The sequence below is a fragment of the Furipterus horrens genome, unplaced genomic scaffold (assembly GCF_987537825.1).
Source record: "Furipterus horrens unplaced genomic scaffold, mFurHor1.1.pri manual_scaffold_8, whole genome shotgun sequence".
In the NCBI taxonomy this organism is placed as follows: domain Eukaryota; kingdom Metazoa; phylum Chordata; class Mammalia; order Chiroptera; family Furipteridae; genus Furipterus; species Furipterus horrens.
This window is the reverse complement of record NW_028327178.1, coordinates 8,807,492-8,951,670: the sequence shown is the minus strand read 5'-3', so window position 1 is coordinate 8,951,670 and position 144,179 is coordinate 8,807,492. Positions and strand designations below refer to the sequence as shown.

General features: G+C 46.1%; 1 protein-coding gene and 1 non-coding gene across 2 annotated transcripts; both read right to left on the bottom strand.

Annotated features, from left to right (window-relative positions):
• Window positions 1-62,530: 62,530 nt before the first annotated feature.
• LOC150002494 (small nucleolar RNA SNORA28) lies at window positions 62,531-62,656 on the bottom strand. Its single transcript, XR_016512881.1, has one exon. It is a non-coding gene; the product is annotated as a small nucleolar RNA SNORA28 (small nucleolar RNA).
• Window positions 62,657-71,355: 8,699 nt separating this feature from the next.
• On the bottom strand, window positions 71,356-131,609 carry RNF152 (ring finger protein 152). The gene is made up of 2 exons (XM_090285073.1): window positions 131,429-131,609; window positions 71,356-75,256 (listed from the first exon to the last, which is right to left on the bottom strand). The coding sequence occupies exon 2, from the start codon at window positions 75,104-75,106 to the stop codon at window positions 74,495-74,497; it is 612 nt and encodes a 203-aa protein (XP_090141199.1). The 5' UTR covers window positions 75,107-75,256; window positions 131,429-131,609; the 3' UTR covers window positions 71,356-74,494.
• Between the last annotated feature and the right edge of the window lie 12,570 nt (window positions 131,610-144,179).

The window sequence follows — 144,179 nt, the reverse complement described above, 5'->3', positions numbered from 1 at the left end:
GACGGGCTTTTGGGAGGCATTGGAGTTAAATGAGGTCATGTGGGTGGGGCCCTCATGAGGCAATTAGTAGTTACATAAGATGAAACACCGGAGGGCTTGCTCCCTGGCTGGGCCATGTGAGGACACAGGGAGGAGGCAGCTTCTGCTATTCAGGATGAGAGCTCTTGCCAGAAACTGAACCCGACCAGCACCTTGACCTTGGACTCTCTAGCCTCCAGAAGTGTGATAAAACAGACTCATGTGGTTGAAGCCACCCATTTCATGGTGTTTTGTTATGGCAGCCTGAGCTGACTAAGACAATGACATTATCGACAAGTGGTCATGATATAGGGACACTTCTGGGGATAGCCAAGAAGACAACATGGGAAGGCAGGACCGATGGATCATTATATTTTCCCTCGTACGCACATTCTGGCTATGGAATAACCTTGGTAGAGAGCTTATTCTTTACATGCTTAAACTCCACTCTGAGAGCAATTCTCAGTGGAAAAGTCCACGAGAGTCGAAATCAAAGAGAGGACAATACGCCTTCAGGAAGAGGAGCGCAAGTCTAAGTTTAGTTTATGACCTGGATCACCACTCTCTTTCCACACAAGCTCCCAGCCAACATGGTGCCATCTCTCGCGTGAGTCCCTCATGCCCCCTGCCTGCCCTTGCAAGGGGCTCTCACCATCCCCGCTCCTGTTTAGCTCTGCCCCTACAACACGGTCCACAGCAGCGTCTCTCTATCACCCTGTGACTTACAAGGGTCTAATCTGGACCCTCATTTCCCATTTACTAGCCATATAACCTTGGGCGATGCATAATGACACCGATTTACAAAACAGGTTGTCATAGCTTCCTCTTAAGCTTATAGTGAGGATTTAAGGAACTAATATGTAGAAGACAGCTGGGCAGTCTGCTTGGCGAAATGCTCATTTGGTACCCCCCTCGTCCCCCCGCTGAAGGACGAGGACAGGGAGTGCTTGTGTGTTACTGGGAGGTGGGCCTTCCTAGAGGAAGAGCAAAAGCGTGGGAAGATAGAATAGAAGAGTCACGTGGCACCTCCTGAGTGAGTGATATTTCAGCATAGGCATCACGGCCGTTCCTGGTGGACCGCTGGGGCATCTCCAGCTGCCTGAGGCCTGTCTGCTGCTACTCTTGATTAAACAGCCAAGAGAGGATATTCACAACAAGCATCGTCTAGTTTTTGCCTAAGAGCAACATTTAAAAAAAAAAAAATTATTGCTACTTCCCTTCCAATTGCTAGTGTTTTTAATGAAACGCAACTGTGATATTGTCCCTGGGTGATGGGCCTCTACGACAGAATAATATCCCCGGATCCTATCTCTTATATTAAAAACAAGTGGGGCACAGGCTCATCTCATGAATGTTAATGTGATCAAGATCATTGCCCGCTGGAAAAACGCGTTCTAATGGAGTTGCGAGAGAGCGTGCCTCGCCACATCAAACAAAAGGAATCAATAGCCTTCAAAGGATGAGAGTTCCCAGAGGTTGGGCGGGACAAGAGAACTTTCACTATTTAATCAAATAGTGTTTCTGAAAAAAAATTTCTTTCAAAAATGTCTCCTTCCCTATGTAAAAGAGTTAGTCGAGCATTTTCTTTTTCTTGTCAATGAAGTGTTGAAGTGATTTGATCAAACTGTTGAGTGAACACTCACTTCTCATTACACACACGCCGCAAGCTTGCTTAATGATCAGCTAGGTAGTCTCCTCCAAGACTTGGCATCTTCTTGAGTGGGAATCAGGCCAGGGTAGTAATTTAATCTTTATAGACTTAGTCCTCCCTCTACTCCAGCCCCTCTCCCCTCCCACCAAGACTCTGACATGCTTGGGGGCCCCAAGTCCTTTGTCCCATACCCCTCCCAAAGAAAAATTAGATTCCTGCCTCTTTTCTCTGTCTTCTCACCTTGGCATAGAGACGAGATCCCTGCAATCTACCTTGCTTAGGCAAAAGGAGAACAGCCAAGGTCAAAGTGAGTTAGCAAACGCTTCCCATGTACATCAGACAATATGGTGATACAGACAACGGAGAAGGCACTTTCCCAAGACACAAAGAGAGGTATTTACACTGGGTTCATTGATGAGCACATCTCACTTTCCAACAGAAACCAAGCAGGAGCATTGCAGCATGCGGAATCTTAATGTTACATGCAAGTGGGTTGCTGTGTTAGCCTTGGCCTTGTGACCCTGCAAGAGAAGCAAGTCCAAAAACGAGAGGACTGTGCACTTGCTCTATCATGTACAGCTAGATGGTGCCAGGTTTTCTAGAAGAATGAAACCAAGTCACGGCCTCCACTGTACAAGGCCAGGCTCTCATGGGCAAAACAATATTTATGTTCATTCCTCTTGACCACTAGACAGTAAGGCACAGATTACTAAAAGTTTCATTGCTCAAGTGACTGAACCCAGGATTAGAGGTGGGAATTCCTTCACAGCCACTGAGATTGGTGAGACCAGATAGGAAATTTCTCTTTATTACATGTGTTTTAGCTCATTATTAGCATCTAATTACCCAATTCTCTGATACCCCACAAGAACATTTCCAATTGGCACGCTGCTCACAGACAAAGGAAATAGTTCGAAAACCCAGCCAGAGATACACAAACAAGAACGACAAAAGACGCATGGGGTCCCAGATATCACTACGGCAGCTTCTGTGGACTGGAATCCCAAAACCATTCCCAACCCCATTGCCCTTGACTTCCTCTGCTACAGAGACTGTAAAGAGAAAATATTTTATATCCTCGGCTCGCCTGTGGCTGAAGGCGGCTATGCAACACAGTTCTAGCCAACAGATCAAAGAAAAACTGGGCAGAGCTTTCAGGCAAGGTTTTAAAGGGGCAGATTCAACTACACAGCTCCTTATCCCATTGTCCTTCCGCCCCTCTTCCCTCCTTTCCTTTGATACCTAGGGGTGCAGCAGCCCTTTGGAGACCACGAAAGTGAAAGCCACTTGCTAAGGAGGGAGAAGAGGAAGATAAACAGAACTGGGTCCTTGTTGACATTTGGAATTGCTTTACTTGTCTGGGATCATCTACCCCCAGACCTTCTGTTGCATGTGACAAATAACTGTGGCAAATACACCCCTTACTTCAGTCCAGTTAGGCGTTCTGTTCCGTGCAGCGAGGTGCAATCCTAATGCATACACTGAACTCCGAGCCTTCAGTGTATGCTAGCTCAGCTTGGTTCTTCTGCCATTTATCCCAGTGGCAGGTGTTTGTGATACTGCTGCCGCTGTGAAATTAGACAAAAGTCTGTCCTTTGCCCACCTTCCTGAAAATAGTGAATCGCAGTGATTATTCCAACTTAGTTTACTCTTAAATTCTAAAATCTCCATTTTTCCATTTCTTGATGTGGTGAGATACAGTCAGTGATTTTCCTGGGTTTATTCTAAACCTCCTTTGCTTCCTTTTCCTCCCCATCAGTTCTGTAAACAAAGTTCTTGCAGGTTCCACCTGGAGACTGCCTTAGGGGCCAACTCTGTCCCCGCTTTCAATCACCAAGCTCGGATGCCTTTAAAGACCATCTTGTACACAAAGCCCTTTCTCCAGGCAACCGTTTTCATCCCAAACTCCTATAATGCTCCCCACAAGCTGGTGGAAGACCACAGCTCCTGTGAAAGGCACATGAATATTTGATGGGCCCATCTTAAGTCTTCCTAAAGACGAAATCACTCTGTACAGTATCAAATTGTCCCCACGGACCCTTCTGTCTGAATCGCTGGCTCTGGCCACATTCTTTACTTACCCTTTGTGGCATCCCTCCTTCCCTTGAGGAATCCAACATCGATCAATAGGAAGCAATTTGTCAAATGTGTAACATGCAGCATAGTTGTCATTATCTCAAAACTCAGTGTCCCTGTGCCATGCGTATGGAAATGACTGAGAAGCACCATGTCCTCAGGCTGTAATGCTACCTCAGAGGGAAGGCAGACATTGCCCCGTGCTGCCCCCGCCTCTCTAGAAATAACATCCACAAAGAGAAAGAGTAATAATAGCAAACAGTTAGAGGGCACTGTTATACACCAGGGTGTTCTGAGCACTTTAAATATAATAACTAGTGTAAGGTAGGTACTATTATTATCCTTGTTATACAGATGAGGAAACTGAGATACAGAAAAGTACAGATACTAAATGATGGAGCTGAAATTTGAAAGCAGGTAGACAACGTCCAAGTCTATATTTTACTCCCTGTCGTGGACAGATTCTAAGATGGGCCCCCGTGATCCTTGCCCCCTGGTGCTCATGTCCTTGGGTACCCCCTTCCCTGTGAATGTGGACTGGACCAATGACTCAGTTTAACTACTAGAATGTGGCAAAGATGACGGAACGTGGCTTCCGGAATTGCATCCCATAAGGAACTGAGAATAGCCTCTGGCCATCCACCAGCAAGGAGCTGAGGCCATCAGTCCAACAGCTCTCCAGGAACTGAATTCTACTGACACCACAGGAGTTTGGAAGTGGATCCTTCCCCAGTCAAGTTTTCAGATGAGATCGAAGCCCTAGCCTGCCTACTGTGTGAGAGTTCCAGAAACAGAGGACCCGGGTAATCAGGCCTGAGCTCCTGACCACAGAAACCACGAGATAATCAGCATGCATTGTAAGTTACGTTGGTGGTCATGTGTTACACAGCAATCGATAACTTATATACTGCCTCTTGCTGAAGGTGACTCTTACTTGGGAATATAAATCTGCTGCATCAGACATTGTTGCTAAATGAGAAAAGATTACCGTTGTTTCAGGAAGGGAAGAAATGTCGCAAAGGGAGTCTAGGTGGAGATACGGAATCAAAGCAATGATGTGATGTCTGTGAGGAGAAGAGTGATGGCCGCTCCATCACAGCGCATCCTCCCTGACCCTGTTAATACCTGATCTTGTGTAGACAGAGAAAACCACTGGAAGAGAACAGACAAGGAAAGAAACATACCTCATGTATATTTAACACAATTGGCAACGCCTCAAGTAGTTTCTAAAAGAATTCAATGGTGTTTGCTGTCTTGTAATATTACGTACCATGAGTGGGCATTTGGGATCTAAGAGATCAGAAAACACTGACAGCCCTGGAGGAGCGAGAAGCACAGAAGTGTGGAACCCAGGCCCAGAGGGGCATCGGCTAGGGCAGAGCCTCAGAAAGTAGGACATCGGGGCGGAAGGGCGGGCTACGAGCCAGCCTCAGTGGGCCAGGCAGGTGTCAAAGGCTGGGTGAAGTCATGAATGCAGAAGCCAGGGAGAAAGTCATGACTGGGGACAGGAAGACGGAGTACGCAAGAGAGGAATGAACTGATCGGACACAACCGAAGGACCAGCCCCGCGCACCCGCAGAAGGGAAGGTCTCAGACTACAAGGGTCAGTGATGCCCGCTTCGGGCCATACCAGGAAAGTCTGGCAGGAAAGAGGAACGAGAGTCCCCAACTGGAGAGAAAAAGGGGACTAGTCCTATTTTGCCCACTGGCTGTGCTGTATCGCTGGTTCACATGATGATCTTTCTGGACAGTTCTTCCCCAGAAAACACAGGAAAGGAGTGGAAGGAGCAAGCATAGATTCATAGCGCCGGAGTGGATCTGAAGGGTCACCTCCCCATATTCCTCACTAGATGGACAGAATGAAATGTGAAACTGAGAGAGGTTGGTCAGTCACCCGTCCAAGCTCGCAGACCTCGTTAGTGGCCCTGTCAGAGGCAGGCATCAGAAGCAGGGTCTCTGCCAGGGGATCCTTCCTCCGGGCCCCCTTGCCCGTTAACCAGTGGGGATTTGAGAGCCTGGGCGCTCAGCACTCTGCAGACAAGCGATGCTGTGTAGCTAAGTGCTAAGTTGCACGGACAGGATGTGGCGCTGGAGGACTTCAGAAGCTCAATGAAAGCGTGCTGGGTCATTAAAGAAGCCTCGTGGGGAAGGCTCAGGCAATCCGGGCCATGAAGAAGGATGAGCCACCAAGTACTTTTCTAAGCAAGTTTGCATTTAATCAGAATCTCCAACCCCCTCCTCGCCAAGACAAGGACATTCAATCCTTTGACTTCTTCCCCCCACTTCTCCTCTTCCATTTATTTGTCTAATGCCTTATGCACAAGAGTTTTCAAATACAGGAAAAATTAGCTTATTTTTTGGACAATCCATCCAACATGTTTGAACAGTGAGGCCACCTGGGCTTCTTCTTGAAGCGTCCTATGGCCTTTGGTGGTTCCCTTCTGCAAGGGTCTCAGAGACTTAAAACCAAAGCCCATGTGTGTCTGCCATGAGCAACTTTCCCCACGCTCCTGAATGATGCTCTGCCTGGTGAGAGACTCCTAGCATTTGCTCTTGGCACCGAAGAGGTTGTCAGAGGTGTGGTGGCCATTCTCTTATGGGTAGTGGGTCTTCTCTCACCTCCTGCTTGTAAGATTTTTCTTTATTCTCTATGGTTGGAAGTTTTATTGTATCTTCCCTTCATTCATATCTCTGCTTAGATGCCACCTCCTCAGAAAGATTTTCCTCAACCCTTATCTAAAACAGCTCCTCTGAAAGTCCTTTATGCTGATTTATTTTCTCTTCATAGCACTCATCTACACATGAATTTAATTCTATATATAACGTGTGTATGTATTACATTACACACACATGTCACACATGCCCGTTACATAGGTGCTCCCCCACCTAATCCCCTAGAACAGTGTCTGGCAATAAGTAGCTCAATCAATAGCCACTGATAAATCAATAACAGGACTTAGATGTGGGGTTTGCACTTGTTAAATTTTTCCTGCTCAACACTTGGTAATGAAGCTCTTTCAACCCTGACATCCTCAGTCCTCTGTCCTTTGATTGAGGGCTGGATAAAGAAGACGCGGTACATATATACCATGGACTACTGCTCAGCCAGAAGAAAAGGTGAAATACTGCCATTTGCGACAACACAGATGGACCTTGAGAATATCATGCTAAGTGAAATAGTCAGAAAAAGCTAAGAACCACGCAATCTCACTCATACAGGGGATATAAAACTGAAACTCATAGACACAGACCACAGTCTGGTGGTCACCAGAGAGAAGGGGGTGGAGATGGGGTAGAGGATAAAGGGGCCAGGTATGTGGTGATGGACGATGACTTGACTATGGGTTGTGGGTACGCAATACAATATCCAGATCACGTACCGTGGTAATGTACACTTGAAACCTATATGACCCTATTAACTGATGTCACCCCAATAAATGTAATCAAGATAAACAAATAAATAAAGCAGTGAAGCCATCCCTCCATCTCTGCATCACCTTTGGCCTCCCTAATCCCTCATCAAGGGCTGCGATTACCTCCTAATGGCTTTCTCTGTGTACACTCTTGCTTTTTCTAGTCTACATTGCCACGAGGATTTTACGAGGGGGGACCCAGAAAAGCAGAATTTATTTATAAAACATTGTGTGTTCTTATAGGTTTAAACTTCAGACACCTTCAAAGTCCTCTCCATTTGATGCTATACTCCCATTGAGACAGTTTTCCCACTGCTCGGAACAGTTTTTGAACTTGTCGTTTCTGATGCGTTTTAGTGCTTCTGCTGTTTTTTGTTTCACCTCTTCCACATCGGCAAAATGTTTCCCTCTGAGGATTTCTTTTCATCCAGGGAAACAGAAAAGTCATTCTGGCCAAGATGAATAGAAAGGGTGGGGAATAGGGGTCATGCCATTTTGGTCAAAAACTGCTGAACGCTCAGCACAGTGTGGGCAGGTGTGCTTATAAATCACCCATCATAAAAGGGGTAGACACCCTGAAAGAGTCTTCAAAAATATTCACTGTAGCTGAACACAGCCTCTCACAACAATGCCAGCTGGTACACAGATGGGTTGCTAGAACATTCACCTAATGGGGGAAGCCTGTACTACAAGGGGCCCGCCCTCCAGAAAATAATTCTGGTTTTTTGGGGGGCATCCCCCCTTATATTTCTAAAAATGCTTTGTTTATAATCTTTTATAAACCAATTGGATAATTTATAAATGCTGGCCTTAAATCACTGAGAGGCTCACCTCTATTGCCAATGTATAGTTCACAGTTCTTAGCATGACTATAAAGACCTTCATGCCTGGCCCTTACTACTTGTCTGATGACGTATTTCAACATCCCCAAGTACACCTGCATTCCATCCAAATGAGACCTACTTTTCATGTCTTTGCCCCTTTCAACACGCCGCATCGCTGAGTGCTTTAACCAGTCCCTCCTGGCCAATGACTGGCATCTTTCAAGACTCAGCTTGAGCATCACTTCCTCCAAGAAGACTTGCCTTTGACTCACTCCCAAAATAAGGTAACAGCCTTCCCCCCTTTTTATCTCTAGCTTTATTGAGATATAATTGACATGTGACATTTTATAAGTGGTAAGGTGTACCATGTGCTGTGCTCAGAGTTAGCTCTGTCTCTTCATTCTCACCAGGGTGATGGCATTCAGAAGGGGCATGGATGGGGCTCGTATACAAGAGACCACTTGCTATTGGGGGCAGCCAAGTTTTTCAAAGGTGTTCAGAAAAATAAGTCTGCATCCCATTGAAGTTCTCTTTAACAAGTGAGTTCTGCAGGGGAACAAGGGGGTTCAAGTGCACTGCTCACTTTGAGAGTAGAGACAGAGTCTGAGAGAGTCATAAAAAGCAGCGGACCTGGCTGCTGTGGCTCGGGGGATTGAGCATCGGCCTGCGAACCAAGTGTCGCTGGTTCGATTCCCAGTCAGGGCACATGACTCGGTTGCACGTCAGGTATCCCCAGGTGGGTGACAACTTGTGTTTCAATGGAAAACTAGATTTTCTCTACAGCACACACTTCCTGATGCCCTGACTCCGAGTCAAAGGAAGCTATTTAACAGCTGTATAATGTGCAGGTAACTGAGCTCAGTGCTAGAAAATTCTTGTCTATAGACACGCAGATGAATTCTTTCCAGTGGAAAGACACCACTCTCCATGGCGGAAAAACCAATTCTGCCTTCATTTGCATATGTATTTCAGCATTCCTTCACTCTTTTTATTTTATTATTTATCTTATTCCTGCCTGGTTATAACATCTGCATGGTTTTCTCATTATGAGTAAAATAAAATCTTTAGCATGCATTTATATTTATATCCTTTTGAGGATATATCCTTTTTATATCCTTTGGAATTTGTTTTATGGTGAAGATTTCACCAGGGAGGCCCTACCTCCTTGATCCAGCTCCGAACTGACCGCTGAAGTGTGAAAGTTCCCAGGTGCAAGCTTCAGGTTCTTGAGTATTATTATCTTAGGAGCAGGTAATGTTCTCCCTTTGCAAGCTGGAGGGTCTCCATGTCACACATTCAGGTTGACTAATGGTTCCCCTTTCACATTCTATCCAAGAGCTGAGGTGTTAAATGATGTGCAGGAAGGCATGACATTTTTATCAGCTTTATTAAAGTATAATTTATGTACAGTAAAATTCATCTTTTTAAGGGTACTATTTGATGAGTTTTGACAAATGTGTATAGCTGCCTACCATCAGCATAATCAAGGTAGACAACATTTCTGTCCCCTCAAAAGTTTCTCTGTGCCCCTCTGCAGGCAGACCGCTCTCCCCAGCTGCAGGCCCCAGCAGCCACTGATCTGCCTTCTTCAGCCGTTAGGTTTGCCTTTTCTAGAACTTGATGTAAATAGGATCCTACAACATTTAGTCTTTTGTGTCTGGCTTCTTTCACCTGTGAGATTCATCTGTGCTGTTGCAGATATTAGTACTTCCTTCACTTGCTGGGTAAGATTCCACTTATGCACTATTTCGATTCCATAATGCATTTATCCATTCACCAGTTGATGGACACTTGGATTGCTTTCAGTGTGCAATTATTATGAATAATAATAATTAGTGGGATTATTGGCTCATACAATGTCTGTTTAAAAGGAATTTCCAAACTCTTCCGAAGTGGCTGTATCGTTTTACATTCCTACCAACAGTACGTGAGAGTTCTGGTAGCTCCCGACCCTCACCAACATCTGGCATGGGCAATCATTTTATAATAATGTTAGCTTCTCTAGTGACTGAATAGTGGTATCTCATTGCAGTTTTAATTCACATTTCCTTAAAAATTAACAGTGTGGAGCATCTTTTCATCTATTGATTTGCCATCTGTATATCATCTAGGATGGAGTTTCTACTGAGATTTTCTGCCCATATTTCAATCAGGCGGTTTTTCTTCTTCTTATTGAGTTTTCAAAGTGCTTTATATATGCTGAATACAAGTCCTTTCTGAGATCTGTGCTTTTGTGGCTATTTTCTCCCAGTCTGTGGCATGAGAGAGTCATTACCTTTTTGACGAATGAGAATTTTCTAATTCCGAATCCCTGGGACTGCAAACCAGCGCACCATGTCTGCTGCTGTTTGCTGAGGAGGGGCCGGCCACGGGGGAGGGAAACAAACAGTCGGAAGCTCAGATCTGACCCCACAAGGAGCTGCTCTCTGTTTTCATCTCTATCTCTTGATTGCCTCGCATTTTATTTACTCTAGTTATTTTCTTTCCTACGTTACTGCTTCCTGTAGCTATTGCAATTTTAGGCAGAAACGTATATATGGAAAACCTGTCTCTTGCTTTCCTGATACAAGTTAACATCTTTGCTTTTGTATTTCATAGTGAGCCCCAAAGAGAGTCTCAAAAGCCACGAGGATGCTCACCTGGAAATTGTTCCTAATCATTCCCAACTCAGCCTCTGCATATCACACCATGACCTCTGACTCCTCTGAGGGACCAGCCTCTGACTTCTTTGGTCTTCCGGGGAGGTGAGGAGGAAGAATTTCCCTTCTGAAAGGAGCACTATAATACCCATTGTTTAATGAAACACTAGCCCCCATAGTAAAGAGCTTCCACTGGAAATACAAGGCAAGGCACAGTGTTACATGGAGCTGAGCATCCCAGAGAGACCACAGGTTGGCACCTTGATTGCCACTTTTCATCACCTATATCTCTCCTCACGTATCCAGAGGGGAGGAAACATGGATGGTTTTCTAGCCCACTATGGACGAGAAGGCCGGATGGAGATGAGGAAAAGCTTCCTTCTCCTATGAAGGCCCTCAGTTCCCAGGCTGAGGCCCCATAAATTGGACAGACAACAGACACGGGCTAGAGAAAAGCATACAGTCATCTAATACAGATTCCGTGCAACGAGAAGCCTTCACAAGGAACTAGAGACCTGAAGGAATGGTTAAACCTGCGTGCTTTTACCTTCTGTTTGCTGAAGGGGGCATGTCATGGAAAACAGGACAGAGCACAAGGGTATGAGCTAAGGGGAGTGAACAGGGATGGAAGGGTCAGTGAGCGAGGCCTGCTCTTCCCTACTCCTTCCCATGTCCTTCGGTCTTCAGTGGTAGCGGTGCTCTCTTCCTCCAGGGATGGTGAGAACATTGCTCACACGGGGGCCTTATGACCTTCAGGGGAAACAAGGTCAGAGAGCCCTTGCTGCACCTGCCATGACTCAAATTCCTTCAGTGCAAAATAGTCAATATGCTAAGGTGCCCCATTGCTGGGGAGTGTGTTCTGACCCTGTTACCTACCCAATATCTGTTCTCCCATTCTTTCTTCCTCAAGAGGAAGGTAGTAAGGCACCCAGCTGATGAAATTATACATCCTGATCTCCCTCACAAAGAAGAGCAGCCACGTGACACAGTTCTCAAAAATAACACTTAAGCCAGAGTCGCTGAAGGGGCTTTTGAGTCCCAGCTTCTCCCCGCCCATAGCTGCTTTCCCACAGCAGCCATCCTGTCCCACCCAACGAGTGGGGAGATGGGGAGGGGAGCCAGAGTCACATACCCCTGACCGCTGAACCCACACCAGCCATGTCTGGCTCTGGGCCTCACAGCACGTGAGAAAAACAAACCGCAATTTGCCCAAGATGTTCTTTTTCTTCTCATGGGACACAATCCCTGACTAACCACCTGGGTTCTAGTTTCCACCTCTCACATTCCTGGGTTTCTTCACCCCTAAGAAAGTAGACTGATGGCCATACTCATGGTCAAATGTTCCGTGCTATGTGACCATGTAGATGCCCTCTGATGATAGTGCGTTAAGTGAAAGAAGCCAGACACGTAAGGACATGTAGTGCATGATTCCACAGACATGAGGTATCTAAAACAGTCAAGCGAGTAAAATCAAAGAGTGGAATGGTGGTTACCAGGGGCCAGGGCTGGGGAGAGATAAATGGGGAGCTATTATTCAGGCATAAAGTTTCTCCTAAGGAAGATGAAGAAGCTTCAGAGACCCACTGTTGATGGTACCCACAATCAACGATAATGGAGTGTACGCTTACAACTTGTTAGGAGAACAGATCTTCTATTAAGTGTTCTTACCACAATAAAAGTTATTCTTCCTTAAAAACAAGGAGGTAATAAGGCATAACGCACCTCAGAACCATTCCAGCAGGAAGAGTCCACAATGCTGAAGCATCCTTTTGTACTCAGTATTCCAGACAAAGTTTTTTCATGTCAGTTGTCTCTGGTGACAGAAAACTTGGGCTTGACTGGGTTCTGCGGATGTCCCATGTCCTTCTGACAGCTCCTCTGGGACTGGCTCCCTTCCTCCGTCCTGCCTCTTACTCAATGGATTAAATCAGCACCTGAAGGACTATCCCTTTTTGTTCTGAAGACAAGTCTCAAATTTTCAAGAGGGTCCCAATTTTCAATATATTTTCCCCAGAGCTCAGACGCCAGTATCCAAATTGATCTTCTGTTTCTTTAAACGGATTTCTACCTGCCAGGGCATGTGCTAGGTTGGGATATGGCCTCCTGTTCATGGCCATTCCACTCAGTTCTGAAGCCTGGCCCCCTTTGTTGTTTTTAGGCACCGTTAGGAGGTATCACTTCAGATTCCTCTCGGCCTCACTTTGCTCCAGCCATTACCATGGAGACCAGGTCCGTGACTCTTTGCCAACTTCCCACAGACGCAGACTAAGAATGCCTTATTCGGGGCCTTCTCCCTTAACTCCTGCTTCCAGCCCTGGATATTCCCTGACACGGGCTGCTCTATACTCACACGGGCCACCCAGAGGGGGCCAGGGACAAGCAGGGGCTCCTTTGACCAATTCGACAAGACTGTTGGAACAATAAGGCTGTCAGACAAATATGGCTGTCTTTGGCCCCTTGGGCAACCAGTTCCAAGACCAAGTCATGCCATTTCTCAGAAGGCCCCCGCAGGACTGAGCACTAGGTGTTCGTAGTAGTGACCAACGATGCATCTGTGCTTTGGCTTTGCCTGCTCTGACGTCTGGCTCTGGCTCTCACCCCTTCTCCCTGGGATCCTGAACACTCCCAAGTAAATTACTGGGCACACAAGACTCTCTTAGGCTCTTCTTTGAGGGAAATCAAGCTAAGACGGAGGATGTTAAATAAATAAGCAAACAAATAATGTGTGTGTGTTTATATGTAAGATAGTTTGTTTTTTTTACCCTCAGTCCCAGTCATCCACCTGGTATTGAATACAGTGACATCCCAGCTTATGTAGTTCTTCTCTTCAGACAGTTCTGCACACTCAGATTTTGCAAAAGTCAAAATCACTGCTAAGTTTTCATCCTGGATTGTACAGGTGCAAAACCTACAACACAAACATTGATGTGTGTAGTATTTAAAATAGTTTTTACTGTGGAAGTTCCCAAAATGGTTCACATGCAATGGAATGAGCACTTTGGTCTCTCCCTGGGAGTTAGCATTTAAGTTTTTACTCTAAATCAACTGTCTCAGGCTTCCAGACGGTCTTCCTCACGTATTCTCTCCTGGTGGCCTTAGGGACAGAACTGGAAGGATATCAAGGTAAAGACCCAGATGCCTGGAAATCCCATGAATTGCTGCTGTGAGAACTCCCACAGGAACCCCCCAAACCTGAGAGCTCAACGCCTTTCTCTGGGGAGCTGGAGCCCCTGCTTCCTGGCTTTAATCGATACTCCGGCACGTGTGTTTCCCTGGGTAAGGCAATCTTTCCCACACCTCTCATATGCTATCAGCACCATCGGGAACAATTTGTATCGCCCCGATTTACATTAGTCCCAGCCGTGGGACCTAGGGAGCAGCTAGATGTCCCTGATCACGAGGGACATCGGAAGTCTTAATTTGGGCCTCCCCTCACCTCCCCCTCTGATACCAGAAAGGACTGGAACTGTTTTTTTCCCAGGAGTTTTGTGATATTTATGAGTGGCCTTATGAAAAAGCAGCCATGAGCCTGTTTATTTTTTTTAACTCTGATATTAAAACATTCCAGCAGAAAAATACAAGATCAAAGACCCCAAAGGTCAAGTGCCTGCTTCCTGGCTGGAGTTTCAGAACTGCTTAGAAGCTCAAAGCCTCCCAGCCTCAAGCCATTAACACCCCTGGGCCACGCGGAGGACACCTGGCCCGGGGGGACCCTTTCCCGGGCTGGAAGGCAGTTCTCACTCTCGATAGAGTGAGAATCACACATGAGCTGAATACAGGCAGACTGCTCAGAGGTTATAAAGGATTCCCAATAGAGCTCCTTAAAGCTTTTCTGACTGATCTTCAGCTTCAAGGTTATGGCCGAGCAAATTGCGCCAGAAGCCAATGTGTTCAAACGGGCTGACAGCTCACTAGAATCAAACCAGTCCAGACCTTTGACAAATCTCTCCCATAGGCTGAGAGATGTCACAGGCCTGACTCAGAGTCTGAATCCTAAATGGTCTCCGGGTAGCCCCAGGTAGATCAGAGGTGCAGGGTGGAAGGTGAGGAGCAGAAGAAACTGATGTCCCCTCTGCTGACTGTCATACTGCCATTCCTGATAACATCTACACCTTTCAAGACAGAATTTAAGGGAAAAATCAGCATTCAATGAAAAGGGTGAGATTCTGTGTACATGCCTGAAAAGGTCATTACCAAAAGAAGACCCAAGGCCCAGACCCTCTAGCTCCTCTCTGGGTCTATGGGCCTCTGATGCGTTATATAGATTTTTGCCTCCTCATCCCTGAACATTCATTCCATGGGATCTGGGCTCACAGGTTGGCTGACTCTGCTGAGAACGCAGGCCTGGGAGCGGGTCCTCAGGTGGCACACAGAAAGAACCCCCTTCTCCCTTTCACACCAGGATTCGGTAGATAGATGTCAGCACTTCCTGTAAACCTCTGCCCCGGGGGACTGCAGACATAACAGAACCATCAGGAACATGAAGGGACTTTGGACGCCTGTACCAGCTGAAATCGGGGAAATGACCAGGTCGGGTGTTTGCTAAGCTGTTTGACGAGGCTGCATAAGCAATAAAAGAGGTTCGCAGAGTTTTAGTGTCACTGAGCTTTTCAGGGCGAATTAAAGAAAGCAGTGAAGTGCGAGGAGAGTGGATTTAAAAATTAACCTGTGTGTGAGTGTACTATGTTCCGAACAGGAATGAAAAAGCAAACAAGGATTAATTGATCCCCTCCTCCCCCAGAAGGAGGACTCGGGCATTTCAGGAGCAAAATTGATTGGCTCCTGAATACACTCTGATGGGTAATTAAACAAGGAGGCCGATCAATACTCAGTAGCTGGGATTTAGATCCCCATTGACAAGCTAACAGAGGAATCCACAAGGGAACAGAATTGCTGTTTGGCTCAGGAACAATCGGAACTTAAGGTTTCTGAGTTTAAAAAACAAACAAACAGTGCCTTGCTCTCCTCTCCCCTCCTCTCTCCCTGTAGAAACTCCTTTGATTCAGTATCTACCCATGCAAAAATAAGGGCCCCACTCAGAGCTTTTCTCTCGGTGGCAGGCGACAGACGTAAAGGGCCGAACTTCTGAACACATGGTTCCTCTTTATGTAACTGCAATGAAGCTGCCAGAGTTCACGTCGTTAAATAAAAATATCACAACCAAGTTACTTATTAGCTACCTTGAACTTGCCTCCCCAAGAGCCAGAGGGCTGGTGAGAGAGTCAATTTACAAGTGAGCTGGAATGACCGCCTTGCTCTCTGCCACGGCTTATCCTCCAGATGGGCCACAAGCGTCCTGTGTGTGACTGCATGGCCAGATCTGACCAGGGAGCCTCGTGGCTCATCAGGTTAGCAGGCCCCCCAGCTGCCGACCAAGATGCTCAGCTCCTGTTCAGAGAAACCTGATGGAATTCTCCTACAAATAAGTGGTGGGCCCCGGCCCCTTTTTCTCAACACCCACCAGTTGCAGGTGGAACACGGCAAGCAAGGGACACAGAAGCAGAAAGGATTTCTCTTCCAAGCCCATGGAGGGAAAGCCCTGTTACGGGGGAGGGTTCAGGGCAAGGACCTCGCCAAGGCTGTTTCATCTGTTACTGTGGAGGCTTGGTCCTGGGATTCTCCAGAAAGAGGAGGAATAGAAGGAAATTCAGAAGGTGACAGCTCACAATTGCCCCAGGGAGCAAGGCCACGTCTCAGGCACTCATTCAGGATTTCCTAGATCCCTGGGCTTGCTAGGAAGAACCAGTTCCTTCCACTCCTTGCTTGTAAACCAGTGGATTTCTCTAGATGTGTAAGCAGCTTGCCCTTCTGGCTGGGAAAAGCGAGGGAAAGAAGACCTTATAGCAAAGGGCCCCTGGAGACACAAATGGCTAATGCATAGGAAAACACACAAGAAAAGAGAATTGGTTTTATCCATGGAGAGAGAGAGAGATTTAAAGAGTATAAGCAAGTGATGGGTAACTTGGAGGATCCATGTTATAAAATTCTAAAGTCATTCATGGAGACAGAAAGTAGAACAGTAGTTGCTGCCAGGGCCATGTGTGTGTGTGGGGGGGGGTTAGTGTTTAATGGGCACTGAGGGTCAGTGTGGGAGGATGAGAAAGTTCTAGAGATGAGCAGGTAGTGGTTGCACATCTATGTGAATGCCTATCACGCCACTCACTGAACTGTGCTCATAAAAATGGTTAAAATGGTAAGTTTGATGTTACGCATATTTAACCATAATAAAGAAAAGTCCTAGAGTCAGTGATGACAATGGACTTTCTATATAATTCATAGGAACATACAGCCTCCTACTAAGTGTCTACATGTTTTAAAGAAACCTTGCTGAGGAACACATAAAGACTTCAAGGGATTGGAGATGTGCCTGCATCTGTTCAAGCCCAAGGCATTCACGTGAAACATTTCCCCGAGAACACATCAGCCCAGGTCCCTGTGTCCTCAGCCTGCTGCGCGTGCATCTGCCTCTGTGCCCTGCACCCTCCCCAAATCCAGGCAGAGTTGCTGGAAAAAGCCAGTTTGTCTTCTTGGCTCCCAACCCCGGCCCCTTCTGCTCTTCTTAACCAATCAGCATTCCCTTTTGCTCTCCTGATTTCAGGAAAGGATCTAACACGCTCGTTCCCACTGAGCCATGAGGGTCCAAGAAGATTTATACAGCCCACCTAAGAATATTTACATTTCACCTGGAAGCTAAGCATGAGCAAGAAGAATTAAAATAGAGCAATGGAAGTAGAATTGGCAACCTCTCTGACTGATTTCCCCAAGGTGTGTTGTTTATGCCTCAAAATCAGATTCCACCTGCACCTCTCCGATAATCTTAGAGATTTCTTTTCCAAAGTCTCTGTCCCTGGTCAGTTTCTTCCTCATGAACTCCCTTCAGAAGCCCAGTGCATATTCTCACCCATCTGCCCTCTCAGCCACAGCCTCACGCCAAGCTAAGGTGCTCCCTGGGCACAGAAATGTCTCCAAGTCACCTTCTAAGTCTGTCAAGGCCAATTCAGAAGCAGGGGCGGAGGCTGAATGGAAAAGTTGGGGAGCACTTGTGGAGAACAGAGCTGGCCCGGGCCTGAAGGCAATTTGTTACTAATGCAATGAGTGGCTGCAACCAATGGAGCCCACACGGACGCTGGCAAAGAGCACAAGGCAAGTTCTATCTTCACTCAAGCCTGTAGCCTGTCCTAGAACAAAGGAGCAAAGGTTCCTTAAACATAAACACAGCTGACTCTGGAGGGAAAGACAGTCTCTCTTTCATATCTGCAAAGCCAGAACCAGCAGGGGCCAGGACCAAGAATCTCTGTTTTTCAAAGGCTCCCCAGGAAAGTCAGTGGTTTAAATTAAAGTGTTGACAAATAAAAAACCAAAGCAGGGTGCTTGGTGTTCGTTTTGTGCTGTGAACATCAACAAGAAAGAATGAGATATTTAACTTATTTATTTAGTTATTTTTTGAAACAGCAGGAAGATGCTGAGACAGAAGACTGCGTTCAACAAGGCAGCTCTGAAGGACCACAAAGGACCTGTTGTTTCACACTCAGAGAGTCACCAACAGTCAGCAGTGACAAGTCCAACGATAATATGTTCTATGGCTTTGGTTCCCTTTATTTTCCCCTGGATGCATGGAACACCCTCTCACCCAAGCTAAGTTATAGGGCAGACGGCCCCTTTTGTTTCTGACTGGGGGCAGAGTGGAGGGGGCGGGATAAGACAGAAGGCCGCAAACAGAAGGGAGTATCCAAGGATGCCGGCCAGCTGGAAAGTGAGGTTGGAGGACTCCTTGGAATCCTATACGGAACTGCCTCAGTTTAGGGCAGAGGCTGACTCTGGGGGACAGGCCGTCCCAGTCCCTGTCTCAGTCCGTTCAGGCTTCGATAGCAGAACACCACGTACTGGGCCGCTTAGGAACGACAGGAATGCATTGCTCACAGTGCTAGAGATCAGGGCGCCAGCATGGTCGAGTGAGGGGCCTCTTCCAGGACACCGGCTTCCCACCTGGTGGAAGGAACACGATTGCTCTCCAGAGTCTTCTGTAAAGACACTCATCCCATCCACGGGGGCTCGGTCCTCATGAGCTAATCACCACCCAAAGCCCCACCTCCTAATACGATCCCCTGTAGGGGTTAGGTTGTCAACACACGAATGTTGGGGGCTCACAAACATTCAGGCCACAGCAGCACCCGTCACATGGGTGAAAGCCCCACCTCGAGGAACCACCCATCCCCCACTGAGGGCAGCTACCCCCCGTCTTACACAGCCTGCTTCCCCCCACTGCCCCACTTTCCCTTTATCTCAACCCTGTTCGCTTTCTCTCCCAACTCCCTAGCCATCCAGCCTCAAAACCTGTGAGCCGATGAGGTAGGATGAAAAAAGAATTGACTTGGGGCGCTGAACCCCTGAGTCTGGATCCCAGCGCCATGACTTCCCGTTCATGTGGCTTTGGGCAAGTGACTGATAGTTGAACGCTCTGTGCTTCAGTTTCTAATGCACCCCTCAGGTGCCTGGGAGAATCAAATGAGCTATGTGAGATGCGCTTTGTATATCTCTATGTACATATGGCCTTGATTTTACATGTCCTCTCGCTGGCCCCGTGTTTCAGCAGTCACCAAGCCCTGCTGATTCTGTTCTCCCCTGGGTCCTCCCATACCTTATGCTTTCTCATTTTTGGTGCTGCCACTGCCCTCCTGAACTACTCGTTCAAGTCAGCCCGAACCAAGGGCCCCTCGCTGTTATCCTACTAGGTTCTCGGCCTTCTGGCAGCCTTCTGAGGGTGGCGGAAGGGACAGCCGTAAGTCTTCTCTCCCGCCGCCTCGTGACCAGGTGGCCTGCTGCTATAAAAGCACGTCTCAGACCGAGTTCTGACACACGGAGATGCTTTTCAGCCAGCAGGAACACACATCAGACCACCTGGTTGGTACGCTCAGCGAAGTTCCAACTCTCCATCCTTTTATTTGAAACAGATGTCACAAGAAGCCAGCAGCGAGACTCAGTTAATTGGTCAGATGACAGGGTTCTCTTAAGCAGATGGACATAGGACCCAGTGGACCTCTAAGACTGGAGGCCATTCCCAAGGATGTGACTGCTTCTACCTGCTCAGGCCAAGGCGAGGACGCCTGCACAGCTGGTCTAACCAGTCCAACAAACGAAACTGATTCCGTCGGTGAAAAAATAAGACCGAACGCCCAGTGCACTAATTAGCACTCCTTCTGATGTTCACTGGAAATAATTTCACGGAGGTGTTAGTGGCAGCCTCTGGCATATAATACACATTGTAAATAGTATATAGTCCTCAGTAACCCCCAAATAACCCAAGAGGATTAGGAAACTTCAAATGTTAAATAACTATTCCTAGAGTAACAATTAAACAAACTCAAATACACATCATCTTCACTTGTTTAAACAGAGTTCTCCTTTAAAAAATTACAGATATAATACAGCAGGGCCATGCATAGAACGTCACTTCTCCTTGTCAAATCATCCTTTCTTCCCCTTGGGACAGGTCCCACAAGCATCAGTGCCTCCCTCCTCTTCCTCAGGCTTGAAGTGGGGCCAGACAAAATGTCAAAACTCCTTATCTGCTAAATGATGCAGTAGTAACTTTCCATTCACGTAACCAGCAAACGCAAAGTCATGCAAGCCCGAAGGCGAGGGGCTAGCGCTAACAGTGCCCTGGCTTCAGAGGGCACCAGGGGGGCAGAGAGGCGGATCCTGGAACTGAGGACAGTAATACAAGGAAGCAAATCCAAGGATGGAGAAGTGCACAGATTACAGACGAGGCACTAACCACAGGGAAAGTGTCTGAGGACCAGACTGAGCCTTAGAGAAAGAGTAGAGGGTTAGGCTGTGCATCCTAAGCCAAGAAGACAAAAAATAATAATAATAATAGAAATCCAATCATAATAGCTAAACTCTAGGATGCTCCTGTTCTATTAAACTCCAGGTACTTTTCTAGGTATAGCACCTTCATTATTTCATTTACTGCTTATAACACTCAAGATAGACTCTCTTCTCCCCATTGTATGCAAACTGAGGCTCAGAACCTTTAAATCCTTGCTTGCTCTAGGAAAGGAAGTGGCAGAGCTGGGACTTGAACCCAGGTCTTTCTGATTCCTAAGGCTTTACCCACTATACTCTATTCAGAAGCTATATACAAACAACAGAGTGTGCCTCAAACTTAAGTTCAAGACAGAATGGTGCAGTCCAGCTGCAGGGGTAAGTGAGTCAGAACATGGGCTCCTGGTTCTTTTCCTCATCCAGAGTGTGACTGCCTGAGTCAGTTACATTTCCCCCTTTCTGCCACAGAGTTAAACACACAGAGGGACTCAATAGACTTGAATGACTGAATTTAGAGAGAAAGAATTTCCAGAATAGATTGCCGCACCAACCACTGGGGAATGAGTCACTCCTTCTTTACAAAATGAGCTTTAAAAAAAAAAAAAATCGAGCTTCCAACATGCCCCAAATCAACAGAGATTTGAGTGTCTTCCGCACTGAAATGAGCAGAGGGAATCCAGCCGGGAACAAAACAGACAAGGTCCCGTCTGTCAGAGAGCTTAAAACAACTGTCTCCTAATTTGACCTAGTTGATTCCTGGAAAATGCCAGGGAAATACCAACCAACAGCCGCTGCGGCTCTGACAGAGGGCAGGCCCAGAGGCGGGCCCCACCCTGCACGGTCTCAACATCTTAGTCCCCTTGCTCAGGCCCACATGACCACCGCAAGTCCCTCACCCCTGTCATCAGTGCTAGTTCCCCAGCCCAAGGGACCTTTATCAGGGCCACCAAGGCCCTGTCCAGAGGACATCCTAGACAAAGTGGCCCAGCCAGGCAGCACCTGCTGATTCGACACTGGCCCCCAGGGTACTGTATGCTTTGGCCTAAGAGCTCAGTCTTGGGCACAGCAGTGGGATTTTTCCCCTAAGAAGAATGCACCTCTATTCAATCTCCCCTCTGCAGGAATGCCTGGGATGCCAGGAAGGAACAGGAAAAAAAAAAAAAAAAGATTCAAAACAGAGCATTCTGATGAGGAGTCTAGTTATTAGATCTCACTGCTTTTCTTGTTCTGAACCACAAACTTGCTGAGTGTGGAGACTAGAAACAGCCCCCTGGTTGTGTGTAAATAAATCTGGCCCTGGCCAGTGTGGGTCAGTTGGTTGGAGTGTCATTCCATAAACCCAAAGGTCACAGGTTTGATTCTGGTCAGGGCACATACCGAGGCTGTGGGTTTGGTCCCCGGTCAAGGCACACACAAGAGGCAACCGATCAGTGTTTTTCTCTTAAAATCCCAATCCATGTTTCTCTCTCACATCGATGTTTCTCTCAATCTCTCTCTTCCCGCCTTTCTCCCTCTTTCTCCCCCTCTCTCTAAAATCAATAAGCATGTCCTTGGACAGGAAGGCATCTCGAGGTTGGGGCTTCTCTTGCTTCCCAGCATCGTGGCAGGGCCAGGTGAGGAGAAGACCATGAACCAGGAGTTCAGACAGAAGAGAGGGCGAGGGCCACTGCAGTGGGGCCTTGTGTGGCATGTGGTCACGTTGCACTGACCCAGAGCTCAGGTTCCTGTAGGAAGGGGCCTAATCCCTAGGCCGACCCTGTAGGATCAGCTCGATTTGAGAGCCACCCCAGTAGAAAGACCGCCCTTGTCTGTCAGCCATGATATGTTGGGGGAGGGGACACGGATATAAGTGGTAAATATTGGCATTTTCTTCCTCAAATGCTGTACTCGTTGTTTCTAAAGAAGAACTTCATCTCGAATCTTATGGTGTGTCTGGTGACCTCTGTTCCTTCACCCCAGTTTACTGTCACATCAGGGAGTGGCGAGTCCCGCCCAGCCCAGCCCACTGCCTGTTTTTGTACAGCCCATGACCTAAGAATGGTTTGTATACATTCTTAAGTGATTGAGAAGAAAGGGAGAAGAAGAATATTTATGATGCATTAAAATTACATGAAATTCAAAACTCACTGTCTATCAATAAAGTTTTATTGGGACATAGTCGTGCCCATTCTTTGATGTATTAACTACGGCTGCTTTTCTGCTACCACCGTAAAGTTGAGTAGTTGGGACAAGGACCCTGTGACCCACCAAATCTATAGTATTTAGTATCATCTGGTGTCCCCTTATAGAAAAGTTTGCTGATCTCTCTGGTCTATACTCTCCTTTTGATGCTATGGTTTCCCTAGTAAGAAAAATCTAATTCTCCGGGGCTTTGTACAGTCCTATGGCTCTATATTTTTCTGTTTTATGCCCACCCTTTAGAGCAGCTTCTTGGTTGTCCTCTAGCCACACTGGGACATAGTTATTGACCCTGGAATGTCTCTAGCAGGCGTCAGGGTACACTTATCCACCTTTTCCTCACTCAGAAGTTGCCCTGCACTCAAGTTTGGGAGGCAGAACTTCCAATCTCCTTGTTCCTGTGCAAACTGAAATTGAATAAAACCACTCCCTTGGAAACAATTTCCTCCAAAGCACCTCTATCTCTTCCTGTATAAAAAAATTTTAACCTATAAATGAAAATACACACACATACACAAATAACAAATGCCTCCAAATAGACATGTGTAGCACCTACCAGACAGTTCAGACCTCTTCATCTCCAGCAGAGCTGAATAGAATTTCACAACAGAATAATAAAACGTCTAGGAAGCTTAGAAGAGCTGCAGGAAATATTCAGAGGTCACGCTCTTCTGGCTCCTACTCAAGAAAGCCCGTCCACCAATATGTCTCCTCACTCAAGAATATGCTGGGTACCATCTAGAAGGCAGGGAGCTTCCTCAGTCTTTCTCCAGAGCCACTTCACGGTCACTGCAAAGGCCCAGACTTTTGCAAAACCCTGACAATAACCAGTCTTTTTTTTTTTTTTTTTTCCCCTCTATGGAAGACAAATTTCTTTGCCTGAGCAAGAATTTTCTAGCTTCTATCTTACATTCAGAGAATCCCACAGCTTTGGCACTAGAGAAAGCAAGAACCATCTGGCCCTCTTGTGCGCCTGGGTGTGAATTCCTGGGGCCATTGTCACTCTCTTTTGGGAGGCCTGAGGCAAAGGCATTCCCCAGCAAAGGAGAACAATAGTGGGCAGGTGATACTTCCAAGCTGCAATGGGAGGAAACAAGTGAGAATTCAAAAGCCTCCCTTTGAATGATGGACCACAGCCGTACAACCCCAGAGCCAGGATGTGTGGAAGGCTGGGATGTGGACAGTCTGGTCATTGGTTTACAGTGCGGAACTGCAGTGTTTATGTAAAGACTACTCTGTCATGTGCTCCCTTAACGGATGGGTTTTGGCTCCTGTGGAGGTTCTATGAGCTATATTTAAAGGGGCAACTGTGCTCCCAGCAGATGAAGAGAATAAATTTCTATGCGAAAGGACAGCTCTGGCATAAATGCGTTGGAGAAGCTAGACCCTTGGGGGCAGGTGTCTACAAATAATTGGTTTAGTGCTTTGGTAATTAGCCACTACAGACAAACTGCCACAGGATTGGCATTGCACAGCGCACAGGCGGTGCAGTTTTTAGGTGATATTTCTATTTTCCTTGAGTCCTGTGAACCTTCCATATTTCTTCCAGCCAGGGTCCCAGCAGGGAAGACATGAGGTAGCTCCTTCCAAGAGTAGCCCTTGGAGCTCTCAGAGAGCAACAGGGACTTGACTTCCTTTTTTTTTTTTTTTTTTTTTTTATGAGGTTTGTCTGTCTGCACACTTTTCCAATGCAGCCAGGGTGGGTCCTGTACTGGACCTGAGGAGAAAAGAGCAAGCCAACCCCATCTGCTACCACCCTGAGTACCAAAGGATTCTCCTGACTCAAACAAACCCTAGACAGGGAGTCAGGCGCTGTTGTTAGGAGGTGCCGCCCCCGCCCACTGGTGCAGCAACTTCCTCAATCAAAGTGAAATTGGCAAGGAGAAAATTCACTGTCTGAGGACACACTTCTGAACCGTGGGCCACTGATTCAATGCTTCTTAGCTTTGATGATCTAGTGGCTAACTTTACTTGTGAAACCTGATTGTGTGCATTTCCTTCCTCCTTGCTCAGTGACTGTACCGTAAGACAATTGTCCTTACGGCGGCGGCGGCACCACGGGAGGCCTGCCACAGCTGCAGTAATAGTTCAGGCTGGGAAACAGGGCAGGAGAGCCAAGAATGGGAGCGTATCTCTATGGAGCACCCAGAATGTGCTAGGCTGGCACTTCACGAGCATGATGTCATGGGCCCTCAGCACACAGCCCTAAACCCAGGCACAAGTTCAAGGACTGAGGATACAGAATTCCAGTCTCCCTTTTGAACAAATAAAAAAGATCCAACTTTCTCAAACTTACTCTAAGAGCAGCAGTCAGTCCTTCCCTTCTCAGGAAGGTTATCAGAAAGCAAGAGGTGCTTGGGAGGAAGAACAGATACTTTGCAGACATTCACAGAAAGAATTTCCTTGAGTGGTGTTTTGCATGTGTGAAAACTGGGGGCTGTGGAGCAAACCAGTTGTTATTCTGACAATGATGACTTGTGCTACTTGCCCAGGGTGGCTTTTAAAGCAGGAAGTGATGGCCAGTTCTCGTGGAGCATAAACTGAAATAAACCCAAATCCCCTTAACTGCTCCCCATGTGCTCCACACGTCTCTAAACTCTTCCCATTATTAACTCATTTAACCTTCACAAAAACTCGATAAGTACATACTATTAGTGGTCTTATTTTATAGATGAGGAAACTCAGGCCCAGAGAGGATTAGCGAGCTACCAAAGGTCAGAGGGCAGCAAGCAGCCTTGCCAGGATTCAAACCGAGTCTGGCCCTAGTGTCCGTCACCCTTCTGTATAACTCAACATTGACACCACAAAGAAATACAAAGTTCTCAACAGGCCTAACTGATTTATCTCTCATCCCACTGTCTTGTCTCACCTGTCTCCCCACAAACACCTTTGTTTACATAAGGCGCACAAAGTTTGACATCTTGTCTGCAGATAACGGTCAGCAGGCCGCAGGTGCGGCAGAGTAGTCTTCTGGCTGAGACAGGAGGGCCAGTTTTTACCGAGCTGTGCTGCTGCCGGCCTGCTGCGACTGCCCCGTTCTCATGCTTCAGTTTCTTCTGTGGACAATGAAGAAGTGGGACTTGATGGGAGTAACAGGCTCCCAATAAGCAAACATGGGCGCTCCAGGGATGTTCGATATACCCTCTGCTGACCTGCTGCTAACGCACTCCCTCAGATACCAGACACAATGTCACCACATCGGTGGCTCCTAGGCCCGTGAGGATGAGGTCTAGGCTCATGTCTCACGATCCAGCACATTCTCCACGCATCGAAATACAGATCACTCAGCATCGTCCCCCACCCCAACTCAGGTTTTCCCGATTTCTAGGGATCCGGCCGCCCACCCCTCCCCCACGGCAGGGGTTCTGAGGAAGCTCAGTTTCCTACATGGGAAGCAGGACAATGACCGTCTAGCTGACCTTCACCTTGAGGAGGAATGCCTGAGCTGCTCTGTGCACGTTGCCCGGGGCAACAACACTGTGTTGTGTTGCGGACCGGTGCAGGCAGGATTTGGAGTCGGAGATGCCTTTTACTCTTCTTTTCTGGGCGCAAGGTCAACAAAAATGGAAGTCCCACCAGGGCCTGACAAGCAAGGGGAGCATTAGGGAGAGGAGGTGGCATGTTCCAACCACTCTTCCAGCCCATCTGTCCACGAGAGGAGGCAACTTGGTTACCTCCGCCGCCAGGTCTTTTGCTGAGCGCTTACACGCATGCCGCCATTTTAGCCCCGTAACTCTTACAGGCATTGTTATCACTGTTTTTGTTTGTTTGTGTGTTTGTTTCTGTTTTAGCCTAGGAGAGACGGGGTGAATCACTTCCCCAGGGACATACAGCTGAAGAGGAAGCAAAGATCTGAGCCCAGCTCCAGCCTGTGATTTTCCAACGTGCCTTGTTCTCTGTGTGGTGTGACGGGAAGGACAGCGGGACAGTCATCTTGGACGGGACACAAGGTTCAGTGAATGACTGTTTTATGTTAGGACAGCGTGTGCTTCTTGGGGAGGAAGAGGAGAAAAAGGAAGAAAAAGAGGATGGACTCCGGAACCAGGAGGAGGGCTCTTCCTGGCAGACTCAAGGGGGAAAGGATGGGAGAGAAGCAAGGAAACAGAGATCTTTCTCCACTTAGGATGATTTGCAAAGAGCCTTGCACTAGAACCTTCTCACTGCCTTTGACTGGTCTCTCCTCTGACAGGTGTCAGCCAGGAGGTTTCTCTGGCTTTCTTGCTGAGTCATGGCCAAGTTTGCCTAGAAAAGCTCAGCCACCTGCCTTTGCTATCCCAGGTGAAATGTCTAAGAAAAGAGGGAGCCCAATGACATGGAAACAGAAAGAGGGGATAACCTGGGCCGATTTCAGCATGAAAAAGTGGGGAAAACGTTGCATTCTGCTTTTGATTTCTCTGCTTTCGGAGATTCTTGGTCATTGTTACAGAACCTCAGCACCCAGAAATAAGACCTATTATTACTAAGTCTCCTACATGCGATGCTAAAAGAGCCTCGTGGATGTTATTATTGTCACTTCAGAGGTGAAGAAACTGAGTCAGGGAGGGCGAGCACCAGACTCGTCTGGGCTCAGTGGAGACACAGGCAGAGAGTTGAAAAACAGCCTCAGAGAGGGGCTGAAGTTCAGTCCTCCAGCAAACGGGCTGGCTAACATGCATTATTTTGTCTAGGGTAATAAAAATCAGGATTTTAAACTGTATTCCCTTACTCACCCTGGAAGACTCAAGAACTCTTTCCTCTTGGTTTTTATGACTCTGGTTTTGCCCACAGAAGTAAGTGGCACTATAAATCCCAAATAGCCTCCTACCTGCAGATCCTCCCCGCTGAGACTTGAAGTGATTACTAGACATGGGTTCAGGCTCTGCAGAATGATAGAAAACTTCGAGAGTTTGCTTTCTGCTCAGATTTACCAATGAGGGAGGATAATTTAAGTGGCATTTTATTATCTCAAAAGAGGTAGTAGTAAATATGTCCCGTTACCGAGAATAGACACTTAACTAATTTCTATTACTGGAGATCTTTCTATTGCAATTAGAGTAAAATTCCCAGGTTCAAACAATCTGCCTTTCCAGATTAGAGAATCCTGTAACTAAATTGTCACTTTTTAAGACCGCCTGCAGTTGGAAATCACCATTGCTTTGAACAGTGGGTGGAGATAGAGAAGAAAGGAATTCAGCTCCTTATCTGCCCCAATTCCAATGTGGCCCCACTCATGCTAGACCACAGAGGGATGTCTCCCCCTTACAAATGGGAAAAATTTGGTTGACATACTGCAAGTTGTCTTTTTTGTGTGTGTGGGGGGCAGGCAATAACTGGTTTATAACATCATGTAAGTTTCAGGTATATAATTTAATAACTTAATATCTACATACACTATAGTATGCTCACCACCCAAAATCTAATTTCCATCTGCCATCATGTATTTGACCCCCTTTACCCATTTTACCCTCCTCTTCCCTCTGGTGACCACCAATCCATACTTATTAATTTGTTTTATTTGTTTGTTTATTTTACATTTCATACAATTGTTGTTCTTTCCCACCTGACTTATTTCACTTAGTTTAAAAACCTCAAGGTCCACTCATGTTGTCTCAAATGGCAATATTCCATCTTTTTTATGGCAGAGTAGTATTCCATTCTATATACACTGCACATTCTTTATCCATTCATTGGCCTATACTCACTTAAGTTATGTCCATATCTTGACTATTGTAAATAATGCTGCAATGAACAGAGAGGTGCATATGTCTTTTTGAATTAGTGTTTTCATATTCTTTGGATAAATACCCAGAAGTAGAATAGCTGGATCATGTGCTAGCTCTATTCTTAGTATTTTGAGGAACCTCTATACTCTATTCAATAGTGGCTGCACCAATTTATAATCTCACCAACAGCGTATAAGGGTTCCCTTTTCCCCACATCATCTCCTGCATTCCAGCTGTCTTGTAAAGAGGACACCTGCTTCGGGTTCCAAGTTATTGAGAAGTACACATGAAGCCAAAATGTCATTATAGCTGTCAGAATTACAATGATGGGCAGCTGGGAAGTCTCATTATGCATTTCCACAGGAATACAGCAAGGCTTTGATTGGTACTTAGGTGTTTACATTAGCAGATGCAACATTTGTCTTTGCTCTTAAAGAGTATTTGATCACTCTGAGGCCCAGGATTGAAACTGGATAATGTGCTAAGGATGAGGCCAGTGCCACACAGAATTAAGGTGTGTGTGTTGTTTGTTTTTTTTTCCCTCCTTAATTTCATCTTGTCTGAATCAACTCTGGTTTTCCTTCTCTTGGACAAAGAAGGAACTGAACAGAAGTTACCAGCCTGCAATTCATTCCAGGATTTAATAGATTTGCTCTTCACCTCTGAAAAACATTTCTAAATTCTTACATGTAATTGGGATGAATGGTGAAGCAGGCAGTTTTAAGATAAATAAACCAAAGTGCCATCTTTATTTGCAACCAAGAAAGGTCACAGGTATACATTTGGTTAAATAAAACTTCATAGTTACAAGAAAATTAGCACGTGGTCAGTAAGGATATTTTCACAGAATCTTGATTTGATGTTTAAATAATTGGTGACTTATGATGAAAAATGAGATTTTTCCCCAAAAAACTACTCCTGTGACAGACTATATGGTGCCATTGTCTCGTACGGCCATGAGTTTCACTCATTGGAATCGGCTTTGGACATTGTGATTGTGTTGGTCATTAAGCTACTGCTTCTCTGCTCCAAGCCCGCTGTTCTAAATTCTGCTTCATGATTCTGGGGCTGGGATGCTGCAGATCCATTGACCCTTTTCTCTACTCTGAAAATAGCCTTGAACTAATACAGAGAGTTTTATTTTACCTATGCTGATTTCAAATTTTAAAAATATTTTTGAAATCCATTATTTGGAGTGCTCCGTTCCCATCAAAATTCTTCCAAATGTGCATTCTATGGAAATGAAATGTTTAATAAAGCCTTTAGGGCCAAGGCACCCTTTGGGTTAGGCTCCCATCAGTGATAAGGAGTACAGAGTAGATGTGAAGGCAACAGTTCTAGCTGAGAAAGGCCTGCTCATTCTACTAATTTCATGGTAGATAGATCACTACAGAAAATCATTACAAATCTGCAAGGCTACATGCAACTCTATTCCCTGCAATACCCACATGCTGTCTCAATAGTGTCCCCCCCAAAAAATTCATGTTGAAATCCTTACCCAAAGATGATGGTGTCAGGTGCCTAGGCTATGAAGCAAGAATGGTACCCTCATGAATAAAATTAGTGCCCTTGTAAAAGAGGCTCCAGAGAGAATTCTGAACTCTTCCACCCTGTGAGGACACAGGCAGAAGGTACCGGCTATGAACCAGGTAGAAGACTCTCATCAGAAAGAAATCACCGGGCCTCAATCACACTGCCACCTTGATCCTGGATTTTCAGCTTTCAGAACTATGAGAAATAAATTTCTATTGTTTATAAGCCACCTAGTCTGGGATACTGTGTTATAGCAGCCTGAATGAACTCAGACACTACTCCAGCTAATCTTTCTAAGTTAGGAAGAAGTAACTACCAGGAAATGTGGAAGACGACAGGGCCCCGAGGAGTGTCTTGAAAGGTTTTGCACCATGAGGCATGGCCACTCAAGTTTCCATCAAATGTGACCCAAACCATGAAGTGAGGACTTCGGCCAAGATGGAGGCGTAGACAGACACACTGCATCTCCCTCCACAATTAAGAAGGAACACAACTACCTCAAAACTAGAGACAACTAGAAGTTCCAGAAAATCAAGCTGCATGTAAATTCAACAAACAAAGATATAAAGAAGAAATACTTACTCATCCAGACCAGTAGGAGGGGCGGAGCAGGGGTGGAGAGGACATGATGTGGTGTCAGCAGCAGCAACGGCAGCGGCGGCGGCAGGCCAGTAGAAAGCGCAGTCATACGTTTTAAAAAGTAGAGAGGGACACCTGGAGAGCATTCCCAGCACCAGACCAGACCACACAGCTCACAGTTCCAGCGCTAGGGAAAACAAAGCTTCATTGATTCTGACTGTGCAAACCAGTGGGGGTTGTGGCGGAGGAAAAAACTGCTGGTCTTTCAGTAGAGTCCGCTTGTTTAAACAGCACCCCTGGTCCTAGAATGCCCGCAGACCCATCCACTCTGGGAACGATGGCCAGGGCAACAGCTAGAGAGGCACCAGCCCCATACGGAAAGTGAAGAAGTGCCTGGAAAAGGCGCTAGTGCTAAGCAAGCAGCATTGTTCCCTCCCAGACCCCTCCCCCACCTACAGCACCACAACGTGGTGAAATGGGTTGCCCAATACTGATGAATACCTAAGGCTCCGCCCCTTACAACACAACAGGTGTGACAGCTCTACCTAAGACACACAGGCAAACAAACATAGGAGCCTGTCAATATGAGGAGACAGAGAAGTATGGCCCAAAAGAGGAAACAGATCAAGGTTCCAGTGGGAGAACTAAGCGACAAGGAGATAGCCAACCTAACAGATGTAGAGTTCAAAAAACTGGTGATAAAGATGCTCACAGGCTTGACAGATATGCCTGAGTATGGCAAACGCATAAGGGCAGAAGTGAAGGCTATGCTAAACGAAACAAAGGAAAATCCACACAAAACCAATGGTGAAGGGAAGGAACCCAAGGTTTAGATCAATGATTTGGAACATAAGGAAGAAAAAACAGTCAACCAGTACAAAATGAGGAAACAAGAATTGAAAAAAATGAGGAGAGGCTTAGGAACCTCTGGGACAACTTTAAACATACCAACACCTGAATCATAGGAGTGCCAGAAGGAGAAGAGGAAGAGCAAGAAATTGAAAGCTTATGTGAAAAAATAATGGAGGAAAACTTCCCTAATTTGGTGAAGGACATAGACATATAAGTCAAGAAAGCACAAAGAGTCCCAAACAAGCTTGACCCAAGGAGGACCACACCAAGACACATCATAATTAAAATGCCAAAGGTTCAAGATAAAGAGAGAATCTTAAAAGCAGCAAAAGAAAAGCAGAGAGTTACCTACAAATGGGTGCCTATAAGACTCTCATCTGATTTCTCAAAAGAAACTTTGCAGGGAAGAAGGGACTGGCAAGCAGTATTCAATGTGATGAAAAGCAACCTACAACCAAGACTACTTTATCCAGCAGAGCTATCATTTAGAATGGAAAGGCAGATAAGGTGCTTTCCAGACAAGGTAAAGCTAAAGGAGTTCATCATCACCAAGCCATTATTATATGAAATGTCAGAGGGACTTACTTAAGGAAAAGAAGATCAAAATTATAAACACTAAAATGACAACAAACTAACAACTATCAACAACTGAATCTAAAAAATAAGAACAAAATCCAACTAAGCAAACCAGAATAGGAACATAATCATAGGTATGGGGATCATTTGGAGGGTTATCAGCTGGGAGCGGGGAGGGGGAGAAATGGGGAAATGGTGCAGAGACTAAGAAGCATAATTGGTTGGTACAAAATAGACAGGGGGAAGTTAAGAATAATATAGGAAAGGGTGAAGCCAAAGAATTTATATGCATGACCCACAGACATGAACTAAGGGGGGTGGGATTGCTGGAGGGAAGGGGGATGCTAGGTGGAGGAGAGCAAAGGGGGAAAAAATTGGGGCTACTGTAACAACATAATCAATAAAATATACTAAAATGAAAAAAGTGACCCAAACCAAAGCCCTCTGCCCCATTCCATCTCTGACTCCCCAAACTAAAGTTGTCCATTCACGTTAGCAATTTTTAATATATTTACATTTTTGATGGACAGTCCCTGAGACTTTTTCTTGAAATTCCAATATCCATAAGTACTTTTGATAACTGCAGGCCGCTGTAGCCTTTTCTTGTAAAATACATAAAGGAAAACATAAAGAAACAGAGCCACATTGAGATGCAGGTGCTTGGTATGCTACTCTGAACACGAGAGATTGGCCCTACACCCCAGTCTCCAAGGTAAGAAGAGATTTATATCATGTCTCAGCAATTTCAGTCCCTAAACCACGACTCTTCCAGGCCATTTGTTAATGGTACCCAAGAACAGTCTAGCAAACAGTCAAAGCCAAAAAAGTTTAATCTTCAAATACCAAGGGTCTAGTCTGTATATTGACCTCAGTTGCTCTATTTTGATTAAAATCTACTAACTAAAGTTCATATAAAGTGAGAAAAATGTACTGGAAATAAAATAAAGTCTGGGGGGTAGATTTTACATACGACTCCTTGGGCACAACGCTTGTCCTCCCTGAACCTCAGTTTCTTCATCAGATAATGATGGAGATAATACTGACTTCCCCGCATTGTTTGAGGATCAATGCAACGTTTCATGCCAAGACACTCTACCACAAGGACAACTTCTGACCCCAGGAACCACTTTAGAGCTCCTGATAACCCCTGTGGCTAACAGAGTATCCGGCATGTAATGGGCGTTCAAGAAATGGTTGTTGCCCTGGCTGCTGTGGCTCAGTGGATTGAGCGTCGGCCTGCGAGCCAAGTGTCGCTGGTTCGATTCCCAGTCAGGACACATTACTCGGTTGCACCTCAGGTCCCCAGTTGGGGGTACAAGTGAGAGGCAACCACACAGTGATGTTTCTCTCCCCCTCTTTCTCCTTTCCCCTCTCTCTAAAAGATAAATAAATAAACAAAACAACAACAACAAAAAAAAAAGAAAGAAAGACCGAAGGAATGAATGCGTTCCTTGATTTATTGACCCGTCCTCGCAGCACATCAGTGCTATGAAAGAGTTCATATAACTCTTAAAGAAATCCATATCAGGGGAGAAGCAACCCAGAACTTAAAAGGATCTGGACCATTTACAGTTTTAAATTGTGTAGTAATTCATTTCAATGTGATTCTTCTCCCGAGTTTCCAGGAATTATATCATTAATCATGAATCCTTCTGATAAGAACGAGTGCAAGAAGAAAGTATGCCACCTACACAGCAGCTACATGACAGCAGAAGAAACTGAGGCCCAATTTACCCCGATCAGCCACCCTGGGCCCCGGACTTTCGGTACTCAGAGGTCGCTGCTTCCAGAACTCAGGGATAAAGAATGGCAAAAACCTGCCTGCTGGTTATAAGTAACCAAAGTACATTTCTTCTGGCAGGCCATTTGTTCTAATTTCTTCTTTCCTCTTCTGGAAAAGAGAAAAGAAATTAATGTTCTCCACTGACCCCTGGTCTGAACTGCCTGGCCATCGTATTGGCTCAGTAAATCCAGTTGCAGGTTCTGCCTTTTCTGTTAAACGACCTCAATATTTAGATGATATAAAGCATGAAGATCATGTGACCAAAGCCACTCAATTCTCTTATTAATATCCATGGCCTCAGCTCTGTGTTTCTAATGAAAACCAGACCCCCGGCCTAGAACTCCCCGGGGGAAGTGAAAAGCTGGGCTCGGTGCTGACTCATCCACCACCATCCCCGGGTCCATTTCCCTGCCACTCCCAAAGCCACGACAAGCCAGATGAACTTACCAAACGCTATCCTGAAATGTCCGGGAATCCAAAGGTGTTTTTTATGTTGCTCACTGTGCTGGGCATTACACTTAAACATTAGGCAAAGCTATAAACAAAACGCAAGCCTATTTACATGTGGCATGATTCCTTCTGACCTTCTAACTACAACACCGAGGACGACACTCTGGAAATCTCCACGGGAGCATCTCTTCTGAGGACACAAAGGACCATCTAACAAAGGGAAGAAGAAGACTCTGGGAGCGGCAGAGGGAGGCAGCAGTCGGGGTACATTATCAAAGGTGACCAGCCCCTTTGGAAAAGGAGCTCAGAGGCCTGCTTGGGGCAGGGCCACAAATAATAAAAAAATTACGTTTCTGTTCAACTAATATTTATCACTTAGTCTACCAGGGTCTTAGTCCCTTCAGGCAGCTGTAACAAACATACCACCAACTGGGTGGCTGAAAGCCAAGATCAGGGAACCAGTAAGCAGCCTCTTGCTGCTATGGGGCTGACAGCTGTCCGAATCGGTAACACACTTGAGATGAGTGGGAAGGAGAGGGGCCCGGAAGTGTTAAAAAATAAGGATTGTTGCTGTAGAGTATATATCACCTAAATACCTATTCCGCACCATAGCTACCGCTCAATGAGTATTAATTTTTTCCTTCCTCAATTAAAGCAAATAATTATTGTCAACGATGACTTTTTAGGGTCACAGAGTGGTGGTTCCATGGTGCAAAAGCGTCTTGGGCACACAAAAGCCCCGTTTCTTCTGCCGCTATCCAGACCAAAATCTGGCCTGTTTCATCTAGGACAGACAAGTAAAAGGAATATGTAGAAGCCGCCTCCCTAATCTAACCACTTACTTACATAATCTCCTGGGCTGCTGAGAAGCTCTGGGGAGGTGCAGCAAGGATCGGATGAGATCCTTCTGTGGGATCCTTCTGTGGGAAGCACTAAGCAACTGCAGGACACGGAGGGGAAAAAAATGGGCGCCGGAGACCAGAGACACAAGTTCCTAATCCAGCCCTGCCTCTGCTGGTAGGCGAGTTCCTCAACCTTGTCTCAGTTTCAGTCTCTGTAGAATGGGGCCATTAATGTACACATTTCAAGGTGGCGGAGAAAGTTAAACGGCCCACTAATCCCCTACCCCACAAACATTTGTTTCCTCCTCTGGAATTTTCCTTATAATGGTACCACACAGGTTTATGCCACATCACCAGTGTCATTAGTTGTATCCATGCGCAATAATATAGGCTGGCAATATGCCTTTTGCGTAGGGACAATGCATACCACCACACAGTAAGTAATCTGTCCAAGAAATTTTAAAAAAACACAGTGCTGGTCATACAGCTGTGCTCAATGACTATTTGTGGCAACTGGTCAGTTTGTCTCAAAACGCTCAGATCGTCCATTTTATTAGTTCTCCATGGCATCCCCCAGATAAACTGTAGAAAGTCTCGGTATTTGTAAGGCACACATTGTTCACTGGTTCCCACTTCAAGTTCTTCAACTCCTGGATTTTCAAAGGGATCTTAGAGAGGTGAGAATTTGGGAAGAAGGATGTCATTTGTTGGTTCCTTTGCCTATTCTTTCCCCCTCGTTGGGTGGGGCGGTGAGCAGAAGCATCAGGTGGTGTCTGTCCTAGGGTCCCGACGTGCCATTTTCTGTCTGTGAAACTGTACACACGCATCTTCATCTTCTCAAGCTCAGATTGTTATTCTGCTCTCGTCCAAACTTACTGAACTGAAACAAAAGAGCTGAGTCTATTATTCTGGGGATAATTGCAGTAGTTTCTGCTTCTGGTTGTATGCAGTCTGGCAAAACCACCTTTAAGTGTAGGTTAAAGAGACAGTGAATACAGGTCTTTGAAGTGTTCCCTCCAACCGAACTCACGACAGAACAGTGCCTTATTCTCACAGGCGCACCCAGGCTTCTAACATCCCCTGCCCTGGGTCTGAAGAGATGACACGTGGGCACAGTGCCAGAGGGAGACTCGTTGTCCCTCTGCTGTCCTCTCACTCAATGTCAATAGTCAGTGCCTTTGGCTTATGAGTTTCCATAACCAAGCAACAGAGATCTTCCTTCGAGTCTCTATATGCACGGGGCACTTTCTGGTCTCCCAGATGTTGATCTTCTATCTCTCTACCTGGAAAACTACTTCCTGCTCATCATACTCCCTCTCCACTCTGCCCAGCAACTCCTCCTGCTTATCCTACAGGCAGTCTTTGTTCCAGAAAGCCCTGCCTGCCTTCCTCTGTGTTCCCACAGCACCTGTTTTTTTCCATCATAGCCAATTAATATTCAATGAAACAAGTGCTATTATGACTGCGCATGCCCCATTACACTAAGCTTCACGGGGCCAGGCACATACCAGTCTTATTAGTCATCATTTCTCCAGTGGCAGCCCTGACCCCACTTACCATTTATAGCAGCCACACCCATCAATTTCCATTTTGAAAGTATCTCCCAACCAAACTGCATATATAAATAATTTTTTTTTTTTTGCTGTTTGTATTAACCAATGACATAAATAAATGCATGCCAGCCTCTCATCAGCACAAATCACCTCCCTTTGGTCATAAGCAATAGACACTATGACAATGTATTGGCAGGGTACCTGGTAGATCAGATACTGGAGACCCAAGTCTAGAAACTTGAATCTAGAAGGAGGCAGGTCAGAGAGTTTAAATCACTATTTACAGTCTTAACAGGGTGCTGCCTTTGTAAACTGCGGGCACCAAGTATTTTCAGTCTTTTTCTCATTCTTCTCAAAATTTAAATTCCAGGATACTGTGGGCCGCGATACCAGCCCTTGACTAGGGGAAGACAGGACATCTTGAGTAACAATTTCACCAAACTATATTAAATGAAGGAGAAATAATTTCCCACAAGGTCATTGAAGTACTGTTACTAAAATAGATACTGGACAAGAGATAGTCAAAAGCATCCTTACTTTAATAAAATATGCGGTGTTACCACACTCAGTCAATTAAGTTGTAATCAGAATCAAGTAAAGTTAGTATTTTTGTTAGCCTGAGTAAACTTATCATGGATAGTTTTCTTGAAACAAAAACATATTTTAATGCACTCTAAAGTAAGCCATAAGAGAGAGTAACTCAATGGGATGTAAGCAGAAAACACCTCTATTCCTTCCCTTCACTGTCTGGGCTCTTTCCACGCCGCACCCTCTTGGATGAACTGCTGGCTGGCTACCACCCTGTGTCAGGCCCCCTTTGGTAGGAAAAATTTCTCCAGTCACTTTAAGAACCAAGGACGGCCTCCATTCAGTAGCTTTCCTCTCATGTGTCATAATAAAACTAGGAATTTCATTGAAAGTTCCTGCCTGCACAAATTAACTTTGCTCCTGCAGGGGCCGGGCTAGCAGGGTCGACTTCTCACCAGTTCCCTTGCCTTTTCTTTCTTCTCCCCAAGCTGGGCAGATTTCTGAATCCTTCATCGTTGAAGCTTGAAAGTGAGACCGTGGGGGTCGGGGGAGGGTGGCAAGCAACTAGGGAGAAAGGGAAGCCCCGGAAAAGCTTACTTGGCTGACACTGAAGATCGGCCCAAGTGCTCTGTGAATACCAAACGCGCCTGCAGCTCCCTTGACTGAAAAGGCAAAGGCTCCCCTCCAGCTGTCTTCCTATGACATTCCTGTGAGCTTCTGCGTTCACAAAAGCACCTCTAGCTTCCTCCTGGCAGGATGCCATCTTGGGGGAGCCTCCCTCCAAGTGGTCTATATTTAGTGTAAAGGGCCCCTCGGCCTTGCCATCAGTGGAAGCCCGGCCTTCTCCCAATAGTGCACCTCAGTGAAGGGAAATGCCATAGCGTGTCAGCCACCTTAACGAAGGAATTCTCCTGATGTCAATCCTCTTATACACTTAGGGGAACAAGACAGGCTCATAGGGACTTCATTTGCGAGTCCCACAGAGGTGGTCCGGCGCCCCACTTTGAAACTTGCCAGCTGTTATTTTGTTCTGAGTCTTTGAAAGAGTCTCACTTTTAAGTGTTGATGTACAAACATCTATTATACATTTTTAATATTGGTCATGTACCTGGCACTGCTAATCACTGGGAATCCAAAGATGAATTAAGTAAGCTTCCTGCTGCCTAGGGGGTCTGAAGATGCACTTTAAGGTAGGAAGAAGTATATGTAAAAAAATAATTACGGTAACCCAACCTTCTTAGTAAGTATGGTCTCAGAAAAGCAATTGATCCTTCCCAAACCTTTTAACATCCTTTAAAAATGAGGGGCTGGTTCCCCAAAAGATCAAACATAGACTCACCCCATGATCCAACAATTCCACTGCTCTGTATATAGAGAAGACTTGACAGCTTGGGCTCAAACAGATGATCTGCGAACCCCGATGTTCACAGCAGCATTATTCACAAGAGCCAAAGAGTAGGAAAAACCCAAGTGTCCCATCAACAGATAAATGGATAAACGAAATGTGGTGCATATGTACAACGGAATATTATTCATCATAGAAAGAAATAAAACTCTGACACAGGCTACAACCTAAATGAACCTTGAAGACATTGTGCTCAGTGAAATAGCCAGACACAGAAGGATAAATACAATATAATTCCACCTTTATCAAGTACCTAGAATAGTCAAATGTATAGTCAGAAAATAGAATGGTGGTCACCAGAGACTGAAGGGAAGGGCTTGGGGGAGGTATTCCTTAATGGGTATAGAGTTGCTATTTGGAATGATTTTAAAAGTTCTGGAAAGAGATACTGGTGATGTTTGCAGAACGCTGTAAATGTGCTTAACATCCCAGAATTATACACTTAAAAATAACCGAAATGGTAAATTTTATGTTATGATATGTGTGCAATAGAATAAATGAAGATCTGGGGCATGAAAAATCCTAACTGTTTCAGTTGGAGTCTAAATTCTCTAAGTATGGAAATCGCTGCTGCAATGAAATTATCTTGGTTGATTAACTATCAAGACAAATTTACAAATTCCAATAGAAAAGGAAAAGGAAACTCTCCAAATTCACGTCAACCTGAAAAGGGCAAGGCCAGAAATGAAGTCAGAGAGGACTGAGGCAACATAATTCTTATTCCCAGAAACCAGAGCTGTCAGGGAGCTCTTTAATTTATTCATTTATTGGCTGTGAAAACGGGGCTAAATGTCTGAGGTGCGGCCTCTCAGCCAGAACGCTCAATTACGCGGTGAGAAGGAGTAAAGCGAAGCCATGTTTTCTGCCAGGGAAATGCCGGCCAGGGAGCCGAGTTTTAAGTGGGTTTTTGAAAGTAAACAGAGACGTCAAGGCTGAAACACTGAGCAGGCCACTAGGCTGCCGCCTTGGGTCTGGGGGACCGAGTGGCTGTCTCTGTTTTAAGGAAATTTCAGGAGGCAGGGGATGTGAGATCCCAGGAACTCGGCTCACCGTGAAACCGGAGGTTTTACCGCTGGGAGAAATGTGGGTGACGGGCTGCTGGGGAGACTTCGTTGACAGCAAATATTTCACAAGTCTCATTTCCAAACCCAAGTGTGTGGAGGCCACGATTTTGTGAAATGTTGCTCCTCCAACTCAGCGCAAAGTCAGTTAAGAGGAGGTGGTTATTGGAAGTAAAACGGGCCACAAAGGGAAAGAGAAGCGGAAAACGCAGACTTTCTGTTGTCTGTGCTTGTTTGTTCTTTGGTTTATTTTGATCAATGTTGGTACCATCTTATTTTGCCACCAGCAATTCCAGTTGCCCCCCGTTTTTGTCAACATTGGTGCTGTCATTAAAATGGAATTAAGGCCCGCCTGGAGAAACGCGCATCGGCAAAGGCTCTTAGCAAGCGCGCCCCATCAGCAGCCTCTGCTTCTGGCTGAAGGCTCATGTCCCAAATCACCTCCGCTCGGTTGTTTTTATCCCAGCTCACTGCTGAAAGATTAAATTCTGAGGAATGTTAATTGCCCCTGTCTGAAAGTGGGGGACACCTGCCTTAACTCACAGCCTTATCTGTGGAGAGCAGCCTCTTGGGACAGCAGGGAGGACTCTGTCCCTTCGAAGCATCAGCTGGGTTTTGCTGGGGGCTGGTTCCGCCAACCTCACACGTGACTCATCCGTGGTACTCACCTTGGAAGTGTCACGTGCCCCTTTTTGTATTTCCACTTCCTCAGTCACCATGCTCCAGTCTATTCGTTCTGGCCTCTTGTTGGGGTTGCACGTACCTTTTGGGGCTGAAAATGGTCTCCATCTTCCTTAACCCTGTTTTCTCTCTCCCTTGGGAATGTGCCCTCTGCTGTGGCTGCTGGGACAGTGTCTATGCCTGGCCTCGTGCTGGTTAAAAAGAGGTTCCATCCACAGGAGAGCCCTGTCTCAGTGTTCCCCACCGGGTTCAGCAGTTAGCACAACTTTGGATCACAAGCGGGGAATGAGAGCGTTGGGTTGGAATCCCTGTTTCATCTCTTACTGGTTACCTCGATCAAGTGACTTAATGCCTCTAAAACTCAATGTTCACTTTCAGTAAAATAGGGTAATACGATATATCCCAAAGGATCACTGAAAGGATTTAATAAAATGATGTGTTAGATGCCAACAGATTAATACATGGATGGAAGGCTGAGCTGTTGGAGGTCAAGGCCTTTCAGTATATTGCTGGCCTGGCCAGTTATTTGATTTTATCTTTGTTGTTTGTGCCTGTTTGTTTTTTGTTTTATTTTGATAAATGTTGGTACCATCTTATATTCCCACCAGCAATTCCAGTTGCCCCCTATTTTTGTCAACATTGGTACTGTCATTAAAAAAAAAAAAAATTTAGCCATTCTAATAGATGTGCAATGGTATTGCATTTTGGTTTTAATTTGCCTTTTGTTGAGGCAGCCTATAAGACGGCCTTCAACCTTCTGCACCTCCTTACATTCACACCCTCATCTAATGGACTGAACATAATGTTTTGCTTCTTATAGACAGACAACTGCAAAACTGACAGGACATAGTATTTGGAACTAGGTCACCAAAAGACTGTAGCTTCCACCTTGGGTGGCCTCTCTCTCCCCCTCTCTGCAAAGCAAGTGGCCATAGAATGCTCAGGCATTATCTTTTTATGTATTTCCTCTGTCCGTCCTTTTTTTTTTTCACCTCCATTTCCGGAACTTAGATGAAATGTACCTTAGAACTTCTTACACTAGCTTCCGTGTATCTTAACTTCTTTTAATTGTTTTCAGTCTCTGTTTCTCTCTGCTGCATTCTAGATTACTTCTTGGAGTCTGTCTTCCAGTTCATATTTTCCTCTTCTGTTGTGTTTGCTATGAAACTCACAGTATTTTTAATTATGAGGACTTTCATTCCTAAAGTTCTATTGGTTCTTTTTCATTTTTAATTTCCTACACTTTGTGCATGTTTTCAATCCATTCTTTTATTTCTTTAAATATTCAGCATATTTATTTTCTGAATCTGATCATTCTGACATCTGACGTAGTTTTATAGCTACTTCTACTATTATTTCTGCTAGCTTGCATTTACTGTGCTTTATTTCCTTGTGATTTTGTGATTTTTGAGCATCAACTCATATTCCTTAGAACTTTATCTTTGGGAAGCCTTTGAGGCCTGTGTCAAAGAGGGCTTCCTCCAGAGAGAATTTCCATTTCTTTTGCCAGATGCCTGTTGACCCAATTCATCCTGAGGTTCCTTTAGTGATCTCTTGCCTTAAGGTTTCAGAATCACCAGGTATTATAAATTTTGGCCACAAATATTTATGAACATAAGCTTATATTTTGAATTCTCAAGAAAGATTTGTTTTGCTGGACTCACTCCAAGAGTCAAGAAAAGCAGTTCTCTGCTAGTCCCCACAGCACCTGTCAACCAGGTGTGGATTTATTTCTAATTCATCACTACCCTCGGGACATAGCACTTTGAGTCTCATCTCTGTACGTGGGACTTCTAATTAGACACTCTATGGGTGGGTCTTGGTTTTTGTCAAGAGTTACTGTCTCCACAAGGCTTTGAAAACTAAGGTCAAATTCACCGGGTTTCAGTAAAGACACTCAAGGCGAAAGGTTGATTTAGTGCCCTTCCTACTTTTATAGGTCAAAGCTTCTTCTTAGCTTTGGCTTGTAGTACCCCTCCTTCTTGTTCGTTCACGGATGCAACTGAAAATAATTCTTAAATAGTTTCAGAGGCAGAAGCAGTGGCAGTAGGGTATCAAGTCCAACTTCTGCCAGAAATAGAAAGGGTCCTCTAATTTTTGCAAGTTCCTAAGGAAGTGAAATTAATTTGAGGATGTCCAACCATATATCTAGTGAAATAATTCACATGGCTTTGCCTTAGTCACTCAGGCTGCTATAAACAGAATACTAGAGACTTGGTGGCTTAACCAACAGAAATGTACTTCTCATAGTTTGGGAGGCTGGGAGGTCCACAATCAAGCACTGGCAGATCTCATGTCTTGTGAAGGGGCTCTTCCTGGTTTGCAAATGGCCTTTTCTCTCTCCCCACATGGTAGAGAGCAAAAAACAATCATTTCTCTCAAATTTCTTTTCATATGAGCATTATTCCATTCATGTAGATTCCACCCGCATGACCTCATTACCTCCCAAAGGCCCCGCCTCCCAATACCACCACAATGGGGATTAGAGCTTCACATATGAATTTGGGGGAAACAAACATTCAGTCCATAGCAGGTTTATTGTTTTCCACTTATATCTCCATCAGCTGAACGTGCAGCTCTAAGTCAAGAAGATTCAAAAGGTAAAAGAGAAGTTGATTATGCTTTCTTGTCACCTTAAGCAAACTCTCTACTTCTCAACTTCATCCCATAACCATGCCCACACAGAGTGAGGATTAAAATATTTTCAGCCCTGGCTGGTGTGGCTCAGTGGATTGAGTGCCAACCTGCAAACCAAGAGGTCGCTGGTTCAATTCCCAGTCAGAGCATAGGCCCAGGTTGCGGGCCAGGTCCGCATTTGGGCATGCAAGAGGCAACCACACATTGATGTTTTTCTCCTTAACTTCCTCCCTCCTTTCCCATCTCTCTAAAAATAATTAAATAACACCTTTAAAAATGTATTTTCAGACATCCCTAACCTGGATGGAATGACCTTGAATCCCTCTGTTTTGCTAAAGATGATTCTATCTAGGAGAATATAGCCTATATTAATTGAAACATCTTTAGATAGCTTTTCAAGAAACTTGGCTAGCCAAATCCTCAAGAAACCCTCTTAGGTTACTGTATTATGAAGGTGTAGAGCTGGAGGTCATGACTCCAGCTTCTCATTCAATAGCTAAGAGACCAAACCTGCCCCTTGTCCATTATGTAGGTCATAAGAAGCAGCTGGGTTTGATTCAGTGGCCTGAATCCCACTCCAGTCTTCTTTCTACCAAGCCCACTGCTAATAGCATTGTTCACACAGCTGGGGGCTCACCCTCTGACATGGTCTTAGGGGCTTTGTAGTGCAAACATCCTCCCAGAAACACTTCTTTTCAATGTGCAATAAAAGACACAGAAATATTCTTCATTTATGATTGAAAATGAATTTCTGCTGACACTTATAATTTTATATGTGCTATTTCTGCACTTCATAGCCCATTGGAAGCCTGTTGTATAATATGCACAGTGCATTTATGACCAATTTATAGGCACTACTATTTGAATTAATTGAAAAGGTTAATAGTTTGTATATTTGATTTTATGGCACACAGTTCACATATCCATTATTTATTTTATATTGCATTCTTGATCAGAAATGTAACCCTCCAATTATAATATGGTTCCCATGGGAAAATACAGCTTGCTTTATGACAGTCACTTTATGACAATTTCTAAAAATGAATTATAGTCTATTTATAATCTGTAGCAACAAGTTTACGGGTAATGGGATCAGAACATGTGGCCTATGTGCTATAATTTGAGGGGCAGTGTCAACAGCTGCAGATTTTTGACAATTTTCCCTGGGAAAGCTAAGAGTTTTTGATAATTTAGTGGAGGAGAGAGGACTGGAAATAAAGTACTTAAAGAAAGATAGTACATTGTTAACTGTGATATATCTCATCCCACTAATAAAGAATGCTGACCTTGTTATTTTATAGCAGACTATCTGCCTCTTAGGGAATAGCAACACTGGTAATTTTATTCCATGATGGGGCTGAAAAAGTTTGCATAATTATATAATTTACAAAGAAACTTCAGAAAAAGGAATAATAAAGATTCAGATGTAGATCAGTTTTAAAGCAGAGAAGGTACATTCAAGATATAGGATGTTGGAAAATGTAAAACATGCCTTATCATGGAAAAGGAGACAATATGAAAATAAAGAGAATTATCATTTGTTCAAAGGAATTAAGTCAAACATTGGCTTAATGTTACATACTTCCAGAAGTTTGTACTTGATTTTGCATCTTTTGTTGTATCCATAATCCCAGCAAAGACTTCTGTCACCATTTAACGTTAACAAATCATTGAACAAACACAGTGACCCATTATGGTAATCCATGTTTTCATAATCAGCCTTAAAGTTCTTAACATGCAGCATCTCCAAGACGAGGTGGTTATGGATGAGCTCTATGTTCCTTGAGCAGCAATTTGGCCTCCAACAGCGATAAACTTAACCTGGTAATATTAGCAACTAGTCACCATCACAATGCAAATAATTGAAATCCATTCTGACCATCTAATGGTCACTTAATCTGATTATTATTGCCCACCACATTCTTAAAATAGGTCTTAAGAGACTTTCTCGTGTAAGCCTAACTGTGAGCTAACTTGACATTATCAGTAAGGTGGCCAAGAAGGTTACTCTGCTTCTTTGAGACCATGAGCTGCTTAGTGCTGAAGGTATCAGGAAGGACCTGGATAACCTCTAGGATCGCTTTCAAAAGCATGCTTCTCGTTCTCTGCAGGGAGGTGGAAGCCAGAGTGACTAAAGAGCATTGGGCAGAAGGAGCAATCAGAGTTATGAATTTCCACTTCAAGTGGAAACAAATCCAACCTGAAACTGCTGCCAACACCAACAAAACATTCACTCACGTGGTATAAGGAACAAAGCACTGGTCCAAAACTCAGGAGTTCTAAGTTCAAGTCTCACCTCTGTCACTAACTAATTGTATGCTCTTAAGCAAGTTTCTTCACCTTTCTCGGCTGACTTGGGACTCAGCAATCCTTTCCAGCCTCAACTTTTTGCCTCTTCCTTGCCCGTTCAGCGAAAACCAACCTATCTCACAATTCCCAAGGAGACATCTGTCCACCTCAAGGCTCCCCATCTCAGCTTCCCCGCGTACAGCAGAGAATGCTGGGAAGGCATTAGGAGATAAAGAGCCTGCTCTCACAGACTTTAGCATCTCACCCCTAGATCAGGTGGTTCCTACCCACAGGCTAAGGATACATGGTCCAAGGCTCCCTTCCCCCCAAATTCAATGCATACTTTCAGCCCTTGCCTGGATGAACCACCAGGCAGCAGTTTCTCCTGCTGACGTCCTCCTCCTCCTCCTCCTTTAAATTGTTTCTGTCTCTTCTTCGCACCAGACTCACAGTTTGTCCGCTACCGCTGGTCACACCCCTCCCACTCCCCTTCAGGCTTCCTCACAGCCACGCTTCCTGAGCATGTCAGTGCCAGGGAGCCCGCAGGTGCATCCTGGCTTCTCTTTCATCCCCACTCTCTCTGCACACTCCCCGAGTGGCTGCATTCAGGTGCTGGCCTCTGCCACCGTCACATGATCGCACTGCCGAGGTCCACTTCTGCAGCAGCGCTCTTGCTCCAGAACTTTATGTCACTGGTCTTGGGGACCCCTCCTGGGGGGTGTCCCACAAACATTTCAAACGCAACATGTTCAGACTCCCAAGGCCGCAGGGTGGCCATAAACACCTTTGCCGCAGACACTCTGGCTGTCCCACTAACGGGCCGTAAGGCGATCTTGCCATAAGAGGTAACATACCTGGTCGCTAGTTAGCTCACATTGCGAAGACTTCATGTAGTTTGTCAGGGCAGGGTCATTTCTCCATTGACAAGGTTCTTGCTGTACCCCTCCCCCCTTTATAGGATGTAAACCTTAGTCCTCATGATGGTCTGGACAATAAGGAGTAGGCCGGTGTCCCTAAAGTGGTGGATGACAACCACACGTGAAGCCACAGGGCACCCGATCCCAGGAAGCGACCCCACAGAAGTTCGCCAGTCCCTCTGTGAGTGTAGCCGTCCCTCCCACCCACCAAATCCAAAAGGTTCCCAGGCTATGGCAGCTATGAAAGAGGTGGCTACACACGTCTTCAAGAGCATTGTCAGTGTTCTTAGTTGGAAATGGATACCTCTCTTAACGAAGGAAGAAATGTTAGCAAAAAATAAAATAAAATATGTGATACCAAGCGAGGAGACGCATCAACAGAGAAAAAAGTATTCATGGACAAAAGACTGCTGAGACGATATATTGTCATTTTTGCGGTGTATTTCATTGTGTCCTTTATAATGTCCCTCTTTTATTTTCTGTTCTTTTATCTTCTGCTGTCAATTAATTATGCAGTGAAAAAGCATGAGGCAAATTTGCTTCAGGGGATGGGGGAAAAAGGGTTTCTGTGAAATTACCTATAACCTTTCACATTTGAACTCCTTTTGGCCCCGCCCACGCACACACATACCAGCGCCTCCCCCAACATGCCCTTCGTTAAAATGTCAGAATTACCATTAAATATCCAAACCAGGAAGTTCGCATTGTCTTTTAGTTCTCCGTCTCTCTCATGCCCATTTCCCATCAGTTATAATCACACCGATTTACGTGTCCAGGGAAACTGGAAAATCTTCAGGTAGACTAGTGGCCCTGAGAAGAAACTTCATGATGTTCTGCTTATCCAAGAGGCCATCGATAAGCTTAACAGTGTGTCAAAGGAATCATTTTAATGGTTGTATGACCTGTGTATTAGGAAAAGGATATGAGTATTCAGATGACTAACTTCCGTTGGTTGTAAAGGTTTGGGGATGATGTAGCAACCTGGTACTGAGTATGCTCTGTAACGTCTGCTTTTAAAGCATTTGAATTGTACTTTTTGTAAAAATGTAATTTCGGTGAATGTGATCAATTCTTCCCCGAAGCCCTGGGAACAGCACGTGTTGTTAGATGATGAGGCCCTGATAAGTAGCAAGCAGGCAGTCAGCTGGGGTTGACCAGGAAGGGCTGGTTGAGGGGGCCCCCGTCTCCTGCTCCAGAGCCTGTGGGAGGCTCACCCAGAGTCTCAAAGCCCCTTCACAGCTAGAACAGCCCACTCCCTTCCGGGGGGAAGTGGCATCATCTTACCCTCCAACGCCTTCCTTCCCAGACAACTTGGAGCAGTGACACCATATGGCGCGTGATGGCAATAAAATTCATGGAAGTAGAACAATATGGTTGGCTACTGCATGGTTTTTGCTGTGACGGAAACCTCTTAAAGGGTGTTGTATACTGAATTGTGTCCCCAAAAATGTATGTTTCAATTCTACCCCCAGTACCTATGAATGTGACCTTACTCAGAAAAGTGTCTTTGCAGATACAGTCAAGCTAAGATGAGGTCATACTGGAGAAGAGCAGGTCCTAAGATAAAGACCAGTGTCCTTATAGGAAGACATTTGGAGACAGACACAGGGAAGAATGCCGGGGGAAGCCTGAGGCAGGGAATGGAATGACGTGTCTACAGGTCAAAGAATACCAAGGATTGCCAGAAGCTGTCTGGAACTAGGAGAGAAACATGGCACAGATTCTTCCTGAAAGCCTCTGAGGAAGCCTTCATTTCAGACTTCTGGGCTCTGGAACTGTGAGGAAATACATTTCTCTTTTTTACAGCCACCCCGTTTGTGGCACTGTGTTGCGGCAGCCTTAGACAATGAAAGCCACGGGGTTCCCCTGGACGGGACTGAAACAGGAGCCGAAAGGGAAGCCTCCAGAACCTTCACCACAGATTTAATTGGCAGCCTAACCAATACTTTGCCTTTAAAAAAAAAAAATCCTTACCTTATTGATTTGAGAGAGAGAGGGAAGGAGAGAGAGAAGAGAAGAGAGGAGCACTGATGTGAGAGAGAAACATCAACACAAGAGGCAAACATCAGTGGGTTGCCTCCCGCGCACGCCCTGCCCAGGGATGGAATCCGAAACCTCGGCTGGTTCCTGGCCCGGGAATCAAACCCCCGACCTTTCGGTGTATGGGACGATGCTCCAACCAACAGAGCCACCAGGCCAGGGCCAGTACGTTGTACCTGAAGGGTTCTCAGATTCACCCCTTTCTCCGCATCTCCCAGCGAGGCCTTCATGCTGTCTTGGCTGGATTTCATAATGGTCTCCTAACTGGTCTACCCACGCCAGTCTTACACCAAGGGACAGGGGCAACCCCGACCATGACATTAGTCACATTTAGTGAGAACTGTGTTCCTGACACTGTCTGCAGCAGTTCACACAGTGTATAAAAGTACAGGCAGAAGCCTAATGAGGACCCTAACCTCCTTTGATGTAATTTTCACAGCAATCCTGCTACTTCAGGGCATCTGTGGCATCCCCTAGGGGGCTTGAGTAGTTAGCCTAAGGCCACACAGCTAGAATTTGAGCTCAAGCCTGGCTAACTCATTTACTCTTTACTGTGCTACTGTGTTACAGAGGTGAGGAGGGCGACCACGGTCCAGGGCGGGGAGGAGCAAGCAGAGCCCTTAAAAGAAACGGAGCACACATCTTGAATATTTTTTTGAAACAGAGAAGGGACATCATCCCTATTTCTCAATGGAGGTGCTGAAATCTGAGATTTGCCTCAGGCCCCAGTGTGAGTCAGAACTTGGACCAGAAACACCCCTTTTGACAAGTTCTCCCGTCTACCAACCGCGGCTTGTTCCCTCTTTGGGCCTCCTCCAGTCTGGGCAGTGCGCAGAGCCTGAAGGATCCTGGGGTCCCCGCCAGCTGCTGATGAGGCCTGTCTCCTGGGGTGAACCAAGGCGAAGGCTTGCCTGCTCACACTTGACAGCACGTTATCGGTAACTTTCCCAAGAGGGCCGTGAGAGTTAATGTCTATAAAGCGCTCGGAAAGTCTCTGACCAAAGGCATCAAATGGCATTAATAGAACCCACTCTGCAGGCCTCACATCCCTCTTGGGCTGGAGGGATATCCGCCTCCCCCTTGTGCAGTAGGTGGACTCTTGGCTTCAGGTGAACTGAGCTCATGAATGAGGATTCTGCCTGCAGCTGATTGTGAAAGATGCTCGGTTATTACTGTAATTAGAAACCTGAGCCAACCCCAGACTGTCTCACTGTAAACATATGGGGGGGGGGGGAGGCTGTCTCCTTGAACCCATTGTGCTCACAGTTGCTAAATTCAAGCCCATTATCTTGCACAGACAGGCAGCCGAGGCTCTAATAAAATGAGATCGCTGTTTTCAACAGGGCTTTCTTAGACAGTTGGCGTATGAGCATAATAGTGATGAATGCATTGCGTAATAGTGCTTTCTCGTTTCCTGACATGAGCTCAATTCTGGGCCTGTAACACCTCTATCCATCATTTCCACTCCACATCTAATAGACATTTTAAAGCTAACCCAAGCTTCTTTACCCATTTGCCATCGGGGCGCTACTTCCTCTAGCTGGCAGAGCTGGAGCCCCTGAAAGGCAGTCCTGCACAACATTGGTAGCACATTAGAAGCCCCTGGGGAGCTTTTAAAGATCCAGATGCCCAGGCTTCAGCCTCAGGAATTTCCGATTCACTTGGTCTGGGGGTCAGGCATCAATCAGTCTGTCAGTATTTGTGCATCTGTGTTTGTGTGTATGTTGGCACCTTCTCTCTGTCTGTCTGCCTGCCTTGCTTGCTTGCTTTTAATTAATAGACTTTTTTTAAAGAGAGGTTTTCGGTTTATAGAAAAACTGAGTAGAGTCCCCATATGCCCATACCTGTGTATCATACAGGATATATATGTATGCCCTAAATGATTCAAATGTGCAGGCAGGGCTGGGAATTCAGTTTTAGTGTAATCATTACAGCTGGAATGCAACAGCCTTTTAAAAAATAATTTCTGATCAAACCACAGCCCAAACTCTTCCAAGGTTTCTCCATATTTTTCGCTAACACAACAGCCCTAGGTTGAGAATGTGATTGGCATTCATTCAAATGAGACAGACTGCTCACCACCATGGCTGGTGCCTTCAGATGGCCTAACGAATGGCCTGATCGGTTATTACAGGGGTTGGAGGGGTCTCTTCCTTGTTAGATTAAAAGGAGGACAAATCTAGGAAATTCAAACAGGACAAACCAGAACTCGGAAATTGTAGGTGATTTGCAGGTCTTAAGGGCAATTAACATACTAATTCTAAAAAGGAGTTAACAGAATTTTTTTTAACATCAGTAGGCATGCTGGAAAGATAAGGAGAATGAAGGCAGCAACCCATTTGATAGAGAATAGAGACAACAAAGAAATGTTTCACAGTACCTGAAAGGAAATATACACTTAACCATGTCTTTTGGGTCTCTATCATTCATTCGTTCATGTAAGAAATATTTATTGAGCACTTACTACATTTCAGGTTCTAGGTCCTATGGGTAAACAACGTACCAAACAGGCAACAGAGCTGCTCTTATAGAGTTTATATTCTGGTGGCCTGTGTAAACAATAACACAAAGGGAGCCACTTAAAATGGAGCCGGAGTTGCCACGTTGGAAGACCTACCCTATACGTCCTACACCTCACGCTGTGGAATGTCAAACACAGGACAGAATAACCTTCTGACTGGGCCTACACAGCAGCATTGTTTCCCAAAGAGCTATTTGCAAAGGTAGCAAAAGAGCAGTTATTATGACTACTGGCCTGATAATTACAAACATTGTTTAGAGGTACTGTCGCTATGTAGTGTTATCTGCAACAGACATGCCTTCCTTTTATTCAGGGAACTGTTCCCCCTTCCTTTCCCATAAATACCCATGCCTGTGTCTCCTATTTGGAACATTATTTGGACTTCTGCCTGAATTAATGATTCCTGGATAGCTATTCTTATTGATCTCAATAAGTGTTTGTTTGCCTCTCACTTTGAAATACCTTTTTATTTTGGGTTAGCACATATTAGGATACATACTTACCACTTATCCAAATACTGTTGAAATTGTCTAAATAACAACAGTTAGATATTTTTGGATATGTGACATGTTATATAAATTCTGCACATTATTAATATTGACATCAGTTTGGCCTTTTCATTACACTGACATCAAGATACAAAAAAAAGCCGCTCAAGTTCACTACGAAATATCCTTAGTTTGGCTTTAGAGAAAGTTAATATGCTCTGATATTGGTGTAATGTAACAACTGGATTGTTGAAGTATAAATCATAAATCATATAAAGTATAGAAAAGTAACAAATTCAAGTTCATTTATAAAGTTAATAGCTTATGGGTATGTTGCATCTATGTAAGTCGGTAGCCGTATTGAAAATCTTGTTAATGGTTTATGGAAGGGCTCTATCAGTTAGTTTATGTTGCATAACAAACTTCCCTGAAATGAAGTGGCTTAAAACAGCCATCACTTTATTGAGCTCACCGTTCTGTCATCAGCCGGCAGTCCTCCTGTGTGGCTCAGCTGGTCTCTGTCGGGCACACTCCCGTGCCACGGTCAGCTGGGGAGAAGGCTTCCCTCGCATGATGAGTGGTCAGTCTAGAGCCCTCCAGCTGGGACGGCTCATCTCTTCTCCACGGGGCCTCTCATCGTCTAAGGCGCTAGCCCAGACTTCTTCACATGCTGGTCTCAGGGGTTCAAAACTCAGAGAAAGAGCCAGTCCCAGTGCTCAGTCTGAGCTGTGCGCCATTCAAAGCAACTCTGCGGCTACACCCGCACCAGGGTGGGAGTGCACCCCGGAGAGGCAGCGAAGGAAGCCACTGTGGCCATTTGTGTGCACAGTGTACCCCAATGTGCCATTGCAAGGAGACAGGTTGTTAGAAGAGGCTCTCTCAGAGGCTCTCTGTCTGATGGTCCCCACTGAGTGCAGCCCAGGGGGACAGCGCCTCGCTGCAAGACCACCCTTACTCCAGTTCTGGGGTCTGGAGGTGCACACCTCCCCCATCCACAGGGGCCATGCCTTCCTATCTTATAGCGGCCTCATCAGTTTCACGTGTACCCTTAATCTGCACGAGGACCAAACCCCCGCATCTTTAAGAGAAGAAAAAGATGTCTGAGATACAGCTGTGAATACGTCTCTCCCAGAATTCCAATCCAAACTACCATCCTCTCCCTTAATCCAAAACTATGACCCAATTATTGTGAAAACCACCGGCAGGAGATTGGAGGCTTGGAGTTCACGGGCCAGGACAGAAAAGAGGCTCGGGAAAGAGAGAAGAATATACCACCTGCCGAGCAGACTCACAACGGAGCTGCCCCTCAGAGATGAGAGGGAGTGTAATTAGTAGGAAAAAAGTCAGAGGGTTCCTTCTGTCACCCACATCGTCTTACTTAGAATTTGATCAAGTTTATTAAACATTTGGTTTCATCTGGGCTTTGTGTATCGAGTTGGAATACAATTGTGAGTAATTCACTATCCTTGTGCGGGAGGAAGTATAGTCTAGTGGTTAGGAGAGCAGGTTTCCCTCAGATCCTGCTTCATTTATTACTTATCACCTGTGTGGCCCTGAACAAGTTGGCCTGTGTAAGCCTGTTTTTCCAGAGAAACAGAACCAATAGCTATAAATGTGGATATGGATATAGATACAGATATTATATATGCATATATATCTATACACAAGGGCAGGCAAAAGTAGGTTTACAATTGTAATACAAATAAACAATAGAATAATGAGTACAGTAAATAACAATACAAGAATAAACCCTGTTTTGCACACTGACAACTGTAAACCTACTGTGCCTACTCCTGGCGTGCGTGTGTGTGCATGTGTGTGTGTGTGTATGAGAGAGACTGATTTTAAGAAATTAGTCCATGCACTTGTGACAGCTGGCAAGTCTGAAAGCTGCAGGACAGGCTGGCAAGGGGGAATTCTGATAAAAATGGATGTCGCGGTCTTGAGCCAGCGATCCACAAGGCTGCAGGCCAGAAAGGCAGGCAGGATTTTTATGTTGCGTTCTTAAGGAGAATATCTTCTTCTTGGAGGAGGGGGGGTGTGGGGAGGGCTCAGTCTTTGCTCTTAAGGCTTCAGCTGCTTGGAGGAGGCCCACCCAGATCATGGAGAGTACGCTGCCTTGCTCAAAGCGTACCAAGGTAAACGTTAATCACATCTAAAAATACCTTCACGGCAACATCACGTGTTTGACCAGACACCTGGGCATCATAGCCTAGCCAAGCTGACACACAAAATTAACTGCCACACCATCCGTTAAAGGGAAGAAAAATAGTACATATGTCATAAGATTGGGATTCAAAGAAACATGCGGAGCAGTGAGAATGGCTCCCAGCAGTAACCTTGGTGGACATTCTTACCCACACCCCTCAGATACAGGAAAGGCTGATCATCTGTGCCTACCAGGGCTCTCCAGTTTGAGGAGCAGAGGGTCTGGTGGATTTACGGCAGGCAGGTTGTTTTACTCCATATAAAGCCAGAGCAGGGCATTTGGGGTTAGTTTTAAATTGATGTTTGCTTTCAAAAGAAAAGGAATTTAAAAAGAGCTCTGATCCTTTAAGACTGAACTATTGCTTTAGAGACCCATCACCTAGCAACAGGAAGATAATACCTTCCCTCCTCCAACAGGTAAACCTCTGGCTTATCTAATTGAAATTTCAGGCTTTCTGCCACACTCCTGAAAAACTATTACTTTAAAGGGATCAAACCATACAAACCAGATTTGAATGTGCTACTTTTCAAATGGCAGGCTAATGAGATTTTCATTGGGAGCGGGGATTGGAAGCTTTACAGCTCACAATTTAAGTAGCTTTGTTCCATTTGCATTTCACTGAATATCACAAAAGAAAAAAGCATTTGCAGTAAAATTCCCTTTTTGATGCCTGCCTGGGGATCAAAGATAAGTGTCAGAAGCAGAAACAAAGTGTAGATTGTAAGAAAATAAAGAATTGCCTAGCCTTCTCACCGGGTTGAGTTATCATTTATTCTTCCTTCCCCATGCCCTGACCCTCCCCTCCCATATTCATTACAAGTGCTAATCATTCTCACCTTCTGCCTCCTCCCTCAACTCACCCTGCCCTTTCCAGGGTTCCTCATTGACCCCCCCCCACCACCAGATACCCCTAATCTAATCTCTTCACACAGTTGGCCAGTTTATTCATTTTAAGATATAGACTTTCCTCCTACTTTTCTGTTCTAAAGTTTCAATAGCTACCATTGCTTTTTTCAACAAAGTTCAAACTCCTTTGTCGAGCAATTAAGACCTTCTGGGGTCCGACCTCAGATTTTCTTAGTCAGCTTATTTTTATTCTTTCTAGCCACCAATTTTTGCCAAACCCAATTTTTTTGCCCTTTCTTTCCATGCCCTGTGTCCGTTTAACCTCACACCTCTTTATATTAGAACCTCCCCTTGAATTCTAGTAATTCATCTAGGCCCAGGTCAAATGCCACTTCCTCCAAGAAGCCTTTCTTGATTTCCCTCCACCTAAGGAGAAAGTCGGCTCTCACCTTTCAGTTACACCTCTGTTGCAATATTTATCACATTTAGAGAGGTCAGCAGGACACCAGGGTCAAGAGCGCAACTTTGGAGACAGACAACAGGGTTTGAGCCCCAGCCCTGCTGCTTCCTAGAAAATCGCTTATCTTCTCTGAGTCCCAGCTTATGTTTATTTGTCTTTTTGAAAAATGAGGCAGCCAGTGGTTGGATAAGTTAAATCATGGTAAGTGCTTACTTAGCGCAGAGCCTGGCATGTAGCTGATAGTAAACATTAACTCCTGCTTTTTTGTTTTGTTTTGTTTTGTTCTGTTCTTTGTTTTAAATCACATTCCACCTTTATTATAGTCCAAATAGCTTCCACCTCCTTCCTCCACTGTAAGGTCCTCGGGGGGTAGAATCTGTAGTAACCCTACCCAGTCCCGCTTCCCACAACCCCTGCCGTGTATTAATAGTCGAAGAAAATGTTATAATTCACAATCACATTCATCAGGGAGTTTCCTGGGCACCCTATCTAAACCCTAGTCACGCTGAAGGTCTTCACAGGGCCTCGTTTTCCACATGACACTGATCATCATCTAAAGTTACAGTACCTATCTATTGCTTGGGTAATATGGAACATTTTGTCACGTCTATATTACCTTATAAAAGGTAATACGTAATAAGAACTGGAAGTGGAGTAGGTGCAGTAAGTGTCCTATAGGAATGCAGAGCCGCCCAGGGAGGGGACCGGGGACAGGGCCGGGTGAGACTCGTGTGGGATGGAAGCGTTCCTGCCACGCGCCCAGTCTAGAGGGGCAGCCACCAGACGCTGCCCTGTAGGAGGGCGGGACCTGTGTCCCTGGACCTTCTGGTTTGCAACAAAAGTTCCAGCTCCAGATATTTGTAAGAAAGAGCCAGATCTTTAAATAGTGGCAACTAACATAAACATGCGGTGGGTCAGATAACACCATTTCTGGCTGAACTGGACTTGTCTTTGCAGCTCTGACCCAGGTCGGGAAGGTGGGCAGCTTGAGAAAAGCTGTCTTTTCCTGTCACAGGAGCCTTTGCATTTCAAATGACGCTCGTTTGGCTGTATGCAGAAGACACTGAACCCTGGCTAAATTGATATTAGATATAGCGCATTGACTTTGCATAAGTCCTTGATTTTGAAGAGGAAGTTTCAGCGATTCCCCGCACATAATTTTGCTGTGTCAACAAGAATTGTCCCGAGCCACCACCACGCTCCTGAGAGTCGCCCATGTGGGGACCGGCCATGATTAATTAAACTATTTGCTGAGAGCAAACGGCAGAGCCCTGGATCACGCTTCATGCCTCTCCGGCTGCCTCAGGAGGAAGCTCTTGTCCACGATTAGAAAACTGCTACCGCAATCCTCCCCATTTACTCTGTAGGTATATTTTTTATTTTTTACTGTGGGAAAATAAACATAATATTTACCATTTTAGCCATTTTACGGCATTAAGTACATTCACAACGTTGTGCGCCGCGTCCCCAGTATCCATTTCTGAATCTTTTTCATCATCCCCAGCAGAAAACAAATATCTGTTAACCGGCAGCTCCTGGCCCCCGGTAACCCCTATTCTACTTCCCATCCCTTTGCATTAGCCTCTCCTAGGTGCCTCATGTAAGTGGAATCACACCACATGTGTCTTTCTGCATCTGCCTCTGTCACAAAGCATAATGCTCTCAAGGTCCCTCTGTATTGTAGTGAATATCTAGTTTTTATTTTGTTCCTGTCCCCATGTCTCCTCCACTTCTTTCCCGCCTTAGTGGTTAATATATACAGAAAGGGTAATGCTTTTGGCATAAAACCCATCTATGTATACATCATTCAGAACGTTAATTCTCTTAAAGAGGAAGGATCCTGACTGATTCAAATCTTTGGATTTTCAGCGGCCTGGACTTGAACCCTGGCACCACCATGAAGTTCTTGTATAGCTCTAGGGATGTTATTGAACCTTTCTGGGCCTTAGAATCCTTATCTGACAAACCAGGATAATAACAATAATAATACATATGTATGTTAATACCCAATGTTATATATAATATGTACACACATGAACACAGTAGCACCCATTTATTCAGAAAGTTTAGTGATTTCATTTTCTTGAAACATAACCACTAAGAGCTCATATATTATATATATTTAAATACTGTAAATAACTTATGAAAATAAGGCCTTGTTAGTCAGTACGTACTCCTTGCTACCCAGGGACTGATGAGAGGCCCGGGACTGTTGATGGTCAGAGGGTCCGCTGCCGCAGCCCACACACGACTGCAGGGAGGTCCCACCCCAGGCTTCATACGGAAGTTCGGGAGCAGAGGACACACCGCACAACAGGATCGCGGTGACAACATTCAGTAGGAAAGATGACACATATTTAGAAGAGGAAAGAACAGAGACAGGAAGTGAAAAAAAGGAGGAATCCAACCCACTGAATGGGGCCGTCAGTACAGAGGCAGAAACCCCGACAGGCCTTTGCTTGGCCCCCGAGAGCATCAGCTTCTCAATAGTCCAACCCTGGGTGAGGAGCCTGGTGAGAGCATTCCCTACGGACCCCTGACGCCGAGGGACGCAGGTAAGACGCTCTCCAGAGAGATCGTGGCTCAGCAGGGGAGAGGGCCATGTATTTTCATGAGGCCTACAGGAGTGCGAAGCACAGGAAGAGAAGTAGGTAAGATACCAGGTACCACAGAGGAGGGGCTGAGGAACCCTCCTTGTAGGGTCGGAAAAGCTCCCTGGTGCATAGACATCTACATGAGAAAACTGGATAGAGTTTCCCAGTCTGATCAGACTGGCAGGGGCAGAGAGACCATATATGAACAGCCTCATTCGGGGAACATTTGAAATCCTTTAACCCTGATGGAGCTTACAACAAGCTTCAGAGACAGGTGGAGGCAGGAACGAGGGACCCGTGTGTGACGCTAAGGGACTTGGCCGTGGTCTTACTGATGAGATGAAGACAAGGAAGACGGTTTAATCAGGAGAGGGGCAGGCTCCGAGGTCTGCAGTGTCTGAAAGAACACACTTGCGTTAGTCAACAGGATGAAAGGTGGGTATTAGGGACAGAGCAGAGGCCAGGGACATTGGCAAAGAGTCGACTAGAATCTCTCGCTGAGCATCTAAACCAGGGCAGTGGTCAAAAGAATATAGAAAACAAACAAACAAACAAATGCAGTTTTCCTTTACTTATCCCTTACAGTCTTCACAGTCCTTCATTAAATAGGTGTTTAATGAGCATTCACTGTTAACTGAAGCATTTCACTAATAAATATTGTAAAGCTTTTGGAAGGATTTTCACAACCTTCATTATCTTGCTGGATCCACAGAGTAATTATGTGAGCTAGGAAGAATACGTTCCATCATCCCCATTTTACAGATGAAGAAATTGAGGTTCAGAGAGGTGAGCTCATCTTCCCTACGTTACACAGATAATAAGCTGCAAAGCCTGAGCTTAGACCGAAGACTTGCTGGCCCAGCTGTGTCCTGCACCGCACCCCATGACATCATAGCTCAAAACAACGTTTCTACCTATGCATCCCCAGGAAGTGAAATGTGCTTGGCAATGGCCTCGCTGACAGGGAAATGGAAAATTTCAAGAAAGTCAAACAGTTCAGCAAACCGTAGAATTCTCAGTCATTGACCAATGGCCCAGCAAATGGGAGGGAATGCAGGACGGCTTCTGGTTTGTTGTCTAAGCAAGCAGCGAACCCACTCATCCACACCCCCAGCTGGGGCACAGTCAATAATGAGGATTTATGGGGCGCCAGACAGAATGCCTCCTTCCAGCTGCGGGGTGCAATCTGTAAAACCTCTGCTTTAGGTGAACAGGCGAAGCAGCATGAGGCTCTGTCCTGATCACTAAGGAAAACGAAAAAGCCTTTGGTGACCCATTTAGACTTAATAGCTTTCAGGCTCCTCTGCCATCTGTAGGAGCCAGGAGCTGAGCTGTGTTCTGTCCGTTCACTCCTGCTCATTTTGTCTGGCGTCTCCATCTGCCTGTGTCCCAAACACAAGGGCCTTCAAAAAAGGCAGAGTCCCACCTTCGGCCTCTTGCTCAGTTGTCCTGTATTTGTGGCTCCCCTCCAACGTTTTCCTTGCTCCTTCAGAGTTAAATCTGGCTGATTTGGCCACTGCAGTTATACTGGGTCTGCGTTTTACTCCCGTACAAAGAGATTAGAGCTGCTGCAATAATAGCTCCCATGTAGAGAGCACTTTGGGCTGAGGGGCCCATTCAAAGCCACATTGTGGAGCGGCTACTTTTCTAAAATCAGCCACTTCAGCCCATCGAACTTTGTGAGAATGACAAATGGCCTCCGGGTTCAACCCTCGCAACGACCTGGTAGGAACACAGCCTTGAAGGTTAGGGTGGCAATTTGTTTCCTGAGCTCCGTGGGAGAGGCAGCCAAGATGTCAAGTTTAGACCCAAATGAGAGCCAGCTGCATTAGCAGGAAAAGATTGGCTGCAGAAAAGTCAAGGAGAACCGGAAAGCACCTTAGAAATCACCAAGCAGAGGGATTTTCAAGTGTGTTTCTTCTAGTAAAACTCCTTTTAGCAGAAAAAAATACACGCCCACCAATTGACGTGGTCTCCCCCACGGCTCCCCTCTTCCTCAAACCCTGGTGGCCCCTGGGCTTCCAGGGAACACTCTGGGAAAACCTCTCTTGCGGCCCAACTTCCTCACTTTTCAGATAAGAACAGGGAGGGTCAGAGAGGTGAAGTGACCTGCACAAAGGCCGACAACAAGGGACAGGGACAGTGTGGTGTCCTTACAGGTCTCCTCAGCTGAGGTGGGGCTTTGAAAAACAGAACTGCGATGACCTTCTGGTTCCCCTTTGATTGTATCAATGTTAGCATTTTCCTCCTGAGCGTGAGCCTTCAGAATATCATGGATTCGGTTGCTCTCTGGTTTGCTTCCCTCCCATTAGTGGGGATTAGCATCTTTTCTTTTTTTTTTCCTCCCTTGAATACAGGTTGAAATGACCTTTCAAGGACATGCCGGAGCCTTCTCCTCTGTGAATCACAAAATAAATTGACCTCCAGGGACAGAGCCCAGGCCTTTGTGGGTGATGGGTGCACCCCTCACTTCTGGGACCCCCTGCCCTGAACGGGGCTCCTCCCTACCCCCTCCGCCTTTGCCAGGGACTGCTCTTGTTCTCTATGTCAAATAAAAAGGCAAGGAGCGTGAACCTAAAATATCAGGATTCAAGAAAACTGGAAGACCAGCCTGCTTCAAAAACCATTTCTGGAAGGCAGAAGTCCTTTTGATGAATGTTTTTAGACTGACTGCTCACTATCCATCCATCACCAGTTCTTGTTTGCCTAGCAGGTAATTATACGTGCCTAGAATCCCTGGGTAATGGGCATGCTGTAAAAATAAATGGTATAAATAAATTAATGCTGAAACTTCTCAAATCAATCCAGTTGAATTAGACGTAGCTAAAGTTGCTCAGTCTTGAAGAGTGGAATGGAGACTATAATGAAATAAGAAATGGGCCCTTTGCTTCAGAAAAAAAAACAAAAAGAGGGATGAAGAGTCACTCAAAAGGCATGACAAAATTCTAGAAATAAAGGGAATCGTATTTGTACAGTTAGTCATTGTTATGCTTGAGGCATTGTCTTCCAAATGCCTTTTACTGTGGCCTCAATTCACCTTATGTTTCTAGAACCCTCCATTGAGATTTGAATTCAGGTCTTTTCCAAAGTGGAGTCACAGAAGATAAGGTTGCATCCGAAACAATGACCCCTCAGAAGGAGGAAGTAGCCCAAATGTTCACATCCTTCCTGTCTTTCCCAGTATGAGGTTCATAGACTTCAAATAACAAGGTTCTACTTCATTTAGACACATGAGTTAGAAACACACACACATGCACACACACGTATACAGGTAGCTGCCCTTGGTTGAGACCCCATCACATACCAGCCACTGTCCAAAGTCCTTTATTTGCATTAACTGCTTTAATCCTCACGACAACCCTAAAAATCATGTACTATTATTAGCATCCCCATTGTAATACGAAGAAACTGCTAATTTTAGGTTCTTATAAAGGTCACCTGAGAAAAGTGTTTTCTTAAGGGGCGAAGAAAGAAAAATTACCTAACATTTAAAATGGATTGCACAATTAAGGCAAAGCATATTTAAAGCAAACACTTCACATCTGCCCCTGTCTAGGTTTATATATTTAAGCTGGCCCAAATCACATGATTCTTTTCTAGATCTTTCAACTGGGAAGATGAAGCACCACCTTGCAGTTTGGGTCATTTTCTACTTGTCCATTACCAGTAAGACTGTCCTAGCAACTGTTGGGAAAGCCCGTGGTGTGTATCTGGATGTTGTCTTCCATCCAGTCACAGTCAAGAGGAACACACATTCACACACATTTACCAATAATCACACACACACGCCCTTCCTCCCTCCCAGAGCTGGGACTGGGGTGAGGGGAATGAGGACTTAGACGCCTCGCTTGCCTCACGCCAGTCCCAGCCCTGTCCCCTCCCTCCTACGCACACATCACAGACCACAGTCAAGGACAACCTCTGCAGGTGGTCAAAGCCAGAGGGTCGGGGTCGCCAAGCTGGGAGCCAGGAGCAGGAGCATTTTGAGGAAGGGGAAATGACTTCCTCGCAGGAAGACAGCTGAACAGGAAGGAAGAGCTCATTACGCTGGATTTGACAGGCAGGAAGGAGGAAGCCAGCGACCCCCCCAGAGCAATAGCAAGACTCGAAGGGCAGAAAGTGATGAGATCCGCAGAGAAGACAACCCCGGCGGCCACCGCCTCCGAAGCCTGATGCTACTGACTGACCTCAGCAGGCAAGATGCTCAGATACTCCTTCATTCAGCAGATCTTTAGAGTGTCAGTCACTCCACTCGGGACTCCTTCATTCAACAAACCTTTACAGAGCGTCAGTCACTCCACTCGGGGCACGGGCTGCAACGGGAAGTGCAAAGCATAGATGGGTCCCCACCTCCACCTCACAGGGGCAGGTCCCAGGCAGGATCAATAGGATCTTATCTGTCAGTGGTGTCTAGTTTAAAATCTCTTGTAGCAAGTCTTCCCATTTAACCCTGTGTTCACTACTCATTCTGCTTATCTTCAAAATTTTACACGTGCCATCTACCCATTTCTTGAGAGCAAAATCCCATTTGCCAGAATTATATAAACCAAAGTCATTCTGAAATTAATAGTGGTCTCCATAAAAATAAAAACCACCAAATATCTTCCTTGGAAAAGGCTAAGAGAGCTGGGCCGAAACTTCAGGGGTACATTTTATTTTGGGATGGGGTACATTTTATTTTGGGATGAATGGCACCCGTTCCGATGGTTACAGGCAGTTCACATGGGATAAAATTGAGACCATTTCTTGGTTGCCCCCCATGAAGCTAGAAAGGAGATGTGCTTTGTCCTAAATGGTGACAATAGGGAAATGTCATTTGATAGGGCACTAAACCATGCAGCGGGGACTTGTGTTTAAAATACATCAAAACTGATGGAAATTCATAGAAGCGCAGATTGTTCTTATGTTGCCTATAGAGTCTGTTTGCAAGTAAATATTACAACTATTGATTTCATTCCCTGAAGTTTATATTTCTACTGAAGTGGTGTTCTAGGAAATGGAAAAATAACTTATTTTTTAAGTGTTTTGCACACGTTCATCAATGCCCTTCTTTGATTGCCTAACCCTCCAGCACTGGTTCCGAAAGTACTGAGCTCTAGGGGAACAACAGGTCTTCCTCACCCCCACTTCTTTGTAAATGTCTGAGTGAGATTAACTCATTAATAGTTCCCTGCCTGTTTTGCTAACTGCAGTATTTTGAGACTAACACGAATGCTTTTTATTCAGTATTTTACTAACATTGCAAGGAGGTTCCTACTGCACATGTGCGTAGTGGAATCGTAGAACTCCCATAATCAGGGGGAGAAATACAGATTCGTTACCAGTGCCGCCTTGAATGATCATGGCTTTTTTGCTGTTACACTGTTGAAGTCTATGTGACAGCTTGTCTCCTAGAGGAGAGCGCCCCAGACTAGGTTAGACTTTGTTGCTATAGCAAGCTCAAATTGGGTCAGACAGTTTTGATCATCTGCCACGGAGTGCTGCTTGCGATGACGTTTTTTAATTGCTATTCTTCTTGCTTCTTAATAGAGCATTATTGTTAGTTTTTCTCGTCATTATCAGTTTAGTTTGTTGTGGGTTGTTTTTAACCCCACAGTATGTGCAAATGAATATTTATGATTTTTTAGGCTGTAATTTTCCAAGACGACTCTAGCATGTATGCACTGTGCTCAAGTATGAATCATCCACATCCTTATTACTAGAGCAGTTGTATACATATATTCCCCCATCATTTGCTAACATGAGAACATTTTTCTACCAATGTATGCAGTGCATGGAATTGTAGCATGCAAATTACTTACAATCTACCAATAAGGTAAGTCTGACACTGGTATTAAATTGTTTTACATTTGCATCACATTGTTTTAAAATAAAGAAGCAAACATATGAGCTAATGGTTTAACCTTATTACATAAATTATAAGCATTTAATTTTGGGGGGGGGGCGCCAGAGTTTTATTATTTGTGGTAAGTCAAAATTGTGAATCATTACTCAAGGTCAATATTCCCCAGCTTGTGTTCTACCGGATGTTAACGGGTGTTCTGCAAATAACGGCTTCTTTTTTCAGATAAATTGGGAGAAAGTGACATACTGTACTATGTTCCCCTTTAAGAGATTTGCAAGGACCTTTAGCATATTGTGGTAGTTTTACGTGTCAACTGAGATAGACCACAACACCCAGATACTTGGTCAAACTCCAGTCTAGACACTGCTGTGAAGGTATTAGTTAGGTGAGATTAACATTTGAATCAGTAGACTTGGAGTGAAGTACATTGTTTCCCATGATGTGCATGGGCCTAGTCAATCAGCTGAAGGTCCTAAGAGAAAAGACTGACCTGCCCAGGGGGAGAGGGAATTCTGCCTGCAGACTGCCTTTGACTCAAGCTGCAACACCACTCTTCCCTGCGTCTGCAGCCTGGTGGTCTACCTGGAAGCTTGAGTTTACCAGCCTCTCTAATGACGCGAGCCAATTCCTTAAAAGAAATCTCTCTGTAGATGATAGATATACAAATAGAGACATAAAACACAGATACATAGATATATAGGTACATAAATATAGCTATAGATATAAACTATGTGTGATATATGTAAATATGATAAAATGTGTAGATATACACTAACTCATGTATACATATATGGGGGAGAGAATACACACACACACACATCCCGTTGATTCTGTTTCTGTAAAACTAATACACATGTTAAGGCTCTGAAAAGTTCTGCAATTTAAAACACTTCCCAGTTTATTTAACCACAAAACATTTGTCATATAACCCCTCCTCATATCTCAAAATATGGTTTGGAAAAATTCTTTTCTCAAGACTTTCTCTTCGACAGAGGCTGATCTATGCCCTGTGTCAGCAATATCAGGCTCTCAGTCCACCTGATTCAGAAACGAATAACATAAGTATTGGAACAAAAGGTTCCATGTGTCCTTTCCTCTGCGCGTGGCGTAGGCAGAGGAAAAGAACCCCGCGTTATGCAAGCACAGCGAGCTGAAATGTCCACTGTGGAGCGGGTCTCACACGTAGTGATGTCTGATAAAAATATGTTCCAGTGAAATAGCCCCCATACTGTGCTTTTGTAAAATGCTCCTTTGTAGATATTCTCGGGGACTGGAGAGTCATACTGAAATGCCACCCACTGCTGGGTAACACAGCACAAGGCAGTGCATGAATGGCAGGGAGCCGAACAAGAAAGGCCAGCTATCTCCTAAAAGACCTCCTTTGTCTCTTATCGTTCCTTCTCCAATCTGTTTCTTCAGTTGGTCCTCACTGGTTCCAATGTATCCTTCAGATCTAATCGTGGAAGCCACTTCCTCCAGAAAGCCTTCCCTGACTACCTCCCCACCCTGAACCCACCATGTCAGCCCATCTCTTCCCTGTTAAATGCATTCAAACACCATGTACCTCTCTCGGCATTGGACACAAACATCATTTAGTTGGTAATGCCTGTCTCTCCTACAAGACTGGGAGGACCATGAGAACAGGGGACGTTTCCAGCTTGTCTGTCTCTGCAGCCCCAGGTCCTGGCAGTCAGTGGGAACTTAAGAGTGAAGGGTAAAGTGAGTGAAGGGGAACTTCCTTCTCCCCAATTTTCCTCATGATTCTGTGTAAATTATTATTTCTTTGTAGCCAAACCTGAGTACTCTTCTCTACTTTGATCTCGCCCTAAAGATCTTCACTCTTTCAGCCTTAAAAAATATCTATGCCAAGTATCCATGAAATGTTCATATATGTGTGTGTGTGTATATACATACAAGGCCCGTCCAATAAAAATCCAACCACTGTTAATATAACGAGAATGGTTTGTGTGACATCAATGTAACCCGGCAGCCAAGGAGAGTGGACTGGAATGAGCATGTGTGAACAAGGATGACTTCGCTGTACTAGTCAGTGGGGGAGGTAAACACCACTGACTGAGCACGTGTACTGTGTGGCCGTCGCATTCAAAATGACTGAGCAAATAGAGCAATGAACCTGCATCAAATTTTGCGTTGAGCTTGAATATTCTTCCGCAGAAACTATTCGGATGATTCAGAAGGCCGCAGCTATGGGCAACTGGTGATCGGCAGCTTCATCAGGACAACATGCCCACTCATGTAGCATGTCTTGTGCAGTTTTTCATGAAACATCAAATCAACAGGTGACCCAGCCCCCCGATAGCCCAGATTTGGTGCCCTGCAACTTCTGGCTTTTCCTGACACTAAAATCACCTTTGTAAGGGAAAATTTCAGATCATCGATGAGGTTCAGGAAAATACAACAAGCAGCTGATGGTGATTGGGAGGACTGTGTGAGGTCCCAAGAGACCTACTTTGAAGGGGACTGAGGTGTCATTGTCCTATGCACAATGTTTCTTGTATCTTATATCTTCTTCAATAAATTCTAATTTTCATATTACATGGCTGGGTATTTTCTGGACAGGCACACACATGTACATCTATATACTCATGCACTGGCAAATAATAATAAAAACAATCATTTATCAAGCACAATTATGTAAAGAGAGATGGGGAATGCAAGGGGAGAGACAGATTGCAATTACAGCTGTATCATTTTTGGGGGTCAAGTAAAATCATGCAAAAGGTTTCAAACCTATTAAAAGAAAAGCAGAGACTCTGTAATTCTGGGATCACCCCCCCCCCCAACTCTGCAGGCGTCACTTACCCAGCCCTGGTGCTACATTTCGCTGTGTACGCTGAAAATGGGTTTCTCTTCCAAGAATTATCACTGGAAACGAAAGCCTTACGAAAAATAATGCATTGGCAAAGACTTTCATTTCCGGAAACGTGGCTGAGTACTTGGTGGTGGGGGCGGTGCATGTAAAAAGTGAAGGTGAAGGTCAAGGCGCAGGGGACACCGGGCCTGGCCCCACTCCTTCTCTGTGCACCTCCAACATCCCCCCTGGGCTCCTAGCTACTCACACGCACCCCCCCCCCTTTGCAGGGAGGGGCCCCAATGGCAAAGGTCTTGGCGCTGACGGTTCACCCTCTCCTCCCTGCCTTACCACCCCCCACCCCCCAGGCAGAAAACCATCTGGAGAAGTTCCCCAAGTGGATAATCCCTGGACAAGACGCACATGCAGGGTTGTCTCATGACCCCCTCTCCTTGGCCCTGGTGCCCACTCAGGCGTCAGAGAGGTCGCCTCCAATCCGGTCCTGGCATGGAAGACCTAAGACGTGGAGACGCTAAGGCGTCTCTCGCCGACAGAAAAGCTCAACCAAGCGCCAGCAGCCGGCTAACAGTGAATCTCCCTCTCCCCGCCCCTCCCACCCCGCCACACGACTTGGGACCATGGAAATCTATACCAGAATTTCTAAGATATGCTAAATAAACTTTCACACTTTCAAAATCTGGGCTCCCTGTTACAAAGCTTTATTTTGGGTACAAGAAGTGGGTATTGCATCTCAGTAACCTCTATTTTTTATTTCCCAGAGCCAGAGCATGCTTACCCTAGCATCCATGCCAGTTAGATAGTCAATAACCCATTACTTAGGGTTAGGCCACCTGCTAAACTCAATGGAAATTCCTTGACATGATCCAGTTATTGAAAGGCAGGACGATTTTATCCAAAACAGCTCTCCCAAACACCTTCCGTCCCATTGATAAGAATATTTATTGAAGGATACCTCTCCGGACTGAGCCAAGGCAGATCACAGGGCCTCTCACCACACATACATAAAACTGTTCCCTGCTCTGCATTCGATGGTCCACGTGGGGCCGGACACACACGGTGTCATTTCTAAACAGTGGGAGATAAAGGCAGGGCCACCAGAAGCCACAAGAACCCAACTTGTGAAGACGTGCTTGGGTTTACTCATTACAAATACATCCTTCAGCTTCTAAGAAGCCACTTGACGGTCACCTCCACTTAAATAAAATCCTTGGCTTGGGAGCTCTTTGTTGCTTTATCACCTTAGGCTATTAAAATCCTAAGAGTAGCTAATGATGAAAATTCCAGCCATTAAAAAAAAACCCCAAAAACAAAACTCTGTGGAGTGGGGGAAAAAAAAAAGCAACGCATGAGTCTATTTGAAATCGTTTTATGAATTTTAATCATAGCAAATGTGTTTTAACAGTAGTCATAAAATCAACATTACCACATATACAAAGGACAAGACACCGGTCTGGCATACAAAAATACCATATATTAAAATTGGGTTCATTGGAAAAACTCAGGACTTGCTAAGACACCATCTACAACAGAGAGCAAGCAAGAATGCTTTTAAGACATTCAGAGTTATAAACAGCAGCTTGATATCCCCCTTATGAAGTTAGTATTTGGCAACATTTAGACAGTATTTTCTACACAGCCCAGCAGCTCATTTATCTGTAGGGCAAGTCAACCCTTTAAAAGAAAAGCTCCTAAAATAAATAATCCACATAATTGTAAATGAAACCTGTCACGGACTTGAGTGAATGGCCTCTGAGCAGCATTAATCTAAGCCATCTGACTGGAGTATTCGTTATGAAGAGGGGCCAGGCAACCCACCAGCGCAGCCGTGAGGGCAGGAACCCCACGCAGCGGCTGGCTGGCTTAGGCTGGAGTTCAAAAGCACCCCGAGCTGAAACCAGCCTCCCCACCTGCAACTGCCAAGCGAGGCAAACAGGAACGAGCGGTGGAAGAAAAAACAGAATAAATGACAACAACCAGGACAGAAACCTGAATATTCTCAAATGCATCTTCCCAATAGTATTGACCTGTCCCAGTCAGGGTATGTTCCCAGGTACAGGCGTTGTGTCCCACGGCTAAGAGGAGGTGAGCAGTGTGTCTCTGACTCACCAACCAACTGTAGAGCAGGCTCTGAAACTGGCCAGTGTGCCGACCACTCACGGGGCCTCCTTGGACCCTCTCACCTGCTGGGCACATTCCCTACATGTCTCCAATGTAAACACAGTGAATTGAACCTGGTAGGCCACACTGAAATGACAAATTGTGCTTGGCCATTGTTCCCAATTGTGCTTCGGCTGGTTTCCGCCACGACTGACCTCTAGGTCCTGCCCAATTTGCTTTGGAGCTATAATCCCATTACAGGTTTCCTTGCCCTTGTGCCAGTCCTTTCTCCCTCTCTGGGCAGACCTGTTCGTCTTTTGCAATAAACCCAAGGCCATGTCTCCGCCTCTCCCACACAGGATCTACTCAATAATTGCGTTGTACCTCAGCCAGGAAAACCCATACAGGAATTGTCTGAAGCAAATGTAGATAAGATACCAGCTCATCCATCCTCCCGCTGTTGAAAGAGATGACATCAATATCAACTCAGTCCCCTTTAGGGGACACTTGCCTCATCTATTTCCTTCCTCTTACAGCCCAGTTCCCTACCATATCCAACCTTCTATTCCCGGGTTCTCAAAAAGCCAAGGTCACATTAAAAACTGAGCAGACCTTGTTAGGGTTGCCCAGCAGCTCACACCCCAGGGAGACCACAGAGCCTTTGCACACGGGCTACCAGCCCTACATCCAGAGTGATGACTTTAGGGCAGTGTTCTAGAAGAACAGGTATAGCTATAGAAAACACCCCGCAGGAAAACAAGGAAAATCCATGCTGTTGCAGACTTCGAGAGAGCCCTCAGTCCTTTGCCATAAATACTACTGATTGTCCCTAAAAGGATTCATAATATGAACAGTATCAAAAAGCTTAGACTAGAATAATAAAGTCTAGCTAACAAAATGAGTGTTTTCAAGCACCACTACACCATAAATAAGATGCACATAGTGGGATACTCCAGGCAGTAAATCCTGAAGAAAAAAAAAAAGACTGGCTCAGCTGTGCAAGGGAACTTGTACAGAAAAACCAGAGCCATGTTCTAAGAGTTCGGGGAAAATGGCGCTCCACCCATGACCACTGGAGCAGGGCCACACAGGAAGCCATTTGGAAGATGGAAAGGAAATGCCCCACTTGCTTATGTTCTTCAACCATCAATAACTTTCCAAGAAAATGTATGCAGAGCCCCCCTCTTCATAGATTTGAAAAGTCTCAAGAGTTAAATTATATACACATTCACAAAGGCAGACAGGTTGACATACGTATGCAGCCAACAGGATTTGTTAAGGTATTAGCATCTAAATGCAACATTATATCACCCACAAATTGGAAAACACGACTAACAACATCTTTCCTTGATTTACCTCACTACTGCTAAATCATGTATCTACACATATATCTATACCTATATGGGAATCAATTGTCAGAAAAATCAATGGCTTGAATATCCACTTATTTTTAAGAAGTGTTTCGTGTTTAACAAAATGCAGTGACTGATCATCATCGCTTTTCAAAGAGACTTCGTTTTTTAAAAGAGCTGCTGCATTACCTTGACTACCTCATTCTCCTTTGGAGTCTGTTTTGGTAAGGATTCCTTGGTGGGTAACATTTTACCGAGAATAATGGAAATGGGAAGGAACAGCTCCTTTCTTCCAGGGCAGGGATGAATAAGAGCGACTGGCTGATCACTTGTCTTGTGTGCAAACAAAATGCTGACGGGTTAGCAGCATCGTTTTTCTCAGAGAAGGTAGAAAATCAAATATTTTGCAAATCACTCCTCTCCTGCCAATAACTTTGGATCTCTAACTTCTTTGTAGTCTAAAGAAAAACTATCATCTTGGCAAAAAGTTTTTTTTAGTAATTTTTAAAAACAAGCTAAAAAAGAACAGTCAATGCCCATTGATGAGCTCTGGGGTTGGGGAAGAGGGTGGGGATCACCTTAGTTCTGCTAAATGGAAGCAAATGCACTTGGTTTATGTTATATTCGAAAACAATGAGAAGCAGACTAACCAATTGTGATGCAGCATGGGTTTTCAACTCAAGCTTTAGGAACTCTTTAAAATCAAAATCTAGACTGGAACAAATACTGTACTATCGGGAAGTCTGCTCTTTCTAAATATATATAGAGAAATATATATATATATATATCCTACACTGAATTCTCTGCTTCCACTTACCCACTTCTAAAGCAATTTTAGTAACTTCCATGGGCAATGTGTTTTAATGTTTAAAAAAAGAAAGAAAAGTCCGTGCCAGGCTGCAAATCTTCGATTCTTTCAGTGATAATCAAAATAAAAAACCAAACAAGACTAAACACAACGTCAGCTCTGACTCTAAAAATAGTACCTATGTTATAGTCGGGCAAGTGAAAAATGACGTCCAGCGTGAAGTCTGACACGCTAGCAGACTTCAAGGGCAAACAGAAGCATGCTCCGTGAGCAGCGTGAAACACGCTTGCTCTTCCGCCCCACACCCCACTGATGCAGCAATGAGGTCTGGCTAAGAGGTGGGAAGTGAAGAGGGATTTTATCAGGCTTTTTTTTTTTTTTTCTGTAACATTTACTTTTTGGCCACAGGACCCTACGCACATTTTCACAGTCACAGGTCATGCATAAGTTGCAAGTCAAATGTTTTACAACTATTGTCTAACTACTATTTTTGGAAAACAGATTCACATGCAGCTTAACCATCCCAGAAAAGGGGCTTCAACAGCACTCTGTAAGTTTCACTGATCGTTCCTTGACCCGAAGTATTTAAGGAATAACCCCAAAGGACAATCAATGACTTTTTTACTGTCATACTTGAGATCATACACTTTTTAAGCTCAGACACATTTTTTTGTTTGTTTGTTTTTGTTTTAGCCAACTGCATGTTACTCCTAAACCACAAACTGTCTTCTTAGCCTGACTCTGTTACTTCCAACAACTGGATGCTAGACACCATTGTAAACCATTCAGAACTGTGCTGGCCAATGTGTTAGCCACTAGCCATGAGTCACTGCATTTAAATAACTTAAAATTAAGTAGTACAACACAAAATCCAGTTACTCCGGCAGACGAACCCCATTGCAACAGCCTGATATTGGACCACATCGTTTATATAACATTTCCATCATCACAAAGTCTGACGGGACAGTGCCAACCTGGATGGTCTCAAGGGCTGCCTCCCCATCAGTTTAACCTTCCAGGGACCCCCTCTTCAGTCATGTGCAGGAGTAAACTTAATTATAGATTTAAAGGAAACACTTGGTAGCTTGCTGATCACACAGCATGACCAGAACCGATAACTGATTTGCCTTTCATCACAACTTATGCCCCAGGTCACAGTACAGAAATTTTCCAAAGACAATGCTTTTTGATGGCCCTCTTGGCTCAACTTAACCTATTAAGCATTCTCTTGCTTATGTCAAGATCATTAATAAAGATGAAAATTCATGCTTCTTAATAGTTTACTATTTACACAACACTCATTGTCCTTTACAGAGAAAGGGAGATGGGGGAAACCAATGGTCTGCAGTTTAAAAAAATTCAAATCACATGGTATAGACTCACCCCTAAATCAACCCTCCTTTGATTTCCCAGAGAGGTAGATGCTAAGAAATGAACATATAAATCTACAAAAGAAAGAAAAGACTTTAAAGCAAGAGTTGAGTTCATAAAGGGTATTCATCCACCCTGAAAAAAGATCCTCTGGAGCCCACCGGAGACATTGACAGGCGTGGGAAGGAGCAGAGGAAACCACGGCGCGAAGTCCTCGTCTCCCGTTGCTGCGGAAGTTGACGTTGCCGCGTGACGCTGCAGCGCTGTGGGCCTCCGCGGGTTCCTCCTCAAAACGAAGCCACCAGAGGCTGCTTTCAGCTCTCACTTTCTGTGCTTCCCATTGTGAGTTTTTCATTGGCGTGCAACTGTAAATTCTGGCCGATGGTGTCATGGACTTTGGTCACATGGGGTAGATGAATTGTTAGTGTCATGGGGTAATGCCAGACAGGCCAGAGCAATGGGGTGCCAAATCCATTAAAACATCAAGTCTATAAAAATTCTCTCAGGCAGGCTGAGACATCACACACATACGCACACAAATGCACACCCTAACAGATAGGTGCACGAGGAACTGTAGGCAGAATTCATTCAAACAGTATTATGTCAGTAACACACAGAAAATTCTGATTTGGTTGTTATTCTTACGCTAGGTTGTAACGTCAAGAATCTATCACAGAGCTGATTAATTTTGCAACACTTAATGGCAGCTCTAGCATCGGATTGTTTTTAAGTAAAAGTTCCATGAATGATTTTACGCAATAGTTTTACACCAGAAAACACAGGGTGCTGGACTCTCATCCACATTAGTGTCTGTATGTAACCTACTTAACACATAGAAGTCTATCAGATACTACACTACACAGCTGGTCGCTTCTTACTGTACATAAACGTATGCAGATATCATTTACAAAAGGATGGGGACATGGCATGGCGTAAAATTGCGAGGGTAAAGTCCATTTGAAATGTAGTGTTCTTAATGCAACATTTCTGTGAGGTTTTTTATCTTCCCCCCAAGAGGAATAGAAATTAGGTCAGACATGCATTACGGCAGCCTGGTTGAGTTTGCGAAGTTGACTCTAACCCAACAGTATATTACGTTATGTAATAGAGGACTGCATTCAGCTGACATGATACCTAAATTATTAATACCAAATAAATCCTAGATTTGTTGTATAATGCCCAATAGCTTACACAATAAAATGGCATTTTAACCTAATTTCTAGCTTGAGCTTTCAAATACATTTCCTAAAGGTCTTAAGAAAAAAAACTAGAAAGATTTTCAAAACCCTAGTTCATATTTTGATACTGAATCCCCACTCTGACGAACGGTGTTAGCTTTAGATTCTAGTCATTATGCTGCCATTTGATCTCACAGAGTTTCCTTCACTGTAATGTGCATATTTTGTGCTGTTTGAAGGTAACACTTAGCATAGAAGTAAATTAAATTGTCTCTGTCATCCTGGGTTACTTGTAGCCTTGCTTTTTGGAACCCGTTCCTGCTTATCTTTCTCTCCCTTAGTTTCACGGATTCAATGGAACATAATAAACATATATATTTGTGAGGAGTCTGTGTTACACAGCACTTGCTCCAGGAATTTCCACAAAAGAAATTAGAAAAGCACTGTAAAGCTCACAGCTATTTCTGCATGCACACACATCCAGGTACAGCAATTTATCATTTAATACTAGCAGATCTTTCTTCGTGAGCAACCAAAGACCATTATACATTGAAGCATATTTGAGAATTTAGGATAAACTGGTCCATTTAAATTGTGAATGTGAATTGTTGGTTTACCTTGCCGCTTTTCTCACTAAAAATACAAGAGACAGTCTTATACAATAAGAGGAAACTGGAATTCTGAATGGTTTAACTCTCATGGAACAATAATACCTTTCCAAAAATAACTGTGCACTGTCTACTGAAATGCCAGTCCAGGTCTGTCATTGGTTAACAACACTCGTGGCCACTACAATACCCCACAAGACCAGAGTCTGTTCCTCTCCATTGCTGCGCCACAGAACACAGGACTTGAATACAACACAGAAGAAGAGCAAGTGTTGGAAGTGACAAGTATGTGACACCTCACTGGTGGATCCCGGGGCCCAGGAGGTGATCACCGTTTCAGACCCTGGGCTTCCTCACGCCACCAAGTCTTCCTACCAGGGTTCTCCAGCAAAGATCCAAAACCGGAGGCAAATCAGATTACACACACATACACATGCACACATACAAATCCACGATATGTACATTTAAAAATCCTTGTTTTGTGAGATGGCTTGAGAAAAATTGGCATAAAGTTTTCCTATGGGATTAGGCAGGTCTCATCATTACTCAGTTTACCGCGCCCCTGTTGGGCTTTCAATTTAATAAACACGCATCGAGCTCTAATTAAAGGGAAGGAAAACGAAGGAACACGACAAAGTACAACACATTGGGAATACGTGTTCAGATATTTCCTTCAAAAAATGATGGTCCTCTTAGCTTACTTTAATTTGGGCACCATTCAAAAGGCAGAAGAGGCCTTAGCAATTGAAGGAAGACTGGGTTTCGTTTTAGAAAAGAAAAGGAATCAGCACTGTGCGTCATTGCTGAATTCGTACGTGGATTCTCGGGTTTAACTCTACGCATTTACCTAGCATCTTTGTTCCAGTCTACCACATTTAGAGAAGATCACATTGTTTGCACTTGCACAGTTTAACGTCTAAGTAGAATATGTCTATCTCGTCACATGACTTTGGAAAATCATAAGTTACAGTCCATTTAATAAATGACTATGAGGATGCATGCAATCGTCTTCGAAGCTGCTGCCACTGACGCTCAGAGCGATCTGCCTGGCCTCCCGTTGAGACCTCACGTCCTGCCCTCCATGTCCGTCTTGGGTTAGTCAAGTGGCAGCCCGGAGGCCAGCCCTCGGCACCAAACGATCAGCATCGCCCCTGTCACCTCGCCTCGGTCCAATCACCAACACCTGCTCAACCCCTAGTTGGCACCCACGAGAGATGGCCCTGCAGCCCTCTTCAGCCACAGGATATCACAGTGAAGCGCTTAGAAATGCAAGACATGTTGTGGAGCACGATGCCCAGAAGGAAGACCAGGACGCAGGCCACCAAGATCACAGTGCACACCCCAGACCAGGTGGAGCTTTTCACCACGCCCCGCCTGTCCTGCTCCTCCTCCGCCGCCTCCTGGGGAGGCCCGCCCTGCAGAGGCTGCTGCTCTGCAGGGGTGGTCACCACAGTGACAGACTTCTGCTGGCTCCCGGGCAGCAGGCGGCAGCCCAGGTCGCCGGGCAGCAGCGCTCGCTCCTTGGAGACGGGCAGGGGCAGCATGTAGCACCCGTTGCTGGGAAGTTTGATGAAGACCGGGGTGTGCTCGGAGGCGTGCGGGATGGCGATGACAGCAAGGACCTCGGGGTCGTCGGGCAGCTGCGCCACAGAGAAGCCTGGAGGCAGCTTGGTGATGCCCCGGCACCACGGGCACCTCACGTCCTTCTGGCTCGTCCTCATCTGCTGCAGGCACACGGAGCAGCAGGTGTGTTTGCAGTCCAGCAGCTTGGGTCTTCGCCGGGGGCTGTAGTAATTGAAACAGATCTGACATTCCAGCAACGAATCTTGGGAGAGCGTCTCCATCGTGAGCCGGGAGCAGGGAGGTCAAGGCCAAGGGGAAGAAGCTTGTCCGCAGAGGCCGCCACTCCGGCACCTTCCCTCCTCGAGTCTTCCCAAAGTCGCGAGGTGATCGGGGAGCTCACGGGCATCTAGCGTGCTCAGGTGTGTTCATTTCTGAAGGAGACAAAAAGGTACACAGAGTTAGTTATTTCAAACAAGCTGAGACGTCAGCACATCTGACAGATTGATGCCCCTGCTCAAAAGTGTTGACAGTAGGTCAAAAGCATAAACATTTCCCACCCGTGAGACTGTAGGATTCCCGTTACGTCCAGTGGCGGGGGAAGGACTTGTCTCAGCCGGCTGGCCATGGCGAATACTTTGCTCATTTCTAAAGGCCCAAATACTCTGGGGTAGATGGGTACACAATGCCCCCCATGTCATAAAAGGGGCCGTCTGTGGTTTGTTTTGTACATTTCAGTGGAAAGGATTATTCTTTCAACACATTGGAGAACTTCTCTTGCTTCCAGTAAGTTTGTAGCATTTTCTAAAAGTAAATGTCTTCTTTCTATCTTCTCACTTTCTTTTCCTGACTCTACTTGCCCTCCTGTAGATATTCGTTGCCAAATGCAGGTGACTTGACGATGCAGGTACTTTGTGTAACTAATTAGCCACTTGCCAAGGGTTGGGACCGTTCCTCTCTTATAGGTCATTAGAATGATGCCAAGGAAGCACACGCAGGCCTCTGTTACCTTTTCCACCAAACCATGTGGACCGAGGTTAACTCTTGTCCATTGATTTTGAGAGAGACAAAAACAAAACAAGACACAGCACTTAAGACAATACCGCCACCAAAGCCACCAGCAGCAGGGGTCACAAAGGCACATGGGATCAAAAGTATCATTCAAGCACCTTATTAATTTCATTCCTCTTAGGCTTGCCCCCAGTAACAGGACCACAGGCAAAGAGCGCTAACTGATCCTAGTCAGGTATTACAGCACACACACACACACACAGACACACACACACACACACAGCAAATGTTAGCCCCTGATATGCACCAGTTGCTGGGTCAGCGCCCCAGCAGTGTTAACACGTTGCGTACCGGGGTATTTAAATGCCTTTTAGAAATGACCCATACGCAGTGTGTAAAGGCTGCCCAACTCTGTTTCCTACTGAAAGCATCCAAATTCTGTGTCTCTGGATGGAGCTAGGAACGATCCTACCACTGTTGTAGAAAGAATTGCTAGTCCTGGAACCCCACCCACACCCAGAGGCACGAGCCAAAGACATAGAAAAGCTCTTTCACATTTTTCTTTAAAAGAGAAACTTCTTTCCCTAACTTCCTTTGTGGAATTAAGAACGCACGAACATGTTCAAGTCAAAATTAAGAACACAGAAAAAGTACAAAGTAAAAAATAATCACTGATAAAAATTAACAGTGACAATCAAGACAGCAACATATTTTGAAAATATTTTAGCTATAGCATTAAATAATAAAAGTAAAATAGAGTAATATAGTATTCAGAAAATTCATATCATAATTATTTATGTGTCCACTAATTCAAGAAATATTTATTGAATAATTAAAATTTGCTAAGAGTAGAACTTGAATACTCTCACCAAAAAAAAAAAAAAAAAAAAACAATATAAATATGTGAGGTGATATATGTGTAATCAGCTGGCGCGAAGGAGTCCCTATACAATGTATGCATTTACCAAATCACCATGATGTGCACTTTAAATATCCTACAACGGTATTTGTCAACTACGTATCAATAAAGCTGAAAAAAATAAAATACCTATCACATATCTGTAGTGCACAAATCCAGCTACTGTAGGATATGACAAAGAATAAGACCAAAATCCTACCCTTAAGCAATTTATAGTTAGGTAAGAATGAATGTGTATTTTTTTCTCTTCCATCCGTTTATTCATCAAATTTTCATTGCAAATCTCCCATGTGTCAATCACTACCGTATTGACTTTTGTTCCTTGTGGCTAAGACCTAGTCACTACCCATAAGAAACCCTCAGCCTAGAATGACTCAAGCAGCTATAAATGCAAAGTGCTACATGCCATACAGGAGCTGGAGGATTCAGGGACGGCTCAGTGACAAATCTGGATTATGGGGAGGATTTAGACATGTAAAATCAGAGGACAGGTTATTTTCAGGTCAGAAATTAGCCCAAGCAGAGGAAAGGAGGCGAGCGATCACAGAATTATTTCTAGACGGTAGCTGTGGCACAAACTACAGGATTTTTTCCAACAAAAGTAACCTAGGGATCCCATCTCTAAAAAGTTCATTTTTCAGCTCTCATATTTAGGTTTTTGATATGGATAGCCACAGACCCAGCCAGGGACAGCAGGTCCTACAGGGAAGGGAGAAATGAGCAAAGCCAGGCACAGGTCAAGGGCCACAGACCTCCGACGGGGGACCGCCACGAGTGCCAGGCCAAGGACGCGGACCCTCTGCTGAGCAATGGAGAGACACCAGCAAGGTAAGAAGCACAAGACAGTCCATCAGGTAGCTACATTCAGGACAGATCGGAAAGACCTGCTGGGAAGCTGTTCTAATATTAGACCATGGTAATGAGGAGCTGAAGTAAACAGCAGCAATGCACAGGAAGAGATGCAAAATGCTAAGCGGTCTTAAGGAGTTGAGTGGGATCTGGCCATGGATCCCAATGAGGCCTGAGAAGGAGGAAGTCACCTGAAGTCTTGAGAGGAGGGCGCTATCATGGAGAGAAGCCGGGAACGCCAAGTGAAAGACCATGAGATCGGTGGCCATATTCCACCTGAGTTTCTCAGAGAGACAAGACATACGTTCTTCAGAGAGACTCTCAAGAGTCAACAGGAAGCTGAAAATGTGAGGCCTATGTTGCAGAGAGAAGTCAGGACTGGACCCAAGAGATCCAGGTAGCATCCACAGAGAACAGGTATCAGGCAGAGACAGTCAGAACAGAACAGAGCAGACCCTCGGGGAATAGCTCTATTGAAGCCCAGTCTGAAGGAAAAATAGGGGCAAAGTAGGAGGAAGCCCAGCAACACGTCCCAGGCACGGAGTTCCGACAGGGAACGCGGAGGAAAGACCTCGGTTCAGTTCAATGACCAGGAGGTGGCTCACGCTGCTGAGGGGCTTCAGCAGGCGTGATGGAGCCTAGGCGAGCTGCTAGGATGTAAGAATGAGAGCCCCCAGGGGGGCAGCATGAGGTCCAGGGGTAGCTTGGAGGGAGGACAATCAAGGAACGCTTCTTTTTTATCTTCAGAATAGAGAAATTTGAGCCAAGAGAGGCAGAGGAGGCCAGCCCGGGGGTGTTCCAAGCCAGACAGACGGTGAGGTGTGCTGTCCCGCATGGTGATCATGCGTCCCAGGAGCAGGTGGAGGTGGTGGGTGGAGCTTAGAAATGGAACGTGCACTGGACCGTGGGGAATGTGGACTGGAACAGGAACGCCCAATGTGTTAGTGACTGGAGGAGAAATCTAACTTGGTATCCACGTGGGACTGAATTTATTTTTTCTTAATGAAAACACAGGGCTTGCTGGTCAATACTGGCAAATTCTCTCTCTTATCTATCCTTTCTATTTAAGCCCATCGACAGAGATCAGGCCGTGATATTATAAACCACAGGGTGACAGCAATGTGTCTCCTTGAGCCACGGTGGCAGAGGTGACAGCGTAGGGGAGCGACAGCCAAAAAAAGCACAGATTGCTGCAAGGTGGTGAGTTTGGAGAGCGCATCCCCTTGACAATGGCCCCTCAGAACAACCACCCTCAACACGGATGGAGCTGAGAACAATGTTTCATGACACCCATTTATTTCTTAACCTTCCTAGTTTCCCCAGTTATTTACTTTCTTATTAAAATGTGGGAAGAATGGGGGCTTTGGCCTCAGAGAATCTTAGGTCAAATCCTTGCTCTGGCACAGAGGAGCAAGCCGTTTAAGTTCTTGGGACCTGCCTCCTCCCTGGCTAATCAGGGAAGAGGGAGTTGCGGCTGAAGGTCAAGTGAGTTCAGAGTCCGCGTACTGCCAGGCAGGGAAGGACTGAGTGCCCATTCTCTCCTTCCTCCCAACTGTTCCTGCAGGTCTGTGGGTGACCTGCCCAGAGGCACTTCCAGGCTCTCAAAGAACTCCCATTTTGAACAGCTTGGGGGAAATGAAGTGTTCTCTCTGGCTCTGCCCCAAGATCTGCCACACCATTTTTTTTTTCCCTAAAAAACCAACATGCAATTTTCCTCCTGGATTTATGTTCCAAGTAATGTTCACGTAATTGCTGTCAAGCTCCCTTCAAATTAGATTCTACCACTCAGATTTCCAACTGCCCAAGTAAGCGCTAGGCCTTACCAGACGGGCTGAACACAATGGTGAGACAGTTCTGTGCTCGGTCACTCAAGCCGTTGTGACAACAGCCTCTCTGATTTCTACACTGATCCATTCGCTACAAAGCCAGCCTGTACTGCATCCCAGGTTACTTTCTGGAGTGTAACAGTGCTGGGGGTGAGTAGTTAAGTAAAATGAAGAAAATTTATGAGGTTGCAGACCGACGCTAATGATGAATCATTCTTTCTCCCTTTCATCATAAACTCAGAATAGGTGCGGCAACTACAGGAGAAAGAGAATGGGAACAAGGGCCACATTAGCCCAAAAAGAAACCCAGCGTTCCTGGTCAAACACACAGCATGCACTAGCGACCATCTGGCAAGATCGGATGCTCCACTACCCATTAAATTTAAAAGGACAGAGTGTCTTGTTGGGGTGAATAGGAACAGGTATCTACTGAAATATGCTAGGACAATTGTAAATGTCACCACAGTTTATTTTGAAAGCACCTCAAGTAAAGATCAAAGAAAAACAGGCCACAAAAGGGAGGGCATTCTCCAAATAATGACGGCTTACAGAATAGAACTGATGTTCAAAGGCATCTTCATAAAACGGTACTTAGTTTCATATATAATCTCAGTTGTGCCAATATGCAGATAAAAGGCCCTCAGTAATCACTGAACTCGATACTGATGCACGCCTGGGGTTTAAAAGACTTTAAAAAGTGAACTGAGATGTATGTACATGGGGGAGGAGTGATTTGGGGGAAAAACTGCCCGAGCCGAAGGGGTCTGTTTGATGCTGCTGCCGTCTAGGGAGTGATATCTGGCACTTTATAACATTATATATTTTCACAACATAAAATTTCTTCTTAAAAAAAAAAAAAACGTAATTTTAAGCATCTTTATAAAAGGTGTGTGTATGATAAAGTACTCTCGTGACTTTAGTGGCTGGTAAAATCGCAAAGGTCTCCAACACTGAATTTTTATAATCTCAGTTGCTTTTAGAAGTCCAGGCATGAGGACAAAAAAGCCATTGAAATAAATAATCCAGATAGTTTTACTCTAATAATCTTTCACACTTATACTCAAGACTCCTTATACGTCCCGATTTAGATTTGCAACAGTAGCCTTAATTATGAAGCCTTGGAACTGTTGCAAGAACTTAGCTGACCTTGACCTGTCCCATTTGACGGTCTACACAAGGGCCTTAAGTTCAGTGGTTGTATTGAGAAGAATCTCGGTCAGAGATGAAACTAGACACTCTACTACTTTTCTTCTTTTAACTAAAATAGCATGTCTTTTTGATGCAGGCCATTTCCTCAGTTCTTCAAAAAAATGTAATTATATGAATGGGATTCAACAAAATAATTACGATTCCATTTAATTTGGCATTTCAGCTGGTAAGACCACTTAGTTATATTGAACCTTCGCTAAGACTTCAATTAGTGACAGGATGGGGAATGGCCTGGTAGTGGCAGATGTCACTGACTTTTGGTCCTCTGGGAGCAGAGAGTCGTTCATTCAGGGCATAGTTGCCTAACACAAGTAGAGCCCAACTGCCATAACTACCATCTTTGTTGTAATGGAGAAGACAGTGCATTCTGACAAATCTCAAATGAGAATTCCATCGGCCAGTCTCTAATATTTGCATTGTTTCCTCTTGTGAGCATCCTGTGTTGCTGCATTTGACAGTGCAAAGAATTCAGAAAATGAAAACTGTCACTTAAAAGTCTTGGCTGACCACAGGGGATGAGGCAGGGGACAGTGACAGTGCTGGAGGCAGACTGGCAGGCAGGCCTGGGACAGAGAGATCAATGGTGAAACAGGCAGAGAGCAGCGGGCTGGCCAGAATGCCAAGGTGGGTCGTGGGACCTGCCACACTCCCAAAGGACTGGCCCTGCCAGCACCGCCCCCGGGCCTGATGGAGCAGATCACAGTGTAGGTGCTCCAGAAACATAGCTAACCAGGCCGCTGAACCCAGCTAACCAGGCTGCTGAACCCAAACCGTGGTCTCCAGAAACGTATTTACTCCGGAGCATTTCATTAAGTCGAACCTGGAAAAAAGGTAATTAAATTTGAGCCCCGCACCCCCCCCACACACACACAGTATAGTCGTCGGCAGCCGTCCGTCTCGAGAGACGATGGTGTAGCTTCTTAAGAGTCTATCTGCACCGCCGAGAATGGCTGTGCAGTCCGACTCGGGAGTGACACGGTATCTGTCTCCTCCCGTGTTGAATCGACATCTTGCGATGACGCTGGAGTGTCCTCTCCAGTGAAGCTGAAGCTGCAGAGCCTGGGCAGGGTGATATGGAGGGTCTGCTGTTGCCCATGCAGCAGACCCCCCCTCTCTTCGCAGCTGAAGGGTCCAAGGGAAAGACGGAGTCAATACAGCTTGGCTTCAGGTGCGCTGCAGGAGTTGCCGGTGTTGACTACAACGTCAAACCGCCTTAGGGACTCCGGCTCCGGATTTTCTGTCGGGGTTTACTCCCTTAGCCTTTCCCCTGAAGAGGTATGCCGCAAGGCAGCGGAGGTTTTTTGGAGTCAGAGTTTTCCTTCTCTGATGTACTGGTTTAGCTCAGTGGATTGAGCGTCGGCCTGTGAGCTAAGTGTCGCTGGTTCGACACAGTATAGTGACACGTAGTTAAAAATCAAAGAATATTGGAATGCAGACATTGTAAGGAATTAAAGATAAATTTCGGTACTGCCAGAAGTGATGACAGCCACTGGTTTTTGTTGGTCGGTTTGTTTCACTATCAGGTAATTATTACTGTTAGGGGTCAGGAGATGAGGATTTTAGCTCTAACTCTGCCCTTAGGTATGTGGGTTACCTTAAGCAAATCTCCTCTCCATGCACCAGCATCCTCACCTGCAAGGGCCTGGATGAGGTGATCCCTAGGGTACCTTCTAGTAAAAATAACCTATGACCTAAGTGATTGCTAAATGCACTCCTGGGTTTCTGAGGTCAGAACAAGAGCCGTCAGGCTCTGGGTCCTATGCTTATGACACCTGATAATGTATAAACATTATCTGTAAATGATCTCAAAATGCACATTTGCATGAGACATTGGGCGTCTAATAAATGGAAGGCAACTTACACTAGAGCATCTTCCTTACATGCCTTTGGTGTAATGAATGAATCTCAATAGCACTAATACCCTAACAAACACAGCCACAACTTGGATTGCAGCAACAATCAAAAGAATAACTATTTTATGTCTAATCGATAACCTTCTCAGGCCAAGTAAGAAACCCCTATTACCTAAACTTGCTACTAGGTGCCGGCGGTCCCAACCCTGCCTTGAAAAGAAGCCTGCGTGGCAGTCCGGCTCCTCCAGAGGCCAAGGTTAACACTGGCGTGAATCAGGCGCACGGCCTCACCTTCCCGGGCTCTGATCAGCCCGTGACGGCGAAGCCCAAGTTGCGGACAGTCATAAAAGCAGGAGAGAGAGATAAAAGGCTGCTGAGGGATCCCCAGGCCCCCCAGAGAGAAGGGATGATACAAGATACCACCAGACTGAGAGGCAGGCCGAGCAAAGGGGAAGTGATCAATTACCCCAACTCTTAGAATTCTAAAGAGAGCTGAAGGAATTGACTGAGGAGCCAGACAGAGAGAGAAGCTAAAGAAATGGAAAACAAACGAAAACCCTAAAAGTCTTCTCAATGGCTAGACACCTACTAAGGCAAAATACGCAGTGGGAGGAAAACAAATCTTTACTGGGAACCTGCTGTGTGCAGAGCACCGCTCAGGGCCCGGTGGCCAACAAACACCTGACCTCGGGGAGCCCGGCGGTGCCGCCTGAAGGAAGAGCCGTGTAAAGAGAATCACCACAAAGGAGGGGGCAGACAGAGCACTGGAGGAGCCTCTTCTTCCAGCGATCAGATTTTCAATCGGTCCCACGCAGGGCTTAGCACCCCTATGCAGAGAGGAGTCATCAGCTGTTAGAGCTGGGGACGGCGTGAGAACCCAAGGGGCTCACAAACTGCTCCACTGGGATTGCCACTCCAGAGACACTGGAGCGCAAGAAAGGACACCCAGATGTCCTTCATTTGATTAAGCATCTCGGCCGACCCGTGTCAGCACCCTCCCGGGCAGTGATGCGGGTCCTGAGCCCCAAGAGATGCTGACGTTTAAGATGAGATCTCCAGGCCGTGGAAGGACAGCCCAGAGCCAGGGGCGCACACTGTCGGCGGGAAGGGCTGGGGCGCTTGGAGCTGCGCACCCAGGGCTGCGAGACCCTCTCTGCGGCCATTCTCCCCGCCCCACCCCGCCCCCCGCGTGCAGGCTACAGAGGACCTCCAAAGGCCCAAACGTCCACTGTAAATATTTGCATTTTCACGGTACAAACCACACATGGGCAGTCCCCACGCCTATGTTTTACCTACCCCACCACAAATTCCAACACGAGCTGAAACCTTAAGGCAACTTGTTTTTAAATGGTTCCCCGTTACATGTTACCTACATCGGGGTGTAGACCCTTTTCTGCAAAGGGGCAGGGAATAAGTCTTTTAGGCTTCGCATACATGCTTTGCCATCAAAATGGGAAGGCATTCACAGACAACAGACAGCATGTCGAAGGCCAGGCAAGGCTCTATCCCAATGAAACCACATTTCCAAAAGCAGGCCGCAGCTGAATTAGGCCAGCAGGCCATCATTGGCGGACCCCGGCTGTACATAATTTCTCATCAGCCTGGCCCTTAATCCCCTAAATTTAGTATGACCGTCTGGAGAGCCCAATCCTCCAAGGAGCACACTCTTCTAACGTTAGTTATCTCTCCTGAATTGCAGTCAGGCGATAGGACACAAAATATTTTCATAGTTATTTGTGGAGGCAAGAGGAAATGGCAGGGGCAGCGTCTTCATCAATGACCACTTCTAGACAACTGGAGGAAAGAGAGCCAAGCGGAGATCAGTTACAACGACCCGCCCCACCAACAGCAAGTGCTAAGACCGTCAGTAAACAAACACACATAGAGTTCCGGGCTTCCTTCACACTTAGAAGTATGAATCTGTTACTTTAACAACAACAACAAAAAAAAAAAAAAGAAAGAAAAAAACACTGACTCTAGAGCTTCTTCTAACAGCCTCGTGTTAAAGACAACCCTCCATGGGATGGCACTTCAGAGACATGACTGTCTGAACTTTGGGTACCACTCCAGTGTCCCCTGCAGAGCTGTGGCAGGCACAAAGCGGCTGAACAAATTTATATTTGGCCAGGTTAATCTCTGCTCCCCACAGCAGCCTAGGGGGCTCACCTTTCCCCAGCAAGGACATTGGGTAAATTCCCCCACATAGAGAGCATTCCTTCAAAGTGCCTCTGAACATGTTTTTTTTTTTTTTTTTTTTCCTTAAGGTTTCTTCAAATTACCCAGAGAACATTCTATATTAAACACTTGAAAAGAATGGAACATTAACAACCTGGTGGGTTTTGCAGATACTTCTTTAAATAAGGCTATTCGAAAGCCATCCTTAAGATTATTCTCTTCGCGCAGTGTCTATTGCTGCGGTCCCCCTCCCCGCTCCCCTCAATATCCCTGATTCATCACAGGAGCTGAGCCTCCGACTGAAGTTGCAAAGATGTTCCTAAAGGCATCGCACTCAAATACAGCACCATGGGGAGTCGGCTGTCAGTCTGCTCATTACTTCTGCTTTGGTCCCCCTTCCAGCTGCAATAACTCAATGAGGGCTGATGTTCCAGTCAGGCAACGTCAGAGGAAGAGAAAAAAGTAAAAAGCCCTGAACTCGACGGTGAACAGCGAGCGGTGCAACCGGACGCCATCAGCCGTTAATTAATCCCTCATCCCCAACCAAACAATACAGCCCAAAGATTTCGCCTCTTACGTTCTGCTTAGTCAACTTTGAGATAAAAATTCATCACAATAAAAGGCACAGATTTTAAATATACAAGTCAATGACTTCTGAAAAATGTGCACAGCTGTGCAACCACTATGCCAATCAAGCTATTTCCATCACCCCCAAAAGGTCCCTTTGTGCCTCATCTGGTCCATTCTGCCTACCCCCACCCCTCCCCCATCTGCTTTCCATCTTTGAATCTGTGCATTTAAAACCCTACCTATGGGATTTGGTTTAGGGGAAAGTGGTAACGTTCTGAGTGTGCTGTCATATGACCTAGGACCATGCTTTGGGAAATAGGATGTTATTTAACTTCACCTTCATATTTCCCGGAGAAAATGCTAGAGTAACAAATCCTGCTATGAAGACCTTCATTCAAATATGTCTTGAGTACAAGGCACTGTTCTAGGTTTGGAAGAATCTAAAGAGGAAAAGATGGGGCCCACCTCCTGCAAACACGGTCATGCTCATAACTGTAGCTCAGTGTGATCTGGGCTTATGACAGGAACCAGGTAGAAATGGAAGAAAGTGCGCCAGTGTCTGTCTGGAAGATTTCTCTGGGAAGAGTGGCATTTTAATTTCAAGGATAAGAACACAGTGGACGCAAAGGCACAGAGGCCTGGGTGTGGTTCAGAGCAGGGACTGGAGCCTGTGACATCTGGCAAGTGACTCAAATATCACTCAGGTGATACTTATAGCACCTACCCGATAGGCTGCTCAGCAGTACTGTGCATTAACATGACTATAGCACTTAGAATGGCACCTGGCACCTGGCTGGCTCTTCCTGGCGATCAGTCGATCAATTGATGAGGTAGCAAAGGGAAGGCCAGCCTACCCCACAAGGCAGTGGGGATGGGGCTGTACTAACTCGCCAGCAGATGAAGCCCAGTCCTTCCCCCGGCGCTCCGAGCCCAGGGGAGAAGCAGGTGAAGAAACAGATGGAGGGGAAAACGTGGCCTCGACCTAGTTCCAAAGCAAGACTGGAGGGAACAACGGGGCCCCAAAGCCGAAATAGCACTTCCTCCTCCTTCTGGTCCTAATGAAGGGAGCAGCTGTCCCTGCAGGCTGGGAAAGGCCAGGTCACTAGGTGGCTGCAGGGGCAGAGTAACACCTGACCGCCAGGAGGCCAGGGAGGAAGGAGGAAGGACAGGCGGGGAGGTGGGGAGGACGGAGGACATGGGCCAAAGCAGGGTCCTTTCCCTCCTCACTCCTCCCTTAGTGAGGGTACTGAGCAAGGCGGAGCACCCCCCCCCACTCCCCCCCCCCCCAGGGGAGTCTCCAGAAGTAGTTGTTCCTACCCGGTGGGAAGAGGTGGGAAAGCAAGGAATAGTAGAGTGACCTTTCCCTTTCCTACTGAGCACTGTAGAGTGTACCCTGTAAGTGGCAGGACCTGTCAATCATACCTGCATTATCAGGACATTTTTTATTACTATTTTAACCAGGTGAAAGAGTACAATTCAGCGTCATCAGGTACATTCATCATGTTGTGACCGTCACCACCACTTCCAGAACTTTTTCATCACCCCAAACAGAAACTCTGGACCTGTGAAACAATAACTCCCCAACTCTCCACTACCTCCCACCCCCAGCCTCCTTCTGCTTTCCATCCCTATGCACTTGCCTATTCTAGGCACCTCGTATCAGTGGGGCCAGGTAATATTTGTCCTTTTGTGTCTGTCTCAGTTCACTAAGTGTGTTTTCGAGGTTCATCCACGATGAAGCACGGATCAGAATGTCATCCATTTTAACGGCTGAGTAATATTCCATTGTGTATAATTTTGTAAGTCTCTGGCAGCAGAGTAGAGAATGAATTGGCAGGGGTTCCAATGGAAAAGGAGGGTGGGGAAGGCTGGAATGAAGGCATTGGGGATGGAGGAGGGCAGAAGGCAAAGGAGGAACGAGGAGCAGGTCTGCAGGTTCCTGGGTCTGGCAGCTGGGCAGGGGTAGCATGTCTGAGACATGCCGCTCTGATGAAGCTGAGCGAGGGTCTGACGATCACAGAGCTGGCAAGACGCTCCAAATCTTGACATTTTCTATCTTATATTTGAAAATTTAGATAACTATTGGGGAACTTGTGTTACCACATAATTTTATTTACATGAAGCTATATATTCCACCCATCAATTATTACACAAGAAAGAACTAGATATTTTCATGAAGAGGCCTTCAAGAAAAAAAGTGGGGGAAGGAAAGAGACAGAATCGGAGATATTTACAGAGATACACTGTAATGGTGTTCAAATTCTCAACAGGCTAGAGCTGCTCATTGGACCGTCCCATTGTCAAATAAGGATCGTCTCTAGGCCCACAGCCGTGTCTTGCCTCGTAAATTCCTTTCTCTCTAAACAGAATCAACGCAGGGAAATGCTAGATTCACCCTCTTTCCTTATTTATTCAGTTCGAGCTCCTTCATCCTCTTTAAACAGACACATCTTCATGGACTAATGAAGTTCTGAGCGCAGGAGACAGCATGCAGTGGGCACTTGTTTCTTCAATAAACCCGGGAAAAGGGCATGCCTGCCATCCACTCTCTTGTTACCTCAATAATAAGAATATTCAGCTTTCCAAGGAGCCCCAAGCTGAGAGGTGAGGTCACAGATGAGCCAAATGTTTATATACAAGACTATACACAAGTAGGTACGCTGCAAGAGAAAAGGAACTGAGCCATTCAGGACATAATGTTCACCCCCTATTCCCACCAAGTTCCCTTGAAGCTGAAAACACTGTAAAAATACAATTTTTATATCAGAGAGCAATGACTCATTTTATTAAAGAACTTGACATGTAAATGATTTCTATAAAAAATAAGTTTTCTTGTTACATGTTGAAGCTCAAAGGTCTCATCATGAAATAAAAACAATTTGCATCCAAAACATTTTATTTAATTATGCGACATTTTAGAATATAAAAGCATACTCTAAATATAGTATTGTGAAGATATATGTGTCATGACCTATAAGTAAGTATATTTATATATGCAGGCCATATAAAATCCAATTCATTTTCTTAATTAAGGAAAAAGACTATTTCTAAGTCTAAAACTGGTTTTGTTATGGAGTTATTGCAATTGTTCTTCATAACAAATATATTCAATTTGGGGGGAAGTAAAATATTTGTCACATTTTTAAACAAGAGTCATTTAAACATCAGAATTAACCAGTAATGATTAACACTTAATGGTAATTTATTGTTGTTTTGGTTGGGGTAAAGTGATTCTAATGCATTTTGAATCTGAACAAGAAGGAAAGTCTATATTGTTATTTGTAATATATGGATAATTAATTTTTGTATAGATGTTTAATTTTGTGGTAAGTACACATGTATATACAAGCTACTTAAAACATAAAAGTATCTATCTTTATAGTACAGAATGTTTATTTGTCCTAAGCTAGTAGCTTTAGTTAAGGTAATTGGTAAGTCTCATTTGGTGAAAACTGGCATGCTAATTTTATAAGGCAAAAATATTTCCCAAATAGCCACAGACTACACCCTATTAAAGCAAGCCTATTTAATCTACCAATAACTTAAGAGTTTCAGCTTTCATTTGCCACACACACACAAAAAAATCTTAATAACTTACCTTTCTTAGAATAGTCACAGAATGTCTAAAAAGAGTTAGTTATCTGAATGCTGCCTTTGAATTTAAAACAGTCTGATTTAACAAGTATGTATTCTATACATAGAAAGAAAACTACAACAGGGTCTTTCAAGCCAGCAAATAAAATTGATAGGATTTTGGAAGCCACGCCCAATACAGACTCCATCTGTATTAGGTCTTGCCTGAATGAAGAATGTGTTTTCAACCACCAAACAGATATTTGCTATCGCTGGCACTGCTGAGCTTTTGCAGGTCTATTCTCATTTTGTGAGTGCCTGTAATAACACAGGAAATCTATACATATCCGCTCATTCAAAATTTTTATCAGAACAGGAGAAATGGTGAAGCATCTCAGGTCGCTCTGCCAGTTCGACAAAGGCAGTGAGCTTCCAGCCACCCCTGACCCCAAGTCCCTCCTAAAATTCACTGATGTTTACCAACAGAGAAAACAGCCATTCCCTTCCTTTATGCATATTCTAGCACATTCCACAGAGACATCGCAATAATAGGAGTGAAACGACAAATACAGGTTTAAAAGAAAATAGATTTCTCACAAAGCATTAACTCATGTAGGTCATGGGAATCAGATTGAATTGGTTTATTGAGACAGCCAGTCTATTTCAGAAAATAATTCTCTAATGCTCTCCATTCCTGAGTAACTTAAAACAAGGTCCAATTTAACCTGCTTTAAAAGGAGAGAAGAGGTAGCAAAGCCTCAAAGAAATACAAATCTATAGTGATTCCCAGTGCCCCGCTGCTACTCCTGCCCTTCACGTGATCGCTGTAATTGTCACACCTCCGCATTCCTGTCTCATGGAAGAGCAGTGAGACCACAGATATGTGCAAACACGATGTCCTAAGGAAGGGATTCTAGAGCGAACGTCACTGAACACGGGGTCTCTGTCATCTTGTCTGTTTTTCTTTAGCCAAAGGGAAACACTCTGCGGGCTCTGAGGGCCACAGGGGAGATGCATTTTTAAAATGCCACCTGTTCTAGAAGCTGGATTATAATAAGCAGATAAAGAGCCAGGGGCATCATGACAACAATTTGAAGAGATTTTTCTTCCTGTCCATCAATCCAGAGTGGGGCAATACATCATCCAGGCAACCCTTTTAAATTATGGCTACTTCCATAATCTGATTGCCATTTGCATTTAAACAATTCAATGTCATTGCAAGATAAAATATCAAATACATTGGGAACACTAACTACTTTTATTGCGAATGTGATTAGCAAACCGCTACTGCAAAACTACTCTATTCCACCAACCAGCAAATCATCATTCAGGCAATCAACCACCCAATCAATGCCATCCAATGATTTGAGCACCTGCTATACACCAGGCATTGGAGCAAATGATGTGGCCTCTGGTTACTTGTCCCATCTTTTTGTCATACCCTCTCTTGAATTGCACACCCCTAAGCCACTTGAATGTCTCTAAGAGCAACACAACGTACCTCTCGCCTCAAAGCCTTTGCACACGTATCATTCTCTTAGCTTGAAATGCTGTCCCTCCCTTTTGACCTGGAAAAATTCAGCCCAAATGACCATCACCTACTTCAAGAAGTCTTCCCTTATCGCTCTAGCTCAGTTAGACAACAATCCTATGGTCTCTGAGATTCCTTTCTGTAAGGATCGTATTCTGTTTCCTTGTGTCTCCCTCATTGGAAAGAGAGTTCTAAGGGCAGGAACCCCACACACACACACATTTCCTGCATTTGGCCAGCTGAAGGGTTCAGCAAACTCCTGTTCACAGGCTTCTCACCCAACTAGAATGAAGACTCTCAGGACACGGTCTTGATCTGTCTTGTGTTTTTCCCTCAGTACCTAGACAATGACTAACGTTCAGGAAGTACTCAATATATGCTCATAGAATGGTTGAAAAATAAGGATACACATATGCTCACCAGTATTTGTAGACAATTTGGCAATCATGAGCGAAGATAGGGTTCATGCATTAGAAGTAGTTTTACTGATATTTACCTCCTAGAATAGTAACTTTGTTTAAGGGAAGAGTTACTGTGTAGGTAACTAAACCTAAATGTTAAACTAGTTCTTCTACAAAGTAATTTGAATCCACGTGTCATAAGGTCTACTGAAGGCCAGAGAACTCAGTACCTAGGGAGGCAGTTCCATCATGCCTGTCTGCAAGGAGCTTCCTGCGTGATTACGATGTCAGCTGAGGGCATTTGAAAACAAAGATCTGGGTCATAGGGGTGCTCATGACCACCAGGTAGGTATCACTGCCCCCAGGCCCTGTCAGAGGACTCATCTGGGAAACATACCGGAGCTGAGGTCACTGAGACATGCCACATCTTGCTCTCATGAAGCAGATCAACCTCAACATCAGTAAAATCTCCTAGGAGCCTGCAACCTGGGCAGGTCTGTCTTGTCTTCATAACCCACACCCCCAGGGAGCTGTCCTCAAGCAGGGGTTCTGTCCAGGCTCTCCCAGCTCTTCCAGCACCTCACACCCTGGTCTCGGCGCTCCTAGTTTCATCTGACATGTCATCCTTGGTCTGCTCCTTGCCATGTTACTCTGTATGTTTGCTTTAATTGCTTGGCTTCATAGACACACTTTCAAAGTCCCTGGGTCCTAGACAGCCCAAGACGGTCCATCCTGATCTGCATACAGCACCTCCCCAGCTCCCAGAACCCATGACCCCAGGAACCTGTCTGTCCCAAAGGAGACCCCCACCACCACAACCAAAAACACATACACACTGAAGAAGCACCAAAAAGGATTTACTTTATTTTTCTTTTTAAGTGTTTTATTTTAATTAATTAATTTGTTTATTTATTTATTTTAAAGAGAGGGGAAAGGAGAAAGAGAGGGAGAGAAACATCATTGTGTGATTGCCTCTCACTTGCGCCCCCAACTGGGGACCTGACGTGCAACGTACTCATGTGCCCTGACTGGGAATCGCCCTGACTGGGAATCGCCCTGACTGGGAATCGAACCAGCGACACTTGGCTCGCAGGCCAACACTCAATCCACTGAGCCACGGCAGCCAGGGCAGGATTTACATTTTTAATAATGCAGTCCACCTTACCCTACCTTAATTTCTAATGGCTACAAAGTCTTAGGTCATGTAGCAAAGTAATTTGCACCTTTTTTAGGTTTGTGGAGTGACATATTGGTCCCAAGGCCAGTGCTCCTCAGCTAGTCCTGCTTTTCTAAGCTCCTTTCCTTTCTCTACCTCTGACACCACAGTTTTCCACAAGCACTGTTGTTATTCCTCCCTCTACCGATCTGCCCAGCTTCCATTCCCAGGAGCGTGTGTCCATCTGGGCAACCTAGGGACAACACATCCATCTTCTGGTTCCTACTACCTCCGCAGGAGCCTGAGACAGGAGAACGAAGTCCCACAGTGTATATGAAAGAGCCATTCATGGAAAAGGTGATCAGAAGTCAGCCTCAGACCACGTTAAATTCCATCTTCTGCTTTTCAGAAATTCCTACAGGGTTCCATACACCATGAATGTTCAATAACATTGTCCGGCTGACAAGCAGTGATTTCTTCTAGTGGGTGCCATGTCACACAGCCATGCTGTGCGACAAATCTGATATTCTTTCTTTAAGAATAAATAAATAAATAAATGTGGACAAGCTGGATCTGGCGTTTTTTCACATAGAGTATGGGATCTTTCTAACCATCCCTTTTCTAGCCTAATGAGTCTTAACTTCAGGGCAGAACGGGGGCAGGGCTGGGGGGGGGGTTGCAAACCAGTGTGAGACAGACATAGGGCACAGACCTCCTTGCTCTCTGACAGAGTAGAGGTACAGAAAAATACACAGAACCATGACTATGACTGTGGAACTTCACCACTGAAGTCCCTGGTAAAGACCTCTCCCCCAGCCCATTGCTTGCAAACTGCAATGTGCCAGTGAATTACCAATGCTGCTTTGAGTGACAAAGGTCTAGAACATGGGTATACACACACACACACACACACACACACACACACACTTTTTTGTGTGTGTACAGGACAGATGGTAAATATTTTAGGTTTTCTGTGCCACCTACTACCTGCTACAACTTACTCAAGTCTGCTGTCATGGCAGAAAGCATCCATACCCTAAGCACAAACAAATGGATATGGCTAGGTTCCAATAAAACTTCATTTACAAAAACAAAAAAACAAACAAAAAGAAAACTTCATTTACAAAAACCAAACTTGGGCTGGGCTTGGCCCCATGGCTATACTACTAGGCATTACTTGAAAGCAAGAACAAGGAGTGGAATAGCAAATCACAAAACTATATTAAGTTATAATTTTTTAAAGTGTTCACATTCATTTTTACCACGAGTTTATCATATTCACTTTGTTCTGTACTTAACCAGAAATTCCCGTTGCTACATTTTTTCCCCCTACTGAACAATTTGTTATGAAAAAGCCATTGTTCCATTTTCCAGTCGACACAATGAGGGTCAGAATAATTCCACATTATAAGCGTTTCCTGAAAGACCCTCTGTGGCCTAGTTTTCTAACTCCCAACACAGTTCCATTCATTGACAGCCGACCGCATGCCAGACACGAAGGCAGAACATGTCCTCTCATGTTCCGGGAGGCCTGTTTCGCTTCTGGGGGCCGCTGTCACTTCTTCAAGGAGCCTGGCAGCTGTCAGACTCAGGCCAGTAGCCACAAGGACTTTGTTTTCCTGCAGACTTGTTTTCTCGCAAAATTAGGACCAGCACTGGGCTCTTCGCTGGCCTATCCCTCCTCTCACAGCAAGAGGTCTAGGCCTTGGCTATTGAGTACCTTCCTGGGTGAACTTCTCAGCACTGCTTCCTGTTTCCTGACCGGTTCTGGCAACTCACTTCAACCCTCACCACCTGAGTCCACAGCATGGAAGCGGTTTCCTCCCAAGCTTCCTGCATTTTCAAGGTCAGACCCGGCCAGGTGCCTGCTGACCTGCTCTGTGGGGAGAATTGGAGAACGGCCTCTACCCTGACAACTGTCTCCGAGTGACTGCAGAAGCTATTTTCTTCTCAACTCACGTACACCTGAACAGAAAAGCCAGCTCTAGATTGAAATGACTTGGGTTGATGTTGTGTTTCCAGCCATTTTGAATGGTTTCTCAAGTCAAGCCTCACCAAATTAGATATTAACAAACTTGCTTCAGGATCATCCGCTGTTGTTTAAAAAACCTAGAGTAGCATTTAGGTGTCTAAAAAGGATAAGCGTAAGACTCTACAAAGCACCCATGACGCTTATCATTTTGTATGAAAGCCAAAGTCAAATTCATGAGCAAACTCCTTTTATAAAACCTCACACAGCTAATCTGAAAAGGGCTGTAACAGGAATGTTGGGAGTCACATAAACGTCCTTCACCATGGCAAAGGACAATCATCACTCCATCTGCTCTGATGGAATAAGATGCACTAGCTCTTGTGGGGTTTTTTTGTATTTGTCATTGTCGTTTGTGGGTGAGACTTTTGGGACTGTGAGATATTCACAGCAGCATTTTTTCCCCAGAAGGTAAACTTTCTTCCTCTAAATCACAAGCCCAAACAGTCCAACAAATTATTCATCTTTCATCTACCCAATAATTCTGCAGGTTATGAGCGGATAGAAGTAATGATAACTCGGGTCTGTAGGTCATATGTGCTTAAAACCTGTAGCCTCAATGAGGGCAATAAGATGCAATGAAACTTGATTTCTCAAGGGACTGTGCAGAATGCATTTCATCCTAGTTTTTAAAGGCCCTGATGACCTTTAGATATCCACCATGACCTTACAGAAAGGCATTTATTCACCTCCTCACCCTAGTGATGTACAATTTAATGTAGGGCAGGTAACAAAGAGCCTATTTCATTCATTTTATTAACTCTGTTCCTCCCGGGGGCCATAAGTGGACACACAGGCAGAAAAACGTTGGTGACACTGTAGGGATTTGATACTAGCAGGAAGACTGGGTTAAGGTGATATTTTTACTCACTTGTAGAGGTGACAGTGTTCGCTATGCTGCTGAAGCAGGGAAATGCTAGGGATCTCAGATTAAACCTGGTTAAACAATGAAGATGCTCTAAGTGCCAGACCTCTCTCCAAGGCCACACACCGGCTCATGCCAGCTGGGCACACAGTACATATCATTCAGGCCACAGCTCAAGCCAACTAGGCCACCTGGGAGCTGTTGTGCTAGAAAGCATCGGCCCTTCCTCTATTCAGGCGCTGAAGTTTATAGTCAGAAAGTGTTCTTCCATTACAACAGGTTTTGAAAATCTTTCTATTATTTCTTCTTAAATGGGTACCTTCGTACTTTTCAGGTATTGCCTGGTTTACGCAATGACCCCCAAATGCACGTGCACTCCCCACTCTCTGAGAAACCGGCTTCCCGTAGCCGACACAGCCCAGCTGACAGTCCTCCCAATCAAAACCCTCCTCCCTGTCAGCACTTGCACTGGGTGAAGTGGACCGTGAACCCTCTCAAAACGGGAGCCAACGCACAGCATGTAATTCTCAATCCAACCGTGCTCACTCCCGTTCTTGGCTCTTTCCTAACCTTAAAGAAAAAACATCCCAAAACACTGTCTCGGAGAGTGGTTATGGTATCATGAAATAAAAAGTGAAAGGTCAGGGGGGCTGGCGGACTGGGTGAAAGAGGGGAAGGAGGACAAACTGGAAGTCAGAAAAGAGCCACGGGATGTGAAGTACAGCATGGAGAACACAGTCAACATTCCGACAACGATGTACGGGACCAGGCGGGCACTGGGTGTATGCGGGAAACATTGTAAAAAGTATATGACTGTCTTAACCGCTACGCTGTACACCTGAAACCAATACAAAATAATAGCGCATGTAAGCTGTAATTGAAAAAATAATAACAATAAATAAAAATTGTTTAAAGGTACAACAGTCACTTAGTACCAAAGAGCAGACCTCTTCTCTCCACCGCAGGCTCACTTCGACGCCCCCCCTACCCACCGCGCCTGGGCAATCTCACCTGACCCAATCTCAGACCGACCTCAGGCCTTTGTGTGTGCCGTTCCTGCTGCTAGTGGCTTCTCTCCTCCCTCCCAGGCCGGGCAATTCTGTGGCTTAGAGGCGGAGGGCAGGTGAACGGTGCAGACCGATGCACGCCCGCGAAGCACCTGCTCCTTCCCGATCCTCGCTCGCCTGTCCCATGAAATCCCTCATTTCCTGTTGGCTGGAGTTCAGCCCCCAAGCACGTGCTGCCGCCTCCCAACGCTGAGCACACGGCAGGTGGGCACCACACGTTCCGGCGGACTCGTGGGAGCACTGACGAAAGAAGCCTCAAGCAGACAAATATTGGCACTGCCCTCCTCTCCTTCAACAGGAGGAATGCCAAACAATGCCACGCACCAGCACCTGCAAGCACTAACCTGCCTAAACGGATAACTCCACTTCGGCACAGCCAAGGCCGTGGACCTTGGGAATCCAGGAACCCAGACTGGAACCTCAGCGCTTGGCACTAATTAGCCATGTGACTTTATGCAGGTCACTGAACCTCTGTGAGTTCCAGGTTCCGCATCTGTTAAGCAAGAACAATCACACTCTCTCACGATACTGTCGTGTGGATGAAATGGGGAGCTAGTAAGGAATCTGGCCCAAGAGCCATCAGACAATATCAGGTTGGCCAAAAAGTTGAGTTTTTTCAAACGATGGCTCTGGTGGTGCTTCGTTGTTTTTAACATCATTTGAAACAATATTGTTATATTGTATTGTGATGGCTGTCATATCGGCGTGCCTTAAAAAAAATCAAAATTGGTGAATTTCTGTGCAGCCATTTTAATATTGAAAATGGAAGAATATACACAACATTTTCAGCGTATTATGCTTTATTATTTCAAGAAAGGTAAAAATGCAACTGAAACACAAAAAAGATTTGTGCAGTGTATGGGGAAAGGGCTGTGACTGATCGAACACATCAAAAGTGGTTTGCAAAGTTGCTTGGTGCTGTTGACATTTTGGCCAAAGAATTCTCTGCTGTGGGGCTGCCTTATGCGTTGGAAGATGTTTAGCAGCACCCCTGGCCTCTGCCCACTAGGAGCCCGTAGTGGGAGAGAGCCGACATACTCACAATATCCACATCAATAAAGTCACTGGAGAAAGTAAAAAATGTGTCTTTTATTTTACGGAAAAAACTAAACAGACTTTTGGGCCAACCCAATAGCTGCCGAATAAACATGGGTGTTCTTTCTCCCAGCGCAGTCTAACTTCACTTTGGGAGCCACAGCGGCATGGCCAACAAGAAAACAGAACTTTCAGAAAAAAAAAACAAAAAACCCAGATGTGGTGACAAAGCACAAGAACAACACACCAGAATAACATTTATTACAAAAAAAAATATGTATCTAAAAGGGCAGCCAAGCGTTACCACACAGCAAGTCGGGGCTTTGCTAGGGGTGCCATTTCCACGGGTGAGGCCTGCTTTGGTGGCCGACCTGAAATCCCTGTTGCGAAATGCCTTGATGGGCGGCTCTGCCCTAAACGAGGTCCCGTGTAGTTCTAGTCGAGCTGGCAAAACGGAGCCAAAAGTCTCTTGGCTCCGATACATTCCCACGAGTCTCCCGGAATCTGTTCACTATGCAAAGATGATTTTTGCATCAATGGAAAATATAGGCGTTGCAGGTACCGCCCTGAGGCCTGTTCTCAAAATCACTACAGCCACGCTGTAAACATTCCTCCGTCTTTCTTTTTTCTCAGCCTATTTATTTTTGCAAGTTACGTTTGATTGATTATGCTATTACAGGTGTCCCAATTTTCCCCCCTTTGCCCACCTCCACCCAGCACCCCAAACTCCCTCGGGCAAGCCCCACACCATTGGTCATGTCCACGGGTCATGCATATAAGTTCTTCGGCTTCCCCATTTCCTAAAATACACTTTACACCCCCTTGGCTATTCTGTAACTACCAATTTGTACTTCTTAATCCCCTCCCCTCTTCATGCATTCTCCCCCACCCCCCTCCCAACTGGCAACCATCAAACGCTCTCCATCCATATCCATGAAGAACTCATGACCATAGGCAACAGTGTGGTGATTGCTGGGGGGAGGAGGGGATAAGGGGACTAAATGGTAATGGGAAAAATATATACAATAAAGATTAAATTTAAAAAGTAATGTAAAATTGTAAAAAAGAAACTGTTGTTCAAACACTGACAAGTCACACATTTGCAACCATGACTGGGGTCAGCGTATCAGAGGTAACATGTCCAGCATGGAACGCCTGGTCTCCCTCCAGCCTGCCCCAAAGCCCATTCTTCCCACAGCCCCCCCAGCTCGGTTACTGGCCACTCCCAGCAGCGGAGGCCAAAGCCCTCGGCGTTCCCACAACTCCTCTCTCTGTCACACCTCACAGTCCACCGACCCCATCAGCCTCACCTTTTTAAAAACGTCTGGAATCTGACCACTTTTTCATCTGCCACTGCCCCCCAACCCGGGTCCAGGCCACTACCCCCGTCACCAGTATTGACAATATCCTGGTCTGGCTCTAAGTCCCTCGGTTGTCCCCCTGCAGTGTGCTCTCCATACTGCGTTCAGGTGATCCCGTGACAACAGGATTCAGAGCAAGCCATCGCTTCCCCAAACCTACACTAACCACTCACTCCTCAGGAAGTAAAACCAAAGTTCTCACACAGTGGCCCATAGGGCCCTGCACCCAGGTCCCCTCCCCCTGCTCCCGGCTGACTCACCTCTTCTCTTCGCTTCTCACTGATATTCACAAGTCCTGCCTCTTCACCTCCTACAATTCTGTGCTTCACCACCACCTTCCCTGGCTGCCTTTTCTACAAACGGCACTGCCTCCCGGCATCCCCGCTCCCCCTTCTCTGGTCCTTTTTCTCCAGACACATGCTGTCTTTAATGCCTTATGTAAGTTACCTATTTTACTTTGCGTGCAGTCACCTCCAAGCCCCCAGGCCATGAACTCCACGCCTGTCTGACTTGAGGCTGCTCCTAGAGCCGTCCGTGCCTGGCATGGAGTAGCCACTCAACCCCAGCAGCCATCACATCGGCCGCGTCAGCCTGCGAGGCAGCAGGAAGAACGCGCTCTTACTGCCCCCACCTCCCCCCGTCTGTCCCACACACCAGTCAGAGTTTTCCAGGTTTCCCAATACTGAGGCAGCACATAGTGCTTCCACCCTTTTCCTGACCATTAATAATTACGCCACGTTTGAATCATTCCTTATCCGAAAAGAGAAGCTTGGATGTCAGACATAATCAAAGATATAGTTCTCTACCACCATTCGCCCCAAATAGAACTGAATAGTAAGCAAAACCCATAGGCTTGGCATTTGAATACACAGCCACCCGGTCTTGCATGGCCTACGTGGACACACCTACATTTTCCTAAGGAGAATCTGAAGACAGGCTAAGGAAGGGAGCCTACACAGGTCTGTGCAGGCTTGAGGGTCCCACCAAGGCCCCCAGGGATAAGCAATAGGAGAAGGCCCCTACCAGCCCCAGGGCTGAAGAACAAGAGAAAGGAGCTGGCATCAGAATCAGCAAAAGCCCATGGCCATGAACCACAGAAGCCTGCCTGCCCAGCAGGATCCAACAGACAGGAAGGGAAGTGGGGCTCCTACAGGGAAGGAGCAGGGGAAGGGGTAGGGAGGAGTGCTCTGACCTCTCTCTTGTCCTGTTTTTCCCTCTCCTGCTGGTGGCCAAACCCAACCGGAAGTCAGAGGGCAAGGGAGTCAAGGTCATGCAGCCCAAGAAGATCTGGGGAAACGGGAAAGCCATCTGGAAAGATGAATGGAGAATGTTTGGCACACCCTTGTTAGCCAACAGAGATCCTGACCTCTTGACCAGTCCAAGGAAGAGTAAGGAAAGGAAGTTCAGACAGGGGCCAGTGAACTTTCCTTCCTTCTCACCGTTACCTGTCTAGGAGTTAGAAACCAAGTTGCGTCAGGAAGTTGTTAGTGCTGTTAATAGCTCATAACCAAAGTTACCAACTCCCAAACAGTCCCCAGTACTCAACACATAAGAACTAAGATGCAATTGCTATATGGTATGTCCAGAGCATTTCCTTTTTAGAAAAATCTCCATTTCTGCTATCTTGAAATTGAACCAGAAGAATTTCCCCAGACCCGTGATCATAGTTTTGAGAACTCTTGCTTTTCTTCTCTAACGTTATTTAAAATGCATAATAAGTGACCACTCACTGAGCAATTTAAAGCAAATAGCTACGAAGGTCTAGGTGTTGTTAATATGCCCTCCACCCAATAGTGACATACGGGAAGTATTCATTGCCAAGTTGAAGTAGCCAGTGCCTAAGTAACTGACCACTGCCAAAGCCTGGGCACTTTCCTAAAACATATTTAAAAAATAAGTTCCAAAACTTAATCCAAATTCTGAATGTCTGGTTTTGTATTACGCAAAACAAAACAGATCTCTCCTTCATGAACTCATTTAAATGGATGTAGACTGTACAGCTGTGTCCACTGAGTCTTCACGGAATGAGTTTGCAGAGCACCTGGCTTCTGGACTAAGTTTAGTTTGTGATCCCAGGCAGTTCTCAATTTCTCTGCACCTCGGTATACCTAGCTCTAAGATACTCATCCAAACATTTCAAGGCCATATTGGGGTGAGTTGGCTAATAGTTCCTCCCCCTCTCTGTGAGAGGCTCTTCTCCCCGCACCTCCCAAGTGTGGGTTTTGCCCACGGCCATAACACGGTAGTGTGGAAAGCATACCTAAGCCAGACTGACCTGGAATCAAACGGTAGGTAGGCCTTCCACGGATGAGTCCTTCGCACTTGGACGCCTTATCCAACCATGTCATGTCTTAATGCCCCTCCTCTGTATAATGTGAAAACTAAGAAAGCGTGCCCCTCATGCTTTTGCTGGGGGACAAAATGAGATTATATGGGCAAAGCCCTCAGGATGCTGTCTGGCACAGAATTACCACCAAAAGGCAGCACACAATCAATGTCATCATTATGAACCTCGTTATCATTTTTCCTACACGGCTCTATAAGTGGAGATGGAGAAAGCACAAATTTTCTTGTGGAACATTCTCTAGAATTATTCTAGGTCCTTAAAATAATTACGCTTTTAGTCTTGAAAAGAAGAGCTGAAAATAACACAAATGGCAATTATAATCACCACCAAACTTGATTAATAGCTCTAATCACTAATAAAACCTAAGTTAGTGAAATGCATGGCCAAACTACATAGAATTGTTTAGAATACAGAAATTCATACCAAGGGAATCTTGGTAAAAGGGGATGTTATTCTGAACCATTTTCTAGGAAAAAAGGTATAAATTCATGAAAGAAAAGTAAACCTGTTAGTGAATGGTACTCAAAAACTAGGTGAAAAATAAATAACTTCATGAACCATGAAATACCCAAAGTGCTCCTTTGGGCTTGGGAATCTCGCAAAAGCTTCCTGAAGCTCCTACCCCACATTCACACTGCGAAGACCCCCATCCTTCCCCCATGTGGTCTACAGTCTCAGGGACCTCCCTCTGGGTGGAAAGACCACACATCTGCGACAGCTGGCAAAGTCCCAGGCACGTGGACATGCCCAGCATGGTCTCTCTGACAGATGATAGCCCACACAGCCAAACAGATCAGAGAGCCATGTCCACTTCCCAGGGGAACTCTCGGTGCATCTGCAAAACACCAGTGACCTTCCTCTGCCTGTCCCCAAGACCACGCACTCACGTCCACAATTACAGAAGCATCACATGATCTTACTCTGGTTGGTGCAGATAAACCATTTGAGGTTTTCCAGTTCGGGTCTATCAGAAACAGACAGAAATTACTCACCCAAACCCTCGCCATCACCACTTGCTCTGTGTGTGTGTGTGTGTGTGTGTGTGTGTGTATGTTTTTTTTTTATCCTCACCTGAGAACATGCTTACTGATTTTAGAGAGAGGGGAAGGGAAGGGGAGGGAAAGGGAGGGAAAGATTGATCAGCTGCCTCTTGTACACACCCCAACTGGGGACTGAACCCATAACTTAGGCATGTGCCCTAATGGGGAATTGAACTCACTACCTCTCAGTTTTACAGGACGATGCTCCAACCGAGTCACACCAGCCAGGGCTGTATCAGTACTTTAAATAAAACTTTTGAATCATTAAATTTCTTGACAAGAGTATCTACTTTGCACAAATATTACAGCCATAGTGTAGTTCCTATGACTAGTAGGCGTTCAATTACTACTTATTAAAGGGAGGGAAGGAGGAAGGAAGAAAACGAGGAGGAGACATTTATCCAGGCTCCTGAGCTGCCCCAGCCAGGGGTGAGGAGGTAGAAGATCAGCATGCCTTAGCTAATCCTTACAATAGTCCTGTGAGGAGGTATCTTAGTCACCCATTCTACAGATGTGGAAACGGAGGTACAGGAGGGTAAATAGTTTCCCAAGTAGCCCCCAGACTGTTAGTTTCAGAGCCAAGACATTAAACTGAGAGGCTATAATCCGGAGCTACACTCGAGTCCTGCCCTACTGTTGGGACACCCAGATTCACCTAGTCCACCCGTAAGAAAGCCAAGCATGTGATGTTTCCATTAATAGACAAGAAAATTAAACCCACCTGATTAAATGGCTAGTAAGAAAGCACATGCCATCTAGAGGGACCAGAACCCTGGAAAACAACGATCCCCTCAACTGTTTTTATATATAAACATAGTACACTTATGCTACAGGCTTTCCACCATCTTTCTAACTTCAATCCAGAATTCCCACCAACAATGCAATGGCAACACTTCCACTTTGTGATTTATAAAAACAATTTTATCTATAATGCTTGCCTATGACCTCCATAAGGCAGACAACGTCACCTGCCCGCAAAGGCCAGGTTGCTCTTAGCAACAGAGGGCCCAGAGATGCCCCATTTCAAAGCACCCAGAAACTACAGTGGCGATTCTCAGCAGTGGTTCCAAAGTCAGAAGGATTATTTTCTCCTCCAGACTGGAGACAAAAGACACACAACAAATGTAAAAACAATATTTATTCCTTCTCAACATGCTCAGGCGCGTTAAGAGAAAGCCTCAACGTCTTCCCGTTTACCCCCATACGATTGCTTTTAAAAGTTTTGGGCAATATGAAGGGAAAATGTTCACTTATTGAAACTGTGTTTGCCACCGGGGCGCACCGGTCTGTGCTGAATGTCTCGGGAATGCTGGCTGATACTTCTGCATTTCTTGCTGGAAACCTGCCACAGCTCAGAAACTGGTGTGTTAATGTCACTGGGAGAGATGACAAAAAGACATTGGCAGGGCACTTTCCCAACACTCAGCAGAACATCGAGACCATCAGACTTCAAAGAGGATGGATTTAAAGTCTTAGTCAGCAGACAACACACAGCCATCACCTGGAGAGCTTTAAACAATACCGATGCTCAGAGTCCACCCGCGAAAACGCTGATGTAATTGTTTCGGTGCACAGCCTGCACATTGGACTTTTAAAAGCTCTCTTGGTGACTCTAATGAGCATCCAAGGTGAGACCCACAGGTACAGCAAGGAAGGCACACACCTGCCTGCTCACCTAACAACTGACTCACGGGCACTAATGACCATCAGCAACTGCACCACGAAGAATTATTTGATAACATGGGTTTAACATTCCAGATACAATCTGTTTACTGCATAACTGAAAACTGCTTACGGTTCTCATCTTCCGGACGCGTCTTCACCACTTTAACCTGCAAACCCAGGTGAATATAAAAATTCATTTTAAAAGTACTAACATCAGTAGAGCACTTTGAGATTTATAAAAATATAAGTATACGTAAATACAGTCACATTTAACCATTATAAAAACCACGAGGTAGGAGAGAGTATTAGTTTCCTATTGCTGCTGTAACAAATTACCACAAGTGCAGGGAGTGCACATGAATTTATTCTTACAGTTCTAGAGGCCAGGTGTTCAGAATCAGTCTCCTTGGGCTGAAGTCCAAGCGTGGGCATGGCTGGTTCTTTCTGGAGGATCTGAGAGGAGGAACCTATTTCCTTGCCTTATTCAGCTTCTAGAAGCACCTGCATTCCTGACTCGCGGCCCCTTCCTCATATTCCTCTGCTGCCTCCCTGTTGTAAGGAAGGGGCCTGGGGATTTTATTGGATGCACCCAGTAATCCAGGATCATCTCTCCATGTCCAGACCCTTAATCACTTCTGCCAAGTCCCTCTAGTCAGGTAAGGTAGCATTCCCAGTTTATGGGACTGGGACAAGGTCATTGTTGGGGGCCATTATTCAGCCTACCACAGAGAAAGGCAAATCTCACCACCATTAGCACTTTACCCATTGCCCTTCCTCAACATCCTCATTTTTTAATTGAAATTGAGGCCCAGGGTCACAGGACTTAGCCAGGGCCCAGGTCTGAGCCAGGGCTGAATTCCAGCCTGGTCTGGTCTCCTAACTCAAAGTCCTTTCTCTCTGGCACTCCGGTCCCCGTTGCCTCCACCCACCATGATAAGGTGATATTTACAAATCATTTCCTTTTCCACATTTTCACCAAGCGGTTACCAAGAAGTGTTTTCATCTCGCCCCAATCATTACCTCTGTCCTTCAGCCAATCCCCACTAAGTTCCACGCACCACAGGTAAACCTGACTCCAGGCAGACCCCTCCCTACAGCCCAGATGAACCAGCAAGCCCCGCAAGTATCTGGGGTGGGGAGCAAGCTCTCAATTTTAAGGGAGCAACACCAACAGAACTTTCTAAGACAGACGCATGCAGTAACCGTCTCCAGGACAATGTGTAACAGGTGACGTCTGTATCCTCCAGGTTTTTTCTTTTTTTTTAAATTTTATTATTATTATTTTTTTACTGTGTGGTTGCCTCTCACTCGAGCCCCCATCTGGGGACCTGACGTGCAACCTAGTCATGTGCCCTGACTGGGAATCGAACCAGCGACACTTGGCTCACAGGCCGACGCTCAATCCACTGAGCTACAGCAGCCAGGGCTCCTCCAGGTTTTTAAACAACCTGTTCAGGACCCCATGGGACACTGCCCCGCTTGGCGACTTTCCATGGCTCCTTTCTGTCTTCCTCTCCCTTGAGGGAACTCCAGAGGGGGGAGGGGTGGTCATTAAGGGTCTCAGTTAGTGGTCTTCAGGAAGTAGTGGGGAAGGCTTTCTAGGGGAGGGATGTTCTAATACGATGGTCACCCTTCTGCTGCCGGTTGGAGTTTCACCTCTCCCCGCTCTCACAGGCCTGTCGCGGGGGAGAGAACGTGGTGCTGAATCACAGCCGCGTTAACCGGAGAAAGGGAACAGTCACACACACGCGTCTCACCGCCACGCTCGCCTCGCCTGACTGTAGTCTGATGCGGAAACGGTGGGAAGAGACAGAATCAGAGCCACATCAGGACACAGCTGGTATCACACCAGCAACTCACCGACTCTGCCCCCCAAACTATAAACTAACAGCAAGTAGGGCTTTTAACAGTCACATGGAAGAATTCGAATGAGACTATTATACTTTAAATGAGCTAAGGAGAAGGGGCAGTGCTGGAATATGTCCTGTGGCTGGTGTCCATGCTGACTCCAGGGAGCCATCATTTTATACAATTATAACCAATATTTGGAATGATCTTAAGGGGCAGCATGATTCCACACATCTAAGAGTCAGCTTTGGTGACTAATTCAGAAAAGCAAACCAATGCATTTGGTAAAGCTTTTCAACAAGGGTAGCATCATAAGGGAATTCTGGCTCACCGGCAGTCAGCCATAACCACACAATAAAATTAGGATGCTCTAGTCTTGCGACTCATTATGTTGGCAAAACCATAGCCTCAGAATAACCTGGCTGAACTACAGGAGAGTACACCCGCTAAGTATTCCCGAGATCTAGGTTGTCAGGGAGCCCCAAGTTCTCGTCCCGGCTCTGTTGTTAACTCACTGCGTAACCTGGACCAGCCACTCACCTTCCCTGGGTCTCAGAGCTCTGATCAGACTGGACAAGAGGGGCCCCTGGGGCTCCTCCTTCCCAAAGACCCATTAACAAAATTTACCGGCTGACTTCTACCTGAAGTTAGATGCCAGTGGGGTGAGGGAGGCCAGTGAGGACAATGAAGCTGATGCTGAAGACTCTGAACAACTAAAAGCTGGAGAACGACCTGCTGAAATATACAACGGGCCCTTCTCCTGGGAAAGCCGGAAAGCCACAAAGCCAGGGGGTCCCGGGTGGGCACTTGTACTTACCTGCAAGAGGGCCCTGCACTCTTATGCCACCTCCAGCACTCAGAGCCTCCCAAGTGCAGGCACAGAAGGGATGGGTGACGTGGGGTTCATCCTCAGTGTGCAGACTCCCCAGGGCATCATCCCTAGGGTGCTGTGGCCACGGAGGGTTCAGCACGCAAGTCGCTGTGACCCAAGGGTGGTGATTCATTGGAGCTGGAACCTGAGCGTCTATGGGATGTGCTTCCCCTTCCTCCTGTCCTCACTAGGGGCGGGGAAGGTGGGCAACACAGCAGTCTGTCCTCCTGAGGGTCCGCAAAATTAGCTGCATAAACTGAAAACCGGATTCACAGAGAGCTGCTGAGCTCTCTGGGGACTCAGCTCCCTGAACAGCGAGTCCTATGAAACAAATGCGCTTGCTTAAGTGGGAGCCCAGAAAAAAAAGTGACAGGAAAATTGAGGACTTGCTATAAAACTCATCTTCTAAAAGCCATAATTATCACAATATTGTCACCTAAGCATTATTTACAAACACCCTTCTGCACAATTCCTGCTCTTTGAACAGCCCTCGTCCAGATTATAGTGCTATTACTCAGGGTAACATTTTAAATTAATTAGGTAGTAAAACAAGGAAAACCCAGCATTTTTCAATCAACACTTGGGAGTGATATAATTAAAATAGATGCAGGGAACAGGCATAAAAGAGAGAGAATCTGACTTCCTAGCTTTGCGCCAATAGTTTCGACTCATCGGTCATATAATGCATCAGTTTTCAAACACTGTTGTGTGTGTTACTCATTAGATGACCCCCAACACTGTCCCAGGGAGAAAATGTAGACATCGTCTGTTTTTCAGATGAGAAAATGGAGACTTTTAGGAAATCAAATGATTCATCCAACATCAAGTCACAACAAAAACCCAAATCACCAAATTCCTTATTTCAATGCCTCCAACTTTGTGTCCACGGGGGTTTGTTCATATCAAAAGCCGTCATATCTTTAGGCTGAACCTTGCTTTTCAACCCTTAGGACCTCTGGTTTGACTCCTGGAAAAATGAAGCAAACTTGCCACAGCTGCATAAAAACAGAGGTTTCTCCACCAGCAGAGACGGCCTGTTATCACTGCAGTTCCTTCAACAGCTGCCACTTCTGACACACACACACATGGTCACGCCACGTGGTTCATGGTCACATTCTGAACCTACAGGGGCACAAAAGCAGCAACTGACCCCGCACTCCGCGTCCACGTCACCGAGGCCCAGGCCAGCCGTCAAAGGTAGGACTGCGGGCCTTTGTTCAGTCCATCGTTGGACGGTATCCTATCACATAACAGGTCTCAGCCTCGGCCCTGTTAATCAATGGTCACTTAAAGTAAATTTGTCATGGGCGTGTATAAACATCTCCATTCAATCATGTTGCCCAGAACAATGCATTTGCCCTGTGAGTGTAAATAATCAGATAACTCACACATCAGCAGCAACCAGAATAACTCGAGTCTGTGCAGAGGGGGTGGGTATTTTTTATTTTGGGACCTTCTCTGCTACTAAATGAAGTAAACAAAGCAGGACAATTGCTCTGTGCTCAGCATGGTCTGTCCCAACCTGGAGTCAGGCTGCCCCAGCTCTCTTTGAGCCGGCTGGATTCCCTTCCCCCACCTCAGTTTCTCACGGGGCCATCTAGGCACTTTGGGTGTGACCCTCTGGGACCCACCCAAGCCCCACTGGCTGCCAGCTCAACAGAGACTTCCTGCCCCGGCTCCTGCCCCTTCTGAGCCCTTCCGGGGTTCCTGCGCCCACCGGGTGTGGAGCTCACTGGGCTCCAGCTGCCCCTTCCTCCCCAAAGTCACCTGCACCAGCCACACCTACAGCCCCTACCCTAGGACCAAGAGCTGTCCCTGGGACACCGCCGCCTCTGGAAATATTCACCAGTTCTGTCTCCAGCAGCCCATTGCAACCCGCCACCCCGAGGGGACATTCAGGCTGCCACCCTCCTGCAGTCCCTCCACCTGATCTGCAGGGGACGTCCACCCAGGGGCCCGCCCGGCAGCTGCTCAGCCAGCGCCGCGTGCCAGACGTCGCTCCTACTCCAGCACCTCTCTGCAGGCCTGCCTGTCAGGTGCGACCGTCTCCCCGTGCACAGAGGGCTGGCGGGTGACCATCCTCGTGCCCACCCTCCCTGTTCACTTGAGGTCTGCCACCAGCCGCCCGCGGCAACCAACGCGCTACCCTGCAGACGTCACGGTGCAGCAGATTAAACCATTTCCATAGAGATAAGGAACCTGGGGTCCCTTCTGAGAAGAAATGTGCTTACGGTCAGTCAGTGAGACTGGGACAAAGCCAGGACTCAATGCGGGGTCTCCTGGCTTCCTTCTTCCTGAACGAACCCAACTGGGGGCAAAGTCCGCGTTTCTTATGCAGCAGGCGACGTCCATTACTGAGTGCAGGCGGGCAGGCAAGGAGGCACTGTGTCACCCACGTGGGCCAACCTGCTGCCCCGGGGCCACCCTGTATGACGGGCACATGCTGGGGCTCCGGGCAGCCCAGCCACCTGCCCGCACCGCGTACTCGCGCCACCTCACAGAACGGGACAGTGTGCACCGGCTCCCGTCCCCACCTCAGCACCTCTGATAAAACCGATTGTTTCCAATAAAACTGGAAGGACTTCGTACTTCCCAGAGGCACCATCGAGGCCTCTTGGTTTCAGGCCTGGTTGATGGACGTGAAATCGGCAGCGGAGCAGTTTTGGCGCTAACACACACTCTGCGCTGCTTCCGCAAGGCTGCGCAGCTCGGGCAGCCTGTGCTCCCAGGGACCCCACGACAGTCGTCAGACCACCACATCATGGCTGCCGTTTCTGGAAAGAGCCAGGGCATTGCATTCCCATCGGGGTGGGACATGCGACCTCTGAAGATGGCCTTGAAGCTGCGGTGTGAATGAATTCCAAACCACCTGGGGTGGGGGTGGGGGCATTGTCACATCTTGAATGGTGTCTCCCCAAAAGGTATGATAAGTCCTAACCAAATATGTCAGAATGTAGCCTTGTGGGAAAATAAGGTTGTTGCCCATGCTGATTGGTTAGGATGAGGTCATACTGGTCTGGTGGCAGAAGGCCTTAATCCAACACAGCATGTGTCCTTCAGAAGAAGATACACAGAAGAAGAGAAGGCCACGTGACGACAAGCGGAGGTCAGAGTGATGTAACTACAAGCCAAGGATCACAGGCAACACTTGAAGCTGGAAGAGGCAGGAGGGACTGTCCCCTACAGGTGTCCGCAGGAGCGCAGCCCTGCTGACACCTTGACCTTGGACTTCTAGCTTCCAGAACTGTCAGAAGAATCATTTCTGTTGTTCGGAGCCACACAGGTTGCGGTGCTTTGTTACAGCTGCCCTAGGAAATTAATACAAGGGGGAAAAGGACAACTGAGGAAACCCACAAGCGTCTTGATTTAGAAGCCGCCCCGAACAGGAAGGAAAACACGTGTCTTTGCCCAGGAATGGCTCTCACGGCACGGCCACCTGCCTGGCTGGACTGGAGGAAGGGAGACGATGCCCAGAGATGCTCGAAGAAAACTTCCTTCCCCTAAAAAGCTCGTTCATCTCATTCACGTCCTAAGCGGGGAAAAAGCGGGGCGAGCGGGGGGACCGATTTTTCTCCCTGTCCATGTACCAAGTCCTGCCTCCTCCAGCCTGACCCTCTTCATTCCCCTCTGCCACACACGCTTGTAGAAAGGTACCAGACAGGTGTTTTCATATACAGGAGCTCACTCAATCTTCACGACCATTTGTGTGGTGGGGGAGGAGGGAAGGTATTGTCACCCCGTTCCACAGAGGAAACTGAGGCTCAGAGATCAGAGGCTGCTAGCAGATGAGATGACCCCTCCTGAAAAGGACTTCAGTTGACAAAGCAGAAGGCTTTTCAAATAGGTGCAAGGAGGGTGTGAAGGGGGAGGTCCTAGGAGCCTCCTGTGTCCAAAACAAGGCAAAGCTGGTGGCCTTGAGAAGGAGCCCTGTTACCTTTCCAGCTGTTCAGATAACATTGCTATAGATACAAGCCACCTTTCTTTGACCAGCTTTGTACATTAAGTGTCTACGTGGAAAAGAACATCTCACAGGCCTGAAATGGAAGAGTCCTGGTCCTTGCGCTATCTCCTCCTGGACTTCCAAATCTTTCAGCGCTCCCACATCTGTCATCCTGCCCAAGGTGGAATTCAGAGGGAGAGGCTGGAGCCCCACAGACACGTGTCCAACAGCCTCTCATGACCGTAGGAGCCCGTCCCACAGCAACAGCTGATAAGGGGGAGAAGGCAGGGACGGAGAGGGGTGGCGGGTGTCCCAGCAAAGAATCAGATTGAGAGGCTTAAGCTGAAAAGTGCTGGAGATAAACTTGGGTCAGAGAGCTGACCGCGATCAGCTGCCTTTGCCACGTATCTTCTGTCCCTGGTCACCGAGAAATCTTGACTTCATTTTAAATGGCTCCCAATGTGCAGCCACGATGCTGGGCACATAGATCCCCGATACCTACCACTCACCACTCTGGGAAATGATACCCACAAAAAGCCATTCCACGTTCTGTGAGCTTGAAGATACTGAACACTACTGAAAAGAATGTAAGAATTCTTTTTCAGATTTAAATGTCTACTTATTTCAGAATGAATTAGTAGTTCTCGGGATTCATAATGTTTAATTCATTAATGATAACTACAGCTTGAAAATTTGAAAGGAAATTGCTTCTGGGATAAAATTAAATGCGAAACTCAAAGCAGTGATTTATGGTTGCTTCTATCTAAATGACTCATCCATGTGACAAACCTGGTTGGCAGCAGAAAAAAGTAATACGATTTCCCCCATTACTTTTTCATACTTCGCTGAATTGGTTTGCAGACTGACTAAACCCACGGCCTAGATAATGCCCCACTACTGGGAATTTGGTACTGGAGTAGTTGTGGAATTTTGTACTGAGTCTCTCTCAACTCACAAAGGTTCATAATGGACTAATACTTTTGTGCCTCAGAAAAGACTTTTCTCAACGTTAGTGTTTAGTCATACAGTCCAATAGATTTCCAAGGAAACCCATTTTAAACTGAAGGCAAATGTCCCCATGATATCTGTCCACATCTCCCCCCAAAACCTGCATGAGCCCTCACCAGTGTGGCGCAGTTGGTTGGAGCATCGTCCCATAACCGAAAGGTTGAGGGTTCAATCCCCAGTTCAGGTGTGTATAGGAGGCAACCAATCAATGCTTCTCTCCTGCATAGATGTCTTTCTGTCTGTCTCTCCCTCCCTTCTGCTTTCTATAAAAGCAGTGAAATAAATGCCCTCAAGTGAGGATAAAAAAAAAGAAAAGAAAAAGAAATCTCCATGAAAGTCTAAAAACGGCTTTTTTTGTTTCCTTTGCAAGGAAGGCTAGCCAGCTGAGGTGCAAGTCCCTCCTTCTCTGTACAAACAAGTGGGCATTGGAGCAACCCTGTCGTCCAAAAGACAAGATAATAAAATGCTTCTGCGCTTTCACCAAGCCCTGGTTATTCTGCCTCCTACAATTTCTCTTGGGTCTGTCCCTACAACCACCCTTGGCTAGCGGAGAAGCAGGCAAGGCAAAAGACTCTTCGACATAAACCCAAAAGGAAAAGAGAAAGGAACTCATTTATGCCGAGTTTTCTACGTACCAGCTTCAGACCTCAGAGACATCACTTCATTTCTATGGGCCTGCCCCCGGTTCCTACCGCAGCTCGTTCTGAGAATTAAATGAACATGTACATGTTACTTACAACAGCACCTGGCGCCTAGCAAGGGCTCCACACAGTCATCATTATTAACCTTCACCGTGACCTCCTGAGACGGGTATTGCTGGCCTCGTCTTCAGTGAGATCATTTGCTTAGGAGGGATTTGCTCAGGATCAGAAGGCTGATAAATAAGGAACAGAGTGGGGCCATAGCCCTCAGTCTACCAAGTGACCACCATCTCTGCTGTTTTCACACCACAAGGAATGTATCTCTAATGGTAAAACCATGGCCTCTGCAGGCCCAAGAGATGAGATCCCATTGGTGTCCCGTGACATGCTGATGACATGCTATCAGAAGGAAGGGCTGGGGTGGGCAAGGAGTGATTCCGGAGCACGACCAGGGTGAGGGGCCTGGCATGTTCTAGCCACCTGTGAACTGCAGAATCCCGCCCCACTGAGTCTCATGGTTTTCCCGGCTACAAAATGGGAAAAACTGACTCGGGACGCGGTGAGCCCCTGACAGCAAACGTGGTAAAAGCTACAAGCTCTTGAGACAGAGACCGCAGAAAGGGGTCCTGCAGGACAGACGGCGGCGCGGCTGCTGAGGAAACTGACGTCCGTCCAGCCCTGGAAACAGGCTTCATAGGGCGGGCTAGAGAGTAACAACACTTATTTTTAAAAACTTACTACCAGAGCCAAAAATATTGCTAATGTGACCCTGATACTGTCTGGTTAAAAACTCTGAATGAACTCTGCGCCGTCTAATTTTTATTCTCTAAAATAGTCCTAAAAACTTACCCATTTTCATTACGTATTACAAATCCACATTAGGCCTCCCTCCTTTCTGGCTTGTCTTCGCCTACATTTGAAAAGCATTCACTGTTCTACTAAAGCAACTTCCCTCAAAATTATCTCATTATTCTACACTTGCACAATTTTGTCATGGATATAATCACTGCCATCATGCCTTCAGCAGCTCTTTGTCGCACTATAATTTCCAGATGAATTTTTGGGGTGGAGACAACACAGCCACAATAAGATAATTAATTACAACTCTATTACGACTAGAGCACAGAGAGATGGAAATTAAAATGCTAACATTTTTAGTATTTCATTTTTAATATCATGTTCATCTTTGTATCTAGGAAATTAATTACTATAAAGATGTGCATCGTTAGTATATTTCGTTTCTGATCGCTGCTGCAGCTGCTCCTTCTGCTACAATGACTACTTCGGCAAAGTCTGAAAGCCCACTGCATTGTAATGGACAGGCATGCCCCTGCCACAGCTGATCGGATGTGGGGTTTCCACCAGAACTCACCCCCTTGCAGCATAATCCTGAGCAAGCCCCTAAACTTCTCTGTGCCTCAGTTTGCTCATGCAAAAACTGGGCACAAAAAACAGAACCTATTCCTAAATGATCCTGAGAATTAAATTGGGTAAATTATATAGAGCATCACAAAATGCCGTGGATTTAGTCACTGCCATGTCCACACTAGCAATGATCTCCTTAACGTATACCTTATACACTCAATTCAAAGATATTCAGTATTTAAAATCCTACTAGAAATGTTGCACTCTGATATTCTAACATGGGCAGGCCTCGTATCTCCCAGGGGCCGGGCTGCCGGCGCCGTGTGCTGCTTTTTCTGCCGGCGAACCCAACTCCTGATTATTCAAAAGTCAGTTATGAAGAGCACTCCACCTAACCCATTCTCTGAAGGTATGAGAGTTCTTTCTCCAAAACCCAAAGAGAGTGGACTTATTCTTGAGAGAATGGAACGGGCCAGGGTGCAGGACAGCAGCGTCTAACTGATTGATTCTAATTATGGACTTGAGACTTTGTAGGGCAGGGACTGACGGAACTGAGATGGTATTAGCACACAAAGCTCACGAAAGAAATGGGAAAGCCATTGCGCTCCCAGGGTATTTTCCAAATCTATCTTAATGAGCATAGTTTCCTTCTTTTCATTCACAACCATTCCTCATCCTATACTCAGTGACTTTTGCCTGATTAATTTCAGAAATATTAGAACTAATTTTGAGTTTCGACTATTGTTTCATCCATTTGGGGTCAGAGTATATTTTGGTTCCTGATAATCTACCCAACATCTTACATGAAACCCAAGGCAAAACTCAGGGTCATTTGCCTCAATCCAACTTTCTTGCTGCCACGGTCAATGGCTTTTGAACACTAGATAGATATAAACGGAGCCAACAGTGGGACCCAACATATTATACTTCTGATGGCAGGTACAAGATCCAGCTACCAAGATATTGAGCACTCAAAGACAAAAAAAGAATTCCCTGCTGAGACAGTCCTTAACCAACCAGTAGCATGAAGACACCATAACCCAAATAGCATGGGGGATCTTAAAAAAGTGGGAGATCACTGCAGTCTTTAAGGCTATTAAGAACAGGTTAGAGATGTAATATCATGACAACATTTACTGGTGAAAAAAATATGACTGGGGTACCTGGGATGCAAAGACACTTAAGGTGGGCACAACCCTTAAAGGACCCACATGTATCACGGGTCAGCAGCTGGCCTTCCCCAGGACATACACCAAGTTCTGCCAAGTGTGGGAGGCAGCCAAGGTCACTGTCAGGTGCAACTGCCTGGGATTCAGAGAACAGATTCGAATGGGGTATTAAAGGGAGAGGTAGGATTTGAATAGAAGGACAGGGGAAGAAAGAGAAGGCAGGCATCCTAAAGGAGGCAAGAAGGGGAAGTCAGGTGAGCCTGCAGCAGGTCTGGGAGCTGATGAGCTATTGGGTTGGCTAAGAAGTTCATTCGGTTTTTCCATAAGATGGCTCCAGTAGCGCTTCGAAACAATTGTTAGGTTGTATTGTGACAGTGGTCATATCAGCGTGCACTTGAAAACAAAAAACATCAACATGGGCGAATTTTTGTTTAGCCATTTTCATACTGATGGGAGAAAAATACACATTTTCGGCAGAAAAAGCTCTGTGCAGAGTGTGCAGAAGGTGCTGTGGCTGATCGAACGTGTCAAACGTGGTTTGGGAAGCTTCGTGCTGGAGATTCCTCACTGGACACTGCTCCACAGTCAGGGAGACCGGCTGAAGTTGACAGCGATCATATTGAGACGTGAATTGAGAACATCGATGTTACGCCACGTGGGAGAGAGCCGACGTACTCAAAATATCCATCACTAAAGTTATTGGTGAAAATGAAAAATGTGTCTTTTATTTTACAGAAAAAAAACTAAACAGACTTTTGGGCCAACCAATAGTGGCCAGATCAGAGGAGCAAAGTGTCTTCCAACCAGGTTCCCAGGATTCCAGGGCAGGGTTCCGTACAGAATATTCCTCATGCACTGTGTGCAAAATATTTTAAATCTTTTAAATCTAGGAAAAGTCAAAACTAACATGGGGATATAAATATAAACTAAACTACACCATAGCATGAAGTCACGTATCACTTCCAGTTTTCAATAAGCGTGCGCCCTCTGCTCCAAGAATCAGATTCTTCTCTGTTCCTACCACTCCTTTGGCCGATGCCCTTCCCCAGCCAGCTCCCTGGAGGCTCTGTCCCCCATTTGGCGGCGTGGTTCAACCTCAGACTCATAATGACCATCTGGATGTGGATTAGTCTCAGAGGTACAGCTCTGACCTGTTGACTAAATGCCATTTCCAACGGGAACTCTCGATTTCTCCCAAGTCAGGTCTTTTCCATGCAGTTTTATATTTGTTACCATTATTCACCCAGTACTTCAGATCTGAAAACCTGTTTACCTCCCCACCTCATTTAATCAGTCTCCAAAAGTCCACTGATTTTATCTGTAAAATGTGTCTTTTGTTTACTCATCCTTTCTATCCCTGTCACCTACCCCTGGGATGCGGGTCTCTGTCATCACTTCACCGTAGCACCAGGGCCTCAGCTGATCCCCCACCTTTGTCCTTTCCTGCTCCAATCCCTAGAGACTGCTGCCAGATTAAGCTTCTGAACACACAGCTTCATACCCATACCCTTCCCAGCCCTCAAACCTCAATGGCTTCCTACCAAACAAGCCCAAAGTCTCTGTTCCCATCAACCTTTCTAATCCGTTCCCTACTAGTCTGGCTCACAGCTCTATGATCCAGTCATAACACATGATTTGTTGTCCAGAAGACAAGTGCCACCCTCCCCCACCACCTCACTGCTACTGGAACGCCACTCCACCTGCCCGCACATCCAGATGGCTGCCTCCCCCGGCTTCAAGGCCACGGTTAAATGCTACTCTTCCGTGGAGCCCTTCTAAAATCTCTAGCAGGAAGTCATCTTATCCCCTCCGAACTACAGCAGCACTTCATCCAGTACCACCTGGCCTTTGAGTTCCTTGTATACCTGTGTTCTATGCCTACAGGAGTAACCTCCTAAAGGAGCATCTCTATGTGGAAGCGATCAAACCAACGTTCTAAGTCAGTTAGTACCTTCCTCCAAGGGGACATTATGCCACGAGTTATGGAAGACACAAGAGTATCCGCTGAGAGCTCTATTGGGAAATTATGTTCAACCCATGCAAAAATAAGTAAACCCACGCACTAATACCAATACTCTCTATTTTTAATCCTCAACCAAGCACCTGTTTCCATTGATTTTTAGAGCTACACGAAGGGGGGGGTGGGGAGAGAGAGAGAGAGAGAAATGTAAGAGAAACATCGATTGGTTGCCTCCTGTATACACGTCGACTGGGGATTGAACCCGCAACCTAGGTATGTGCCTGACCAGAAACTGAGTCAGCAACCTTTGGGTGTATGGGACTGTCCTCCAACCAACTGAGCCACGAGGCCAGAGCTATCAATAACTGTTTACTCATCATATATTGATGTTAATTCAAGTTATGAAAATACAAGACATTCTCCTGAATGGAATGAAAAATCTGAGGTAGCATATCTCCGTGGCTTCTAACATAAACCCTGGAGCCATTCAGGGCTGGGTTCTAATCCCAGCCCTGACACTTACTCACTTTGTGACTTCAGGCAAGTCAGTTAGCCTCTTTGTGCCTCAATTTCTTGTGAATAAATTAAACCAGGGATATTAATAGCACCTTGCCCATTAGACTGTGTGAGAATTTGGCACATACTGTATGCAAAACACTTAGAGCCTGGCACATAATTAGTGTCATGCTTGTTAGCTAGTTTTCTTATCACTGTGAAAATGTTTTCTATGGGAAAAAATGCAAGAATCAGATATTTGGCAGTTCAAATGCCTAGCAAGATTTTCACTAGAGAGACGTTGCCACCCTAAAATCGTCAAGCCAGATTTACTCTATTTCCTGACAGGGATCCTTTGATTGACAGGTAGGGTGAAATCCCCCCCGGGGCGGCTCTTCGTACAATGAATTGACCACCGTGAAAATGGAGCAGGCGCCAAGACCACTAAATCAAACACAAAGCTTCCAGCCATGGAGGGCTGGCCCACAGACAGCCACTGTTCCCGCTGCTGTCACTTAGCAGGGTGCCAAAAGCAGCCAGTTGACGTTCGCATTTTTGTCAGTGGCTCTGCGTAGACACAACCACAAATACAATTCACTGCTGCAAACGAATCGAGAACAGTTCCGCTTTCTAAAGGACAGTCATCCACAGCGTTCGGCTGCATATGTGAGTCCATTCCAAAGCCCATCGCATCACACAGTGGTTTACTTATTAATGGGGTTGGGGACCAGCTGGGACAGTAGGGTAGCAACATCTGTCATTTTCCCTCAGAACTGTTAGAATACATGAAACATAAATGGCCCCAAACATTTCAACTGGAACTTGTGTTGCAGGTACACAGTCATTCATAGTAAAATGAAAACTGCCGGGACACTTGATGCCTTATTAGTGTTTACTAAGATTATTTACAGCTCAAAACTGCTCACTAGTCACATGCCCGGATTAGAGTGGTAGAACGACAAATTCACACTTATCATCATCTTTTCTTCTTATTCCTGCCCAAGGACGTGCCCATTGATTTTAGAAGGGGGGGGGGAGGGAGAGTGAGAGAGGGAGACATCAATGTGAGATAGAAACATTGATCATCCACCCCTTTGTGGGCCCCAACGGGGGACTGAACCCACAAGCCAGACATGTGCCCCAACTGGGAATCAAACCCACAACCTTTCAGTCCACAGGACAATGCACCAACCAACTGAGCCACACTGGCCAGGGCTATCATCATATTATTTTCTGATAAGAATAGCAATTATAAATATTACAGCAATAAGACTGATACTACATAAGAACAAACAAACAAACAAATCTCTGTTTCCAAAACTGGAATCTCTATTTTTATTCACCACAGAAGTTTACATGGCTGCTTCCGCAAGGTCTCTTCACCCCAAGTGTGAGAGGTGGTTAGGCCAGGTAGACTGACGGCCAAAATAAACACCCCAAAGTCCCATTGGCCTAATGTAGTAATGGTTTGATCTCTTCTTCACACTGCATTCCAGTGCAGCTTGGTAGGGAGGCTCTGCTCCACACAGTGACTCAGGATCCAGGTTCCTTCCATCCCGGGGCTCCGTGGTACCCTGAGACTTCAAACCTCTCTGCCGCACCCCTGCAGCTGGCCAGCAGACCAGACAGAGCAAGTGTGGAAAAGGCACCCCGCTCTTACCTGCCTCTCACCTCCACACACATCCTGTTGGTGAGCAACAGTCCTGGGGCCCCATCTGGATGCAGAATGTAGTCGAGGACAGGGGTTGTCCACTAGGGGTCATTTTGACTCCTGGGGACACTTGGCAATGTCTGAAGACACATCTGATTGTGACAACGGGCAGCTGGCGTCGAGTGCGTATAGTGAATCCGGGGCTGCTACTAAACACCCCACCAAGCTACCCTATAGTTCCCCTATAACAAAAAATGACCTAGCCCCAAGTGTCAGTGACGTCAGCATGTGTAAGCATCTAGCCAGAGGCCACAACCACACAATATGTCACTGCTGAGGTCTACCGCCATTTCCCACTAACACATACGCTAATCAATCCCAACAAATCCACATTATCGATAGTTTGTTCATTCATTTGCTTCTTTGCCCCTCCACTCATTTACCTAAACTCTTAAGCAAGACAAGCTCCCTTCAGACCAAGAAGTCACAACGGAGCAGGGGAGCAAGCAGACAGCCATCACACGCGGCGGTAAGAGGCATTAAAAAGAAAAAACATGGAAGGAAAATTAATTCTGTCTGAGAGAGCTGGGGAGGACCCACAGGGCAGGTGAAAGGGGAAGGAGACCTTGAAAGAAGACTGTACTTACAGCTTCCATCCAGATGTTGGGGGGGCTGTGGTTTTTGTTTGGTTGGGGGAGAGGGGTTCTCCAGGGAAAAGGAACTGCATGGACAAAGCAGAGGACGGAAGGACATGATTTATTCCACTTTCCAATATGGAGGAAAGCAGGAACTGGGGGAGCAGGGCTTGCTTTGCTGAAGCATATTTTGAAATGCCGTATGCAGGCCGGGCTGCAGCTCCCAGCATCGACTGAATTTCTCACACAGCTACCTCCGCTGGCCTTCTGTCAAGAGGTCCCTTCAGAAACATTTCACACCACCAGGCTTCACAGAAACTCGTTAGTGTAGGGCACGGCCGGGTAATAACCAGAAATCTCACAGCAAAGTTCCCAACCAAATCCATCACCGACGCTTTCAAACCACGCGGCCTCAGAGTCAACATCAAATTGATTCAGCGGTTGGCCAAAACTGTCTACCTTTGTTCCCAAAGAGAGGTTAGCTTAGAAGTCAGACTTCTTAAATTAGGTGACACTGAGCCCGTTTGCTTTTTTTTTTCTCCTTTTTAAGTTTTCACCTCTTCCAATTTTTAATCCCAACTGTGAATGTGGGTCCCAGTGTGTGGGGAAGAGCACAGCCTGCCAGGGTCTGGCACATCCCGGCTCTGGCAGAAACTCACCACGTGACCTTGGACAAGTTGCCTAACTTTCCAGGCTCAGCTGCCTCCCAGAACACGTGCTGCACTGAAGCCTACAACAAATTCTTTTATCTCTGTGCTCTCGTTAGCACCCCCCCCACCCCGCCCCACAAATTGTTATAAATTGTGGAATCTAACACAGTTTGGGAAAGAAAATGCGTGGTAAACTTCCGTGTGGAACATCATGAAGAACAACTGTCATTTGCTTTGGGCAAAGATGTTTTTAATTACAGAGACAACATCACCACCATGTAAAAAACAGTTGTTCTTGATTTTGAAGCTAAAACTGAATTTTAAAAATACCATATTCCTACGCAATTATTTACCCGATTATTCTCTCACTCTCTCTTCTTCCCTCAAATGGTTGCCTTTCTCTCTGCTTTTCTCCTTTTAACTGTGATCCGCTTTGGGAAAACAAAGTGTATTTAGCTATTACATACGATAGATTATATCGAACGACACCAGTCACCTAGCACTAAAAAGCCTCATAAAAGGAAGAAATTTGTTTCTTTACAAGTCAGAATCTCAAAGGAGAAGCTAAGATGAGGGAAGCGGACTGCAGAGCCCACAGGGGAGGGAGTGTCTTCACGATCATTTCCTCCTCCAACGGCTGGGCGAGAATTCCAAATTGCAGGTGATCAGTCCTTTCGTTTTAGGGTTTTCGTCTACGTGACACACCCTCCACCTTTACTGAAGGTGGTAACAGAACCTAATGGCACTGCCTTGGCAATCAGTCGGAGGTAAAGAACGACATGAAAGCCGAGGAAACCAGGGAAACCAGGCTGGATCCGATTGGACTGCAACAGTGATTATTACTGCCCCCCTAATTTACAAGGGGTTCGAAGGTCTCTGGACAGCAGGTTTTTTTTTTTTTTTCTTCAATTTCCACTGCGGACTGAACTTGATCCCAGGAGAAAGTTATTCTAAGGAGCACATTAGAGAGAGGGTTTGGCATATCTACAGGCAGTTCCCACAAATAAGGTGGAGTAAATCTGGGGTGAAATCTGACATGTTCTTTTTAACTTCTTAGTGAAGACATTTTTCTATACATCAATGAACTTCTTATTGGAAAGTATCACCACCAAGGGATGCAATTCTCAAAAACCCTATTATTATTTTGTCATAAACCCAAGGTGTGTGAACAATTACTTTTTGATAGACCTGATTCCAATATTGGAAAAAATAAGTAAACCGCTCACTCCTCAAAGAAACACTAATTCTTTGGACTGATATTTAGCATTTTGTGTACAGCAATAAAGGTAATTTATTAAATGAATTCTGTTTGCCTAGAAGATCCCCCTTCTATGAACAGCTGTTTACCTTTCTCTTAGGTGAAGTCATAGACCATGAGGAAATCTGGCTTCTCAGGACATAAATGAAGATACCTTGATGTACATAACGATTACCGGGAAACCCGGCTGAAAGGGTGACGCAAATGTCTATCGGTTGCCTTCAGGCACTCGGCACATGGGATTCACGGAAGTGCAACCAGCAAGCTGTTACTGTTTCTGGCAATTTGCTGCGCGTCAGCTTGCACCAACCTAACATCCCCCGGTAAACAGTTCCACTCCAAAGGAGAAACAGAAAGAAAGGGTTATTATTTGAGGCATTAGCTATACACCAGAAAAACCAGCATCTTATCTAAGGGTCTTCTCAGTGGCTGTTGAGGGTGGAACAGACTTGCCTCGACCCTCCAGGTTCTTTGGGCTGGTCTCACAATCAAAGAGACATGAGACAGATTGCCTAGAGAAAATAACCAAATGTCATTCACACACACGAGAAAGTCAGAGACGCCCTGTCCCCACCATGAAGACGAAGTTCAGAGAGAGAAAGGGGGGTTGAGTGTGTAAGACGTCCTGGGCTAGCACTGAGGTAGTGCACCCAGGGGGTTTCGAGGGTCATTGCAGGACAACAAGAGCAGACGTTCAGTAAAGGAAAGTTTAGAGGTAGTTCACAAAGTAATCTCTTATTAGGGTCAAGGCCCCTAATTCAAGTTCTTTTAGGTAAAGGGAGGGGCAGATGTTTCTCGAGCCTGAAGCTAAAATTGCCCTTAGCTCAAAACCCACGGAGCACAAAGGCACATTTTGGGGCGGCTGCCTCTGAACCCCCACACCATCCATCCCACGAGGGAGAGATCCAGAGAAGGAGTAGCAGTAAATGGGAGTCGTGCCCTCAGAGCTCTTCACTGGGTCAGAGGGAACAGGGCTGGTTCCCTTCCCAGCCCTTCCTAGGCCGTGACGGACTCATTAGGAAATCTCTCCTGTGTCTTTGGGGGAAAAGCGCCAGCCCTGTGTACACAAGAACTCCCATCACAGCCCGTACTATGCTCATGTTCATAACCAGGCCAAGTTCCAGAAGCATCCTGGCTGCAAAAGGACAGGGCAACTCGTGTGCTCTCATCATGTGGTTCCACCAAGAAGGAAAAAAATAGTCAAAAAGAGCATAAGCTCGTCCATAAATACACTCCAGACAGCAGGGCGGTGGGAGACGCAGAGTAGGTCTAGGTTCATGCATTTTCTATTCAGCTCTCAAAGGGCCCAGAGTGAAATCCTACAACAAGCAGCAACCCAGCCTGGACTAGAGCCCAGCTCTCGAAGTCACTTCTGAAGAACACACTGAAGCCACCATTCCTTCAGCAAGTACTTACTGAGCGCCTGCTGAGTGCCAGGCGCTGCACCACAATCCCACCAAGCACAGCAAATACCAGTAAGAGTACTTCCTTAAAGATCCCGCTGACTCACATGTGAATTGTATAGCCTATCTTCTTGCCCTTATTAAAGGGCTCTCTTCTTTAAAATGACAATCGCATTCCAAAACGCAGATTCCTAAATAAAGGGACTGACAAAGCCATGCTGCCCCCCTGTCCCATCCAGCCAGTCTCTCCTGCCTCTTCTCTCGAGGTGGCTGGGTGTCTTACCATGTAAAAGGTCCACAAAGCCCGATTCGGGATTCTGAACAACAATCACAGAACAAGGACAGGACCCCGAAGGAGGGTGGCCAACTTACCCTGGTTCTCCTGGGATCGTTCTGGTTTTAAAATGACCCCACCCAGGTATCCTCTCAGTGCTGGGCAAACTGAGGCCAGACCCCAGGAAAGGGAGGTCCCTTACAGGACGTCCTTCGCTGGCCAAGGAGGAGAGAAGCCACAGGAGAGAAGCTGGTGCCCTTGGGCTTTGGGCTGTCTCAGAACCAGCTTTCTCTGGCTGTTGATAGACTCCAACGACAATGAAACAGAAGTCCCCACAGATGCCAAAGGCTGGAGTTATCTGGATGTGGTTTTATCTCCATGGCTGGTTGAGGAGCTTCTTCTGTCTAGACCAAGACTCTTCATCCTGAGATTTCCAGAACCCAGCACAACGGCTGGTGGACGGCAGATGCTGAATGAGTTGGATATTTAATCACAGAGGCCATATATGTAGCATTTCTGATGTGTAAGGCAACACTTGACGTGAATGATCTCACTCTTACGATAACTCAGCGAAGCTGACTGTCCCCATTTTACAGATGAAGAAACAAAGGCTCCGTTAGACCTTATTTACTTGAGGCCAGTATGGCCTTTGACCTTCCTTACTACCTAAGAAGCAGGAAAGCAAATTAATCATGAGTTAAGGTCACATATTAAGCTACAGAAAGGCAGGGATTCCAGTTAGAATTGTGCAGAATTATGCCTGGCAAACAGTAGGTACTCAATATTTAAATAACTTGAATAAATACTATTGTATACCTAAGGCACGGATATTCCCTGTTTCAAATGCTATTTTACTCAACACCATGGGTGAAGAGGTGGATCCTGAAGTGTTAGTGTGGAGCAGGAATGGACAGACAGGTTCCCCAGTGAAAAACGGTTCTCTACCTGCGTGGCTGAATTAGCTGTTACTCACTTAAAATGACAGTAATCCCAATGTTGCAACACGTGTTGCAATTGCAACGAAGGGGCACATTCTCTAAACAAGTACAGAGATCCATCCAACGCTCTGCAACCACTTTGAATCTCGTATTAACCTGCAAGGAAGCAATTTGCAAACCTACCTCACAGCAATACAACTGCAAAAGAATAGCACACTAAATACTTTGTTTTGGGGACATTTATCTTCGCTCCATTCACTATTTATCAAGCTGAGAACATTTTAATGTTAATGCATTCCCAGCCATTTTCTCCGAGCAGCTGAACACATTTCCTCTTTCATAACAACGCCATCCATAACGATCAAGCATCCCGAGCAGAGCGGGAGAGCGTCTAGCATGTGGATGAGTATTCCAAACCCAGAAGAAGTGAGGGAAACCAGATGTCTGTCCAAAGGCCTTACGGCCACCAGTTACTTAGGAAGGGAGCTGTGGTACCCAGGTGTGGGCAACTGGCACCCCACTGGTCTCAAACCCAAACCGCACCATCTGCTCCTTGAAATCGTGGGGTGCCCTGGTAGGGTGTAAAGTTCCAGGGCTGCTTGCTCTGTGCCACCAAGGAGAGTGCTTCTGTTTTGCTGTTGTTTGGGAAGAAGCAGGCAAACTGAATTGGATAAAACGGACTGTCAATAACGATTCCTTTTGTTAGAAGGGTGGTCCCCCGTGAGCCCGTTTACCTCTCAGCCATCAGCATCGGTAGGACACTGTAGGCTGGCAGCTCTAATTTCATTCCCTTTTTAATCGTTATTCATGCAAGCAGGCAAAGCTCTTAAAAATAAGACTCTCAACTTCCTTTAAATCTACAGACGGAAAGTATCTATACAGTAATTCCTTTATCACAGTAGGTCAAATCATTTCTCTATTGTGAGTGATTATTTCCTGAGCCTTTACTTTGTGTAAACATGGAGGGGGCGGGGCGGGTACAAATGGGGTCAAACCTCATCCAGTCTTTAAGGATCTTGCAAAGGAACCAAGATGCGGCTGGTCCTGATCTCAACATCTGCAAGCTCAAAGGCCCTTTTGGAGGGCAGTGCACTCCTCAGCCTCTCCCCAAGCTAAGCAATGACTGGAAGAGTCCTGTCCACTGGGACTCTTGTGGTATGTGGCCTGGTGACAAAAGGTGTCCTGAGACATCTTTTCAATACACTTCCCTTTAGCCTGAGTGGGTTTCTGTTCTTTGGAATTAAACAGACACAACAAAAAGGCGTGTCAGTCTTAGGTGACAATAAATACAAGACGATCTACAATCAGTGCCCTTTGTACAATGAATGAATGAACGAACGTTGAATAAAGTGAAAGATGGAGGTGATTTTGCCAAAGAACTCTGGAGGAGTGAAGGCCTGCTAAGGTCTAAATGATAAGAGTTGACCTTTTTAAACAAGTTACGGGTGGAGTCCACCTTTAAAGATGGGGTACAGGGAGAGGACACTGTAGGCCACAGGATGTTTCAAAATTAAGAAAGAGGCTATGCAAAGCATTTTTGAGGAACGGTGGGTTAACCATCCCGGCTAATGGGCCATTTTGAAGTCAGGCAGAGCAGAAGTCAAGGCTGGAAAGGTAGTCTGGAGGTCAAGCTGCAGAAAAGAATATAAACAGAAGCCACGGAAGGTTATTAAGCAAGGGGATGAATAATTAAAACAGCCTACCATGCTAAGGATGAGGGTGTCTTGTAATATGAATTGGCGGAGAGTAAACCAGGCAGTGAGGTATCCTCTCTCACAGCCCAGAGAGGATGGAAACTAAGGGAAATGTGGGAATTGTCCCTAGGGAGGGACAGTTGACCTGTTCATAAATAGAATACCAATATTAATAATAATGCTCCCATTCCCCCAGCATCTGTCGAAGCTTTCCCCAAAATCTCATCAATTCTTACAGGGGCTCGGTGAGGAGTGCACTTGTGATCACCTGGATTGATGAATGGGAACTCAGCCAGAAAAGTGACATTTGCTTGGTAGGTGGGAGTAGGATGGGAGTAGAGAGGAGCAGAACGAGAAACACAGGACACAGGACCCGTGACTCCGCTTCGTCAGGACTGGGCCCCACCTCGGCACACGTGCGTTTCCATCCCGGCTGTGCGTGAAGGTCTGATAGATACCCCAGGAAGCCCCTGCATGTGAGAGTAAGTTTCAGCATGCAGGAATGTTTGCAGTGAACAGGAATTAATAAATCAAGTGGCGAACAGGCACCTTTTCCCAGCCACCCGCTCCACTCCTGGGAGAGCACAAGCTGCTCCCCACAACGCCACGAGAAATGGCCCCCCGGCCTCAGCAGCCAGAGAGGGGGCAGCCAGACAGCCTCTCGGCCAGGAAACAGCAGGCAGAGACCCACCCAGAGGAAAGGCGAGTCCCACATGCACCACTTGAGGCTTTCCTCTTCAACTCTGACAACGACAGGAGTCAACCAGAAGCAGAAAACCCTCAAACATAAAACAAGTGCTTATTTTATCCAAACTGTGATTTCAGTCATTGAGGCCCACTCCTGGAACACGCAGCACAGCCGGAGCCAGCAGGGAAGGCGCGGGAAAACCAAGGACTGCCTTCCTCCCTTCTGCCTTCTGCGACCTTTGACCTGGCTCTGGCAGTTCCAAGAACCACAGTCGCTCCACACGTGTGACTCCCTGGATGGCAGCTTCATTACAAAGTTAAAGGGATGGGGGAGTCAGAGGCCAACCAAAATATAGAAATGCATTTTGGAGCTTCCCAGATAGATTTCAAGACGAGGGCGCTTCGTTCTCCCCCTCAGCCTGCGTCTCGCTCCCAGCCCAATCCTGCCCTGGTTCTTGCAGGTCAAGGCTACATCTGGTTCCCCTGCTGGTTTCTGGGCTGCTCAGCTCCTACTTCAGAACGTTTTGGGGTGCAATCTTTTGTCACTCACTCAAGGGACGCTGGGCCAGAGGGGCAGCCTCTGCATTCTTGGGCCAACATTCATGTCCTCTGGGGTCTCCGCAACTGACAGTCAGTTCACCATGTCACCCATCAAGTGAGCTGTCATTATAAAGATGACTTCAACGAGGTAATTACTGAGTCACAAGCAATACTCCTCTGTTAAATTCCACGCTCATGCTAAAAGCAGTCACCAAAAATCCTAAAGATTCTTATCCATGCACGCATTTATCACAACATGAACAAAGATACTTGAGGGACTCGCACTTCCTACAGCAAAATCTCTCTACAAGCCACCAACTGCTTGAGGCACAGCTCTTTGCAATGCCTATTTCATAGCACCCAACAGTTTGGAGGGAGAGTGTGGGAAGGAAGGCCTTCAAATTTACCACTGTCGGTCACCACGGTCGCCGATGGAAGTACGCAGGCCCCAGGACTCTCTGGGTGTCCCCTTAGTCCGTGACCTAAAAAAGCTCTCACCCGAATCGCTCTTTCTAAACATCAAAGTCCCAAGAGGGTGACCCACAGCCACCCTGCACACATCCCTGCCTTTTCTAGGTCCTAGCTGTTGCCCTCAAGTCTTTGTTGGGCGAGGCCACATCCTGGGCGACGCTAGGCCTTTTGCCACTTTTTCTGCCCTGAGCTGTGCCAAACACACTCAGGACGTCTTAGACAAGAGGCAGATGGGGAGGGAGAAAAAGCCGGTAGGTAGCACCTCTCCGTTACATAACGCTAAGCACTGAACCTCCTGAGACCAGCCTTGGAAATATCTCCTGGCCTAGCACTTCAGAACAAACAACTCCTCAAAAGAGGCAAAAAGAAAAAAAATGACAATTTTTTAGTCGATCACCAGCTTAGGTTGGGGTGGAACCAGATTCGTTAAGACACGTGCCATTCATTCCTTCCCTCGATCCTTGTGTGCCGCCCAACACCTGCAAAGCATCGAGCGAGGCCCAGGAGGCACACACCTCATCCCTTGCCTAGGCCACGTCACCTGTGGAAGGCAGTCGTGCCACTCACCTGCATCCCAGTCTCCCTTTTCAGTCCACGCAACACCGAACTGTGGCTAAATGGGGTCACAGGACTAGTCCTGGTCAAAGCAAGGGAAGTCACTTCTGGGTCAGATCAAGTCAAAACTAAACCAAGATCCTCCAGGTTGCTTTCCAATGCTGCCGTGACCCTGTAAGCATGCTAAGATCGCACATCCATCAGTTTGGGTCCTGGAGTGACCCTGATGAGTGGGACCTACCTGCTGACCACACAGCATGGGAAAGGAACCGCACTCAGCCGCGGAGATCTGGAGGTTGTTACTGCAGAATAACCTCGCCTCTCGTGCTGATACGTTACTGTTTTAAAAAGAGAGAAACCTGGAAAGCTCCCCACTGCCAATTTTGTCTTCTAAATACATTATACAGAAAAGCAGAATTTGTTTCAAAGTCAAGTGCAGTTGGGACTGAATAAAACCTTGAAAAGTGGCTCATTGGGCGTCATCCTGCAATGTAAAAAAGGTCACTGGTTAGATTCCTGGTCAGAGCACATGCTGGGCAGCAGGCTGGTTTCCTGGTTGGGGCACACACAAGAGCAACTGACCAATGTTTCTCTTTCTTTGTTTCTCCCTCCCTTCCCCTTTCTCTAAATATAAATAAATAAAGTCTTTAAAAAGAAAAACCGTAAAATGCAGAGGATGCTGACGGGACGGACAACTCTGAAAGAGTGCAGAGCGAAAACAGAACATCCTTTCAACAGCAGTGAAATCTAACCATTGGTGAAATTCAGCTGAAGAGATGAAAGGCTAGGAAGAAAAGGTCACCTCCTAACAACAGGTCCAGTCATTTGCAAAGTAGTGAGCTCCCACAATGAACGAGGTATTCAAGCAAAGGCTGAAGGATTACATGCTCCCTCCGCCCAAGTCCAACACCACTCTACTATTCTCTCGCGCTTCCAGTGAACTTAATTAGAACCAGGTCCTCATTTCTCCCTGACCCTGTAAGCTCCCTGAAGGGGGTGCGTTTTTATGCCTCCACACCCCACCTCTACCTCTGGGCCCTTGTCACAAAGCCCATTAACTATCAGGTACTTGATAAACATCTGCTGAATGAATTTAGTGACTGGTGTAGAAAGAGCTCTGGAGGAAAAGGTTGCTCTAATTAATAACCTCTAGGGCTGCCCTAACCTAGAGCTAAACTCACTACTGCAGACATCTGGGGGTGGAGGAGCCTCCACCTAAAAAAAAAAAAAAAAAATCAAACATCAATACAATACTTGATTATAATCTATTACTGTACACAATTCAAAACCACAGTGAAACCTAACGCCGCACTGTGGCTATCTTTGTTCCTGGACATGCATTTACGTGTGCAGGCCTCTGCTTTCCCAAGTGGAATTGTGTGTGCGAGGTATTTATTTTTTCTATCCAAAAGAAAAAAAGAAAAAATACAAACCACACCCTTTGTTTCTATTGCATTGTCACACTCCCTATTACTCCATTACGTGGTTTTTCTTCTTGCAGGAACACAGCACACACCCTGCATTATTGCTGACATAAAAATTACTTGTCAGAATACCTCTATCCTAACACCATTACAAATCTGATATTCCGAAAGCCCTGGCCTTTGTTTCGGCTGGGACTGGATACCTCACCTACTGCTCCCAGTGGTTCCTGTATGCTTGGAGTAGAAGGATAAACACCAGTGTCACTTATATTTTTTAAAGTCACCTTTCAAAACAAAACTACCCTGGAGGTGAGTGACAAATCTTTCCAGATTTTTAATTTTTTTTTTTTTTTTTTTTTAAGGGATGTAGGGGGAACGGATGAAGAGAAAATCTGCCATAGATAGCGTGCTGGAGCTCCTGCTGCAGAGCAAGCGAGAGCACCAGGAACCAGCAGCCTTTGGTCCTCAGCGATCCCTCCTTCCTACCAAACAAACCCCGAGTCCATTTCCATAACCATTCTCATCCTCTGCTCCTTGTGCAGGACGCCAGGGATCTGCGCTCTAGGACTCAATGCCAATGCCAAGGTGCCCTCATCCGTCTGAAGGTCACGTTTTCATTGAGCTCTATCAAGATAACTCCAGATCCAGTTAGACTGACATCAGGACAGAACTATCCTTGGAAAGAAAAGAACAGGCCAGAGTTTTTGGAAAAGAACCAACAACCTAAAGATAAAATTCAGACTGAGAGCCTAATAGTTCACAGCTTTATAAATGGAAACTTAACTAAAGCTGTTTCTGTTCTTTCTGCTCCCCCGACAGCCCTCTTTTCCACCTCCCACTAACTCGCAGTTGACACGTTGATGCTGCAGACACTATGACAAGGAAGGGGTGGGGGGAGAGACATTATTCCATAGGTCACTATATGTCACCTGTGCCCTAATTGAGCACTGGTCAAATTTATAATCAGCCAGACTACGATACCTCTTCAACAAATGCTATCCCACTGAAGCCAAAAATATATTACCACAGATAAGAAAGCAGGTGTATATCCAAACCCCACATTCAGATACAACTGCCTATTCTCGTCAAAGGAGACCAGGCGGAATGCATACAACCCCAAAGGCGCCCTGCCTGCCCTCAATGACTTCTTGGGAAGGAAGGCTTAAAGCCACAGGCAATTTCTTTCCAGCAGCCCCCCCACTCCGCCACGCAGACAGGAACAGAATGGTGCGATGCAGGAGCCACCCCAACGGCCTGGAGCAAACGCTGTTGGTCCAAATGACCCAGAGACACCTAGGCGGCTCCCCAGATTATTGGGGGTTACCTGAATCTGTCATCGAGTCCCTTTCACCCCCTTCTGCGTGACATCAGGTGGAAATGGTATGCGTTTGGGAGGCAAGAGGCTGACAAGCAGGAAGCACAATTGAGTCTGAGCTTTGTTCAGCCTGCAGTGAAACACACGCAGTAAGGGTTAGGTACGCGCAGCGGATAAAGAAATCCACGCGTCCTCACGGCCAGCAGCGGCTGAGCGGGTGCCCTGGGGTGGGTGGGGGAAGGCGGCGGAGGCGTGGAAGGCTGGCAGCCGGAGGGGGTGGAACGCTTCCTAATTGTCTCTACAGGATAAATAACCCCCTCCCGCCACTCCTCTGCAGTCTCCCCCGCCCCCAAGTTCTCTGATGGTAGCGCTTTGGCTAGCAACTGGAATCCCTCAAGAAAGAAATACGAGAAAGCGGAGAATAACGTCTTGGGGGTAAATACACACTGGCCAAACGTACTCGGTCAGCCCGGTTAGATGGGAATGCGGGGCGCCCAGTCACCCGGCCAGAGTCACACCAGCGCTGCATTCGTAAGCATCCTTCTTTCCTTCACGCCGTCTGCCACCTCATCAAGTCACTGTCACTCTGTTTCGCCTATTTCTCTACTCTTCCCCAAACCATGCCACGCTCCCCCCACCCACCCCCACCCTAGGCGGGACAGGGGGGCGGCGCCGCTTCTCCAGCAGCATCCCACCAGTCCAGTCTGCTTTGTCCTGGCGCTGCCCTTCCAGGAGCAAGAATCCCGGGCGTGTGGGTCCGCACAAAAGACCCCCGAACATCTGGCGCACCACTGCGCCCTCTCCTCCCGGGAGGAGCCGCGGGGCCACAGAGGGGCGCGCGAGGGCAACTTCGGCGGGTGGGGAAGGCACTCAGCAAGGGGCGTGCGAGAGGACCTGCTCCGGTGTGCGGGGTAGGGGCGCAGCGGGGACGCGCGTGCGCGCGCACGCGGGCAAGAGACAGCTCCTTCGGACCGGAGCTCCAGGGGGCATCCGAGGACTCGGCAGAGCCGCCGACAGCGCCATTCCCCACCATAAACCACCCCCCTCTCCCTAGCGCCAGCCGACAGCCCAACTCCACCAGCGCTCCCGACAAACGCAACTCCAGGGACCACCTCCCCGCCGAGCCCTGCGCTCCGCTCCCCGAAACCCCTGCGGCCCTGCCGCCCCCATCCACCGGCCCAAAGCTACCCTCAACACACCAGGCGGCGGCTCCCCCTTTCCTACTTCCTTGCTCCGGGTGCGGCTGCCTTAGGGGTGCTGACATCCCAGCGCGCCCCTCTTGCTCCCGACGCAGGAGGGGCAGAGCAGAGAAACAAACCGAAACTCACCCACCTCTCTCGGCGGCAGGGTCGGGCGCTCCCTACAGAGGCGGTGACAGAAGCAGCATCGCTGGATGGTCCTGCAGCGACCGCCACCCGCTCAGCCAGGCGCGCGGCGCGGGGAGCGGGAGAGCGCAGCGTCCGCGTCGGCGTCTGCAGCCGCAGATCCCGGCCTCGCGCCCTCGCGCTCCCGGCCCGCCGGACACCGCCGCCCGGCGCTCGGCAGCGAGCGGGAGCTTTTTGTGTCACCGCCCAGACTAAGGCACTGAGCGGGGTGGGGGCGGGAGGCCGGGCTCCGCTCCCTGCGGCACCGCCCCTCCCGGCGGCTCCACCTCCTCCAGCTCCGCCCCGCTTCCCCCGCAAAGTCCCGCCACTTGTCCGGGGTGTCCCTTTGTCCGGAATCGCTCCCCGGGGGTGAGGAGCAGCCCACCTTCCCTCGTGCCCTCTCTCGGCCTTGCCTCCAAGGGTCCAGCCTCGGCGAGGACCTCGACGTTGTCTTTTCCCCACGTGCACGCGGGACTTGAGCGGAAATCAGGTGTGAAGGAGGCTGAGTTCAGCCGTCTGAAGGTGGGGCGGAGGGGCGGAGGGACCGAGGCGGGTGGGGACCGAGCGAGGGAGGAGTTGGGATCGTCTTGGTTCCAGAAACTGCCTGCATCCACGTCCCCGCAGGTGCTTGTTGGCTGACCCTTAAAGTTCATGGAGCCCAGCTAGGGCAGGTCCTGTCTTCGGGACCAGGGGCCCGGATGCATCCCCCCACCATCTGGCTCCGTTGGGTGGGGTAAGGGGAGCAAGGGTTCTGTGACAGCGAGAACCACCGAGCCACCCTGAGCTCCACCTTGAAACCAAACTCCTCCGGTAGGGGAGTGCCTAGAATGTCGAGTTCCCCCAGGAAAACCTAAAGGCATGGTCACTTGCTTCTGGCGTTAACTGCAAAGTGGGGGATGGAGGCGGTAGGTCGCTGGTGGAGGATGCTTCCCATGTTCTGGTGTCTTTTTGAAAGCTTTCTATGCAGAATGAAGACCCAGAACTCTGGGAAAGTTAAGCATGTCGATTTGCCTGGACTGCAGCGCCAGGTTCAACAGGGCAGTCCCTCAGCCATCCAGCAGAGCCTCTCTGGGCTGCCCGAACGCAGCTGACATTCTGTCCCCGCATTGTGTCCGAGAGGAAAGAACTGCCATCCCGACCCATCCTAATAGCTCACTTCATGGAGTGCTTCTGCCAAGGTGATGAAAAGCAAAGCCTGCGAACCAAAGGGGGCTGTGACCTACTGACATTCCCAGTGTACTCAACTCAACTGATCATCCTGGTCCCACAAACAAAACCTGTAGTACTGTTTCCAAGCACACACAGGAATCAGTCACCAGGAGACAGATAAAGCTTGGTGACTGTCCTCTCCAGTGTTCACCTGGCTACAGTGTTTGCCTGAAGTTATATCATCTACTGTACATTTGGTAGGAGTGAAAATTATATGTGTGTTCTAAACGCCTAAGGGATCTTGGAGTAGAAGACTTCAAGAGTCTTTTCAGCCTCAATTTTAGGGCAAAAAAAAAAGTTTTTTTTTCAGTGAGAAGCTAACAAAAGTATTGAAAACTCCAATGTTGGCTGGGAGCTTGGAATAGGATGGTGAGTTCTAACAACCCAAGATTTTACTAGGAAAATTTAGCCCAGAAATATTTTGATTGATTATACAAGAGTGACTTTGAAGATTACTTTTAAGAAGCTAATTTCAGGGATCAGTAATGATTTCAAAATGTTTAAACTTTTCAGCTACTTTCAAAGCAATTCTCGGGCTTCAAGCATTGGGCATGGCGTGGGGTAAGTGCTTCCACCCTCGGCCATGCATTCCCACCGGCTGGTGTTTTAATTCCCATAGCACCATGGGTGTTCTGCCTTCTGTCCAGTCTTGTAAAGCTGTCACACAGAGAAGGTTAATTACCTGGGGCAGACTGGGATAAGCTAGTTCTTCAGACGAGCTGGGGGGCCAGCGCCTGGGCAGGCAGCAAGAGTTGGAGGCATGGGACCGACAGGCAACAACACGTCCTGGAAACATTCTTACGTGAGACAATTCCAGGAACAAGGCAACTGGGACCAGGCAATGTTCGGACCTGCAAGCTCAAAGCTTTCAGAAACCCACTCCCACCTGAGGCCCTGCCTATGCCTGGGGGTGAGATAGGATCAAGGCAGTGTCCCAGGTCTTGATAAAGGACAGTAGGGTGGGGCCTCAGCACTGGGGAACAAGATAAGGAGCAGACAGCTGCTCATGAATTCATTCAACAAATATTCCTCGAGTTGGGACTCCGTGCTGGGAACCACGCCCTAGAGCTAAGACAGAAAAGAAAATAGACCCAAATGCCTGCCCTCACAGAATTGACAGTCTAATGGATGACGCAGAGAATACACAACATCACAAATAAGTAAAATAAATTGTGTTGAAGAGTGAAAAAGGGGAGGAGGTTATGAAGTCTTCGTTAGAAGACAGCTGAAATTTCAGTTCCATGGTCAAGGAGATGCCTTTGGAGCAGAGAACTGAAGGGAGGGGACTAGCCATGCCAGTCAATAGGGAAAACCTAAAAAAAAAAAAAAAAAAATAGGGAAAACCTCCTGTTATCAGGGTACACAGGAGGGTCTATACGGGCAGACCTCAGAGATAGTACAGGTTCAGTTCCAGACCACCACACAGAAGCGAATTTTCCTCTTTTTCTGGTGGAGGGTCTTGCCTTTAGTTTGTAAAAAGCACAGCATCTGTCAAGCACAATAAACCCAAGTGCAATAAAATGGGGTATGCCTGTATTTCCCCGAGGGCATAGGTCAAGGTACTGGTACTGAGTCTGTCAGATATTGCTCAGTCAGTCAGACCAATAATATTGATTGATGCTTAGTCACCTGAGGTTGAATGAAAGCTACTTAAATCCAGACAGGGCTGAGTTCTTATCTCTGTACCCACAGCAGGAGAGCACCGGTACCTGATAAATGTTTATTGAGCTGAGCCATTAAGAATTCCAGGACCTGGATGGGGCTAAGAGATAAAGGTGACCCCATAATACTCAGGACAGCACTTCAGTTGGGGATGGCACTTCCAAACATACACACACACACACACACACACACACACACACGTCTACATCTCTTCCACGGCTTTTCCTGTCTTTCTGATCTGGGCAGGAATTACTTTTCCAGTTTTACCTAATACACTAAGTGGGAAACAACCAAAGGAGAGGAGGGAGAAAAGGAGGGAGGAGGATTCAGGACAGGGAAAGAAACCCTGCTCCCTGTTTTCTACCCTAAAGATCTAAGTCCCGCCCCATAATGAGGATGAGTTTTCTGTTTGACATGCTTGAGGTTTACACACTGAGATTGCATCTTGAAACTGAATTATAGTGATAGTTGCACATTTAAAACAAGCGGATTTTATGGTACATAAATTATACCTCAACCAAGTTGTTTATAAACATTGAAGCAGGCACCATGTTAGACTACTTTTCTTTTCTTTTTGTTTTTGTTTTTGGTTAATTTTTAGACCGCTTTCATGTGCTCTCAATGATAAGACAAACAGGCATATTTAACCAGATACATTATCATCCTTCCTAATAGATGTTTAACCCAATTGATTGGCATGAAATAAAAAAGTAAATTTTGGTCTCTGCCCCTGGTTCCTGACACTGAGCTCCTAAATCCTTTGGAATTTTCTCGGCAACAGGAGTGTCTTTTTGTTGTTCTGAGGAGGTGGCTCTGGGTGGGCTACTGGATGGGGGCCAGTCACCAGAAAGACCCAGTCATGATTAGCCGCTTGGGATGGTCAGCCCCCACCCTCATTGTCCAGAGAGGGGAGAAGGGCTGGAAGGGAGTTAATGATCCATGATGCCTACGTAATGAAGCCTCCATAAAAATCCCACAAGTATGGGGTTCGGAGACCTTCCGGGTTGGTGAGCACGTGGAGGTGGGGGGAGAGCGGTGGGCTGGGGGGGGGGGGGCACATGGAAGCTCCAAGCCCCTCCCTACCTACCTGGCCCTGCCCAGCTCTTCTGTGTGGACGCTCATCTGTATCCTTTATCGTATCCTTTTATAATAAACTGGGAAGCAGTAAGTAAGCAGTGTTCTTGGGTTCCGTGAGCCGCTCTAGCAAATTAATCAAACCTAGGGAAAGTGTCATGGGAGCCTCCCATTTATAGCCCATCTGTCAGGAGCCCAGGTGACGACAAGGACTTGGGATTGGTGTCTTGTGGTGGGGAGCAGTCTTGTAGGACTGAGCCCTGCACCTGTGGGGTCTGCCCCTGTGTCCACCACAGTGAGTTAAATTGTGGGACACCCAGCTAGTGCTGCAGAGATTCATTTGTGGGGGTGGGGGGGATCCACACATTTGTTGACTAGAAATCTCAGAAAGGAAATGTTTTGTGTGAAAGTAAAGAAGAAAAATATGATGGGCAGAGCAAATTTTTCTTAATTTGAAAATTATTTTTCCCTTATGGGATATTTGCCACTTTAAAATATATATAGTCTTTTTAAAAATCTTAAAAGAAAGTCTTTAAGTACATATAGTCTAAGACAGTTTACTAATAATAACTGCTAAATATAGAACCCATTTCAAAACTGGTTTTTGTTTTGGGGCCCTAGTTAAATCGATCCCAACAGACTAATGACTCCGATAAGGCATCCTCGACGAGGGAGGCGGTACACATGACACAGTATCTAGAGCCAGGTACTGTCCAAGGATAACACAGTCTCATTCCAGCAAAACAGGGAAGTATTCTGGCAACCCCAAAGGACTGGCGCAGGTGTTATATTCAGATGGCTTCCCTACAGGTGGTGAAAGGCTGAACAAAGACACCGCTCTTTCTCTCCAGCCTCACCTGGGATACGTACAACAGGCATTCCCAAACAGCTGGTGACAATTACGTGACCGTATTCATGAGCGATAGTCAACATATTTGACAGGCTGTTAGGCATAGGCCTCCACTGACCAGCGTGGGTGATGTGAACCAAATGGCCATTTTAGTGTGTCCTGGCTGCATGTCAGCTTAGACTATGATGGCACCGTCCTCTGGACACACTCCTTAACAGCGGGTATCCGGTGTTTCCTTTCTCATCGCACTCGCCCCGTCTGGGTTGAGCATGATCCTCACGCCCACCAGTAAGCTGCTAGTGTCCTTGCTAGAAGTATGGTAGAGGGAAGTCATTATAAACTGAGCTCCATTCCTGCACAGTCCATGTGAGACACCGGTCTCTCGGCCTAATGGTTGGAATGACTCTGTCTGATCTGCCGGGGAAGGACCGGAAGGGGCAGCTCCTCTTACCCCTGCATCATCTGTCCCCTTCTACTTCCCTCCAAGCCAGCCTCACCTTCTGCTCATGCGTGCCGTTCCTCCTGTCCTCCCTAGCTTTCCTTTCCATCAGCCATCAGAGTTCTGGTGTCCACCGAGCTCCTGCCCTCATTTGGCCACTAAGCCAACCGCCAGAGAGTGAAATGGTGCAGCTTTGAGACAGGAGAAAAGGAATAAAAGCACAAGGAAGTTCCGCCACCATTGTTCAAGACCCAAGTCTAAATCCAATGTCTTGCCACACTGATCCCCAGAAGCTGGCACTGCTTCCTCTAGGATCCGTTCTTCATTACCCCATCCCTAGCCTGCGACTTCCCCAAGTTGACCTCTGCACCTGCTGCGGGTCCAGACCTGTTATCATTCAGCCCCTTCTCTCCACTGTCACTGCCCTCAGCCACGACCAGCCACAATCATTCTAACAAAAGGGAACCAACGTGTGTTGCTGGTCCTTCTGGGTGCAGAGGATCAAGTTAGGGTATCCTCTAGTGGTCAAGAGGAGGGAGGGCAGCCCCTGTCATCACCTAGAGGTCAGCCCCTTGAAGAGGTCAGCGCAGGGCAAAGCCAAGTAGACTGTTCTTCACATATTTTCTTCCTTTTCTTGCTCTAATGCCTTTCGTCTGCTACTACTTCCTTCCCGTCCCAGTGGGCGGAGAGTGCTGGGAGGGGGGATGGAGTAAAGCACTCCCATTTGATTCTCAATCTTCAGTCTCTCCATGTCTCCCCCTTCAGAGTATCCATAGCAGTTTGCCATGTTCATGTACTAGATTTTTTTAAACCCTCACCTGAGGATATATTTTCCATTGATCTCACAGAGACAGAGGAAGGGAGAGAGAGAGAAACATCGATTGGCTGCCTCCTGTATGCACCCCGACGGGGGATCGAACCGGCAACCCTGGTATGTGCCCTGACCTGGGATCGAACCCGCAACTTTTTGATGTACAGAATGACACTCCAACCAACTGAGACACCCAGCCAGGTCTAGATTATTTTAAAAAACAAAAATTATTCTGCCACAAGGCAAGGGGACTTTAAAATAGCAACCAAGTCCAAAATCAGTAAATAACAATCATTTTTGTTAGTGAACGGTTGGTGGTTGAGCCCATGTGCCAGATAGTGTTACTGACCATTACCTGCAGTATTCCCACTCACCCCGGCAAGAATCTCAGAATGATCATCCTCACTTCATAGATGAGGAAACTGACGCCTAGAGATTTAAGCATCTTGCCCAATGTGACGCAACCAGGAAACAGAGAACAGGAACTTGACCCAGGCCTGCCAAACCCAAAGCACTGCCCCTGAGCCGCTGCACCGAGTTGCCGCCCGTAGAACACAGAATCGAGGCAGTTCTGCTCAACTTGGCTTCAAGTCCTCTCAGTCTCTCCCAAGGCTCTTCCACAGGAGTTCAAGGTCAGCAAGGGGCTTCCAAGCCTGACACTGCGGCCCAAAGTCATCAAGAATTTTAAGACGGTGACAAGAGAACATTAAAGCAAGTATTGGGCCCTTCAGAGTGCACAGGTCACATGTCTACGAAGCCACCCCAGCCAGCTCTTACAATCCTCAGGATCATGGGAAACAGACACCAATAATTCCACCATTTAGTAATGACATCGCATTCACTCACCTCCTCAAGTTCGCTCAGGAACCACGTACAGCCCAATGTACACTGTGCACGCCTTCGCGCTGGGAAACACAGAGGCAGACAGCGGGCAAAATTCAAGGTGTCTTTGAAGATTATAGTTAACGAGAACTCATTTCCGTGAGCTTCTAGCTGGTCAGCTTCTTGTCTGGCATGTCTCTAGTCCATCTTTGCATGTCCCCACAGCACTAGGCTGGTGCTGTGATATGATAGGAACTCAAAAAAGACGGGAAATAGAAAATGTTAGAAAAGTAGAGGGTTTTTTAAATTTTAATTTATTGATTTGAATGAGAGAGAGAGAAACAAAAAAACACACATTGATTTTGTTGTTCCACTTATTTACGCTTTCATTGGTTGCTTCTTGTATGTGCCCTGACCAGAGATTGAACCCACAACCTTGGTGTATCGGGGACGATGCTCTAACCAACTGAGCTACCCAGGTAGGGCAGAAAAGTAGTTTGAGTTTCTATTTGAGGATGTCTAGAGTGGTGAACTTGATTTGGAAATGAAAAACAGGATAGTTGTGAGCAACAGTGTGATTTAGAAAAGCTGGTCTGGCCCTCGCACGGAGGAGGAGTTGAAGGGCAGAGATGGCGGAAGTGAGGAGCACAGCTGGAAAGCCATTGCCCTGTGCCCAGAAGGTGACTAGGACTGGAGCGGACTGGTGGCAGAGGGAGGCAATAACCCTAACGGTAATGCCTAGTTCTTTACAGTTATCACACCTTTTCACACCCCTGTCTCATTTGCTCCTTCAGTAACCCTGCTGGGAAGGGGTCATCACATTCTCCAGAACTGGAAATGGAGTCTCACAAAATGTGAACGATTTCCCAGGTCAGAGGATTTAGAGACCAGGTCAGCAGCAGAGGCCAAGGCGAAGCTTTCCCCTCATCACCCGTGGACACCGTGGGTCCCACATTAGAATGGCAAGGTGAACTTTTAAACAATAAGCTGTTTGTGCTCCACCCCAGAGATTCAGATTTAATGTCTTGAGTGAAGCCCAGGCAAGGGAGTTTTTAGAAGCTCTGCAGAGATTCCAATCAGCAGCCAGACTGAAGACCCCCTGGGCAGCAGCACCAGGCAGACCATTTGCGGGGGCGAGGAGAATTTTGGCTACAAACTGGGGATGATGGGGAGACAGAATTGATGAGACTTGACAACTAATTGCAGAAAAATACCAATGTGATGACAAAGTTTATAGCCCGAGGAATGAACTTCAACAACCTCATCTTGCCAGTCTCCCGTGGATGCTTTCCACCGCTAACAGCTTCATTCAGAATTAAAATAAAAAGAAAAATTGCTTCCTGTGATCCACGACAGTCATCCACTGATGCCAGCAAGTGAGGATGTGACCAAGTGAGGCGGGGGGTGGGGGGGATGGCTAATTATTAAGTAGAGACATGGCCTATGCTTCCTCTGGATCGTCCCCTTGGAAACAGCCCATGTAAGTTTCCCCTTGGGTTCCCACAACTGTCCGCAGATGAGTGTGGGCCATGAGAAAACAGCCTGGATGGCAAGGATTCTAATACCACCCTTCTGTGGCCGAAGAGCTAGACCCTTCTGCAATTTGGGCTCTGACCCGGCTCGAGTGACGAGGCCATTTTGCTGTTTAAACTCTGCCTATTCTACCCGATGACCTGCATTCTCTGCAATGCCCGTTTTACCACAAAGCTGCTTTACTAGTTTATTTTGCAGACTCCAAGGGAAACTGAGGCATCAGCTTCAGTTCTTCCCCTGCTGAGCACAACAACTGACTCCAGCTCTTGGCCATACACCAGCTGACCACAAGTCAACCAAACTATCCATGGTTCGTACCCCACGTCCCCACTAGCTGACCCCTGAGTCAGCTGACCCTTGAAAACCCAGTTATTCCATCAACCAGAAAATGAAAAATGTGCATTTGACTCTCCCCTCTATTTGACTCTCACTTTTAAAACCTTTGTCTTACTCTTTTCACCTCTGAGGGTGTCCTCAGTTCATGCTGAAGGCTACGTTCTCCCATTTGCAAATCATATCAGAATAAAACTCTCTTTAATTCCTCTGGAGAGTCCTGTGGATCTTTCGTTTTCCTTTACAATGGTCACGAAGTAGCAGTGCCATCCCTGAGATTTGAGGCAGTCAGTTAAGGAGGGTGGCTGGAGGGGAAGACGAATATAAGAGCCAGCAGTATTTGAGATGCAGGTCGCATATGCAGGTGGAAAAGACCAGCAAGCAATTGGAGATGTGAGATTGAATCACTGATGTTAGGCCTGGGTTAGATTTTAAAGCAATCCCAGTAGAAATTGGTTAACATCCTAGGTATGAATGAGATCACCAAGGAACCAGGTAAAGAAAGAAAAGAGGTCCAAGGACCAAACTGTGGTCAAAAAATTGGGGAGAAAATAAGCAAAAAAGGCCAGGGCTGAAAAATTCAAGGTAGTAAAAAAATAGAAATAACACAAATTAGAAATTGTAAAGTATGCAACAGCTAATGTGGAGGCAAATTTAAATAGATTAGCATATATTATACTTGGATATGGAATTATGCCATGTTCAACTCTATGCAAATTAATTTTAAACTCCAGCAATTTTATGAAAAATACAAGTTTCCAAAAATTGAAACCAGAAATATATTATATCAAAAGCAATAAAATAAGCTGAAAAAAACAATCAAGAAATACTTCCCTCCAAAAGGCTCCAAAACCCAATCATTTTACTAATAGTCTTTCAAATTCCCAAGGAATAAAAATACACATCCTCCATAATTTGTTCCAGAGCATGTAAAAAATCTAAACGACTCCATTAATTTTGTAATCCTTCCCTTCCACTTTCTTTTCCCCTGTCTTTTGCCATTTATTTATTTTCTTGGTCCTTCACACTCAGTTAGCCTCATCTTCTATCAAACTTTCTGCCTCACTAAAATGGTTTAAAAAGCGTTTTTGCTTCTGAGTTTGAATAGGCTGTGAAACATATTTATAGATAAGAAGTAAACAGGAAGATGTTTTTCTCCTCCTTTTCAGAGATCAAAGTAACCACAAAGGACGATCTGAACATAAAAATTTCCGACTGAAAGTGGGCCATGGGGGGTAGTCATGTCCTAAGTCTGTAGCTTCCTTGGCAAAGGTTAGTCTTTAACTTTAGATTTCATGTAACACTCTCTGCATATCCTACTTTGATTCTAATATATAAAATAAGCTGCAAAACTGCCATTCTTTGGAGGATTTTTCAATTCATGGAGATTTTGCTTCCCGACCATTGTCTTCAGTTTGGCTCAAAAAAACTCTTAAAGCCTTTTTCTTAGGTTGGATGTTCTTTCCTTGACACATTAAAGTTCAAACACACACACACATGCATGCATTTGCATGCATTCTAGTGTCAGAAGGACACTAGAACTTTCTGTTCCTTGGAGCCTACCATAGTAACTAGTACAGAGTTTACACATAATAAATGTTATTTCAAACTAAACCAGATTAAATTGAATTGAATCTAGCTAAAATAGAGGTGTAAAGAAAAACTATGGGAGCAACAGAGGAAAGCAATTTCTAATTCTGCCTCGGGGAGTTAGAAAAAGTCGAAACAAAAATAACATAAAATGTGTTTTGAGGAGTTATACAAACCATTTTGACAATGAAATTTAATTGCACGGAGCAACCATTTATTTAATTTTAATAATAAATGCTTACACATTTTTACACAGCATTTTAATCTTTGAAAAATGCTTCCAGGCACAAAATAATTGAATTTTCTAGATTATATTCTTTAAAAATCATCCACATTGATTTAAAGTTCCCAACAGAGTAGTTAAATAAAAATATAAACAGCCATGGCTGTTGGTTAGAGCATCATCCTGACACACCAAGGTTGAGGGTTCAATCCCCAGTCAGGGCACATACAAGAATCAACCAATGAATGCATAAATAAGTAGAACAACAAATCAATGTTTGTGTGTCTCTCTCTCCCTCCATCCCTCTAAAAATCAATCAATAAAAAATATATATAAACAAATTAGAGACAGCACAAAGCTCGGACCACCTCTGCATATTCAGACCACCCACTACCCTAGAGGGGGTACCAAGAGGAGACAGATGGCCTTGATTCTGTCTCTGACCATTGGGATGGGGGATGGGGGGCGGGTCTTTGCAAAGATAATGGGAGGGCAAGGGAAGCAGGAAGGAGAATAAAGAACTAGCCCTTTTCAGCCCTGTCCGCTGCCTAGGGTGAGGTGGAGGTGGGGAAGAAAGAAGTTCTGGACTGAATGGGAGACTCAATTTTTGATCTAGACTAGAGGAGACATTTTAACTCTTGAAAGGGAGTCAGAGCTACCTAAGTGAGATTGTTCTCATACCTGAAAGCCACTCGGAAGCAAGGAGGCACCTCACGGTGTCGTCATGGGTCAGGGAACAGAGATCTGAGAGCTGCGAAGGGAGAATAACTACACATCCTGTTGGTTTCCACTGGGATCATTCCATTCATTCAACTGGTTACACAGCCTTAAAACATTATCTCATTTGTCCCAAAATAAATAGGCTGTTACACAGTCAATTCTGTCCACTGTTGTAATGACCCGGTTGGCTTAACTACAGGGTATTCAAATAATTGTGCAAAAATCAAACACAAGAAACAGCCACACAAAAGTTTAACTGAATGACCCTGGATAGCTAGCTACAGCTTTAGACTTGTCTCCCTTTGTTCTCATGATATAGCCCCCAATATAACTGAATAATGACATTTAGATCAAGCCGGCATTCACATGACATCATGGCTTCTCTGGATAATCAAGAGCTGGCGGACATTCAGCATAATTGTTATTTTAAACGAACGCTTTTGGTTTTCCACTTGGGAAAGCGACAAGGGACTAGCCTCCGTGATTAAGAAGGACAAAGTTTAGCTGGAGAAATGAACCTCATGTAAGGCATCAAATGTACAAGCTTAAACTACTTTTTGTAAGGACAAGGTGCTTTGGTGACATAACCTAATCATCCCCACCCCACCCCACCTCCGCAGTTATTGTAAAAATGGACTCTTGGTTTTGAATCACTGAGATACCCAAGTCTCATTGGTCACCTGGAGGCACCTGGAAGCTGCTTCTTTCATTTTCACCTGTTGGAAGGGTCAGTAATCCTGACAAAAAATTAAATTAAATTCAACATAAAAATAAAATAAAATAAAACTGATCAGAAGATGGCTAAAGAGAGTCAAATTTGGAATGCTCTATAACTGTATGATAATTACAGAATTACAACAATAAAATGGCCCACAATTTAACTGTTCAATCCCTACTTATGCCATAAAGCCCTTGCATTTCAGAGGCCAGATTATCTATTCACCAGCTTCTGCCCAACTCATGTTAGAGGATTCGACGATGGGTAAACTGGAGATAAAATGGGAGTTTTAATACGACTATAGGCCAATGGTTTTTGAATTGTTAATGTATAAAAGGCTCCGAAGGCGTATGCTGAATATGTAGTCTGGGAAAGATAAAATTAAATAAACAAAAAAGCAATTTACAACCTGGAGGACATGTTTCAGTTCTCACAGAGCTCCATCACATATGTCCTCTAGCATCCAGCTTCACGGAGCTGCACCGATGCCACAGAAAAGGGCTCAGAACTAGAAGAAAATGGTTTGTAGGAAAGCTTTTCAAAGTTGAAAATAGGCCCCCTGGCTGCTGTGGCTCAGTGGATTGAGCGTCGGCCTGCGAGCCAAGTGTCACTGGTTCGATTCCTTGTAGAGTTGGGGTACACCTCCCTCCTGAAACAGAGATGTGCTCACCAGCTTGGAAGATCCCTGAACTGCCTCCTTTTAGATTTATGAAGGTTTCGTTACCATCACTGTTT

Bases quoted from the DNA above. Each gene is read 5' to 3' on its own strand.
- RNF152 (XM_090285073.1), bottom strand. From the start codon at position 75,106: ATGGAGACGCTCTCCCAAGATTCGTTGCTGGAATGTCAGATCTGTTTC.